The sequence below is a fragment of the Triplophysa dalaica genome, chromosome 5 (assembly GCF_015846415.1).
Source record: "Triplophysa dalaica isolate WHDGS20190420 chromosome 5, ASM1584641v1, whole genome shotgun sequence".
Taxonomy (NCBI): domain Eukaryota; kingdom Metazoa; phylum Chordata; class Actinopteri; order Cypriniformes; family Nemacheilidae; genus Triplophysa; species Triplophysa dalaica.
The window spans coordinates 16,145,119-16,286,449 of NC_079546.1; the positions used below are offsets into that span (position 1 = coordinate 16,145,119).

A 141,331-nucleotide genomic window follows, 5' to 3' on the forward strand; every position below is an offset into this window, starting at 1 on the left:
AGTAAGCCGGGGCAGATCCAGGGATAGTCCTTTAGGCAAGCATTAGTGACTTAAATCTGATTCGGGCTGCAAACGGTAGCCAGTGAAGATAGAAAAAAAGGGGAGTCACGTGAGCCCTTTTGGGCTGTTGGAAGACGAGGCGTGCTGCTGCGTTCTGAACCAGCTGAAGTGGTTTGACAGGCTTTGCAGGAAGACCAGAAAGGAGAGCATTGCAGTAATCCAACCTTGAGATCACCAGGGCCTGGACAAGGAGTTGTGCCGCATGCTCAGTGAGATAGGGTCTAACCTTTCTAATGTTGAATAAGGCATATCGGCATGACTGTGTTGTCTTTGCAATGTGATCATTGAAGGACAGCTGTTCATCAAATATGACTCAGAGGTTTCTGGATGTTTTGGAATGGGTGATTGTGGTATTGCCAAGATGGATGTTGAGATCGCGTTGGACCGTGGGTGTGCCGGAAACACGAGTAGTTCTGTCTTGGCAGGGTTCAGCTGGAGGTGATGCCCTTTCATCCAAGCTGAGATGTCCTCGAGGCAGGCTGTAATGCGAGCTGCTACAGTGGTATCGTCTGGGTGAAACGAGATGTAGATAAAGCAGCGGTCCAAGCACCGACCCCTGAGGGACCCCAGTGATCATGTGGTGAGCATTGGACAGCGAGCCCCTCCATGACACCCTAAAGGATCTGTCAGAGAGGTAGGATTTGAACCAGCGGAGGGTAGAGCCTGAGATTCCTAGCGATGACAGGGTTGCTAGCAGTATCTGGTGATTGACAGTGTCAAACGCTTCAGATAGGTCTAGCAGAATCAGGACAGAGAATTTAGATTCCGTCTTGGCTAGCCGCAGTGCTTCTGTGACCGATAGCAGTGCCGTCTCAGTGGAGTGGTTTGTTTTGAAGCCAGACTGCTTGTCAAGCACTGCAGCAGTGGGAAATACAGATAAAGGCCCCTGCTGGGGTGTCACTGCTGCGGTGGTGGGAAATGCAGGTAAGGGCTTGAAGGCTTCTAAAAACCACCTTTCGAGTGTTTGGATTTGGTGCTGGGAGATCCTTCTCGAGCCGCTGTTGTGGCTGCTCCGATTCTAAAGGAGTGGCTGTAAAAGTTATCCGCTGGGATACCTGACAGGATCAAGACTAATTTGAGGTGTTTCTGGAACCAGAAACGAGTGGTGGGGTGGTTGGAGTCGTCTGCGAAAAGAGGGTTCGGAGGGGATTAAGGTTTTTGTGATTCTGATCTGGAGGTATGCTTGGAAGGTTTGTTATGGTTGGAGAGCTGATGATAGATTAAAAATGTAGATTAGATGCCCTTTCTTTGTTTGGTTTGTCTTACTCTGTTTAATGAAGTAAGATATTGTGTCGAGGTCCATTATGGAGAGATCTGAGATGGTGGGGTGAATATCTGGATTGAATTTGGATGTGATGGTGAGTTCTGAACATCTGAGGGACCGAAGAAAGCTAATGTTAACATAGCGTCTAGTGTGCGGGCAGTGTGGGTGGAGTGGTAGCCTTGGCGGAGAGTGTTGATGCACTTAGCTAGTATTTCGAGTGTTATGGGTGTTCTGGGGTCTGGGCGAGAGGGGTAGGCTCTTTGGATGCCTTTGATTAGCATGGAGGTCTGTGATCTGGGGGGAAAGTGATCCGAATAGGAGTTTGTGGAAAAAATGTAATCCGCTTAAGTATCCTTTAATGGAACTGTCTTGGAGGTTTTTCGAAGTGTTTACATTTACATTTAGACATTTGGCAGATGCTTTTATCCGACTTACATTGCTATTTACCCCGTTACTTTGTTTAAACTGTTGAAATGGACTGTTGCCTGTTGTTAGTTAAGATTATTGGAGCTCGTTTATTTAATGATTCGTTGACTGATTGCTAAGTTGTTAGCGCTTTTTGTTGTGTTTGTACTGAATTTAATTTGCCGTTAGTCGCTCGTTACGGCTTGACATTACAAGTTTGCACTTAAAAGCACCGAGCTAGTTGATCGCTGTTTGATCCGCGGCCCATTCAAGTCGTACAGACTTTGTTTTGCTAATCGAGAAGGCGTGTTCCAGCTGTATTCTGTTCGCGCTAATCTCAACACTTACTTAAGCAGTGCCTCTGCGGTGTCGCGGCAAGCGTCAGCGGTAGCGTCATTCCTCGTGTTCAGCCTCATCGTGTGAAGACCGACGAGTGTAAAGACCTGCGACTCTACCTGCGCGACTCCACCGAGCAAGGACACCGCAAGGCACATCAGTATATCTAACATACCTTTGCTTTCATTTAATTGTCTACTAACATGTGTTTCGAGTTTATTCCTGTATTCTACCGTAGACCGCGTTCTCACCCAAGACGCAAGGCACGCCGCACACACTCACAAGCGCGTCCCATTCACATCTCCCCTTTTACACCTCTGTCTCTATCTATGGGTCTCTGGAACTGCCAGTCAGCTGTGAACAAGACTGACTTCATCCATGCGTTTGCCAGCCAGTCTGAGATTCACATTCTTGGTCTTACTGAGACTTGGATTCGTCCTGAACACTCAGCCACACCCGCTGCTCTCTCCACAAACTACTCCTTCTCCCACACTCCCCGCCAAATTGGAAGAGGAGGAGGCACAGGTTTGCTTATCACCAATGATTGGAAATATTCCACACTATCTTCCCTATGCAACAACTATTCATTTGAATACCATGCTGTTAATATCACTTTTCCCACTCAGCTCAGCGTTGTTGTAGTATACCGTCCCCCAGGTCCTCTTCACGACTTCATTGAAGAGTTAGATGTGCTGCTCTCATCATTTCCGGAGGATAGCGGCCCTCTTGTAGTCCTTGGGGACTTCAACATCCACCTTGAGAAACCCTATGCTGCTGACTTCCACACCCTCACCGCCTCGTTCGACCTCACGCGCCTCGTCACAGCCAGTACTCATAGATCTGGTAACCAGCTGGATCTCATCTACATCCGTAACTGCACCACAGATAACATTCAAGTCACACCTCTTCACATCTCGGACCACTTCTTCATCACTTTCAACATGCTCCTTCCTACATGCACTACACCAACACCACCACCCGTTCACTTTAGACGGAACCTTCGCTCACTCTCCCCTAGCACACTCTCTGCCAGAGTGACATCCTCTCTTCCCTCCAACTTTGCTTCTCTAGATGCTGACACTGCCACAGACACCTTATGCTCAACACTTACATCCTGTCTAGATAACCTTTGTCCCCTGTCCTCCAGACCGGCTCGTGCCACTCCCCGCTGCCCCTGGCTGTCTGACATCATCCGTGAAATACGTGGTACACTCAGGGCTGCTGAAAGGAAATGGCGCAAGACCAAGAACCCGGCTGACCTAGGGGACTACCAGTCACTACTCTCCTCTTTCTCTGCTAGTGTTACCACAGCAAAAATGTCTTTCTATACCACCAAGGTAAACAATGCATCTAACACTCGACAGCTTTTCAAGACATTTAACTCTCTTCTTTGCCCCAATCCTCCCCGTCCTATACATTTTACATAGGTATTTGCAATCCCTGGGATCGAACCCACATCCTTGCATTGTTAACGCAATGCTCTTACCATTGAGCTACAGGCAAGCTTAGGTAGGAAAGTTTAGGTGGGAGATGAACGAGGTGATGGCTAGCATTGAGAAATCTGGGAATGTTAGTATGTATCTTGCGTAGACGTCGTGGAGGGGCTTCAGCGGGTGGTTTAGGGGAATATTAGTTCCAAATTGGGAGGTACTGTGGTGGGGCGTTGGTCCGCTTCTGGTGCCAGCTGCCTGAACTTCTGCTAGGATCTGGTCCCTGATGTTGCTGGCTATGGGAGGAGGTTCCAAGGTGGGAGCGTTCGGTGAGATGGCCAATGTGTCGCGGAGTGAAGGGTGAAGGCGGCGCGAGAGCTGGATAGGGTGTTTGGGGGAAAAGGGGCGGCTGCTGGAGTCGCGTACGGAGGCAGCCTCACGCTTTGGGCGGCTCCAGTGCCTGTAGCAATAGGAAAGGAGAGTAAGCAAGAGTCTAGGCCTCACGCATTTAGCAGTGGGGCTGCAGGCCAGTGACCAGAGGGGAAATTTGAGAGTTGATAGCCGGAAGGTTGGGTAGGAAATGTTACCGCTTGCAGGCGCGTGCTCGCGCTGCCATGTCGGTTGTGGACCGACGTAGAGCCGGCAGAGGTGTTGGATTCTGATGATCCTGGAGAAGGTTGGTTGCAGACGTCGGCGTGTTCCGGGGCCGTCCTCTTTGGCTTCGGGAACTGCGCCTCTTCCTCGCAGTGGTGGGGATGGTCGTTTCCTCGGGCTGTGGAGGTATGGTGTTGTGGGTCTTGTCGGCAGCTTTTGGCTTTGTAATAGGAGCGGTTTGGGGTACTCTGAGCTGGCTGGAAGTATAGAGGTTGAATAATTTCTGAGGGACCCTGGGTGGCTGAGGAGTCGTCGTTGTCGTTGTCATAGATCTCGTTCTCAGACATGTTTGCTGGATGCTGCTAAAATGTTTAGTGGAGGAGGTACGGCAATTTCACTATTTATAGAGCTCCGTCTGGTTTGGTCGGAGAGCTGGCGTGATTGCTAATGCCGGGCAGCTGCATGATTGCTAATGCCGGGCAGCTGCGTAATTATTTGCACATGCTCCTCCCGAACTTTTTCAATAAAACATCATTTCATAGTCTGCAATTTTACCACACAGAGAAATAACCTTTGGACTGACCGCCTTTTGGTTTCTTGATGTTCTCTCTTCAATTTTGGATCCCTTCTCTGGGTCTGTCATGACAGACTACGAGAGACCCAAGTGCGGGATAAGGACGCTTTATTTGAAGAGTACAGTCAATAATACAGATAGTGTCCAACTGGTGAATGCCACCCTTCCACGGCGGCGGAAATACTGAACCCCAGATGCCAGCAGGTCCGGCACGGAAGACGCCTTTAACTCGGAGAGGCTGGGGGTTGAAAACGGAGAGGTAGTCCTTTGGGGCACCAACGGGAGCTGGAGAACAATACCAGGAGAGATGAGACAAAGCAAGAGATGCCACCAGGCAGCCGTCTTCGATGAGCGAGATGCTGTAGGGTGGTGAGTTTCTAGGAAACTGTGACAGGTTATAGGGGCTAGACAGACAGGACAGGTCTAGCAGCAAGACTTCTTTAGATGAGCCGCAGCAACATCTAAGGCAGTCTGAACTGGCAGAAAGTCATTGTCACCGTCATTGAGTTTAATATGCTGATTCTTGATTTTCCCAACACGCTCTTAAGAGTTAAAGAAATTCTTCCTTAAATCTCATCTGCCCAACACTTATCAGCCTCAAGCTTTAAAATATGTAAAAAGGCTTCTGCTTCCGGTAGAATGGCGTTAGCAAAGTTAAAAAAAAAAATTCAGACCAGCTAATTTTAAACTAACTAAGCCACAACAGTGATATCATAATGTCTCAAAGGAAGGACAATTCATGCAGACAACTCTGGGGGATGAATCTCACGCCACCTCCGCAGAGAAAAGTGATGGTGCTAAAGCTAGCGGAGCCGTGGGGTTAACAGAAGAAGGCCCAATCTCACTAGGCAGTTTGCATGCTGAGCTGAGATCGGAATTTAGCTTGTACGGAGACACCATGCGATCTTTTCTTAAAACAGAAATAGAGAGCCTGGGCAAAAAAAATACATGGCGAGATCTCATCCTTGGGGGAGACAACCAAAGTGGACATGAAAACTATTTGTGACGAGCTAACAGAAAAAGTTGAAAGACTGTTTTCAATGCAAGCAGAAACAGCTTTTGGGTTCTGAAATCGGAGATAAAAGAGTTTTGTGAGATAAAAGGCAAAACCATCCCAGAGCTGTCTGATAAGGACTGAATGGCATATTTAACATTTGCTGTTGATGTGACTGCAATGATGAATGAACTGAACACACAACTGCAGGGCAAGGGCCTTTTTGCTCATGAAATGCATAGCCATGTGAAAGCCTTCATGACAAAGTTGCAATTAATTTCAAGGCAACTAGGCAGCAACAATCTCGAACACATGTACCCTGAAAGAAGTCAAACCATCAGCTGATCACCGGCACAGGTACTCATCCATGTTAGAAGCACTGCATGATGAATTTTCAAGGTGTTTTCAAGATTTCAAAAAGGTTGAGGATAAAATGCAGCTGGTTTCCTCTCCCTTTACCTGCAGTCTTGATAATGCCCCCACTGATGTTCAGCTTGAACTCATTGACCTGCAGTCTGATTCACTGCTGAAATTCACTATTTTTGCATACAAATGATGATCCAGAGATCACAAGATCCACCTTGTGGGAAACATTTAAAGCATACATGAGGGGCCAGATTATTTGCTTGAGTAGCTTGAAAAATAAGCAGCGAAGTGAAAAGGAGTTAAAAATGACCCAAGAATTTACGGAAATTGACAGAGTTTATGCTAATTCCCCAACACCAGACCTTTATAAAAGAAAGCAGTCATTGCAGACTGAACTCAATTTACTATACACAGCAGAAACGACTAAATTCTTGACACAATTAAGACACAAACTATGAATATGGGGAAAAAACAGGTAAATTATTAGCCCGGCAAATTAAAGAAGAAGCAGCATCAAGGTTAATTACAGAGATACGAACAGATTCTGGTCAAACAAACGATCCCAAAATAATAAATGACACATTCAAGAATTTCTATTCTAAATTGTACTCTTCAGAATCCAAAAAAGAATCCAAACTTAATAGAACAATTTTTTGATAACCTTCAGATATCCACTATAAATCTAGAAATCAAAAAAATATTAGAACAACCTATTTCAAACATAGAAATAAAACAAGCTATACAGTGTATGCAAAACTATAAGTACCCTGGCCCTGATGGTTACAGTGAAGAATTTTACAAGGCCTTTATAGATCAAATCTCAACACTTCTTTTAAGTGTTTGTAATGAAGCATTGACTACAGGTTCTTTACCTCAAACGTTATACGATGCATGCATCCCTTTAATCTATAAATCTGGCAAGGACCCTCTAGAACCAGGTTCATACAGACCCATAAGCCTTTTGAATGTAGATAACAAAATTCTGGCAAAGATCTTAGTCATGCGTTTGGAAAAGGTCCTTCCAACTTTTGTGTCACCAGACTAAACTGGATTTGTCAAGGACAGACATTTGTTTTTAAACATCAGGCGACAGTTCAACATTATCTACACTCAAAATCCAAATAAAGAAGTATCTAAAATATTGGTCGCACTAGATGCCGAGAAGGCCTTCGACAGGGTCGAATGGGATTTTCTCTTCTCGGCCCTGTCGAGGTTGGGATTTGGCCCCTACTACATTTCTTTAATTCAGTTGCTTTATGCTCTACCTAAAGCATGTGTTCACACAAATAATATGAACTCTTCACCATTCAACATGACAAGGCTGCCCTTTATCTCCATTGTTGTTTGCACAGGTCATATAGCCTCTTGCCATCCTGCTACACTCTACAGAGGATTATAAGGGGTTTGTAAGAGGAGATAAGGAGCATAAAGTGTCCTTATAAGCGGATTTGCTTCTATATATTACAGATCCATCTCTTTCTCTGTCAAAAATATGACTATGCTATTGGACTTCGGTAAAGTATCAGGATATAATATTAATCTATCAAAAAGCATATTGTTTCCGATCAGCTCTAGGGCAAAAGATCAAGTACATACACTCACTCCTTTTCCCTTCGCTGTTTCAGACTGTTTTAGATATCTCGGAATAAATATCACGCAGGAAATGTCTGGCCTTTTAAGCAAAAATTTAGTGAACCTATATAAACAAACGGAGCAACAGATCGAGAGGTGGTCTAATCTCCCGATCTCTCTCGCAGACCGAATTAATATTATCAGAATGAATGTTTTACCGAAATATTTATTTTATTTCAGTGTGTTCCAATTCTGATTAATACGATTTTTTTTACCAAAATAGATTCTTTAGTTGCGTCCTTTATATGGAATAAAAAGACACCAAGAATTAAAAAAAAAAATTTTTACAAAGACCCAAACCCATGGGAGGAATGGGATTGCCCAGCTTCCGGCTCTATTATTGGGCCTGTTATATTCGATGTATTTCATTCTGGAACGGATCTCTCGAACCTGATTGGAAACAGATGGAAAAACAGGCTTTTCTCCTAATACACCAAGATCATCGATCATTACTCCTCTGATTTTTCAAAATTTAAGGCTCAGAATCCTGTGGTCTCTCACTCACCAAAAATTTGGTCTCAGATCAGAAGACATTTTCAGTGGAATCAATGTTCAGTCCTTACACCAATAACTGGTAATCAAGCACATAAGCTGTTTTCAGGTCAAACATTTCAACAATGGGACCTTAAAGGAGTGCATACTATTATAGACCTCTTCATTGACAAAATATTTCCAACATTTGAACAGTTAAAACATAAATTTAATATTGATAACAAAGACTTTTTCAAATAATTGCAAATACGCAACTTTACTAAAGCGACATTTCCCTCTTTTCCCAATCAGCCTGAAAAATGTCCTTTGAACAAGGTATTATTGAACAACCCACTCAAAAAAGGAATCTATTTCTAGAATGTATAATTACCTTTCGCAGATAGACTGTACAACTACACTTGACCATATAAAGGATGCTTGGAGTAAAGATTTAGGAGTAAACATCACAGACGACCAATAGATCGAAGCTCAAGAAGGGGTCCACTCATTGTGAGATTTGGATTTCGTCTGTGTCCTCGACAATATTTCAACTGTGTGTAATACAATAAAGTTGTATCATGTCTTATGCTGTGTTATGCTGATATGAGTATCCGTTGGTCTCTATCTCAATGTTCCTAATGATGTCAATTGTTCAATTGTTTTGATACTGTAATCTTGAATGTATAAAGACACATATCGAATACACACTTTGTGATATCATATCTGATTGTTCTCAGGAGGAGTAAGAATAAACAGAAGGTCTGGTGATTTTCCATTCTGGTGATGTTCCATGACCAATGTTACCTCCTGTTTCAAGCATATAAGTATTAGTCCTTAATACAATAAACTGGGGACTCTGATTGAACTACACTCCTGTGTCTGTGTTTCATTCTTGGTCTCCCGGATCGATCCTGAAACTCTGTGTGTTCCGTCGACTAGACTCTGCAACCTTAGAATAATACTTAGACAAGGGGACATAGGAATTTTACATTCTAACACTCATCTTCTGTTTGTATCAGACACGGTCTGATGCAATTTAAAATCCTGCACCGATTGCACCTTTCCAAACAAAGACTGTCCAAGATGTTTCCGGGAGTGGACACCTCTGGTGATCGTTGTGGATATGCCCCTGCTTCATTGTCACATACATTTTGGAACTGTCCCCACATCACTCACTATTGGTCAAAAATAATTGAGACTTTGTAAGCAATTTTTTATGTTAGACTCCCAGCAGATCCAGTAATGTCATTATTTGGTGTTGTACCTGCTGATATACAATTGACCAGCTCACAAATTAATGTATTGTGTTTTGTGATGTTGCTAGCCAGACGTCTCATTTTACTAAACTGGAAAAATAAAATTCCTCCTACTCATCAAAACCTTCTTAGAGACGTAATGAAATATTTACAATTGGAAAAAATTAAATACTCTTTAAGGAAAAAAGAACAAACATTTTACTCAATTTGGCAACCTTTTATTAATCATTATAGTAAGTAAACTTGGTCGGTCCTCTTAATGCCTGATTTGATATATTTGTACTTAATACTTCAAGCATGAGCAGGTTTTTTATTTATTTATTTTGTTGACGTTTTTTTTTTTTTGACATGAATACATAAACAAGTTGAGTATACATATAACTGATTTGTATAAAACTGTTGGAAATGGTAATTAAAAAACTGGGAAAAAAATAAGTAAAAATTATCACCATACTAAAAATTCTACATGAGATCAGTGGATCATTTTCAATAGCGAGCAGTATTCTCAGAGTGTCAGTGGCAATGTCAGTTTATTTATAAACATAAAAGCAAATGTGGCAAGAAGGGGGGGATCTGGATTTGAATTGCCCGAGGAAGAACTCAATCCTACTGGACTAAAGAAAATAGCGACTATGCCACCCAGGTTAACTACCTGGGAAAGGATCAATACAAGCACACAGGTTAAAGTTTCCCTTTTAGACAGAGACTATGAGACGCGGATATTGATAATTGACACCTTTATTTGGTACAAGTTAAATTTTAATATATGACCATACATAATTAAAAAACTGGTCACTGCAATATTGGTTTTCAGGAGTTCCATCACATGAAGCAGACAATTGTAACTAAACAAAGTAGTACACAAACTTTGGGAACTGGGATCACCAGTAGTTGAACAGGCTAGATCCTAGGCCTCCAAAGGACCCGCAAGGGTCAACCCGTGCACCAAACAGACAACCACGAAACACACACGTGGAATACATGTCAAAAGGGAATCAAAAGAAAACTACACTTGGTAGGAAAACTCTGGCACCAGGGATGACTAGCCTGCCCACTCTGGACTCCTCCCAGCTCCTAGAAATAAAGAAAAATAGAAATGGATATAACTATAATAAAGACAAGAAACAAAAAAACATGAAACTAAAAAAATAAGTACAAAAAAGAAAGAATCAATAAAACAATCTTCTAAATGTACAGCAGAAACCGAAACACCGGCAACCACTAGGCCACCGCACACACCCCTGAGCCGGCTAGCGAGCAAGGAATGGCAAGCGAGCAAGCAACAACCCGGAAGTAATGCGAAGCAAAAGCAAAGCAAAAGTAAAGCAAAATAAAGCAAAACAGCAGTATTGAGACATCAAGTCTTGCGGCGACAGAGCATAAAAGGATGCACTGGTTTGTATCTAAAATATAAATACACAATTTAAAACAATGATTTCACATACCTTTCAACGCGATTGTAAAACAAGAGTAGGTTTTACATACCCACATGCGGGAAAACCAGTCACCTATCCGGCAGAGCACCTTAAGTAACTACACGAAAAATAAAGAAAATAATTACGAAAAATTAGATCTCTGACATGCATATTGCGTGAAAGTAAAACGATATCTACCGACAGGAAGACAGCGGTCACAAACACGCATCTGTTTAGCAGTTTGAACAACGATGCTGCAAATGATTACCCCAAAAAGGCAAACAGACACTCTTCACCACGAGGGGATATTGAACAGACGCCAGCCTTGCAGAAAACGGCATAATTTTCTGCACCAGGCAGCGAAACACAGCGAATACCGGAACCGGCTGAAACGGTGACGCAACATTACATGTTCCCACCCACCACAATATATATACCCGCCACCCAATGACACTCATTACTATGGGCAAAAACCCATAAAACATTTGGGAGGGAAACAAGAGTCCAAGGGGAGGCAACACAAGAGTCCGGGAAATACAAGAGTCCAAGGGAGTGGCTGTCTGCACCGGACTGGAGTGGCTGGCTGCACCGGACTGGATGGCCAGCACCCCTGACTGGGCAGTACTGGATGTCGACGGGAAACAGGAAGTCGGTGGCTGGGTAGCCTATCCCGACAGCTGGGAAGCGCACTCTGGCAGCTGGGCAGCAAACAAGACAGGGAGTCGACACACAGGTCTGGGTACCAGCTGGGATGCCGGCAGGGATCTGTAGCAGGAACAGGACAACGGAGGCCTCGACCCTGGAGGGGAACCCGGCGGCCATGAAACTGAGACACATTCCAAACTGTTTTATGTATCGTTGAAGGACTAGTACATAATGTACATATTTGCATTGCAGTTGATCTGTTTATCTGAATTAGTTCGGTGATTGTAACCATTGTTGCAGTTCCTATGATGAGTGTTGATGTCTCAGTGTGTCAGTGAGGTTTTCTGTTTACTTTGTCGCAGTGCTTTTATGAACCTCACAATTTTCACCAGTCGCTAAAAGCTTAACCTCCACTTTATTAGAATCAGATTGTTTATTTGATCACACCCAATATAATAGAAGCAAACAGCCACAAATTTATATGGGTCAAAAAGATCTGTTGTTATACTTCATCAATGCGTAAGTGTTTACATCAAACTCCATTGCACTGAATTTTTTTTACTTAGTCAAGAGCTCAACTAAGGCAACACTGACCTCAGTAATTGTGGTTTAAAGTGATCAATATTTCAGCAAATCAACATTGGGGGATGAGGTGAGGGCTCAACTTGTCGTGTTTGGAGGAGAAAGAATGCTGAGTTGCATCCAAATAACACCATATCACTGTGAAGCATGGGGGTGGAAACATCATGCTTTGGGGCTGTTTTTCTGCAGAAGGACCAAGACGACTGATCTGTGTAACGGAAAGAATTAATAGGGCCATTTATTGTGAGATTTTGAGTGAAAACCTCCTTCCATCAGCAAAGGCATTGAAGATGAAACGTAGCTGGGTCTTTCAGCATGACAATGATCCCAAACATACCGCCACATAGCCTGATGTTTTAGAGGCGGCTGGCCTTCACCCACACCATTGCTTCACTCGCCAGGCTTCCTGTTTACGAGTGATGACACGCAACAACATCGGTCGCCGTGGAGAAAGGGGTAACCAGTACTGAATTTTTCCATCACTGACCTGGACTTTATCATACCTAGGCCTGTTTTTTGGATGCCCAGGTCCTACGTAATATTCTGTCTTTCCACGTTTGGGTGGTGCGGTGGGCATGTAGAGTAAGAAGTGGTTCCTCCTTGCCTCGCTCTGTTTTATTTTTTCTTTATCCTCATTTATCTCTGGGAGCACCTACTATAGTGCTCCCAATACCGTCATATAAATAGAAGAATAGAATCATATAAACGGACGTGCGCATTTGGCTGTTCACTTAATATCGCATCATTCCCTCTGCCCCTACTTTTCACCTCTGACACTGTTGATTTGGTCTGTCTGTGTAGTATCATAACGATATATGACAACTTTACCACTATCTCTTGTGTGCTCCTAGACTCCAGTTTTGATCGGAGAAGAAATGAATCATACAAGGGGCTCAGCCTACAGATACGGATGTAGTCGTCTTGTCTGAAACCTGGTTGAGTAAATCGGTTTCAGATAAAGAAATCAAAATAAGTGGTTATATTTTTTTGGTGGGGATGAGGAAATCAACATCAAAAACCAGTATCAAGTTATTGTACTGCTATCAATATCGTTAGTGAAACAGTTAGAATTTTTGCCCTTAGAGCTCAAAGTCGCTAAATCACTTTGTATAACAGTCGTTATACAGAGCCTACTGCCCAGCCACCAGAGCCCGCTGCCCAGCAAGTCCGATCCGACCTCCCCATGAGCACCTGGACTCAGCCCAAATATTCTTTGGGGGTCGCCATATGGGAGGGATAGCACGATCGACTAGACTGGTCATCGGGCTCTCAGGCCTCCCGAGCAACCGGCGCCCTCAGGACCCCCGAGCTGGGCGTGTCGTCCTGGGGGCCTCCCGTCCCGCCATGTCCCGTGTTTCCTGCACCAGCCTCAGGGCTGCACCACCCCTCCTTCCCCACTTGGTACTGTTTAGGCACGAGGATGCGCCTTTCGGAGGGGGGGTAATGTCACAGTTGTTTTATGTTTTGGTTGTTTTTTTCTTTATTTTGATTTATCCTTTGGAGCACGCTCTCTTCTGCCAGCACGCACGTGACACCCCTATAATCAAAGATCAAATTAAAATGACAAATGTCTATACAACCCAAAACATACTGACTCAAGTGGTAATAAAGAAAATATAAAGTCACCAGTAGCCTTATAAAGCATCCATCCTCCACTCCATTTTCGGGAATGCTTCATACAACGTGCTGGAAAATGATTGTAATATGCAGAGAAACTCACACGTTTAAAATATAATAAAGGTTTCTATTACCTATACTTATGATTGCAGTATACATTTATTTCTTCCAGTTGTACAAAAAGACAAATACACTACTATGCCTCTGAATGTGTCATGTCCATTGCAATTGAGATAGTCTTTTTGCCAAGCCCTGCTTGAACAAGCTTGAGTTTGTGTGCAGGTGAAGGGGTAGTCTCAGAATTTGTATCTAAAAGATATACATTTAAATCATAAGGTTTAAAGGCTTTTGCAGTCTTGGTATGTGTTCTGGATGCCCAATTTATTCTTTTTTTTCTCCCTTATTGCATGTCTTCAGAACATACTAGGAAAGGCCCTACAATGAAAAGAAAACAAATGTGTATTTGTTTCCAACATAAAATTAATGTTTGTAGGAATATGGTAATAAAAATGTGTTTGTTTAACTAAGTTTGTTTAATATAAAATGTCAACTTTAATGGTGTAGGGGTTTGACTATGTAAATGACAGAGTGCCTGCAAATTAAAACTTTGAACCTGGGCCAGAATTAAAATGAACGGTTGTTTATATTTGGGTTTTCATAAGACCCAGTAGCACCGACGTACCAGGTCAACCGGGTACTGATGCTCTGTCTGACTGTCAGGTTGTCAGTCAGAAACTTTTTATAAATGCAATAAAACATGATCAGTGGATAAGCGCGGCTTCGATCCACAAGAGATATAACAAAGAAAACTAACAGAGTTTTGTGGTGAAAGAAGGAAACGTCCAGATTTATTTGAATAAGTTTAAGTGGTGAGTTTAAATTTCTGTTAGCGTTTGCAATATGAATGTTGTATCATGTGTTAAACGGGTGATTTGCCGGAAATACATTTTGTCTTCGTCTTTGCTGTGTTTTAAGTTGCCCATGAATGTATTAGACATGTAAAATTGGTGGAGCGGTCTTGTGAATTTCTGTGAATTGTGAATTGTTCTGTCGCGGCGCAGCCTGATGTTCCGAATATGGTAAGAGACGTTACATTTCAGTGCAGTATTCAACCAATCACTAGTGAACTGGCCAATCATACCACACCTCGCTTTTCAGAGCGATGAGCTATGTAAAATGTCAGTGCGTTTCAGAGAGGCGGAGCAAAGAGGAAATACAAACATGCACGGTATGTGGAAAATACAGCATTTTTTACCCCTTTAAGTTAAAGGTTATATTAAAATAAACGTCCCTGTTTGAGTGATACCCAGTCAACACAATGATGTCACAGTGATGTCACAGGGATGTCATCATGAGCTTTCACAATACTCACGATGAGGTCAAAATGCAACCTCTCAGCAAACTCACTGTGTGCTCAAACTGTGATCTTAGAGGTTAAGATGTGACTGGTTTGTCATTTGAAGTCACCATTATGTTGAGTGTTTGCTTTAGTTGAGCTCTTGACTCTAAAGTGTTTGACTTCTCTTCCTCTGGCTACTGTAACTGTATGTTTGCTGTATAGTGCACATTTGTTATTTTGATTAATGATAAAAGTCTTTGTTGATAGTATAATCATGGGTAAAAGTTGATGAGAAAACTTTCTGTTTTTGTGATAATATAGAGTGAAATGCTGCTGTTTTCAGATAATCAGATATTTCACAGGTATTTTGCAACAAATGATTTACACACAAATACATCAAGAATCAGCATATTAAACTCAAAAATGGTGACAATCAGCAGAATGAAAACTTCACGCTGCAATGCATGCTGGGTACCACCAGAGTTCAAAACTCATTCATGACTCCCAGCATGCATTGCATCATGAGGCGTCTCAGTTTATTTTTACCATTGTTGAGGTTCATACACTGAGTCTTGATGTATTTGTGTCTTAATTATAAACTTTTGCAATGTAATATATGTTTGTCTCAAAACAGCTGAATCTCAGTCTCTATTATCACACATTTGCCAGCAAAACACTGTTCTCATCAACATTTACCAATGATTATCCTATCGATAAAGACTCATTTAAACTTTTAAATCCAGATTAAAAACACACTTGTTTAGCTGTGCATTCACAACCTGAGCCCTGTGCTGGTTTAGATCAACTACACTTCTATTTCTAATTTATTTTATTTTTGCACTTATTCTTTTTTTATACACTCACATTTTTAATCAATTTTATTGCTGTTTTATTGTTTCTTAAAATCTAAAGTATTTGTGATCTTAAATCATTTGCATTTTAAAGATACGTTTTATTTCTTTCTGTCAATCATTTTATGTAAAGCACTTTGAATTGCCCTTGTGTATGAAATGTGCTATATAAATAAACTTGCCTTGCCTCATTTAGCATTACTCAATATAAAAAATGTGCACTCTACAGCAAACAAATTCACATCTCGACCTCTAAGATCACAGTACAAGCTGTGAAGTTACATTTTGACCTCATCGTGAGCTTTCTGTAAACTCATGGTGACATCCCTGTAAGATTGAGATGTAATCGTGTTGACTAGGAGAGAAGCACGATATATCAGATATGCAAAAGGATACAAATACACAGATTTATTGATGTATTGCAAATGCAAAGTATTTTATTGAGGTTTTATAAAGAAGTACACCTCTTGCTTAATCCACTCACAAGTCATTTTAACTCAACTCAACTTAACTCAACTTTATTTATATAGCGCTTTTTAAAATTTTCATTGTTACAAAGCAGCTGTACATGAGACACATTTAATACAAGTATGAATTCTAAAGCAGCCCCCCAGGACAGGCAGATAGTGCAAAACAATATGCAAACGGTGGTGAGGAACCCAAAACTCCCATCGAGAAAAAAAACCTCAGGGGAACCCAGGCCCAACCAGGGGATTCCAGTTCCCCTCTGGCAAAAGCTGCTGCCTCTGCACAAGCTCATCAGTGCTTGCACAACAAGGCTTAATAAAAATATAAAAATTAAAGATTATCATTAACAATCTAATAGCATTTGAAATGTTGTAGGAAAAACAAAGTTGTCGCGTCCTTTATCCAGCTCTATCCTCTTAGCACTTGTCAGGTCACCGCTTCCCATTCTCAGCTCTGCCATCAGGTCTGGGCATGAACTGCATCCTGCGGTAACCTTGGAACAAAGAGACAAGACTGGCTGAGAGTAGAGTACTGTTCTGCACTCTTTGATGCAACAAGTACATCATTTGTTGTTTGATGTGTTCCTGGTTCCGGTTGATCTAAATAATGCAGCCTAAATCCTCTGAGGATTAATATTATGGAGGTGTAGTGTATGCAAGATTAAAAACATGAGTCTTTAGTCTAGATTTAAACTGACAGAGTGTGTCTGCCTCCCGGACCGTGCAGGGAAGAATATTCCAAAGTTTAGGCGCTAGATAAGAAAAGGATCTACCACCTGCACTTGATTTTGAAAACTTAGTAAACTTAAATTAAAAGTTTGACTACGTTCATAAAAATTGAATAAATATTGAGCTAAACATTATTGGAAAAACTTTCGAAAGTTCAATTAAATCAAAATGTTGCCTATAAATAAAGTGAAATATATCAAGCACTGAAATTTTAAGAATAGACTAGCTATTCTATAATAAACTACTAAATGATGTTAATGGATGACTATAGATTAACAAAGTTCGGGAGAAGCCAGAGCATAAAATTAAGACCGGCTGGTTCGCAATCAGCAATCATAGACTCTACCCCATCAGCTCAAGCGAACCAGCACATAGGTAGAGAAAGATTCTTACCCGAAGCCATCTCTCAAGGATTACACATGATCTCCGGAAGGATTATCTTTGCCATCCTTAAAAAATGTCAGACACCGAATCTTCAGATTCCAGGGCGAGTGCCATCGAACAGGATGAGCCAGCGATTTCAAGCGCCGTCGGGCTTCCCGAAGCTGAAACTACTTCGCGAGGCAACAAAGCATTTCAAAACGCCCCCGCTCTTCTTCACAGCAGTCTATCAGACACCCTTCGCCTGCATCTTCCTACTCCTCGACGCGTCCACTCATTCCAGCCATCGGGAAGTGGAACATCTCAGGACTCCGCACGGCGCTGTCCGAAAGGGACATCTATTTCAGCAAGCGGATGACCAAAGCCGAGCTATACAGTCTTTCTTCCTCTCTCCCGCCTGCAATCTCCAAGCAGGAGCCACCAGTGCTGATGGATCCGCACCGGGCGCAAAGCCTACACCGAGACCATCCTGAACCAAACACCTCAGCGGCCGGCGACGCCTTACCACCCTCAGGCCACCGTAACAGGCGATCGGCTAGGCTAGGCATCGCTCCAGGTGAGCCATCATCGATGCCAGCAATTCTCCAGTCGGGGGGCAGATGGGACATTTCCTGCTCCCTCGCACGGCAACCACAAGCACAGCTCGAGCCGGCCTACAGCACTGTCCGGTCACATGTACCCACTAAGCACCACGTCTCCACCTAACCTAGCACCCGCCTCATGGCCAGCGGATCCGCTACTAGCAGCCATCGCTGGCCAGGATGACGTCACCGGCATGAGAAAGCACCAATTGGCCACTCCAGCGGAAGCCACGACAACACTCTTCTCTACGACTCAGGCAACACCTCAGCATTCTTTGACGACTGCTGTCCCCATGCCGATGCCTCCAAACACTCCGGTCCTGGAACTTCCTCCGGTCTCCAGTAACATCAGGGCCCAGATTTTAGCAGGTGCGGATATTGACTTCTTTCAACTGTTATCACCACTCCCACCCCATGTAGCCGGGCGACAAATTTCCTTTGGCGATCTCTCCTTCACCGTTAAAAACACGTCCCACAGTCAACCCCGCATTTTGTCATTTCCGGAATTTACTGTAGCTTTCTCACGCTACACGGAGGTTATCTGCACGCTTTTGCCTCAGAGGAGACGTGAGCTCGGCGACTATCTAGCCATAGTCGCGGAGCTCGCGCTCTCTTATGGAGGAACGTATTTCTACACCTACCACAGGTTATTCTCAGCGAAATGCGACATCAGAGTAGCTCAGTGGAATCAGTGCCCGTATTGGGGAGCACTGGACACTGAGCTTCACAACAGTTTTCTTGGGCTGCCAATATTTTTCTTGCGCTGTGTGTCACTCGGTGGCGCATAGCACAACAGCCTGTCCCCTCATCACACCCACTCCATCCCCACGCCAGACTTCGCCTCCTCTAGCTTCCACCGCTCACGTTCCGCACCTGCTAAATCAGCAATCTCGCCCCGGCACGTCAGGAAGAAACAACGCTCGAGCGCAGGACGTCTGCAGGAGCTTTAACACGGACCACTGTTCAAGACAGCGATACCGTTACTTCCACGTAGGCAACCATTGCGGCGGCGCCCATTCCCGCTTGGTCTGCCCAGTGCACAAAAAAGCAAATAAAAATTCCCTCAACTACTTATCGGCTCCTGTCAATGTGTTGAATTTATCCCATGAACTAAGACCATGCCTTAACAGATTACCTCTTGTCTGGTCTAAAAACTGGTTTCAATCCCGGCATCGCCTGTGGCCTCACTAGCAGCCTCGTATGCCCAAATCTCTGTTCCGCGCTCGCCGTACCCAACACTGTCGATTGCCTTATTAAACGAGAAATCGACGACCAGTTCTTGATCGGTCCCTTCGCCGCCCCGCCATTTCCAGTTTTCCACATCAGCCCCATCGGCGTGGCCACGCGAAAATTTTCTGGAAAGACGCGCCTAATTTTCGATCTGTCCTCCCCACACAGTTCTCATTTCCCGAGCATCAACAGTCTAATTCCGCTCGACGAATTCTCGTTGCATTATCAGGACATAGAGCAAGCTATCACGCTAATCAAAAAGGCCAGACGAGGCGCCTAGCTAAAATAGACATCACATCCGCGTTCAAAATCATGCCGATTCACCCCGTTTTTTGGCACTTATTCTGCATTTGCTGGAAAAATCTGTTCTACTTTTCTGTCCACCTCACTTTCGGGTGCAGAAGCAGCCCAAAAATTTTCGGCATGTTATCAGAGGCAATCTGTTGGACCCTCTCTAACAACCACGGCATTCCTTATCTCATCCACCTTCTGGATGACTTTCTGATAATCTCGCCGCCCGACTCTATCCCCGCCGCTCATCTTTCCACAGTCCAGGAAGTTTTTTCGGGGCTCGGAGTGCCTCTCGCACACGAAAAAACTTTGGGACCCAGCACATCCGTCGAGTTTCTAGGCATCAAACTTGACACGCTCAAATTCCACGCGTCCTTGCCCCAGGAAAAAATCGATAGAATAATCCTGATCACCACCTCTCTCCTAGACTCCCCGCACTGCTCCAAACGCGACGTTTTATCCATCCTGGGCCATTTGAACTTCGCGATGCGAATCATACCCCAAGGTTGCCATTCGTTTCGCACCTCCTTTCCCTTGCTTCCTCGGCTCACGCTTTGGAGGACTTAATCCACCTGGACAGCTCTTGCCGCGACGAGCTTTGTCTATGGATCAAATTCCTGAGACAATGGAACGGTATCTCCTTCTTCTACAACGAATGGATATCTCTCCCCGTCGACATTCGCCAGTATACGGACGCAGCTCCCTCAATAGGTTTTGGGGGTTACTACCAGGGTCGTTGGTTCGCGTCAACGTGGCACCCCCCAGCTCACGAGCCTACCGCAGTCCCTTGGATCGTCAGCTCTTTTCGAGCTGTACCCTTTAGTGGCGGCGGCCAATTTATGGGGAAAGGAATGGTCCGCCTCCAGGATCGTGGTCCATTGCGACAATGAAGTTACGGTACACTGCATCAATGAGGGCCGCTCCCACTCGCTCGGCCTAATGCCTTTTCTGAGACGCCTAATTTGGATCTCAGCGTGCGACCAATTCGTCCTGTCCGCTAGACACGTTCCTGGAGTTAAAAACCAGATAGCTGACGCCCTTTCTCGCTTTTCATTTCAGAAATCCAGGCTGCTTGCTCCAGAGGCAGACCAATCACCAACGCCGGTTTCTCCCTATTCAGCCTTAATATTCAACTAAATCACCCTCTAAACACCTTGCTCACCGCTTCTAGAAATTCAATCATCTATGCCGTCTCTCACAGGACCCAACAGTCATACCTCACGGCTTGGAAGAACTTCAAAACGTTCCACCTCTCATATAACATCCCCTTCCGGATTTTTCCCTCCTCTCCATCACGTCATTCATCTCCTTCCTCAATAACACGAAACATCTCAAAGCCAGCTTAATCAAAGGTTACTTGAGCGGGATCCAATTTTTTCACAAATTGATCTACAATTCACCTTCCCCAGCCATAGAAAGTCCTCAGACATCCCTGCTCCTAAAGGGCATCCAAAGAACCCAACCTCCTCCTCGAGATGCCAGGCAACCCATAACCTTAGAGATCCTAACAAAATGCATCTCTACTCTTTGCAGAGGCTACCACACGAAGCGCACCGCACGCACCCTCGATGCTATGTTCATTCTGCCGTTCTTCGGCTTTCTCAGAGGTTCAGAATTTACCACTACATCTCACTTCGATCCTTCAGCTCACCCTTCCAATGCTGATTTGTCCACACTCGATCAGGAAACCATATCATATTTCATTAAGCAGAGCAAGACAGACCAGGCCAGACATGGTCATTTAATTTACATCTTCAAACTCCCTTCACCGATCCAGCCGTTCCAAACATTAGCAGCATACCTCCACTCCAGGACATCACAGGCCTCATATCCATCTGCCCCTCTCTTTGTGGACAATTCAAATCACCCTGCATCACGTTTTTGGTTCAAAAAACACCTTCAATTGGTCTTACTACAATCGGGGATTCCGGCGGATCTATTTTCCACCCATTCTTTCCGCATCGGCGCTGCAACTACGGCCGCCCAAAAAGGCCTCACAAAATTTCAGATCCAAACACTCGGTCGTTGGTCGTCCGATGCTTTCAACCCCTTCCCCCATCCCATTCCCCAGAAGCAGACCGCTTCATCCCTCACTCTGCCGCAGCAGAATGTCTTTCCACCCCCTAGCTGAATCCCTGTTTGTCACCCTTACCTCTTCCCGGAAGTATTGTGCTTCCTCCCTCACTCTGCCGCAGCAGAATGTCTTCCCTTCCCCTAAATTCCCTCGCATGCTTCCCTTACCCCTTCCTCTTCCCCAGAAGCCAGCATCGTACCACGCGACAGCCCCCCGCAGGGGCCCGTGCTTCATCCCTCACTCTGCCGCTGCAGAACGTCTTTCCTACCCCCAGCTGACCCCTACCTGCATGTTTCCTTCCCCTTGTCCCCTTCCCCCGAAGCCAGTATCGTATTGTGCGACCGCCCCCGCAGGGGCCCGTGCTTCATCCCTCTCTCTGCCGCCGCAGAATGTCTTTCTTCTGATAGAATCCCTCGCATGTTTCCCTTACCCCTTCCCCCGAAGTATTGTGCTTCTCCCCTCCCCTACTATGCCCGAAGTAAGTATCGCCGCAGCGACCGCCCCACCAGGGGCCCGAGCTTCACACTTCTCTCTGTCGCAGCAGAACGTGCTCCCCACCCCCCCAACCCCCCCAATACAAGAAGGGGACCATGCCTTCAAAACTTCTCTCTGCCGCAGCAGAACGTGTTCCACACCCAAGCTACAAGCCAGTGTCAACACAGTGATCACTCTCGGGTGTCCAACAATGGTTCTACAGCAGTTAACGTCAAGCAGCACGCAGACAGCATCGCGTCAGCGAACACCCCCACATGGGCACATTGATGTATACTTCTCTCTGCCGCAGCAGAACCTGTTCCAAACCCCCACCCATGCTAGAAGCCTGAGTCACCGCAGTGACCACCCCAGGGCTCCCAATCTTTACTCTGCCGCAGCAGATGTCACGCATCTTGAAGCTAACATTGCAACAGCAATGCCCCGCAGGGGACCACTGCTTCCTACCCACGCTCTGCCTCAGCAAAACGCCTTTCATCCTCAAAGCCAGTGTCGCCACAGCGACCTCCCAGCAGAAGCCCGTTCTTCAACTAATGCTCTGCCACAGCAGACGGGCAAAATCACCCTGCCTAAGCTAGCCAACCTTCCAGCTCTGCTGCTCCCCAGGAACATGATCATAATTCACGATCACAGAAGAACTCAAAAATCTACATCCAGAGGCCATGACAACATCTACTACATCAGGACCTGCAAGGGCCCCCAGCCCATGGCGACCGCAAGCCACCATCCAGGAAGCCTTCCTCTCAGCAGTTGTTTTGGGGAGTATGCGCTACCTGGCTGCTGTCCAACTCATATCCTTGCACTTTTGGGGGGTGAGTTCTGGGTTCGGCCGTTTCCGAGCTACTGGAGGGTGGGAGCGTTCCGGGATCGGATGGAATCGGCGAGCTCGGAACCTGCTCCCCGGACAGCACGCCAAACACGCATACTTTTACTACCCCTGCTATCTTCATTATCTGCTCAGGTGAACTCGTGAACTATAACTAAAATGAAACTTCAATAAAAATGTATTATTAGACAACATTAAAATAAAAAAATAAGTCATTGTAAGAATGTAAACTGTCCCCCTGTCTAAACAACATTCTACGGTTGAAGAGTCTAGTCGACTGAACACACAGAGTTTCAGGCCTGGAGACAAAGTTTGATACAGACTCAAGTGCTTGTTCAATCAGAGTCCAAAGTTTATTGTATTAAGGACTAATATTTATATGCTTGAAACAGGAGGTGTCATTTAAAACCACCAGAGTGGAAAATCACCAGACTTTCTATTTAGTCTTATTCCTCCTGAACAATCAGATATGATCACGTATTTAATATTACAATATCAAAACAATGGTCACTAGACATTATTAGGAACCTTGAGATGGAGAACAACAGATACTTATATCAACATAAGACAGCATAAGATACGATACAACTTTCAACGAGGTTAAACAACAAGAAAGTAAGGCAGATCTTATATCAATAAAAACTAATATTAATAGGAATGAATACGACTGAATACATATGATATATGAACTTTGTATTAAACACAGATGCAATATTTATAGAGGACAGGACGAAATCCAGATTCTCACAGTCATGTAATGAAAAAAAACACATACTAAAATCTTAAAACTTCTACTAAAATTAACACAAAAATAAAAGTAAAAGCATAAAAGCTAATTTTAAATATTAATACAACTAAAATCACTAAATGCCACTAAATTACTGTGCTACAATAAAAATCAAAGAGAATAATTTAACATTGCTTTAAATGTTTCATAGCTACATAAACCCATTTATAAATATGAATTCAAAGATAAGACATTTTTTGATTAATTAAATATGTTACATTGAAACCCACACCAGCAAAGGCTAACTACTTTTGAATGCATTAAAGAAGAAAATATTTAAACTATTAAACATGGTTGTTGAAAAATCTATGTTAAATATATTTTAATCATTTTGTTGTGCATTAAATCAATATCACTTTTGCACCTTCAATTAATGTTGAAAAATCTTTCAACGAACCACTATTATTGTTATCAGGGTTTGCTTTACTTGGGCTCATGATTCTTTTATTTTAACTTTAGATCTTTCGTTACCAATTTCATGTTACGTTTCCTTTTAGTGAAATCACTTAACCGATGTACTAATGACTGTTACATGTCAAAAGGAAAGACTGAACAGCTTCTCTGTTTGAGATTTATATCTTCAGGTTTTGGTGTGAAAACATTTCCATCGGGCTGTTGTCTCCATGTCAATCATGTGTAATCTATGCCACAATCCTCCAGTTTCTGCTTTACCTGAAGAACAGAGTCAATTCTTCATTACTTCTGGTACACACTTACACTCTGCATGGATTAACAACACAACCGCCGCTTTTTCATCGGTTTTAGAACACAGTTTAATGCTCGACCACCGTAAGATGGTCACCATCACTGCGTAGTCATTTACATTTAGACCAGATTTCTCCTCCAATCTGACAATCTGTTGCGTTGATTCTTTGAGAACATTACTTGAATCTGCAACAACATAAATCACATTGGCATTAATACTTGGCTGTTGGAAGAAAAAACAAGATTTATTAGGTTTGAGTGGCTAAGAATCACTTGAAACCTACTGTGCATGCAGATGAAGGGAAGGACATCTGAGCAGAGCCCATCATCTATCAGACCATCAGGACCTGCTGCGCCACAAGGTCAATTCATCCCTGTCATGTCAGGTTGATAAGTATTCCAGTTAATTGGTTAAGCGGTGACGTTTGTTCCATCAGACCACTTCCAAGAGTCTCTGAAAAGACCATTCCATACATAATCATTAGATGAAACAGGTACGATCAACACATCGTTGTCAGCTAGAGTCTGAATGATGGCCAGGTCGGTGTAGTGTTGTCTTCAGTAGAACTGTTGTTAGTGTATACTAATGGTTTTCAACACTGTTAAATTTTGACATTTACCAGTACTCATTTGGACATCTCCCAATTCAAACACAACTGATACAATATATTAGCTACAGGAACTGAAGCAAGTGTGTCAGCCAGAGAAAGCATAATGTAAGTTTGTTGAAATGTTTAAAACTAGTAGGTCAAACAAAAGGTGCAAAAATCTGAATGAATTAAATTAAAGATTGTTGAAATAATTATATTGGGAAATTAAAAACAGAAATAAATTAACCAGCGATAGAAGATGCAAGAGACAACTAGTCACTGTGAAAATTCCATTCCATTCCATTCCATTTTCTACCGCTTATCCGAACTACCTCGGGTCACGGGGAGCCTGTGAAAATTCATTCTGGTAAATATTCAGCATAGATAAAACCAACCAAACAAAGACATGTCCAACAGACGTCTTTTCTACATCATTAACAAAATCTAATACTACAGGATGTGGATAAAGTAGTGAAATGACTGTCAAATCTTTTTAGAAATTATACAATAGTTAATTTAATTAAGGATACAAAGACGTCTTGAATTAGTGTATGAAACTCAACAATGATGACGATCAACAGAAGAAAAATTTATGCTGCAATGCATGCTGGATAACAACATCCAAACTCATTTATGATTCCCAGTATGCATTTCAGTTGATATGTCAATTTGAAGTATTTTGTTAATTCATATTCATGTAATTGAATATGCCACTGTCTTTTTAAAATTGCTAATGTCTAATCTGAAAGAGTTTTCATGTAATGAGATTCAAGTACCAAGACCCCAACTGAACAAACACTAATCATGATAATTCAATTCAAGTTTATTTATATAGCGCTTTTCACAATGTGTATTGTTTCAAAGCAGCTTTACAGGGGCAAACAGGAAAAACAGAAAAGTTAAAACACAGCACAGTGCATGGTATTTATACAACGAGTAAGATCATTCTAATAAATAATATCTAATTTCTAATTAAATAAATAAATGAATGAATGCAGTCTCCCGGTGAGCAGGCCAACACTGCCCTGCTGTGGCGAGGAACCCAAACTCCAATGATTGATTAATGGAGAAAAAAACCTCGGGAGAAACCAGGCTCAACCGGGAGGGCCAGATCCCCTCTGACGTGTCATAGCTGCACTCAAACTGGTGACATGTGATTTTAGTTTAGCATTTAATACCAAATATTGTAACTTCAGCATTAATAAGACAAATAGTCCATCTTTGCTCTTGGTTGGGGATGTAGTGGTCTGAGCTGGGATGGTCCGATGGTTATATTTCTCTTGGCTGGTGGTGGAATTGCCTTAGATGGAGCTGGGATGGTCAGTCAGTCTGCAGCTGTAGCTGGCATAATCTCAAATTGGGGATGGGCATCTGTCGGTCGTCTGGACATGGTGGAACTTCTTCCTACCTCGGGAGGCGGAAAGAGAATAAAGAGAATAATTAGCGTAGCTGCTGTTCATTAACTATGCATTAAGTGAAAGCTTGGCTGAAAAAATGTGTCTTTAATCTAGATTTAAATTGGGAGAGTGTGTCTGACCCTCGAACAGTATCAGGAAGGCTATTCCAGAGTTTAGGTGCTACGTATGAGAAAGCTCGTCCCCCTTTGGTGGATTTTGTTATTCTAGGTGTTATCACAAATCCTAAGTTTTGAGATCTTAGAGAGCGTGATGGGTTGTAATGTGATAAAAGCTTGGTTAATGTAAGTAGGTGCTAAACCGTTCAGGGCTTTGTAAGTAATTAAAAGAATTTTAAAATCAATACGATACTTAATGGGTAGCCAGTGAAGCGATGATAAAACTGGGGTTATGTGATCGTATTTTCTTGACCTAGTAAGAACTCTGGCAGCTGCATTCTGAACTAACTGTAGTTTGTTTATCGATGATACAGGACAACCACTAAGTAGAGCATTACAATAGTCAAGCCGTGAGGTCACAAATGCATGAATAAGCTTTTCTGCGTCTGCAACACACAAATTATTTCGTAATTTGGCAACATTTCTAAGGTGGAAGAAGGCTGTTTTTGTGATATTTGAGATGTGATTTTTAAATGACAGGTTGCCGTCTAATATAACGCCTAGGTCTTTAACTGTATTTGTTGGAGTAACAGTGCAGCTTTCAATTTGCAGGCTGTAATCGGAGATATTCTGTTTACTTGATTTTGGTGCTATAAGTAATATTTCTGTTTTGCTAGAGTTTAAAAGGAGGAAATTACTAGTCATCCAATGTTTTATGTCCTCGATGCACTCTGCCAGTTTGGATAGCTTAAAGGAATCATCTGGTCTTGATGAGATATATAGCTGAGTATCATCTGCATAACAGTGGAAGCTAATTCCATGTTTTCGAATAATGTTGCCGAGGGGCAGCATGTATATGGAGAAAAGCAAGGGTTCTAAAACCGATCCCTGATGTAATCCATAATTTACTTGCGTAAGATTTGACGATTTCCCATTTAAATGGACGTATTGATATCTGTCTGTTAAGTAAGATCTGAACCATTGCATTTTCTGTCCCTGAATACAGATATAATTGTGTAAACGATCTAGTAGTATTTTATGGTCTACAGTATCGAAAGCAGCACTAAGGTCAAGCAGGACTAATAGTGAGACGTTACCTTTATCTGAAGCAATAAGAAGGTCATTTGTAATTCTAACGAGCGCAGTTTCAGTGCTGTGATGCGGTCTAAAGCCAGACTGAAACTTTTCGTGCATGTCATTATTTTGTAGGAAGGTACACAGTTGAGTTGACACTACTTTTTCTAGTATTTTAGACAAGTAAGGGAGATTTGAAATCGGCCTATAGCTTCCAAGTTCATTGGGGTCTAAGTTTGGTTTTTTGATAAGAGGCTTAATTACAGCCAGCTTAAAGGGTCTTGGGACATGTCCTAGATTAATTGACGAGTTGATTATGTTACAAATGGGCTCAATTACAGCAGGTAGTAACTCTTTTAATAAAGTAGTCGGAATGGGGTCTAATAAGCATGTCGTCGGTTTTACGACGACATGATTATTAAAAATAATTTTAATTAAATCTTCTTGATTTATAGGAGAAAAACACTCTAGCTTTTCTTTTTGGGTGATGGTTAAAACTAATTCTTCCGACACACTTGGAGGTTTGGTTTTAGCTATGTTGTCTCGTATTATTTCGATTTTCTCAGTAAAAAACTTGATGAATTCGTTGCTACCAAGGTGCGGCGAAATACCCAGGTCAGGTGGAGTCTGTTTGTTTGTTAGTTTAGAAGTTTTAAAGACCTCTAATTGGGTTTGTTTCCATTTTCGCTCCAGTTTACGCGTTTCTCTTTTTAGGGCGCAAGTGGTGTTATTATACCATGGTGCTATGAACTTTTTATTAATCTTTTTTGACTTCATAGGTGCGACCGCTTCTAATGTATTAGAGAAAATGGTGCCCTTTTGGGCTGTTGGAAGACGAGGCGTGCTGCTGCGTTCTGAACCAGCTGAAGTGGTTTGATAGCCTTTGCAGGAAGACCAGCAAGGAGAGCATTGCAGCAGTCCAACCTTGAGATTACCAGGGCCTGGACAAGGAGTTGTGCCGCATGCTCCGTGAGATATCGTCTGATCTTTCTAATGTTGAATAAGGCATATCGGCACGATCGTGTTGTCTTTGCAATGTGATCATTGAAGGACAGCTGTTCATCAAATATGACGCCGAGGTTCCTGGCTGTTTTGGAATGGATGATTGTGGTATTGCCAAGATGGATGTTGAAATCGTGTTGGACCGTAGGGTGTGGCGGAAACACGAGTAGTTCGGTCTTGGCAGGGTTCAGCTGGAGGTGATGGTCTTTCATCCAAGCTGAGATGTCCTCGAGGCAGGCTGTAATGCGAGCTGCTACAGTGGTATCGTCTGGGTGAAACGAGATGTAGATCTGGGTGTCGTCGGCATAACAGTGATATGAGAAGCCATGTGCCTGTATGATGGGTCACAGTGATGTCGTGTAGATGGAAAAAAGCAGCGGTCCAAGCACCGACGCCTGAGGGACCCCAGTGATCATGTGGTGAGCCGTGGACAGCGAGCCCCTCCATGACACCCTGAAGGATCTGTCGGAGAGGTAGGATTTGAACCAGCAGAGGGTAGAGCCTGTGATTCCTAGTGATGACAGGGTTGCTAGCAGTATCTGGTGATTGACAGTGTCAAACGCTGCAGATAGGTCTTTACGAAACTATCTTTAGTAGTTGAGGTGATTGTTCTACCCTGTCGATAACGAGATATACAACTGATTTCTGCAGTGCGCAGTGTACATGTTATAAGATGGTGATCGGAAACATCGTCGCTTTGAGGTATAACATTGATATTGGTTAGATCGGCTCCGTGAGATATAATCAAGTCTAGGGTATGATTAAGGCGATGAGTAGGTCTATTGATGTATTGTGTTACACCACAAGAGTCTAGCAGTTCTTTAAACGCCACAGCTAATAGATCGTTAGCAATATCTACGTGGATATAAATATCTCCAACAATCAGTACTTTATCGACGTTAACCAATAGATCCGATAAGAAGTCTGCGAACTCTATCAGAAAATTAGTGTAAGGCCCAGGGGGTCTATACACAGTAACCAATGTAAGAGAGGCCAATGGTTTTTTACTTTTATTTGGAACAGTTATGTTCAACGCAAGCACTTCAAATGATTTAAATGTATGCATTGTTCTCTGAGTAACGGTAAGAAAGTCTCTAAAGATTGTTGCGACACCACCACCTCGACCAACCGGACGTGGCTCATGAATATAACCGTAGCTTTGTGGAGTAGACTCATTTAGACCGAAGTAATCATTTGGCTTAAGCCAGGTTTCAGTAAGGCAAAGTATATCAAAACTGTTGTCTGTGATCATTTCATTTACAATAACTGCCTTTGGATTTAGTGATCTAATATTAAGTAGCCCAAACTTCAGGCGTTGGTTTTGCTCATTAAATATATTGTCTTTTGGTTTAATCATGATAAGATTTTTTCTCTGACTTTTAAATAAATTATTATTTGGTTGTATAATTCGGGGGACAGACACAGTCTCTATGCATTTGGAAGCAGTAACATTCTTAACAGGTGGGTGAGAGCAACACAGACTATGGTTAAAATTTGTACTTACTAGTCAAATGGTGCGTATCGTCTTTGAGATGTTGTCAGACAGAATTTCCGCTCCAATGCTGCTGGGGTGCAGCCCGTCGGGGCGGAAGAGCCTTGGTCGCTCCCAGAACAGATCAAAATTATTTACAAAGAGCAGCTTCTGTTCAATACACCATGACATTAACCAATTATTAAGCGTAAATAGTCTACTGAACTTTTCATTCCCTCGTCGGTAAGAAGAAGCGGCCCTGATACGATGATCCTCGCCGTGGGCGATGTGTTGCGAACAGTATCGACCAGACTCCTGAAGTCCCTCTTCAGGATCTCCGACTGCCGCATTCTCACATCATGACCCCCGCGTGCAGAACTACGGCTCCCACACTTGCATCCTCCTTCAGAATCGCAGTTACCTGCGCAGAGACATCGAGAACACGGGCGCCAGGAAAACAGTGAGTACGCACCTTACCTTCATTGAAGGAGGCGCGTACGTTCCGGACGATTGAGTCTCAGATGACCACAGCGTTGGATTTCGTCTCGCAGAGGGCGGCATAGCGATTTCTCGTAGAAATCTCGAAGACCGGTGGCGGCGGTGGGGGAGAGTTCATCGCTCCGGTCCTGGATTTCGCATCTCGCCGTGCAGGTGCAGGAGTGAAATTCATTTCGGCTCGTTGTGATCTTGAAGCCTGGGCTCTGTGCATAGAAACACACGGAGTAGAAGTGATAGGAGTATTACAATCACGTCGAACACTTACCGCAGCTTTGCGAGCGTCAGCCCGGGATGTTTCCAGCGCCATTTTTTGTTCTCGCAGACATGTTTGCCTCTCGAGTAGATCATGGATCTGCTTCTCCAATGCTTCCAGTTCTGACTGAAAGAAAGATTCATCATCTGCACTCAAAGGTAACGTTAAACACATATCTGAATCATTAGCCATTAGTGGTGTCATTATGAGAACAGTGGCAATATAGAGGCAATATTCAGAAAAATAAAGGCTGGGAATGCTAACAGCCTGAGTGCTAATAGCGAATGGTCGTACAAAACAAATGTATCTGTGCGTTATATGACGATATTTGGTATGGGATACACTTAAGGATAGGTTTAACCCTCTGTGAGTTATCAATTTAGAACATAAATATTAAGAAATAACAGGAATAAACGATATATTTAGAAAAGTTTGACGGAGCTCGGTCTCAAACCACGCTCTCTCAGCAAACAGGAAGTGATGAGGTTCAGGTGTGTGAACCTCCTCAACCCTCCTCACTTGACAGTTAAACAAACCAATAAAACTAAGGATTACATCAAGTATAACCCAATCAAGAGTATGAAAGGAAGCATTTTCATAAAATGCGTGTGGGATGATTTTCATGAGACGCTGCTTTAAAAAAAAAAACATTACCGGACAAAACCCGTATTGATTCAAAATGGACCCGCAATTTCATTCTCAAATACGGGACGATTCCATATTTGAAGGGATGGGTTGCAACCCTAGATGCAGAACCCATGAATTGATCCTTGAGGGACACCATACAATAATAGTATCAGACATATAATCACATAAATTAGGTAGACAGACACACCAAATTAAAAGTGTCAGAGGTGAAAAATAGGGGCAAAGGGAATGATGTGATATTAAGTGAACAGCCAAATGAGCACGTCCCTTTATATGATTCACACGTTATTGTGAGCACTGTAGTAGGTGCCCCCAGAGATAAATAGGGACAAAGAAAAAATTTAACAGAAAGAGGCAAGGAGCAACCACTTCTTTCTCTCCATGCCCATCGCACCACCCAAACGTGGAAAGACAGAATATTAAGTAGGACCCGGGTATCCAAAAAACAGGCCTAGGTATGATAAAGTACAGGTCAGTGACAGAAAAATTCAGTACTGGTTACCCGTTTCTCCACGGCGACCGATGTAGTTGCGTGTCGTCACTCGTAAACTGGAATCCCGGCGAGTGAAGCAATGGTGTGGGTAAAGGCCAGCCGCCTCTAAAACATCAGGCTACGTCTTAAAAACCAGCAGTAAGAATGAGGAAAAAAGCTCTTTCCTCTATCATGCCCATCAAACTCAGCGAACAAACAAACATCAACCACTCAGTCACGCACAGACAGAAAGAGATGAAGTTTTACTATGACTAGTAACACACAAGGTTAAAAGTTCAGAGAACTAAGATTTAAACAGGGATTGTGCTTAGGACTGCCATATATTATAACAACCAAACATTTATTTTCTGACAGTTCTATTGCTAAATGCTTGAAAATTAAAAACTTGTCAAAAACAACCCCTTTACAGGCCAATGACTCCATAGATTTAGCAGCTATTCTGCCATCCTTTTTGCCACAACAAAGTATATTCTGAAGGGCATTCCTCATTTTGGAACACAACCCCATTTTGATCAAGCCATGTTTACATAAAAACAATAAAATTGAATTTTTTTGCAGTTCAAATGTTACGAATAAAAAATGTTCACCAAGAAATCGATCTTACATTAAAAATTGCCCATTTTAAGCCTTCATCATTTTGTAAATAAGTAGGAATACTATTTAACTGAGATTTCACTATCGACACCAAATTTAATTTCTAGTTGTTTGTAGTAGAGACAACAACCTTTATATTTTGAAACTGCTTGCACACCTGTTCAATATTTGGTATCTTCAATGTAACACTTCTTTCAGGGATGCTATATACAGTGGGGCAAAAAAGTATTTATTCACCCACCAATTGTGCAAGTTCTCTCACTTAAAAAGATGAGAGAGGCTTGTAATTTTCAACATTGGTTAACCCCAACTATGAGAGACAAAATAAGAAAATCACATTGTAGGAATTTTAATGAATTTATTTGCAAATTATGGTGGAATATACGTATTTGGTCATTAAAAAAACTTTATATCAATACTTTGTTATATAACCTTTGTTGGCAATCACAGGTCTAACATTTACATTTACATTTAGGCATTGGCAGACACTTTTATGCAAAGCGACTTACATTGCTTTATCCTAAACATAGGTATTTGCAATCCCCTGGGATCGAACCCACAACCTTGCAATGCTCTTAACACTGAGCTACAGGAAAGCTGAATGACCTGTAAATACAGCCGTTCAATGGCACACAGGCCATTTAGAAATAACGTACCGCAAGGAGCGCGATTCCCAGATAGAGGGGACCTTTCCTCCTCACTTTTCGACACTTCACTCTTCGATTTGATGCTTATTCATAAACCATGAGGTCTTGTTTCTATTTTTTGCAAGAATTATATATTTTAAACCAATTGCATTAATGATCAGCCTGTTAAGAGCATTTCCTAATGAACCCTGTTTTAAATGGGAAGATAATTTAGAATCTGTTCTGGTATAAATGGCAGGGAACGGATGCATTTTTAGTAGCTTTGTCAGTAATTTGCTCGCGATGAATCCATTTAAATTGTTACACTTTGTTTGTATGTTCAGTAGATTTTACTTCAAAAAAAGAACATTTACCGCTTTAATTGAACAGCCCTGATTTATGGTAAGGGCTATGTGTATGGCTTCATTATCCCAAGGAGTTTCCGTCCCTTTACCTGTTTCATAAAAAAGTGAACCCTACAGTCATTTGAACTAAGTCCTGCTCCTCATGCGATGCACTAATTGCGCTTTAACATCTCATATGAAATTGATGAATCAGATTTAATGAAAAGTTTTTTGTGTTTTGTGGTTGTTGTTACTTTTATTTTTATAAAACATTGCATACTGAAATGTCAGGCTATTCTGTCACTGAAAACGGTCAGACCAGAGTTGCTCCACTGCGTCCGGCGGACGCTGCAAAAGAATTTAGCGGACAGCGATTTCCTATGTTTTCTCAGATTGCATCACAAGCATGGTCACAAGCAAGAATATCCATTCTTAGAACTCCCCGCAGCCTGTTTATATGTGCAGTTCCCTTCCAAAACAAATGTTTGGCCGAAACCAAATGGACAGCTTCCCTGTTATATCAACAAAAGGCCTAGTCTTTTCACTTTTAACCTTTGCTGTTTACTTAAACATGCCGTGGTACGCCTCGTTGGCGCAGTTTGGCAGCGCGTCAGTCTCATAATCTGAAGGTCGTGACTTCGAGCCTCACACGGGGCAGCGTGGTGGGAAATTCTTTTGAACTGACAGACTGGCTCTATTAAGGCGACACATCTTTCCGGCTCCCACGTAGGAACGTTCACGAGCGGGTGCTCCCTGGTGGTCTAGTGGCTAGGATTCGGCGCTCTCACCGCCGCGGCCCGGGTTCGATTCCCGGTCAGGGAATGCGCTTTTGGACATCCTCTGGCTGTATTCGTGGGACTTTGAAAAAACAATAACCTTTCAAGGTCACCAGGGCTTAAAGAGACGCTTCCTTCGAGCCGGATTCGAACCAGCGACCTAAGGATGACCAGTGAGATGCCTACAGTCCTCCGCTCTACCAACTGAGCTATCGAAGGCCCGGATACCGTCTATCGTCTGAGCTATTTTTGGGCCTTGTCAGCGGAAGCCCTTGTGGCACGAAAAGGAGCTGAGGAGCAATGAGCCAGCCAGGAGTCGAACCAAGAATCTTCTGATCCGTAGTCAGACGCGTAATCCATTGCGCCACTGGCCCTCTTTGAGGGCACACAGGAAGAACGCAGATCGAGAACAGGCAAAGGGGCTGAAAGAACCCACGCTCTCTGGAACAAACCTGTGTCTGGTAATCAAGATTACTTGCAACTTCAAAGCAGATGTGGATTGGAACCCTTACACTGTCTGACTTAAATTAGCGCACGGCCGTTTCCATGTAAATGCCGAGCCTGGAGTCTCCAGTGTGACATGCAAAGCAATGTCAGAAGTGGGATTCGAACCCACGCCTCCAGAGGAGACTGCGACCTGAACGCAGCGCCTTAGACCGCTCGGCCATCCTGACAGTGTGGGCGTTCGGCCTCTCAGGAATCGTGCACCCACCACTTTCGGAATGGACCCTTAAATGCAGCCGTTCAATGGCACACAGGCCATTTAGAAATAACGTATCGCAAGGAGCGCGATTCCCAGATAGAGGGGACCTTTCCTCCTCACTTTTCGACACTTCACTCTTCGATTTGATGCTTATTCATAAACCATGAGGTCTTGTTTCTATTTTTTGCAAGATATATATATTTTAAACCAATTGCATTAATGATCAGCCTGTCAAGAGCATTTCCTAATGAACACTGTTTTAATTGGGAAGATAATTTAGAATCTGTTCTGGTATAAATGGCAGGGAACGGATGCATTTTTAATAGCTTTGTCAGTAATTTGCTCACGATGAATCCATTTAAATTGTTACACTTTGTTTGTATGTTCAGTAGATTTTACTTCAAAAAAAGAACATTGACCGCTTTAATTGAACAGCCCTGATTTATGGTAAGGGCTATGTGTATGGCTTCATTATCCCAAGGAGTTTCCGTCCCTTTACCTGTTTCATAAAAAAGTGAACCCTACAGTCATTTGAACTAAGTCCTGCTCCTCATGCGATGCACTAATTGCGCTTTAACATCTCATATGAAATTGATGAATCAGATTTAATGAAAAGTTTTTTGTGTTTTGTATTTTGTGGTTGTTGTTACTTTTATTTTTATAAAACATTGCATACTGAAATGTCAGGCTATTCTGTCACTGAAAACGGTCAGACCAGAGTTGCTCCACTGCGTCCGGCGGACGCTGCAAAAGAATTTAGCGGACAGCGATTTCCTATGTTTTCTCAGATTGCATCACAAGCATGGTCACAAGCAAGAATATCCATTCTTAGAACTCCCCGCAGCCTGTTTATATGTGCAGTTCCCTTCCAAAACAAATGTTTGGCCGAAACCAAATGGACAGCTTCCCTGTTATATCAACAAAAGGCCTAGTCTTTTCACTTTTAACCTTTGCTGTTTACTTAAACATGCCGTGGTACGCCTCGTTGGCGCAGTTTGGCAGCGCGTCAGTCTCATAATCTGAAGGTCGTGACTTCGAGACTCACACGGGGCAGCGTGGTGGGAAATTCTTTTGAACTGACAGACTGGCTCTATTAAGGCGACACATCTTTCCGGCTCCCACGTAGGAACGTTCACGAGCGGGTGCTCCCTGGTGGTCTAGTGGCTAGGATTCGGCGCTCTCACCGCCGCGGCCCGGGTTCGATTCCCGGTCAGGGAATGCGCTTTTGGACATCCTCTGGCTGTATTCGTGGGACTTTGAAAAAACAATAACCTTTCAAGGTCACCAGGGCTTAAAGAGACGCTTCCTTCGAGCCGGATTCGAACCAGCGACCTAAGGATGACCAGTGAGATGCCTACAGTCCTCCGCTCTACCAACTGAGCTATCGAAGGCCCGGGTACCGTCTATCGTCTGAGCTATTTTTGGGCCTTGTCAGCGGAAGCCCTTGTGGCACGAAAAGGAGCTGAGGAGCAATGAGCCAGCCAGGAGTCGAACCAAGAATCTTCTGATCCGTAGTCAGACGCGTAATCCATTGCGCCACTGGCCCTCTTTGAGGGCACACAGGAAGAACGCAGATCGAGAACAGGCAAAGGGGCTGAAAGAACCCACGCTCTCTGGAACAAACCTGTGTCTGGTAATCAAGATTACTTGCAACTTCAAAGCAGATGTGGATTGGAACCCTTACACTGTCTGACTTAAATTAGCGCACGGCCGTTTTCATGTAAATGCCGAGCCTGGAGTCTCCAGTGTGACATGCAAAGCAATGTCAGAAGTGGGATTCGAACCCACGCCTCCAGAGGAGACTGCGACCTGAACGCAGCGCCTTAGACCGCTCGGCCATCCTGACAGTGTGGGCGTTCAGCCTCTCAGGAATCGTGCACCCACCACTTTCGGAATGGACCCTTAAATGCAGCCGTTCAATGGCACACAGGCCATTTAGAAATAACGTATCGCAAGGAGCGCGATTCCCAGATAGAGGGGACCTTTCCTCCTCACTTTTCGACACTTCACTCTTCGATTTGATGCTTATTCATAAACCATGAGGTCTTGTTTCTATTTTTTGCAAGATATATATATTTTAAACCAATTGCATTAATGATCAGCCTGTCAAGAGCATTTCCTAATGAACACTGTTCTAATTGGGAAGATAATTTAGAATCTGTTCTGGTATAAATGGCAGGGAACGGATGCATTTTTAATAGCTTTGTCAGTAATTTGCTCACGATGAATCCATTTAAATTGTTACACTTTGTTTGTATGTTCAGTAGATTTTACTTCAAAAAAAGAACATTGACCGCTTTAATTGAACAGCCCTGATTTATGGTAAGGGCTATGTGTATGGCTTCATTATCCCAAGGAGTTTCCGTCCCTTTACCTGTTTCATAAAAAAGTGAACCCTACAGTCATTTGAACTAAGTCCTGCTCCTCATGCGATGCACTAATTGCGCTTTAACATCTCATATGAAATTGATGAATCAGATTTAATGAAAAGTTTTGTGTTTTGTATTTTGTGGTTGTTGTTACTTTTATTTTTATAAAACATTGCATACTGAAATGTCAGGCTATTCTGTCACTGAAAACGGTCAGACCAGAGTTGCTCCACTGTGTCCGGCGGACGCTGCAAAAGAATTTAGCGGACAGCGATATTCCTATGTTTTCTCAGATTGCATCACAAGCATGGTCACAAGCAAGAATATCCATTCTTAGAACTCCCCGCAGCCTGTTTATATGTGCAGTTCCCTTCCAAAACAAATGTTTGGCCGAAACCAAATGGACAGCTTCCCTGTTATATCAACAAAAGGCCTAGTCTTTTCACTTTTAACCTTTGCTGTTTACTTAAACATGCCGTGGTACGCCTCGTTGGCGCAGTTTGGCAGCGCGTCAGTCTCATAATCTGAAGGTCGTGACTTCGAGCCTCACACGGGGCAGCGTGGTGGGAAATTCTTTTGAACTGACAGACTGGCTCTATTAAGGCGACACATCTTTCCGGCTCCCACGTAGGAACGTTCACGAGCTGGTGCTCCCTGGTGGTCTAGTGGCTAAGATTCGGCGCTCTCACCGCCGCGGCCCGGGTTCGATTCCCGGTCAGGGAATGCGCTTTTGGACATCCTCTGGCTGTATTCGTGGGACTTTGAAAAAACAATAACCTTTCAAGGTCTCCAAGAGACGCTTCCTTCGAACCGGATTCGAACCAGCGACCTAAGGATGACCAGTGAGATGCCTACAGTCCTCCGCTCTACCAACTGAGCTATCGAAGGCCCGGATACCGTCTATCGTCTGAGCTATTTTTGGGCCTTGTCAGCGGAAGCCCTTGTGGCACGAAAAGGAGCTGAGGAGCAATGAGCCAGCCAGGAGTCGAACCAAGAATCTTCTGATCCGTAGTCAGACGCGTAATCCATTGCGCCACTGGCCCTCTTTGAGGGCACACAGGAAGAACGCAGATCGAGAACAGGCAAAGGGGCTGAAAGAACCCACGCTCTCTGGAACAAACCTGTGTCTGGTAATCAAGATTATTTGCAACTTCAAAGCAGATGTGGATTGGAACCCTTACACTGTCTGACTTAAATTAGCGCACGGCCGTTTCCATGTAAATGCCGAGCCTGGAGTCTCCAGTGTGACATGCAAAGCAATGTCAGAAGTGGGATTCGAACCCACGCCTCCAGAGGAGACTGCGACCTGAACGCAGCGCCTTAGACCGCTCGGCCATCCTGACAGTGTGGGCGTTCGGCCTCTCAGGAATCGTGCACCCACCACTTTCGGAATGGACCCTTAAATGCAGCCGTTCAATGGCACACAGGCCATTTAGAAATAACGTATCGCAAGGAGCGCGATTCCCAGATAGAGGGGACCTTTCCTCCTCACTTTTCGACACTTCACTCTTCGATTTGATGCTTATTCATAAACCATGAGGTCTTGTTTCTATTTTTTGCAAGATATATATATTTTAAACCAATTGCATTAATGATCAGCCTGTCAAGAGCATTTCCTAATGAACACTGTTTTAATTGGGAAGATAATTTAGAATCTGTTCTGGTATAAATGGCAGGGAACGGATGCATTTTTAATAGCTTTGTCAGTAATTTGCTCACGATGAATCCATTTAAATTGTTACACTTTGTTTGTATGTTCAGTAGATTTTACTTCAAAAAAAGAACATTGACCGCTTTAATTGAACAGCCCTGATTTATGGTAAGGGCTATGTGTATGGCTTCATTATCCCAAGGAGTTTCCGTCCCTTTACCTGTTTCATAAAAAAGTGAACCCTACAGTCATTTGAACTAAGTCCTGCTCCTCATGCGATGCACTAATTGCGCTTTAACATCTCATATGAAATTGATGAATCAGATTTAATGAAAAGTTTTGTGTTTTGTATTTTGTGGTTGTTGTTACTTTTATTTTTATAAAACATTGCATACTGAAATGTCAGGCTATTCTGTCACTGAAAACGGTCAGACCAGAGTTGCTCCACTGCGTCCGGCGGACGCTGCAAAAGAATTTAGCGGACAGCGATTTCCTATGTTTTCTCAGATTGCATCACAAGCATGGTCACAAGCAAGAATATCCATTCTTAGAACTCTCCGCAGCCTGTTTATATGTGCAGTTCCCTTCCAAAACAAATGTTTGGCCGAAACCAAATGGACAGCTTCCCTGTTATATCAACAAAAGGCCTAGTCTTTTCACTTTTAACCTTTGCTGTTTACTTAAACATGCCGTGGTACGCCTCGTTGGCGCAGTTTGGCAGCGCGTCAGTCTCATAATCTGAAGGTCGTGACTTCGAGCCTCACACGGGGCAGCGTGGTGGGAAATTCTTTTGAACTGACAGACTGGCTCTATTAAGGCGACACATCTTTCCGGCTCCCACGTAGGAACGTTCACGAGCGGGTGCTCCCTGGTGGTCTAGTGGCTAGGATTCGGCGCTCTCACCGCCGCTGCCCGGGTTCGATTCCCGGTCAGGGAATGCGCTTTTGGACATCCTCTGGCTGTATTCGTGGGACTTTGAAAAAACAATAACCTTTCAAGGTCTCCAAGGCTTAAAGAGACGCTTCCTTCGAGCCGGATTCGAACCAGCGACCTAAGGATGACCAGTGAGATGCCTACAGTCCTCCGCTCTACCAACTGAGCTATCGAAGGCCCGGATACCGTCTATCGTCTGAGCTATTTTTGGGCCTTGTCAGCGGAAGCCCTCGTGGCACGAAAAGGAGCAACGAGCCAGCCAGGAGTCGAACCTATAATCTTCTGATCCGTATTCAGACGCGTTATCCATTGCGCCACTGGCCCTCTTTGAGGGCACACAGGAAGAACGCAGATCGAGAACAGGCAAAGGGGCTGAAAGAGCCCACGCTCTCTGGAACAAACCTTTGGCTGGTAATCAAGATTACTTTCAACTTCAAAGCAGATGTGGATTGGAACCCTTACACTGTCTGACGTAAATTAGCGCACGGCCGTTTCCATGTAAAGCCGAGCCTGGAGTCTCCAGTGTGACATGCAAAGCAATGTCAGAAGTGGGATTCGAACCCACGCCTCCAGAGGAGACTGCGACCTGAACGCAGCGCCTTAGACCGCTCGGCCATCCTGACAGTGTGGTCATTCGGCCTCTCAGCAATCGTGCACCCACCACTTTCGGAATGGACCCTTAAATGCAGCCGTTCAATGGCACACAGGCCATTTAGAAATAACGTACCGCAAGGAGCGCGATTCCCAGATAGAGGGGACCTTTCCTTCTCACTTTTCGACACTTCACTCTTCGATTTGATGCTTATTCATAAACCGTGAGGTCTTGTTTCTATTTTTTGCAAGAATTATATATTTTAAACCAATTGCATTAATGATCAGCCTGTTAAGAGCATTTCCTAATGAACACTGTTTTAATTGGGAAGATAATTTAGAATCTGTTCTGGTATAAATGGCAGGGAACGGATGCATTTTTAGTAGCTTTGTCAGTAATTTGCTCGCGATGAATCCATTTAAATTGTTACACTTTGTTTGTATGTTCAGTAGATTTTACTTCAAAAAAAGAACATTGACCGCTTTAATTGAACAGCCCTGATTTATGGTAAGGGCTATGTGTATGGCTTCATTATCCCAAGGAGTTTCCGTCCCTTTACCTGTTTCATAAAAAAGTGAACCCTACAGTCATTTGAACTAAGTCCTGCTCCTCATGCGATGCACTAATTGCGCTTTAACATCTCATATGAAATTGATGAATCAGATTTAATGAAAAGTTTTGTGTTTTGTATTTTGTGGTTGTTGTTACTTTTATTTTTATAAAACATTGCATACTGAAATGTCAGGCTATTCTGTCACTGAAAACGGTCAGACCAGAGTTGCTCCACTGCGTCCGGCGGACGCTGCAAAAGAATTTAGCGGACAGCGATTTCCTATGTTTTCTCAGATTGCATCACAAGCATGGTCACAAGCAAGAATATCCATTCTTAGAACTCTCCGCAGCCTGTTTATATGTGCAGTTCCCTTCCAAAACAAATGTTTGGCCGAAACCAAATGGACAGCTTCCCTGTTATATCAACAAAAGGCCTAGTCTTTTCACTTTTAACCTTTGCTGTTTACTTAAACATGCCGTGGTACGCCTCGTTGGCGCAGTTTGGCAGCGCGTCAGTCTCATAATCTGAAGGTCGTGACTTCGAGCCTCACACGGGGCAGCGTGGTGGGAAATTCTTTTGAACTGACAGACTGGCTCTATTAAGGCGACACATCTTTCCGGCTCCCACGTAGGAACGTTCACGAGCGGGTGCTCCCTGGTGGTCTAGTGGCTAGGATTCGGCGCTCTCACCGCCGCTGCCCGGGTTCGATTCCCGGTCAGGGAATGCGCTTTTGGACATCCTCTGGCTGTATTCGTGGGACTTTGAAAAAACAATAACCTTTCAAGGTCTCCAAGGCTTAAAGAGACGCTTCCTTCGAGCCGGATTCGAACCAGCGACCTAAGGATGACCAGTGAGATGCCTACAGTCCTCCGCTCTACCAACTGAGCTATCGAAGGCCCGGATACCGTCTATCGTCTGAGCTATTTTTGGGCCTTGTCAGCGGAAGCCCTCGTGGCACGAAAAGGAGCAACGAGCCAGCCAGGAGTCGAACCTATAATCTTCTGATCCGTAGTCAGACGCGTTATCCATTGCGCCACTGGCCCTCTTTGAGGGCACACAGGAAGAACGCAGATCGAGAACAGGCAAAGGGGCTGAAAGAGCCCACGCTCTCTGGAACAAACCTTTGGCTGGTAATCAAGATTACTTTCAACTTCAAAGCAGATGTGGATTGGAACCCTTACACTGTCTGACGTAAATTAGCGCACGGCCGTTTCCATGTAAAGCCGAGCCTGGAGTCTCCAGTGTGACATGCAAAGCAATGTCAGAAGTGGGATTCGAACCCACGCCTCCAGAGGAGACTGCGACCTGAACGCAGCGCCTTAGACCGCTCGGCCATCCTGACAGTGTGGTCATTCGGCCTCTCAGCAATCGTGCACCCACCACTTTCGGAATGGACCCTTAAATGCAGCCGTTCAATGGCACACAGGCCATTTAGAAATAACGTACCGCAAGGAGCGCGATTCCCAGATAGAGGGGACCTTTCCTTCTCACTTTTCGACACTTCACTCTTCGATTTGATGCTTATTCATAAACCGTGAGGTCTTGTTTCTATTTTTTGCAAGAATTATATATTTTAAACCAATTGCATTAATGATCAGCCTGTTAAGAGCATTTCCTAATGAACACTGTTTTAATTGGGAAGATAATTTAGAATCTGTTCTGGTATAAATGGCAGGGAACGGATGCATTTTTAGTAGCTTTGTCAGTAATTTGCTCGCGATGAATCCATTTAAATTGTTACACTTTGTTTGTATGTTCAGTAGATTTTACTTCAAAAAAAGAACATTGACCGCTTTAATTGAACAGTCCTGATTTATGGTAAGGGCGATGTGTATGGCTTCATTATCCCAAGGAGTTTCCGTCCCTTTACCTGTTTCATAAAAAAGTGAACCCTACAGTCATTTAAACTAAGTCCTGCTCCTCATGCGATGCACTAATTGCGCTTTAACAACTCATATGAAATTGATGAATCAGATTTAATGAAAAGTTTTGTGTTTTGTATTTTGTGGTTGTTGTTACTTTTATTTTTATAAAACATTGCATACTGAAATGTCAGGCTATTCTGTCACTGAAAACGGTCAGACCAGAGTTGCTCCACTGCGTCCGGCGGACGCTGCAAAAGAATTTAGCGGACAGCGATTTCCTATGTTTTCTCAGATTGCATCACAAGCATGGTCACAAGCAAGAATATCCATTCTTAGAACTCCCCGCAGCCTGTTTATATGTGCAGTTCCCTTCCAAAACAAACGTTTGGCCGAAACCAAATGGACAGCTTCCCTGTTATATCAACAAAAGGCCTAGTCTTTTCACTTTTAACCTTTGCTCTTTACTTAAACATGCCGTGATACGCCTTGTTGGCGCAGTTTGGCAGCGCGTCAGTCTCATAACCTGAAGGTCGTGAGTTCGAGCCTCACACGGGGTAGTGTGGTGGGAAATTCTTTTGAACTGACAGACTGGCTCTATTAAGGCGACACATCTTTCCGGCTCCCGCGTAGGAACGTTCACGAGCGGGTGCTCCCTGGTGGTCTAGTGGCTAGGATTCGGCGCTCTCACCGCCGCGGCCCGGGTTCGATTCCCGGTCAGGGAATGCGCTTTGAAGGGAATAACCTTTGAAGGTCTCCAAGGCTTAAAGAGACGCTTCCTTCGAGCCGGATTCGAACCAGCGACCTAAGGATGACCAGTGAGATGCCTACAGTCCTCCGCTCTACCAACTGAGCTATCGAAGGCCCGGATACCGTCTATCGTCTGAGCTATTTTTGGGCCTTGTCAGCGGAAGCCCTCGTGGCACGAAAAGGAGCTGAGGAGCAACGAGCCAGCCAGGAGTTGAACCTAAAATCTTCTGATCCGTAGTCAGACGCGTTATCCATAGCCCCACTGGCCCTCTTTGAGGGCACACAGGAAGAACGCAGATCGAGAACAGGCAAAGGGGCTGACAGAACCCACGCTCTCTGGAACAAACCTGTGCCTGGCAATCAAGATTACTTGCAACTTCAAAGCAGATGTGGATTGGAACCCTTACACTGTCTGACTTAAATTAGCACACGGCCGTTTCCATGTAAAGCCGAGCCTGGAGTCTCCAGTGTGACATGCAAAGCAATGTCAGAAGTGGGATTCCAGAGGAGACTGCGACCTGAACGCAGAGCCTTAGACCGCTCGGCCATCCTGACAGTGTGGGCGTTCGGCCTCTCAGCAATCGTGCACTTATTACTTATAATCGTGTAATTATTAAATTAAATATTAATCCATCAATAAATACTATAAGGGACTTTTAAAAATCAACATAAAACACGAAATAAAAACACCATTTTAAAGCGCATTAATGAATTCCTTTATAAATAGTGGAATTTCGAAATCTATTTAAAATGCGATTTAATAAGAGGAATAAATAATTGGATTTACCAATTAAACTAGAAATAAAAGTTTTAATCCGTCATTTAAAAGACTTTTTCTTTTAGCATTTGCATTTCCATTTCCCCTCTGCATTTCCTTATCCGATTTGCTATTCGATTTGCCAAATCATTTAGCTTTTCCATTTAGCCTCTCTATTTACCATTTGCGTGACACTCTGGGGCCTTGCATGTTCAAACGAGGTAAAACAATGCAAATTAGACGCGGTGAGACAGATGTAACAAGCTCTCTGATTGGCTAGTTCATTTTACGTCATGTTCAGAGGTGTGTCAGATGAGCAATGGAGAAGAGAGGATAGTCTGTTGTTCACTACACGTGTAACCAGTGCGTTATCACCGCCTGCTTATTCTCTTACACAAATCATAGAAAATGAAACTTATTGTTAGAACAGGTTAGAACATTCATACTGCACGTGGAAGCAGCAGTGCTGCTCTCATTTTGGCGCCGAGTCTATTTATGATGCGATGCTTACATGGAGTTAACGTGACATAAGTTACGGTGCTTATGGCCCAAATGCTTATAGATTCACGCGAAATGTAACAGTTTTACCATTAAAGCATGTAACTGATGTCAGCTGTGTTTTAATCCCCCAATATCTACTCTTTATGAAACCGCAAACACACACCATATGCATATAGTAGATGCAAGGCCGTAACTAGGGTTTGAAAATTAGTGAGGTCCAAAGTAAGGTGTTAAGAATTGTGCTATAATAACACCCACAAATGCACTCCTAAATTTCAAAATAGACAGACATGTTGATGATTGCGAAAGTTTTTTTATTCAAAATAATGTTTTACATTTCACAGACGTGTGTGTGTGTGTGTGTGTGTGTGTGTGTGTGTGTGTGTGTGTGCGCGTGTACTACTCTTCATTCCTTGGCTCACTGAAATGACAAAATAAAAAAAGACAGATTCAGACTTCAGACAGAGAGTTTATAATCAATGCAAATGCAAATGACTGTTGGATGACTATACTCTTTACAACATGCATTACCTTTCCATTGAAAGCTAGCTGTATCCTCCTGTGGCCAGAGGCATCCCACCGTCTAAGGACTCTCTCCTTGTCCAGCTTAACTTTTTGATGAACATGCATCAACGGCAGTCCTGTGAGCCTTTCACTAGACATAGAAGATCTGAGCCATGTTTTGAGCCTTCGCATTGCAGAGAATGACCGTTCACATTCACATGTTGTCACTGGAAGTGTAAGAAAAAATACAACCGCTTTCACGCACGTCTGTCAAAATAAAAGTCTAGCGTCAGAAAAAAACAGAATTACGTTTGTTGTTTCTTTGAATGCACACTCCGCAACCCACTCAAAACGTTTTTGCGACCCACCAGTTGAAAACATTGCTTTAATTTATGTTTTTTGATGACTTAAGGTTAACTAAAGAGCATGAGACGTCATCCTGCTGGTCAGTAACGTTATTTGGCAATGGCATAGCCTATTTCATTCTGTAACAAACATATTTGTATTATGCTATTGTTTTTGTTGGTGTTAATCATTTCTTTCAGATATTAACGATGATCACTGCGTTTGTCTTACCAATGGTGGTATCTTCCTGTCAGCAATTAAGTTACAGTTTGTCTGTAAGCTTTTTTTTATTAATGTACAATGTTGCCAGATATTGCTATGAAAAACAAGCAATTTCAAAAAGAAAGAAAAAGATATCCGAAATAAGTTCAAAGCTTGTGTTTTGTGAATAAGATTAATATATCACTAACACTAACGTTCAACTTTACACTTTATAAACGTCCCAAGACTCCCAAAGTGTCACAATAAATTGGAAAAACGAGTAAAAAAACACGTATAATAGGTGCATCTGGCAACAAATGGAGGCATACCCGCGCTCCCACTCAATGCGCTCTCAAGCCCCGTTCACTGCGCTAGCTTCTCGCAGCAACATGATGAATTGCAAACACTCATATGATATGGGGTGGTTTAAATGGCAAAATAATCATTCAGAGAGCTTGACATTTTATTTTTGAATATAAAAAAATGACCGAGGTCCGGACCTCGGTGACCTCATAGCTGGCTACGGCCGTGAGTAGATGCAGTGCCGGTGTTACAAATTTTCTGTTACCCGTGATATTTTGTGACCGCAGTAGGCGCTGTTGTCACTGTCGACAATTCTCTACGCAAAGAGCGTAAATTCGGGCGAGGATGCCCTTTTGCTCGTGCGCAGCTTTTTAATCTTGGGCAATAACGCGCTTTGTTCTCGAGCACGTTACTGTGAGCGGGCTTTTCGGAAGGTCTCTTAAGAGCGCTGACGTGACGTGAGTGGCTTTAGACGCAGATTGAACTGTACAAAGCAGCATCATTTAATTCCTCTACTGATTGCGTTTGGCATTATTGTGATTGCCATGGTAGTTGTTTTATAGCCAACATGTAGGTGTGTGTATGTATATATATATATATATATATATATATATATATATATATATATATATATATATATATATATACATATATAAAAAGTGAATACACACACACATATATATATATATATATATATATGTGTGTGTGTGAGTGCGTATTACCCTTTACCCAAATAATAGAACAGCAATCACGACAATCTAAACGTTGTCCATTTAAGAAACATGGACATAAATGAGCTTTGTGTTATATATAAATACATAAATACATGCATTATAGGCTATAAAATGTACATAAGAACATAACATTATAAAATGATATGTTTATAATGTACAGAGTAACCTTGTAGTACAGCAGCTCACCATATTTCACTATGCACGGTAACAGGCTAAAAAAATCTTTTACCTTCCCCTGTTTTACACAGAATAGCCTTATTGTTCTCCATATTCACTCTTTTGACATGTAATGCCTTCTGTGTCTTATCCTGAAGAGCATTTAGCTGTGATGAGAACAGTGACTGTGGTACAGCAGGTCACCATATCTCACGATGCACAGTAAAGGCTTAAAAAAATCTGTTACCTTCCCCTGTTTTACACAGAATAACCTCATTGTTCTCCATGTTCACTCTTTTTACATCTAATGCCTTCTATGTCTTATCCTGAAGAGAATTTAGCTGTGATGATAACAGTGACTGTGGTACAGCAGGTACCATATCTCACGATGCACAGTAAAGGCCTAAAAAAATCTGTTACCTTCCCCTGTTTTATAATATACGGGTTAACTTTCTGAAATGAGTGACAAAAAATATTGACCTTTTTCATTATATTCTATTTTTTAGCTTTACCTGTATCCAATTTCTGTATGGAACGTTTTTTGAACTATTATAGGTGTGAAACTTAGGGTGCCTTTAGGCAGACATATGCAGAGATCTGGTGATCTTAATAGTGACAAGGATGTTGTGATGTATGCACCGTATCAATCGGACATAAATGGAGGCTTCTACACTCTCTATTTTTACACAGACATTATCGATTACCAATCAGTTGGTGATTCCTTCGTACCACTCTTAGGTACTGCACATATAGCCGCGAAAACAAGCATATAGTAAGTTTAAGATACGATAAAGTGCACTACGTGTCTATTGATAAATCTACCATCACAGACATAGGTATTGAGGTGAAAGGCGATCAAAACACAGACGTAAAGTTTTCTTACGGCAAAGTGTGCGTTAAACTACACTTTAGACCTGTGAAACAAATTGTATAAAGATGGCCATGTACAAAAGCTATGATCATGATCCTGAACGCTATGTGTCTTACTACAAGAATCAGGCAAGGGGCGGTCTCCCCGGGTACACTGGGGGTGCGGTCATGTACGGAGGAGGTGTGGGGGGCCTCTTTAGAGGTCTCTTTAGAATGGCCATACCTCTACTAAAACGGGGTTTCGTCATAGCGAAACCGCATCTTAAATCAGCTGCAAAAAATATACTGAGTGATGTTGTCAGTAACACAATGTCGACTGCTTTTAACATCAACAACAACCGACATCCACAGGACGGATCGGGCCTGAAAGTTATGACAAGTAAACACCTATTATGGCCACCAGGTGTCAAGAGGAGGGTCCCAAGCTTAACAAAGCAATGCGTAAATCTAGGAATTGTTCAGTTGTAAAAAATAAGCTTAGAGTTTGGGAATGGAGAGGATTACATAGATCTAAATAATATGATGTTGTTTTTGCGACTCAAAATCACAAATCCTGACGGCACAGATATTGCAGATGGGGCTCCTGTGGGGTTAATTAATTATGCTGGTGCCACCATATTTTCACAGGTTGACGTATCGATTGGGGATAGTTTAATATCACAGAGCTCCAGTACCTACCCTTACCGATGTATTATAGAATGTCTTTGTAACAAGATTCAAGATATGGAAGGAAGGAGGCAGGAACCGACAGACATTTAATTAAAGATTTAATTTAAGTGACAACCGGCGGTGGCTCCTCCTTTATCTGGGAGTCGGGGCGGGTTCCCCGTCCCCTTCTCCTCCCCCTTGGGCGGGCGGACGCAGGCTCTGGCGTCTGGTTGGCGGTGGCCGCACTCAGCACTCCCACCCCCTGCTCCTCCCCCTCGGGGACGGACGCAGGCTTCGGCCTCTGGCGGGCGACGGCAACTCCCCCGCTCCCGCTTGAACGAAACCGTACCCACCTCGACCCAGGGGCGTCACCAAAGGTCGCCGTTCCACCGAAGCTTCGGGCAGCCACTGCCACCGCGAGGCCACTCTGCGGCGAGGACTCTCCGACAGCATGTCTCTTCTTCCTACACCACCAATGTAACAAGATTCAAGATATGGAAGGAAGGAGGCGGGATACCGGCAGACATTTAAAATAAATATTTAATATAAATAATTTGACCAGCTAAGCCACGGCGCCAACACTCGGACCGATCAAAGCACGTGTAACTGATAAAACAAAAGGGGCCAAAACATGATGACAAAGTATCAAGTTGATGCAGAAGGCAGTCGACAGGTTGAAGCCCTATCTCTAGCAACATAAAGGTGTGCAGTATTGTCTTCAACGTTTAGAGAATATCTTTTACCCCTGCACGCAACACATTATTCCTACGTCACGTTGCACACGCATCAACTTTTGCGTGGATTAATGCCCATCCATCATCTCTTAAATATTTCCAAACTTTTCAGTTTAAACGGGTTAATGAGTAAAACTACGTGTCGAGAGGCATTGGCTAGGTTTCCCTAGTCTAAAGATCACAAAGGAATCACACAAAGTTCCCAGGCACCGCTGGGATTTGAACCCACAATCTCCTATTTTCAAGACAGGCGCTTTGACCAGCTTAGCCACGGCACCTACACCAAAAAGCGGTTTTGGGATGATTGTGACTGACAAGTAACAAAGGGGAAAACAAACAATTAAGAAGAGATGGGAATCATGGAAGAGGTCACCTTTGACAGGGGTATGGGAACCGAGTGCCACACTGGGGCAGAGTAAGTCATGAATTGATCAGTTTATTTCAAATCCGTCACGTTCTTCATTTTTAATACAACAATAACAGTTTGTGAACTTGACAAAATGTTTTTCAACTGAAACTTGCCACACAAGTCAGTTTTTTGTGAGGACTGCTTGACATCCATCATCACTTCAGTGTTGCAATACTGTGCAGTCAAGCAGGATGCGATGAGCAAGTTCACTTCTTCTGTGTTTCTGGAACATGTAAAAGAACAAAACCCTTCTTTTAAGTACGAAAAAAAAAGGTCAATGCCATTCTCATCAATCAGCAATTTAAGTATATGAATAGATGACTGAGTGAGTGAGTGAGTGAGTGAGTGAGTGTGTGTGACTAAGGGAGGCAGGGATGAAGGGAGGTAGTGAGTGAATGAATGCCTAAAGAAGAGAAGGATCAAATGTATAAAATAAATACATTGAATGAATTTCAATTTTTAAATTCAGACATTTGTTAAAGGATGCTAAAATATGTACAGCATAACATTAAAATAAAACACACACTTTACTAAATGGTGTCTTACAAATTTAAACTATTAAGTTAGATTTTTTTAATTATTCAATTGGGGTAGCAATTTGTGCCACATATTATCCGTGACATATTTTGCCAAAAAAAAATCACTTATAAAACGTATTGCATATTAGTTTTTCTATATATAAAAAACACAAACGCAAACACTTGAGGAACACAGAATCAGGTGCAGGACTAATTAGCAATGACGAGGGACAGGTGAAAACAGTTGATTTAGTTATCTATTATCTACTATCATCTTCGAATATTTCTTCGTCAGAATCGGACTCAACCTGGTAAATTAAATCCCCCCCATCTCTATCTATATGTGACCGGTGTAGTCTGCGTTGTGTTTTCTTTCGTATGAGGTAGAAACCGCTCGGACATCAGATATCGTTTTGACTCTTCATTTAATAATAAACAGTCTTACAGTGTGTCTTGCCCTTTTGTCCCTCTCTCCCATCCACATCCAGTCAGAAAAGGGAAACGAGGTGAACAGACAAAATGGCAGAAAACAAATATGACGAGTGACATTTGTAACATACCTGATGGAAAAGAATAAACAGTCTTACAGTGTGTCTTGCCATTTTGTCCCTCTGTTAACAGAAAAGATGTGTAACATTTAACCCACGTGTTCCACGTACATTGGTTCATCAAACAATAGATACAACTAAATGAAAGTATACAAAACCATGATAAAATAAACACGTAAGACAATTTCACTAGTCTCACTACAACAGAATGAACAAAATAATTACTTTTAACCAAATATTACACAAATTGTTCTGAGATCAACAGAAACCTACCTCTCCCATGCACATCCAGTGCGTAAAGGGAAGAGGAGGTGAACAGACCAGAAGTTCCGTTAAACACCGTTCATAGAATATTTAAAGGGGAAGGCACACACATAGACAGAATATCAGGTAAACACAATAATTACACTTTTTGTGTAATTCTAATATAAGAAATTAACTAGTTACATTCTGTACCTGTTACATATACACTGTATATAATATATAACCTGTAAACCGTAATCCAGCAATGATGGTAGGCGTTCCATTTGCAACACACGATGAACGGTGTTACAAGTTCAAAGAATGGGAAGAAGGAGGGAACTGGCGAACATTCAACAACTTTTAATAAAAATAAACAATCCACAAAACGAAAGTAAAATGCCGTCAGCTCCAGCACGGTCGACTGCCGGCCACACAAATATAAAACATAACATAAAATCCAGGTCTGGTCCTCTCTCCGGTCGCTCCTCCTTTTATGCTTCGGATCTCCTCCAAAGAGATGCAATACCCGTGCAACGTGCACCTGACACTCAATATCATCACTCGCTCTCGTTCCGCCTTGCTCGTTTGAAAGCGTTTGACCAACCACAGCAAACTACACCACCTGACCAATCACATGACACTAGGCTAGCGGATAGGAGGGGATTAGAGGGATGAATCGCCGAACGAATAATATGAGAGTCAGTCAAGAAGTAAGGTAAGAATAATTACCTATACAACCTAATAGTGTTTTTATACCTTCTATGTACATAAACTTGTTGTTGTACACTCCATTAACCAAAGTAGGACCTTAAATATCATATGCTACTCTTTAAATCCAGATTAAAAACACACTTGTTTAGCTGTGCATTCACAACCTGAGCACTGTGCTGGTTTACATCAACTGCACTTCTTTTTCTAATTTCTTTTCATTTTTTTTGCTCTTATTCTTTTTATATATACAATTATAAATTTTAATCAATTTGATTGCCGTTTTATTTTGTTTCTAAAAATCTAAAGTAATTGTGATCTTAAATCATTTGCATTTTAATGATACATCTTATTTCTCTCTGTTAACCTAATTTCGCGCATCGGCCCGTTGGCGGGCCGTCATGGGGTTTGTGGGCGTGTCTACGTTTTTTTATTACCTTTGTTTTACATTAATTTTCGATAAACTGTCATAAACTATGCATCATTTTAAAGCTAAAACACTCAAGATTCGTGTTCTGAACTTGTTTTTGTAATCAAAACACCAGAGAGGAAAGGATTAAATAAAACGCGGAAAGACCGGCCTTTGAAGTATTCTAATATCTTCTACAGAGAACAGCATCGCTTCGCTGTACGAAGCACATTTTAGTGAACGGATTTCTCCAAAGTCTACACCTGAACCTCTCAACAATGGATCGTCGACCACAGACAATGTATTTTGATGTTGAAAGTGCTTTGGAGAAGATAATGAGGAGCAGCGATGAAGACCAGCAGAAGGAAGCAGAGACATGGGTCTCCGACAGAGATAGTTCGGGGTCGAGCGTCGATTCCCTGGAAGACGACATGTTTGTTGATGGACTTGATCCCGTGTTAGATCGGTAAGTTACAACATATTTTCTCGATTGCTTATACATTTTTATGATGGATTAGCAGTGTATGTGTCATCATGTCATAACGTTAGCTGTTTCGATAATGAAAATGTACATGATAAACAAGCCACGTAGCGACGAGATTAGTAAGCGTTTATTTCTTCTAGACAGTTTATGTATAATACATAAAGTTATTATATTATTCATAAATGGGTAAGATGCAAAGAGTTTATTGTATCTGTGACATGTACATTATCTTGTATCAAGTGTTATTATCTTGTATCTGTATTATGTGAAGATATGTAGGAAAAGTATTGGTTTTACAAAACATTTATAATGCTGAGCATTATAAGTGTAAAGTATTTGACAAACAGTAATATTGAAGCTATTTATGTTGCTAATATTGTTTTTTATATTGACTGAATGCTGCTAATAGTTTTTTAGTTGTTGTTACTGTGCTGTCAAATAAGCCTTCAAATGACACAGATGAGGACTGGTGTCCAGAGCGGCAGCCATCGTCATCATCTGCATCTCCATCTGCTGCAGCTGGAAATGGTACAGGTAAAAGGAGGGGCGGGCGAGAGGGGGGAGGGCGAGAGGGGGGAGAGGGACATGGAGCCAGTCAGTGCATGCTGTGTCCCCCAGCACCTCACAGGAGAAATGGCACAACGTGGATGAGGATGATATTGAGCCTCCCCAACCTGTGTTTAGGCCTGCTCGTACTCCTGGGCCACAGCTGCTGTTAACCGCATCATACACAGCACTGCAGTTGTTTCAGCTGTTCTTTTCAACATCTGTGCTGCAGACCCTCATTCAAAACACGAATGCCTTTGGGGCTAAACTGAATCAGGGAAGAGACAAGCCATGGCATAACATCTCGGGGGAAGATTTTAAGCCTTACATGGTGCTTGTTGTATACCTGGGTCTTGTTAAGGTCTTTAATGACTGATTATTGGAGGAGGTCAACGACATACAGTCTTCCCTTTCCTGCTCAGATCATGTCCTGCAGGAAGTTTCTGACCATCACATCTGCTCTTCATCTTAGCGATCCTCAGGATGATGAAGAAAATGAAGAGAGGAAGGGTACATCAGCCTACGACGACTTGGGGAAGATCAAGCCTCTCTATAACAACATTAGGGATGCCTGCAAGACTTTCTTTCATGCACATCAAAACATCTCCATAGATGAGAGGATGGTGGCATCCAAGGCAAGGTCTGTACTCAAGCAGTACATGAAGAACAAACCCACCAAATGGGGTTACAAGCTTTTTGTTTTGGCAGACTCCCTGTGTGGCTATACTTGTGAGTTCTTCGTGTATGAGGGCAAGACAATTCAGTCTCGGAATGGGCTGAGCTATGAGTCTGTTATGGCACTTGTGAATGAAAAAAGGTTGCGGTCTGGTTACACATTGTATGTTGACAACTTTTATATCAGCCCCATGCTTTTCAGAGACATCCTCTCTAAGAAGATTTGGGCATGTGGCACCATACGTCTGAACAGGATCGGTTTCCCAAAGACCATCATAAACCGACTGCCACGGAATACTCCACTAGGGTCCATTAGATGTCTTAGAGAAGATGAGCTGCTGTTTGTGGAATGGAAAGACACCCCGGGAAGTGCTGATGTGCTCTACATTCCACAAAGCATATGAAGGTGACAGAGTGAAAAGGAGGGTGAAGGCTAACGATGGGCAGTGGTCTCAAGTGCACGTGCCTATTCCCGGTGCAGTGCTGGATTACAACAGGTTCATTGGGGGAGTGGACCAGTCTGATGCCCTCATTGGATACTACAAAGTGCTCCACAAGACACGGAAGTGGTACCGTACATTCTTCTATCACTTTGTCGATATTGCTGTTTTCAACGCTTTCATTTTGCATCAGCATCTGGCCAGAGCAAGGAACGAAAACCCTTGACACAGAAAGCATTTAGGTAAAACGCTTGTTCTGGAACTTGCAGGCTTGAAATCACGCACTGCTGCCCCTGAGACTTCTGATGTTGGTCGCCACAACCCAAAACACATCATGGACAACACCACTTCTGGACGACGAAAGTGCAAACTTTGCCATCAGAAGCCGCCAGTGATGCGTGCAACATGTGAGGTGCCACTGTGTTTTTTGCTAAACGGGACGGTTAAAATATAAACCATCATTGTTTGAATGATTCTTTTATTTTTACAGTGTTCAGTTTATTCAAAACTAATACTTATTCCAAAAATGTTTTCAGAGACTTGCAAAAACGTCCAGTTCCAGGGAGGAAAATAAAGAGAGAGAAGCAATTGCTTCTTGAGACGGTAATGGTCGAGTATTTGAGTAAACAATAGTTTACTATTGTCGAGTACAACAAACAATAGAGTACAACAAACAATAGTCGAGTACTTGAGTAAAAAATTGTAACAATAGTTTTTTTATTTGAGTAAAAAACAATTGTTACAATTACAAATGTTCTGAAATATTTGTTATAATTATATATATATATATATATATATATATATATATAATTGTTCAAAATAAAGAGTTTTGTTAAAATGTACAAATGTTGTTCTGAAATAGTTTTTTCTTGTCTGTCTTGGTGGGCCAAGTAGTGGTGAATTGATATACAAAATGTAGTATGAAGTGTGGACTCCTGATGTCATTTGGTTACTTAGTGTCACTTTGGTGTCTCCAAGTGGCCTTTTTGAAAGGACGCCCAAGGATTTCTTTAAAAAAAGGTTACAGAAGCTACATTTTTGGGATTATCATCCTCAAATTTGAATCAAACAATGATCAGACATTCAATTTTATATTTACTGTGTTTCGAACTCTTACCATCAAGTTTTCATCCATTTTCCTCTAAGTAAACTTTATTCAAAGTAAACGGAATCCACTTTCCATGTATGTTTTACCATGTTTTACCTTGTTTCTTTGAGACTTTAAGATATTATGACTCTTGTGCAACAAAATTATGAAAAAGTATGTAGTTAAAAATATACCAGAATTATGAATATAGACCATATGGTTTAAGAGCGGCAGGTGTTTAAATTTGGGTATGTTGTTTTATCAGAAAATAAAAAAAAAATAGGGGCGCAAGAGAACTTTGTTTGAGTGACATTCCTGTTTTAATGTGAAAGCGAATGTAGGTGCTAATTATACCATACTGATCATTTTTGCGGCGCAATTAAATGTGTATTAAATGTGTGTACATTTTTATATTTAAAGAAATAGTTTAGGTGAAGAGAAAAGTGTCTGTGGAGGGGGAGATGCATGTGTCATGATTCTTGGTCTAGGGGTGGAGTCACGGCATAGCCTATGGTTGTGTGTGGAGGGAAAGCTAGAGATCCTATCGGCCTGCTATAAAAAATAGGCAATTCTGGGTATTTGGAATCCATACTGCAGGTATTTTAGGAACGGTTATATGATCTAAATTGGCATCCACATACAAAACATATTTTTGCCACACTTACCAGAAGTTTCAGCTTCAATTATCTCTGCATTCTGGAGGATCAATAAAGATGCAGAAAATGAAAGTTAGACACTCTGTCAGAAAAACATGAAAAAAGTAAAAAAATCCTATATTGATTACTAAGAAGCACAACGCTGAGGACAGTGGATGCACTGTGACCTTAAAAGTTAACTATGAATGTTATTTTCTATTATAATTAGCATGTAAATCAGTTTTATTATTTATTATTTTATAATTCCCATTTACTGCTTCACATCTCTACCAAGACATTTGGTCCATTAGGATCACATTAGCTGTATGACATCCTCATTCAGATTCCATGTTATCACAACTGCCTTGTCTTCATCTGTTTGTCCAAGTTCATCCCCTTCATTCCACTCAATTGTGTCTTCCTTATCGTCATATTCAAGGGTTTGAACTAAGTCGCGTGGTGGAGGAATCTGATTGGTCAAGTCAATCAATTCATAGCCTCTTGGTATATCACAGAGCTCATTTGAAGGCTGTGGACTTTTTGGTTGCTGAGTACTTTGATTCCACGATTCAATAGTCTCATCGTCACTTGAGCTGCTTGTAAGTCTTTGGACGGTGTGTGTTCTTTGGGTTTCTTGTGAAGAGACTTTTGTGGAGGTTAAATCAGTCTGTGCAACATCTTCTATTCCCCTTGTTATCTCTGCTCTTGTTCTTAATTTTTTCTGAAAATCATCCAATATAACATTTAATGATTGACTCCAGAGCCATTCTAAATTAAATTATTAAATGTGTTGGCCTCAACCTTAACTGAACACAAAATCTGTTTTAACACTGTTTTTTAAAGTGTAAATGTCAAAGTCTTTCTGATTTTACTTACCTTACTCTTGTTGCCTCTGTCAGAGGATAGTCTGTCATCCAAAAATTGTGTTCTTGAATCGTCAGAATCACTGTCACGTCCATGCAATGACAGTTTTGCAGCAGCAACCTCAGTTTCACTCTCTAATCTGTCCATTAGTAATGAGTGTTCATTGCTTTCCTCTTCATCAGATAAAGATTCTACATCTGTGAGACACACCTCTTGTTTAGTGCAAATGTAAAATCTCAACAACTTCAGTTTGGTTTCTTCATACAGATTTCCAACAGTGGTATCCAATGGAATTTTTTTTCTTTTGAAATCACAAACTTGAAAAGTGAAATCTGCTTCTGAACCTTTTGGTGACTCCCCATTTGGGAAAAAAGGTTCTTTACCATTTCCATGATTTGTGAAACAGTTGTCTTTTTTTGGTCCGTCATGTGTCTAGTGCCACCACCATTATTGGTCCTCACTTGTTGGTATCCATTACATCCGAAGTGAAGCCATCCAATTTCAATTTTTCTTGTGTTATTTTCTGCAGAAATATTTTGTTGTCGTGCCATTAAATTCTGCACATCAGGGAAGACACATGTTTTACCATGCAAAGTTTTAGCTGACTATGATCCCAGTTTCCTTGCTTCAATTTTTTCTCTCAGTTTCTGTAGCAACGATTCTTTATCAGAAGAGGCCGCTGTCTGTTGACAGAAGGAGTAGACAGCCAGTCGATCCCCATATGAATTAATATACGTTGTCATTTGCTCATCAGTCATGACAGAGAGCACAGACTTGCCAATCTGAAAATTACGAGAAGATCTATCTCATAATATGTCAATAAACACAGTTTAAATTTATTCACTGTGTATGTTAACAGTAAAAGTTGCACCTCTTTATCATGCCATGTTTGTTCTATAATGGGGTTCAGTATTAACATACAGGTTAGGCCTATAGTTAATCTAACCAGCTAATATGGTAAATACTAGAGTTGAGCCGGATACTCGGCTGAAACGAGTATCCGGTACGGATAAAGCACTTTTGCCGAGTGACGAGTATCATACGAGTAATACAAGTCAATATCTGCGCTCGGATTGAATAAAAATCAGGACAGTCATAAACGCGAGACGACCGCGAGCAGCCTAACACGTCCGTCTAAATGGCCGGTGTCCTGAAAATTCATTCTACCCGTCAGATCATCTTTCCAGGCATGCGCACATCAATGTTACGTATGTTTATGCTCTAGAAAATCATCCTACTTTTTTATTTTATACTGTTACGTGAATCTGATTGTTTATTTTCATTGTTATATGATTCTACATATTTATTTAGTACTGGTAGTACAACTTGATAGGGTATTGCACTGTAAATTAATCCTACATGTTTATTTTATGCTGGTAGGATAATCTGACAAGCTATTTACGATGCATATTTATTTATGTGTTCATTTTAAACTGGTAGAACTGTCTGACAGTGTATTTTGCATTGTAAAATCATCCTAGATGTTTATTTTGTCGATGTGGTTTAGATAGGCTAAATTTGCCCTGCGGTAGGAAAATCTGACAGGGTAGGACAATTCGACAGACCACCTGGCCTGTGTTGTGCTGAATTTGGACCTTGCCAGATAACGACACCCCTCATTGATTGATATTGTTGTGTGATTCTAATATTATCCCTGATTTACACCGATCACTGCAGCGCATATATTAAACGCTCTGTACAGTAACGTTAATGAAAACACGTCACATCATAACAGAATGGCACTCGCACAAATGCTCCCAAATATATTTGAGGTTAAATGGGTTACAGGTTTTGGGAGCATAAGGAAGTACAATGGTCGCAATTTCGAATACTGTGCATGATACTAATGTTAGTAAATTCTGTAGTAATATCTGATTCAACAACGATGATGGTCGGTGGCTTGTAATTATAACATAGCTTATGTGGACATATTATCATAGGCCTATTAAATGTTTACACCCCTACAGACATACATGTCAACAGTTTTAATGAAACATTATGCCTACCTTGTCCCTATTCATGCGGATGATGATATCTTCTGGAACATGCCGTGACCTTAAAAACAACTGAAGATCGTCCTCCATCAGTGAGCTACACCAAGTAATTGATGCAGTTTTGTATTTGTACTCACGTGGAGGTTTGTATGTTTTGTGCGAGAGAACGCGAACCTTTTGTGAGAGTACGCAAACCTTTTGCGAGATAAAGCAAACCTTTTGTGAGGAGTGGGCACGACGAACCATCCAGTACCTCTCTGACTCAGAACCTCTCTGAAACATAAAGAAGGAGTCAGAAAAAATTAATACGTTTTTAACAAAATTGAATTTATTAAAATGTATGAAGCAAAAAGGAAATACATTTTAACTCAGCAAGAGGAAACAAAAGAAACAGACTTTCTCATATAATATAAAACAAACTCGACATGTTGAAGATTACAAAACACATAACTGTCATGGTTTCACCTCTCCTTGTCAGGTATTTCTTGGTTTAGAGGTGGAATCATACAAGCCCGTTCCAGCAGCCGGCGTCAAGCCCTGTCAAGCCCCCAGGGGCTCCGCGTTCCGGCACGTTCCCCAGGGCTAGGACTTCCCCTCCCAGCCCTGCCCCATCTGGACTTCCCCCTGTTCTAGCTTGTTTGCCCCCACCCCCCCTCCCTTGTTTGTTATTTTTATTGTCCCACCCTAATCCACTCATTGTTCTTGCCTGTCTGCCCCTAGTCTTGTTTTCCATGTTTTGTTTGATCTTGTTTTTGTCTCAGTCTGCCTTGTCTTGTTCGTGCCTTTGAGGAGCATCAGGTTGCTGTTCCTTAAGGCGGGGGTTCTGTCAGGGTTTCACCTCTCCTTGTCAGGTAATTCTTGGTTTAGAGGTGGAATCATACAGAATCCTCTGTTTCATGTGGGAGAGTGTAGTGGTGTGGCCAAGAACAGGCCGTTCAATCCATGGACCAAAGGAATCTAGGACTCAGGTAGAGTTAAACAGCAAAGAAGAATATTAGTGTGCACCCTTCTATATCTTCAAAAATTTAATAAACTGTTAACCTGTCAACTTGTCCTGTGTTTATTATATTGAGAGGATTTAAATAAAGTAAACCATATTGAATTAAACTTCAAAATAACTAATTCAAACTATGGTAGTTAACCATGTGAGGTGAGCTACGCACCCGTCACAGAGAGAGACGATTTCATCTCTCTCTTGTCTTGTCATTGTTCCTACCCTCCTGTTTCCTAGTTTGTGTTAATTAGCTTTCCTTGAGTGTAATCCCTTGCACCTGTTCCCTCTTGTCTTCTCTCCTATAAAACATCCTCATGTTTGATTGTCCTGTGCGCGTTCATTGTAAGTGTTACCTTGCTTGTGCTTGTACCTGTATGCTGTTTGCTGTCTAAGATATTCCTGTTCGTGTAGCTGTATCCTGTTCCCTTGTCAACCAAGTCCTGTTCCCTCCGTGTAGTAAGTCTAGTTTAGTTTATGTTAGTGTTGTTCAAGTTTTAGTTTTCTTAGTTTTAGTTAGTCAGTGTCCTTCTTAAAATTATTGTTTATCCTGTCTTGTTTTCCCCCTTGTGGGTTTTATTTTGCCTGTTTGTGTAGTCTTGTGTTTAATAAATATTGTTAAACCCTTCACCATCATCTCGTTCTGTGTCTGCCATCTCCTGCCTGCAATTGGGTTCGACCATTGAGTTCTCATAACACATAACATTAAAGAAAAGAAAAATATCTGAGAGGGCAGATAAAAACGTTCTCTCATAAAGAGAGCTACTCCACACTCTTTATTATGACAAAAGGTATTCCCACATCCAAAACTCAGGTGCAACTAATTGTTCAATCAAGTCACTTAATTCCAATCCTGCCCGTGCACTGGCGAGAAAAGAAAAACCTAAGGTAGGCAGGGGGTGGTCGTAACACTGGCAAAGCACTGTAGGAGACGGACGTGCAAAGCTGAGGAGGTCCGGACCATAATTTCAGGGCTTCTGGAGTCAGTGTGGGAGCTAACTTACACTACAGGGCTTCGCCTGATTAACTCTGACAGCATGCACCACGTCTGGAAGATGCAACAAAAACACCTTGAGTGCATCCAGGACCCTCAACATGTAGAGATGTACACAAAGATGGGGACACTCCAGAAAGGTGGCAAAGTCCGATACGTGCTTAGGTGTGGCAGGGAGTCATCCTCGCTGGAGTGTTTTCACCGCCACCAGTGTGCATTCATTCCTGGTAAATTCTAAATTTTAAATTGCAGTGTGTTTTATAGATATAGATAGATAGATTTTTAGATAGATTTTGTTCAAAAGATTGCTATTGTTGTCAGCATTATAGAAGTTGAAACTTGGGTACTAACTGGATTTGGCTTGTTTTCCTGAAATTTACTTTTACTGTTCTATAACAGTCATTAAATTTGTATGTCCACAGTTTAAAATAATTGCTGACTGAATCTGTGAATTTTTATTCTTAGGATGGAGATGCAATGCCATACACACACAAATTTACATGTTAGAGGGGGCCTCAAGGTGGAACATGTCATGGGCAAAAGAAAATGTATCTGTGGTGGGGGCCTCAACACTCAGGACATTCGATGTCATCAGGCCAGGTAGTGTTGCTATCCTGTTCTATCTTTTACTTAAAAAAAATGTATCTGGTGCAGTGCAAAACACCTATTTTCAACTGTTTGTAAATTAAAATAGATGAATGTTCAATGCAAAATAATTACTACAACACTGTTTATATTTATTGGATTGTGGTTGAATTTTTTCTCAATTTTCAGAGTAAACAGCGTGATTCCAGAGGTGTCATTGGATGGGAGGCAGTTGATGTCCTGCCAGCCTACCTGGTTGGCCTAAACAAAATGATCACTGCCATATCATCACAGGAGGAGGCCAACATAGTCCAGCTGAACATAGCTCTGGATGCCATGGACAAGATTCCATCAAAATATTGCCAGAGAGTTAAGAAGAAATCTTTGCCAGGACCTTGGAGAGCGTTCAGGAAGCGGAGTTGCTCTGCTCCAGGACAGCGTGCCTCAGAGAGGTAATTTGACTATTTGGATATTAACTAGTTTATAACCCAGTATACAGTCCAGATTATATCATCCCTCCTTTCCATAGACTGTTCATGACTCATGGTCAGGCAGCTCAGAGCTCTGAAGTGCACAGGGTATGTGAATGTGCTTGCCTACGGCTTTTAAAAGTGTGTCAGCAAGCACGGAAAAGGCCTAGGGACACACAGGGTAAGACTCTGCCAATACCACAATCTATGGTGGCAGTGTACAGCCACTTAAAACAGCTTCTGGAGGACAGCAGAGCGGTTCTAGGACAGACTAACCTGGTTCTGGTCCCAATAAACACAACTACTGTCTCCTCGTGGTGAGTTTTCTTTTATGCAGTACTTTATACAATCACAGTTAGGGGTGTTAAGGTACATGAATTCGTACCGAACCGTCACAGGCAACATTCCAAATATAGTCATCGTTCTTATGCCCCACTACCTTCAAAGGGCAAAGCCATGGAATTTTGACTTTGGAGTGAACAGGGTATTCCCCACCGTTTCCCAGCTACCTACCCTTTCCCATCTACCCACCCTTTCCCAGCTACCCACCAGATCTGCCAGTGTCTCAATCTAACCATTTTATGCCCAATCCCCAATTCCAGACCCCTCCCCAATTCCAGACTCCTTCCCAGTTCCGGTCACCTCCTCAGTTCCAGGTGCCTGATAATCTGCCACCACAAACTTGTCCCTCTATTCAACCCAGGCAGCGCATAATGAGAAGGCAGAAAGCTGCCCAAGAGGATGAGTAGCGAGTGGCTAGAGTTGAACCACCACGGAAACAGCTTACAAAGGATATTTATCACTATATCTGCAAGCAGTGTGGGCTGGCACAAAGTAAGAGAACTGGCCACACTCAGTTGAAGGGCCGGTGGTATTGTCCAGCCTCAGGCCTCTCGATTGCACAGTGGAGGGATGATGTACAAGGTCTTTGATTTTTTTATTTCTTTTATATATTGCAGTTATGAATATTGTGCTACGTGTATTGTGAACATTTTGTATTTACTTGCTGTGTTATTTTGCAGTGTTTGTAGAAAAAAAGACACAACTCTTGTGGTGTAATAGAAACACATCCATCCATTGGGTGGAAGATTCCAAGTGCAAGTCTTGAATAGAGTGTGTGGTGTGTTTGTTAGATCAGTATGTTAAGTTTTTATTATAAATTGTAATTTGCAGTGTTTGTAGAAGAAAAGACACCACATCCTTATGGGTGGAAGATTCCAGGTGCAAGTCTTGAATAGAGTCTGTGGTGTGTTTATCAGATAAGTATTTTAAGTTTTTATTATAAATTGTATAGTCAAAAATCAAACAAACCCGTTACTTAAATCCTTGGTGAGTGTTCAAAGAATTATAATATAGTGATTTTGTTTCTTTCTTTCTGCTCCCCCTTTCCCTCTCTCTTTTCCCCTTGTAGCAGTCCATTTTGCCCTGGCCGAGTGGTTAAGGCGATGGACTAAAAATCCATTGGGGTCTCTCCGCGCAGGTTCGAATCCTGCCGACTATGTTTGCGGTGCATTTAGCTCTGGTGCTGATTAGTATCTCTAGAGACGAAAGAGCAAACTTAATCTCGGGTCGAGCCCTGTACAGCCGTCTGTTGGGCTCGCCTTTATCGTGTGGTTGGTTAATACTCTGAGTTGTGGCCTCAGTGAATCCGGGTCGAGGCAACTTTTGGGGGGGGGGGCTTGAAGGAACTGCTTCTCGCTCACTTTGAAACTGTGTTGATGGCGAACGCCTTCTATCGGGCGAACACTGCAATTTGTTCAAAAAGAGCCGCGCCAAGCACTTCTTCAGCTGTTCTTTAGAATGTTTAAACCCAGCTCATCCAAGCTATTGGACAGTGGCAAAGAAAAGGCTTAACTCCCCGTCGGGGAATCATTTTGGAGGAGGCTTGGAAGAAGAACTTGGCACGCACCGACACAAACCAGGACAGCTCAGCTCGGTCTGGGAGGAGCCTCCTCATCATTTCTGACATGCGGAGATACTGTCCAACCTACTAGCGAGGATTATACTTCTCAAATCGTAGCTCTTCTTTCTGTTGTTCACTGCTCGTAGACGTGCAGAGAAATGGAAAGTCTTTCCGACTTGCATTGGAAATGTGGGATCGCTACTCCGATTCTTAATCTCTTGGAAACAGTTGCAGTCCGTATTGCGCTTGCTGAGGTGTCAGGCATGGTCCAGCAGTCAGGACTCCTGGTTTCACCCAAGCTGCCCGGGTTTAACTCTCGGCGTGAGAAGCCAAAGGCTTCTTTTCCTTCAGTGTGTTTGCAAAGCCGTATTGTTTTAGAGTAAGACTCTGTTGAGTAAGCTCCACTGGCGGGCCTCAGCACTTTGGGGTCAGAAAACTGCTGCTGGGTGGGCTTGAACCACCATAGGTTTGGTTAACAGCCGAACACGCTAACCGATTGCGCCACAGAGACGGTTGTTGAGGATTATGCTTGGACACGTCGCTATTTTTGACTCAAAATTAAAGTGCAAAAGCGTGGCAAAACTAAATGAGCGTCATACTAATTTTCAAAGCTTTGCTCTAGTCATAGTGAAGCTCTTCCATTCACAAGACCGTGCGCTCTTTTCCTCGGTATACGGCATGTCGAAAACACCTTTACGTTGGGTTTCATGGTGTAATGGTTAGCATTCTGGACTCTGAATCCAGCGATCCGAGTTCAAATCTCGGTGAGACCTAAGATTGGAAGTCTACACTTTTTCTAGGGGAGCATGCCAGGGATTGTTATCGCAGGTAAGGTTAGACATAATTCAAGAACAATATTCATTGAAATACATTTCTCACGTTATGATTTGTGAACAATAATCTTTGCAATACATTTCACATAATGTGTGTGGGACACAGGCAAAACCCAAATTCTCACACATATCCACACTGGTTTATTGAAAATGCAAGTAACACAGCAAAAAGAACTTGTGGAATCTTAAGTGACAACTTGATTGTCTCTGATCGTGAAATGTCCTGCATCACGTTGCTCTGGATAAAAGCAATGCGCACCTTATGGGAGATTCTTGTCATTTGTGTCCAAGTGCCATAGCGAGGAGAGACAAGGGGCACTGAAGGCTTTTTGTGACTGAATATATGAACAGGAATCAACACGAAGACCTTTTCCTGCAGCGGTGAGCCTCGACAGGTAGCACAGGGAGGGCTAAGTCGCAAGAAGGAAGCTCCAAAAGCCTCTAATATGGAGAATAAGGGCGTCATTCCCTCTACCTCTCGAATGCCAAGCGAGCGCTCTACCATTTGAGCGCTCTACCATTTTACCATTAATATGGGTTCAAATCGCGGACGAGCCCTGCTTTAACCGTTCCTCGTATTGTGAGGACACTCAAGGTGGCACTATGGCGATCCAGATCATGAAAGCAGGATACCCATGGCCGGTTAGCTCAGTTGGCTAGAGCGTGGTGCTAATAACGGCAAGGTCGCGGGTTCAATCCCCGTACGGGCCAAAGGCTCTTCTCTAGCATGCCTTAGGCCATCAGATGTATTGGGTAACTTAAATGACGCCAAATGGACGCTGCGCGCCAGCGCCCCCAGATTTTTCCCAGGTCGCGCGGCGGTCCCGAAACGAAGGGGAAGTTGCCCGAACGCGATCTGCAGTGTCTCGGCGCGCCCACGCCGCCCGGGGACCACGTGAAAAATGCCCGAAAAGCGCCCCACAGAAACAAGGTTAGGGGCAATACGAGGCGAAGCAACCAGAGGGCGACTGCACGTACGCCTGTAACCTATTTCGCGCGCGTCGATTAGGTGGCGAGTGGGCAGTCAGAATGAAGCCTAAACGTCCCCTTGACGCCTAGGGCCCGGCTCCGCACCCGGCGTACACGAATCACCTACCCATCCCCCTTGCCACCTATTTTGGGCGGGGCATCCCAATGGACACGCCTATGCATCCCCCTTGCAGCCTAAACGCATCGGAGGACCCATCCGACGCCCCGGACGCCCCCCGAAGCCCCAAAGAACCCGAGACGTGGCGTTCTCGTTGCCGGCCGCCGACTCCCGCTCCGTATCGGTGCCGACTGGCCATATTCGAGCCGATAGGCCCCGAGCGGCGGTGCAACGCACGCCCAAACACCCAAGAGCCCTTCGCTTTGAATTTCGAGTCATAAAAGGGAAATGTGTATCCAAATCTAGTTTTCTCACACCTGCGATTTATTCGAAAGCGGCCCCGACTGGTGCACAGGGCGAGAACCCAGTCCAGTGGTCTTGTCTACTTCGGCAATGAGCTACACAGCCTAAACCAGCTGCAGAGTGCCATAGAGACATGGTCCTTCGTAATGATGTACTTTAAAGCTCATCTTTGTGCTCCAGAAGCATAAAAACGTTGTGTCCATTATTTACCTATGGAGACCCTGTCAAATAAGTTATGTGTGGCATGTACATTCCTAACTTATTTATTGGGGACCTCGTAGGTAAATAATGGACAATGCCTATACGTATTATTATTCAATGAGTTATTCAGCTCAAAACAACTGTAAAGCTCACAGGAGACACTGGGCTTCGTGGTGATGTGCTTTACAGCTCACAGTTGTGCCCCATAAGCCTATACAAGGTGTGTACATTTAAAACCTACGGGTAATGTGTCAAAAGTGTTATGAGTGGGATGCATTTGTCTTATTTGGCCATTACCTGTTAATTAAAGCATTGTAGAACCTTTATTAAGCTTAATATCGGTTTGTCCATTATTTACCTATGGAGACCCTGTCAAATAAGTTATCTGTGGCATGTACATTTGTAACTTATTTAATGGGGACCTCGTAGGTAAACCATGGACAATGCCTATATCTGTTTTACCTGTTAATTACAGTGTTATAAGACGTTTATTAAGCTTAATATCGGTTTGTCCATTATTTACATATGGAGACCCTGTCAAATAAGTTATTTGTGTCATGTACATTACTAACTTATTTAATGGGGACCACGTAGGTAAACCATGGACAATGCCTATGTGTTTTTACCTGTTAATTACAGCGTTATAACAACTTTATTAAGCTTAATATCGGTTTGTCCATTATTTACCTATGGAGACCCTGTCAAATAAGTTGTCTGTGGCATGTACATTTGTAACTTATTTAATGGGGACCTCGTAGGTAAATAATGGACAATGCCTAGTTGTGTTAATATTCAATGACTTATTAAACTCAAACCAACTGTAAAGCACAAAAGAGACACTGGGCTTCGTGGTGATGTGTTTTACAGCTCACAGTTGTGCCCCATAAGCCTAAACAAGGTGTGTACATTTCAAACTTACGGGTAATGTGTCAAAAGTGTTATGAGTGGGATGCATTTGACTTATTTGGCCACACCTGTTAATTACAGCGTTATAACACCTTTATTAAGCTTAATATCGGTTTGTCCATTATTTACCTATGGAGACCCTGTCAAATAAGTTATCTGTGGCATGTACATTTGTAACTTATTTAATGGGGACCTCGTAGGTAAACCATGGACAATGCCTATACCTGTTTTACCTGTTAATTACAGTGTTATAAGATGTTTATTAAGCTTAATATCGGTTTGTCCATTATTTACCTATGGAGACCGAGTCAAAAAAGTTATCTGTGGCATGTACATTTGTAACTTATTTAATGGGGACCTCGTAGGTACACCATGGACAATGCCAATATCTGTTTTACCTGTTAATTACAGTGTTATAAGACGTTTATGAAGCTTAATATCGGTTTGTCCATTATTTACCTATGGAGACCCTGTCAAATAAGTTGTCTGTGGCATGTACATTTGTAACTTATTTAATGGGGACCTCGTAGGTAAATAATGGACAATGCCTAGTTGTGTTAATATTCAATGACTTATTAAACTCAAACCAACTGTAAAGCACAAAAGATACACTGGGCTTCGTGGTGATGTGTTTTACAGCTCACAGTTGTGCCCCATAAGCCTAAACAAGGTGTGTACATTTCAAACTTACGGGTAATGTGTCAAAAGTGTTATGGGTGGGATGCATTTGACTTATTTGGCCACACCTGTTAATTACAGCGTTATAACACCTTTATTAAGCTTAATATCGGTTTGTCCATTATTTACCCATGGAGACCCTGTCAAATAAGTTATCTGTGGCATGTACATTTGTAACTTATTTAATGGGGACCTCGTAGGTAAACCATGGACAATGCCTATATCTGTTTTACCTGTTAATTACAGTTTTATAAGACGTTTATTAAGCTTAATATCGGTTTGTCCATTATTTACCTATGGAGACCCTGTCAAATAAGTTGTCTGTGGCATGTACATTTGTAACTTATTTAATGGGGACCTCGTAGGTAAATAATGGACAATGCCTAGTTGTGTTAATATTCAATGACTTATTAAACTCAAACCAACTGTAAAGCACACAGGAGACACTGGGCTTCGTGTTGATGTGCTTTACAGCTCACAGTTGTGCCCCATAAGCCTAAACAAGGTGTGTACATTTGAAACCTACGGGTAATGTGTCAAAAGTGTTATGAGAGGGATGCATTTGTCTTATTTGGCCATTACCTGTTAATTACAGCATTGTAGAACCTTTATTAAGCTTAATATCGGTTTGTCCATTATTTACCTATGGAGACCCTGTCAAATAAGTTATCTGTGGCATGTACATTACTAACTTATTAAATGGGGACCACGTAGGTAAACCATGGACAATGCCTATGTGTTTTTACCTGTTAATTACAGCGTTATAACAACTTTATTAAGCTTAATATCGGTTTGTCCATTATTTACCTATGGAGACCCTGTCAAATAAGTTATCTGTGGCATGTACATTTGTAACTTATTTAATGGGGACCTCGTAGGTAAACCATGGACAATGCCTATACCTGTTTTACCTGTTAATTACAGTGTTATAAGATGTTTATTAAGCTTAATATCGGTTTGTCCATTATTTACCTATGGAGACCGAGTCAAATAAGTTATCTGTGGCATGTACATTTGTAACTTATTTAATGGGGACCTCGTAGGTACACCATGGACAATGCCTATATCTGTTTTACCTGTTAATTACAGTGTTAAAAGACGTTTATGAATCTTAATATCGGTTTGTCCATTATTTACCTATGGAGACCCTGTCAAATAAGTTGTCTGTGGCATGTACATTTTTAACTTATTTAATGGGGACCTCGTAGGGAAATAATGGACAATACCTAGTTGTGTTCATATTCAATGACTTATTAAACTCAAACCAACTGTAAAGCACAAAAGAGACACTGGGCTTCGTGGTGATGTGTTTTACAGCTCACAGTTGTGCCCCATAAGCCTAAACAAGGTGTGTACATTTCAAACTTACGGGGTAATGTGTCAAAAGTGTTATGAGTGGGATGCATTTGACTTATTTGGCCACACCTGTTAATTACAGCGTCATAACACCTTTATTAAGCTTAATATCGGTTTGTCCATTATTTACCTATGGAGACCCTGTCAAATAAGTTATCTGTGGCATGTACATTTGTAACTTATTTAATGGGGACCTCGTAGGTAAATAATGGACAATGCCTAGTTGTGTTAATATTCAATGACTTATTAAACTCAAACCAACTGTAAAGCACAAAAGAGACACTGGGCTTCGTGGTGATGTGTTTTACAGCTCACAGTTGTGCCCCATAAGCCTAAACAAGGTGTGTACATTTCAAACTTACGGGTAATGTGTCAAAAGTGTTATGGGTGGGATGCATTTGACTTATTTGGCCACACCTGTTAATTACAGCGTTATAACACCTTTATTAAGCTTAATATCGGTTTGTCCATTATTTACCTATGGAGACCCTGTCAAATAAGTTATCTGCGGCATGTACATTTGTAACTTATTTAATGGGGACCTCGTAGGTAAACCATGGACAATGCCTAGTTGTGTTAATATTCAATGACTTATTAAACTCAAACCAACTGTAAAGCACAAAAGAGACACTGGGCTTCGTGGTGATGTGTTTTACAGCTCACAGTTGTGCCCCATAAGCCTAAACAAGGTGTGTACATTTCAAACTTACGGGTAATGTGTCAAAAGTGTTATAAGTGGGGTGCATTTGACTTATTTGGCCACACCTGTTAATTACAGCGTTATAACACCTTTATTAAGCTTAATATCGGTTTGTCTATTATTTACCTATGGAGACCCTGTCAAATAAGTTATCTGTGGCATGTACATTTGTAACTTATTTAATGGGGACCTCGTAGGTAAACCATGGACAATGCCTATACCTGTTTTACCTGTTAATTACAGTGTTATAAGATGTTTATTAAGCTTAATATCGGTTTGTCCATTATTTACCTATGGAGACCGAGTCAAATAAGTTATCTGTGGCATGTACATTTGTAACTTATTTAATGGGGACCTCGTAGGTAAACAATGGACAATGCCTATACCTGTTTTACCTGTTAATTACAGTGTTAAAAGACGTTTATGAATCTTAATATCGGTTTGTCCATTATTTACCTATGGAGACCCTGTCAAATAAGTTGTCTGTGGCATGTACATTTGTAACTTATTTAATGGGGACCTCGTAGGTAAATAATGGACAATGCCTAGTTGTGTTAATATTCAATGACTTATTAAACTCAAACCAACTGTAAAGCACAAAAGAGACACTGGGCTTCGTGGTGATGTGTTTTACAGCTCACAGTTGTGCCCCATAAGCCTAAACAAGGTGTGTACATTTCAAACTTACGGGTAATGTGTCAAAAGTGTTATGAGTGGGATGCATTTGACTTATTTGGCCACACCTGTTAATTACAGCGTTATAACACCTTTATTAAGCTTAATATCGGTTTGTCCATTATTTACCCATGGAGACCCTGTCAAATAAGTTATCTGTGGCATGTACATTTGTAACTTATTTAATGGGGACCTCGTAGGTAAACCATGGACAATGCCTATATCTGTTTTACCTGTTAATTACAGTTTTATAAGACGTTTATTAAGCTTAATATCGGTTTGTCCATTATTTACCTATGGAGACCCTGTCAAATAAGTTGTCTGTGGCATGTACATTTGTAACTTATTTAATGGGGACCTCGTAGGTAAATAATGGACAATGCCTAGTTGTGTTAATATTCAATGACTTATTAAACTCAAACCAACTGTAAAGCACACAGGAGACACTGGGCTTCGTGTTGATGTGCTTTACAGCTCACAGTTGTGCCCCATAAGCCTAAACAAGGTGTGTACATTTCAAACTTACGGGGTAATGTGTCAAAAGTGTTATGAGTGGGATGCATTTGACTTATTTGGCCACACCTGTTAATTACAGCGTCATAACACCTTTATTAAGCTTAATATCGGTTTGTCCATTATTTACCTATGGAGACCCTGTCAAATAAGTTATCTGTGGCATGTACATTTGTAACTTATTTAATGGGGACCTCGTAGGTAAATAATGGACAATGCCTAGTTGTGTTAATATTCAATGACTTATTAAACTCAAACCAACTGTAAAGCACAAAAGAGACACTGGGCTTCGTGGTGATGTGTTTTACAGCTCACAGTTGTGCCCCATAAGCCTAAACAAGGTGTGTACATTTCAAACTTACGGGTAATGTGTCAAAAGTGTTATAAGTGGGATGCATTTGACTTATTTGGCCACACCTGTTAATTACAGCGTTATAACACCTTTATTAAGCTTAATATCGGTTTGTCTATTATTTACCTATGGAGACCCTGTCAAATAAGTTATCTGTGGCATGTACATTTGTAACTTATTTAATGGGGATCTCGTAGGTAAACCATGGACAATGCCTATACCTGTTTTACCTGTTAATTACAGTGTTATAAGATGTTTATTAAGCTTAATATCGGTTTGTCCATTATTTACCTATGGAGACCGAGTCAAATAAGTTATCTGTGGCATGTACATTTGTAACTTATTTAATGGGGACCTCGTAGGTAAACCATGGACAATGCCTATACCTGTTTTACCTGTTAATTACAGTGTTAAAAGACGTTTATGAATCTTAATATCGGTTTGTCCATTATTTACCTATGGAGACCCTGTCAAATAAGTTGTCTGTGGCATGTACATTTGTAACTTATTTAATGGGGACCTCGTAGGTAAATAATGGACAATGCCTAGTTGTGTTAATATTCAATGACTTATTAAACTCAAACCAACTGTAAAGCACAAAAGATACACTGGGCTTCGTGGTGATGTGTTTTACAGCTCACAGTTGTGCCCCATAAGCCTAAACAAGGTGTGTACATTTCAAACTTACGGGTAATGTATCAAAAGTGTTATGGGTGGGATGCATTTGACTTATTTGGCCACACCTGTTAATTGCAGCGTTATAACACCTTTATTAAGCTTAATATCGGTTTGTCCATTATTTACCTTTCGAGACCCTGTCAAATAAGTTATCTGTGGCATGTACATTTGTAACTTATTTTATGGGGACCTCGTAGGTAAACCATGGTCAATGCCTATATCTGTTTTACCTGTTAATTACAGTGTTATAAGACGTTTATTAAGCTTAATATTGGTTTGTCCATTATTTACCTATGGAGACCCTGTCAAATAAGTTGTCTGTGGCATGTACATTTGTAACTTATTTAATGGGGACCTCGTAGGTAAATAATGGACAATACCTAGTTGTGTTCATATTCAATGACTTATTAAACTCAAACCAACTGTAAAGCACAAAAGAGACACTGGGCTTCGTGGTGATGTGTTTTACAGCTCACAGTTGTGCCCCATAAGCCTAAACAAGGTGTGTACATTTCAAACTTACGGGTAATGTGTCAAAAGTGTTATGGGTGGGATGCATTTGACTTATTTGGCCACACCTGTTAATTACAGCGTTATAACACCTTTATTAAGCTTAATATCGGTTTGTCCATTATTTACCTATGGAGACCCTGTCAAATAAGTTATCTGTGGCATGTACATTTGTAACTTATTTAATGGGGACCTCTTAGGTAAACCATGGACAATGCCTAGTTGTGTTAATATTCAATGACTTATTAAACTCAAACCAACTGTAAAGCACAAAAGAGACACTGGGCTTCGTGGTGATGTGTTTTACAGCTCACAGTTGTGCCCCATGAGCCTAAACAAGGTGTGTACATTTCAAACTTACGGGTAATGTGTCAAAAGTGTTATGAGTGGGATGCTTTTGACTTATTTGGCCACACCTGTTAATTACAGCGTTATAACACATTTATTAAGCTTAATATCGGTTTGTCCATTATTTACCTATGGAGACCCTGTCAAATAAGTTATCTGTGGCATGTACATTTGTAACTTATTTAATGGGGACCTCGTAGGTAAACCATGGACAATGCCTATACCTGTTTTACCTGTTAATTACAGTGTTTTAAGATGTTTATTAAGCTTAATATCGGTTTGTCCATTATTTACCTATGGAGACCGAGTCAAATAAGTTATCTGTGGCATGTGCATTTGTAACTTATTTAATGGGGACCTCGTAGGTACACCATGGACAATGCCTATATCTGTTTTACCTGTTAATTACAGTGTTATAAGACGTTTATGAATCTTAATATCGGTTTGTCCATTATTTACCTATGGAGACCCTGTCAAATAAGTTGTCTGTGGCATGTACATTTGTAACTTATTTAATGGGGACCTCGTAGGTAAATAATGGACAATGCCTAGTTGTGTTAATATTCAATGACTTTTTAAAAAAAAGAAAAAAACTTATAGCAAAAAAAAACTTGTGGAATCTTAAGTGACAACTTGATTGTCTCTGATCGTGAAATGTCCTCCATCACGTTGCTCTGGGTAAAAGCAATGCGCACCTTATGGGAGATTCTTGTCATGTGTGTCCAAGTGCCATAGCGAGGAGAGACAAGGGGCACTGAAGGCTTTTTGTGACTGAATATATGAACAGGAATCAACACGAAGACCTTTTTCTGCAGCGGTGAGCCTCAACAGGTAGCACAGGGTGGGCTAAGTCGCAAGAAGGAATTTCCAATAGCCTCTAATATGGAGAATAAGGGCGTCATTCCCTCTACCTCTCGAATGCCAAGCGAGCGCTCTACCATTTGAGCGCTCTACCATTTTACCATTAATATGGGTTCAAATCGCGGACGAGCCCTGCTTTAAGCGTTCCTCGTATTGTGAGGACACTCAAGGTGGCACTATGGCGATCCAGATCATGAAAGCAGAATACCCATGGCCGGTTAGCTCAGTTGGCTAGAGCGTGGTGCTAATAACGCCAAGGTCACGGGTTCGATCCCCGTACGGGCCAAAGTCTTTTCTCTAGCATTCTTTACATAATTCAAGGCTTCAGCGCCAGGGTTCGTCCGCGCACTACACAGCGCAAGTCAAGAAATCTGCAATCGTGGCTGAAATAGCTCAGTTGGGAGAGCGTTAGACTGAAGATCTAAAGGTCCCTGGTTCGATCCCGGGTTTCGAAAGTGTGCCTTTGTTCAATGAACAGGAATCAACACGAAGACCTTTTTCTGCAGCGGTGAGCCTCGACAGGTAGCACAGGGAGGGCTAAGTCGCAAGAAGGAAGCTCCAAAAGCATCTAATATGGAGAATAAGGGCTTCATTCCCTCTACCTCTCGAATGCCAAGTGAGCGCTCTACCATTTGAGCAAATTCCCGCGCATTACCTGAAAAAGACGCGCATTGCTTTGGCTCAATGAAACGGGGCACATGGGAAAAAAAATGCTTTTTGCAAATAGCCTTGAAATTACAATCGCAGCGCACCTCTCGGCTCGTTGGTCTACGGGCATGATTCTCGCTTTGGGTGCGAGAGGTCCCGGCTTCAAATCGCGGACGAGCCCTGCTTTAAGCGTTCCTCGTATTGTGAGGACACTCAAGGTGGCACTATGGCGATCCAGATCATGAAAGCAGGATAGCCATGGCCGGTTAGCTCTGTTGGCTAGAGCGTGGTGCTAATAATGCCAAGGTCACGGGTTCGATCCCCGTACGGGCCAAAGGCTTTTCTCTAGCATTCTTTACATAATTCAAGGCTTCAGCGCCAGGGTTCGTCCGCGCACTACCCAGCGCAAGTCAAGAAATCTGCAATCGTGGCCGAAATAGCTCAGTTGGGAGAGCGTTAGACTGAAGATCTAAAGGTCCCTGGTTCGATCCCGGGTTTTGGCAAGCGTGCCTTTGTCCAATGCTTTGCTCTATTCATAGTGGAGCTCTTGCATTCACAAGACCGTAAGCTCTCTTCTTCAGGATCTGGCATGTCGAAAACAGCTTCACATTGGGTTTCATGGTGTAATGGTTAGCACTCTGGACTCTGAATCCAGCGATCCGAGTTCAAATCTCGGTGAGACCTCTGTTTGGAAGTCCACACTTTTTCGAGGGGAGCATGCCAGGGATTGTTATCGCCGGTAAGGTTAGACATAATTCAAGAACAATATTCATTGAAATACATTTCTCACGATATGATTTGTGAACAATAATCTTTGCAATACATTTCACATAATGTGTGTGGGACACAGGCAAAAACCAAATTCTCACAAATATCCACACTGGTTTATTGAAAATGCAAGTAACACAGCAAAAAAAAACTTGTGGAATCTTAAGTGACAACTTGATTGTCTCTGATCGTGAAATGTCCTGCATCACGTTGCTCTGGGTAAAAGCAATACGCACCTTATGGGAGATTCTTGTCATGTGTGTCCAAGTGCCATAGCGAGGAGAGACAAGGGGCACTGAAGGCTTTTTGTGACTGAATATATGAACAGGAAACAACACGAAGACCTTTTTCTGCAGCGGTGAGCCTCAACAGGTAGCACAGGGTGGGCTAAGTCGCAAGAAGGAATTTCCAATAGCCTCTAATATGGAGAATAAGGGCGTCATTACCTCTACCTCTCGAATGCCAAGCGAGCGCTCTACCATTTTAGCAAATTCCCGCGCATTATCTGAAAAAGACGCGCATTGCTTTGGCTCAATGAAACGGGGCACATGGGGAAAATGCTTTTTGCAAATAGCCTTGAAATTACAATCGCAGCGCACCTCTCGGCTCGTTGGTCTACGGGCATGATTCTCGCTTTGGGTGCGAGAGGTCCCGGGTTCAAATCGCGGACGAGCCCTGCTTTAAGCGTTCCTCGTATTGTGAGGACACTCAAGGTGGCACTATGGCGATCCAGATCATGAAAGCAGGATACCCATGGCCGGTTAGCTCAGTTGGCTAGAGCGTGGTGCTAATAACGCCAAGGTCGCGGGTTCGATCCCCGTACAGGCCAAAGTCTTTTCTCTAGCATTCTTTACATAATTCAAGGCTTCAGCGCAAGTCAAGCGCAAGTCAAGAAATCTGCAATCGTGGCCGAAATAGCTAAGTTGGGAGAGCGTTAGACTGAAGATCTAAAGGTCCCTGGTTCGATCCCGAGTTTCGGCAAGCGTGCCTTTGTCCAATGCTTTGCTCTAGTCATAGTGAAGCTCTTCCATTCACAAGACCGTGCGCTCTTTTCCTCGGGATACGGCATGTCGAAAACAGCTTTACATTGGGTTTCGTGGTGTAAAGGTTAGCACTCTGGACTCTGAATCCAGCGATCCGAGTTCAAATCTCGGTGAGACCTCTGATTGGAAGCCTACACTTTTTCTAGGGGAGCATGCCAGGGATTGTTATCGCAGGTAAGGTTAGACATAATTCAAGAACAATATTCATTGAAATACATTTCTCACGTTATGATTTGTGAACAATAATCTTTGCAATACATTTCACATAATGTGTGTGGGACACAGGCAAAAACCAAATTCTCACAAATATCCACACTGGTTTATTGAAAATGCAAGTAACACAGCAAAAAGAACTTGTGGAATCTTAAGTGACAACTTGATTGTCTCTGATCGTGAAATGTCCTGCATCACGTTGCTCTGGGTAAAAGCAATGCGCACCTTATGGGAGATTCTTGTCATGTGTGTCCAAGTGCCATAGCGAGGAGAGACAAGGGGCACTGAAGGCTTTTTGTGACTAAATATATGAACAGGAATCAACACGAAGACCTTTTTCTGCAGCGGTGAACCTCGACAGGTAGCACAGGGAGGGCTAAGTCGCAAGAAGGAAGCTCCAAAAGCCTCTAATATGGAGAATAAGGGCGTCATTCCCTCTACCTCTCGAATGCCAAGCGAGCGCTCTACTATTTGAGCAAATTCCCGCGCATTACCTGAAAAAGACGCGCATTGCTTTGGCTCAATGAAACGGGGCACATGGGGAAAATGCTTTTTGCAAATAGCCTTGAAATTACAATCGCAGCGCACCTCTCGGCTCGTTGGTCTACGGGCATGATTCTCGCTTTGGGTGCGAGAGGGCCCGGGTTCAAATCGCGGACGAGCCCTGCTTTAAGCGTTCCTCGTATTGTGAGGACACTCAAGGTGGCACTATGGCGATCCAGATCATGAAAGCAGGATACCCATGGCCGGTTAGCTCAGTTGGCTAGAGCGTGGTGCTTATAACGCAAAGGTCGCGGGTTCGAACCCCCGACGGGCCAAAGGCTTTTCTCTAGCATTCTTTACATAATTCAAGGCTTCAGCGCCAGGGTTCGTCCGCGCACTACCCAGCGCAAGTCAAGAAATCTGCAATCGTGGCCGAAATAGCTCAGTTGGGAGAGCGTTAGACTGAAGATCTAAAGGTCCCTGGTTCGATCCCGGGTTTCGGCAAGCGTGCCTTTGTCCAATGCTTTGCTCTAGTCATAGTGAAGCTCTTCCATTCACAAGACCGTGCGCTCTTTTCCTCGGGATCCGGCATGTCGAAAACAGCTTTACGTTGGGTTTCATGGTGTAATGGTTAGCACTCTGCACTCTGAATCCAGCGATCCGAGTTCAAATCTCGTTGAGAGCTCTGATTGTAAGTCTACACTTTTTCTAGGTGAGCATGCCAGGGATTGTTATCGCAGGTAAGGTTAGACATAATTCAAGAACAATATTCATTGAAATACATTTCTCACGTTATGATTTGTGAACAATAATCTTTGCAATACATTTCACATAATGTGTGTGGGACACAGGCAAAACCCAAATTCTCACACATATCCACACTGGTTTATTGAAAATGCAAGTAACACAGCAAAAAAAACTTGTGGAATCTTAAGTGACAACTTGATTGTCTCTGATCGTGAAATGTCCTGCATCACGTTGCTCTGGGTAAAAGCAATGCGCACCTTATGTGAGATTCTTGTCATGTGTGTCCAAGTGCCATAGCGAGGAGAGACAAGGGGCACTGAAGGCTTTTTGTGACTGAATATATGAACAGGAATCAACACGAAGACCTTTTTCTGCAGCGGTGAGCCTCGACAGGTAGAACAGGGAGGGCTAAGTCGCAAGAAGGAAGCTCCAAAAGCCTCTAATATGGAGAATAAGGGTGTCATTCCCTCTACCTCTGGAATGCCAAGCCAGCGCTCTACCATTTGAGCAAATTCCCGCGCAATATCTGAAAAAGACGCGCATTGCTTTGGCTCAATGAAACGGGGCATATGGTGAAAATGCTTTTTGCAAATAGCCTTGAAATTACAATCGCAGCGCACCTCTCGGCTCGTTGGTCTACGGGCATGATTCTCGCTTTGGGTGCGAGAGGTCCCCCGTTCAAATCGCGGACGAGCCCTGCTTTAAGCGTTCCTCGTATTGTGAGGACACTCAAGGTGGCACTATGGCGATCCAGATCATGAAAGAAGGATACCCATGGCTGGTTAGCTCAGTTGGCTAGAGCGTGGTGCTAATAACGCCAAGGTCGCGGGTTCGATCCCCTTACAGGCCAAAGGCTTTTCTATAGCATTCTTTCCATAATTCAAGGCTTCAGCGCCAGGGTTCGTCCGTGCACTACCCACCGCAAGTCAAGAAATCTGCAATTGTGGCCGAAATAGCTCAGTTGGGAGAGCGTTAGACTGAAGATCTAAAGGTCCCTGTTTCGATCCCGGGTTTCGGCAAGCGTGCCTTTGTCCAATGCTTTGCTCTAGTCATAGTGAAGCTCTTCCATTCACAAGACCGTGCGCTCTTTTCCTCGGGATCCGGCATGTCGAAAACAGCTTTACGTTGGGTTTCATGGTGTAATGGTTAGCACTCTGCACTCTGAATCCAGCGATCCGAGTTCAAATCTCGTTGAGAGCTCTGATTGTAAGTCTACACTTTTTCTAGGGGAGCATGCCAGGGATTGTTATCGCAGGTAAGGTTAGACATAATTCAAGAACAATATTCATTGAAATACATTTCTCACGTTATGATTTGTGAACAATAATCTTTGCAATACATTTCACATAATGTGTGTGGGACACAGGCAAAACCCAAATTCTCACACATATCCACACTGGTTTATTGATAATGCAAGTAACACAGCAAAAAAAACTTGTGGAATCTTAAGTGACAACTTGATTGTCTCTGATCGTGAAATGTCCTGCATCACGTTGCTCTGGGTAAAAGCAATGCGCACCTTATGGTAGATTCTTGTCATGTGTGTCCAAGTGCCAAAGCGAGGAGAGAGAAGGGGCACTGAAGGCTTTTTGTGACTGAATATATGAACAGGAATCAACACGAAGACCTTTTTCTGCAGCGGTGAGCCTCGACAGGTAGCACAGGGAGGGCTAAGTCGCAAGAAGGAAGCTCCAAAAGCCTCTAATATTGAGAATAAGGGCGTCATTACCTCTACCTCTCGAATGCCAAGCGAGCGCTCTACCATTTGAGCAAATTCCCGCGCATTATCTGAAAAAGACGCGCATTGCTTTGGCTCAATGAAACGGGGCACATGGGGAAAATGCTTTTTGCAAATAGCCTTGAAATTACAATCGCAGCGCACCTCTCGGCTCGTTGGTCTACGGGCATGATTCTCGCTTTGGGTGCGAGAGGTCCCGGGTTCAAATCGCGGACGAGCCCTGCTTTAAGCGTTCCTCATATTTTGAGGACACTTAAGGTGGCACTATGCCGATCCAGATCATGAAAGCAGGATACCCATGGCCGGTTAGCACAGTTGGATAGAGCGTGGTGCTAATGACGCCAAGGTCGCGGGTTCGATCCCCGTACGGGCCAAAGGCTTTTCTCTAGCATTCTTTCCATAATTCAAGGCTTCAGCGCCAGGGTTCGTCCGTGCACTACCCAGGGCAAGTCAAGAATTCTCCAATTGTGGCCGAAATAGCTCAGTTGGGAGAGCGTTAGACAGAAGATCTATCGGTCCCTGGTTCGATCCCGGGTTTCGGCAAGCGCCTTTGTCCAATGCTTTGCTCTAGTCATAGTGAAGCTCTTCCATTCATAAGACCGTGCGCTCTTTTCGTCGGGATCCGGCATGTCGAAAACAGCTTTACGTTGGGTTTCATGGTGTAATTGTTAGCACTCTGGACTCTGAATCCAGCGATCTGAGTTCAAATCTCGGTGAGACCTCTGATTGGAAGTCTACACTTTTTCTACGAGAGCATGCCAGGGATTGTTATCGCAGGTAAGGTTAGACATAATTCAAGAACAATATTCATTGAAATACATTTCTCACGTTATGATTTGTGAACAATAATCTTTGCAATACATTTCACATAATGTGTGTGGGACACAGGCAAAACCCAAATTCTCACACATATCCACACTGGTTTATTGAAAATGCAAGTAACACAGCAAAAAAAACTTGTGGAATCTTAAGTGACAACTTGATTGTCTCTGATCGTGAAATGTCCTGCATCACGTTGCTCTGGGTAAAAGCAATGCGCACCTTATGTGAGATTCTTGTCATGTGTGTCCAAGTGCCATAGCGAGGAGAGACAAGGGGCACTGAAGGCTTTTTGTGACTGAATATATGAACAGGAATCAACACGAAGACCTTTTTCTGCAGCGGTGAGCTTTGACAGGTAGCACAGGAAGGGCTAAGTCGCAAGAAGGAAGCTCCAAAAGCCTATATTATGGAGAATAAGGGCGTCATTCCCTCTACCTCTCGAATGCCAAGCGAGCGCTCTACCATTTGAGCAAATTCCCGCGCATTATCTGAAAAAGACGCCCATTGCTTTGGCTCAATGAAACGGGGCATATGGTGAAAATGCTTTTTGCAAATAGCCTTGAAATTACAATCGCAGCGCACCTCTCGGCTCGTTGGTCTACGGGCATGATTCTCGCTTTGGATGCGAGAGGTCCCCCGTTCAAATCGCGGACGAGCCCTGCTTTAAGCGTTCCTCGTATTGTGAGGAGACTCAAGGTGGCAGTATGCCGATCCAGATCATGAAAGCAGGATACCAATGGCCGGTTAGCTCAGTTGGCTAGAGCATGGTGCTAATAACGCAAAGCTCGCGGGTTCGATCCCAATACGGGCCAAAGGCCTTTCTCTAGCATTCTTTCCATAATTCAAGGCTTCAGCGCCAGGGTTCGTCCGCGCACTACCCAGCGCAAGTCAAGAAATCTGCGATTGTGGCCGAAATAGCACAATTGGGAGAGCGTTAGACTGAAGATCTAAATGTCCCTTGTTCGATCCTGGGTTCTTCGCGATCTGGCATATCGAAAACAGCTTTAAATTGGGTTTCGTGGTGTAAAGGTTAGCACTCTGGACTCTGAATCCAGCGATCCGAGTTCAAATCTCGGTGAGACCTCTGATTGGAAGTCTCCTCTGGTGCAGGAGTGCAGGAGTGCTTGATCGGTCGTCGATGCGACTAGGTATATAACAATGTAGTAAGCACTTAATGTAAAACAATGTGTTTTAAAAACCTTATAGCCTTTCATGTGATTTTACAAATGTTTAAGAGCGACTCTTCAACAGAAGATACGTGTCCTTGATATAACACAAATTGACCGGTACAGGAGTGCTCGATGGGTTGTCGATTCAACTAGGTATGCACTGAAAGGTCCACTGAACCCTAAGCCGACAGAACCCTGTAAGCTCTTGACTGTCTGCTAAATGTTGTAGCGGGCCCACAATGGAGCAGCGGCACAACGTGGCTTTTTGAGGTAGCGTGGCCGAGCGGTTTAAGGCGCTGGATTTAAGCTCCAGTCTCTTCGGAGGCGTGAGTTCAAATCCCACCGCTGCCAGTGGGTCTTTGCTCCGCTTGGAGCGTTAGGAGGCTAGTTTTCCTCTTACCTCCAGAGCCACATTAGCTTGTTAGGGTGTTTTTGATGAGGGATGAACCTGCACTCACCTGGTGTACTCAACACCCCCCCACCCGAGAGCCTACACTTAGAACATGTCGCTGTAACACAAGAGCCCGGATAGCTCAGTTGGTAGAGCATCAGACTTTTAATCTGAGGGTCCAGGGTTCAAGTCCCTGTTTGGGCAACGAGTTTCCTCTTTGTTAGTCACCTTTACCTTGTGAGCTCTTCTCGTCACTCCCTCTGTTGATAAAAATTAAATGAACAGTTTTCTCGTGCGTTGGAGTCTTTGGCTCATTGGCTTTGAGCAGGGATTTCATCGAGCACATGCGTCAGGAATTCCATGAGACCTCAGCAAAAGCTGCCTATCTTCTCCCTGCAGATCTAGTGACTCAGTCATGGGAGCTTAACTTTGCCGGCGGCATGTTGGCTAGCCGTGATCGTATAATAATTAGTACTCTGTGTTGTGGTCGCAGCATCCCCGATTCGAATCCGGGTCACGGCAGGGGACCACGTCTTATTGAAGTCCTGCCTTTCCCTTTTTGACATCGTCCTCTTTGCAGCACGACCGAAACCCAGAGGGCCTGGAACCTGTTGTAGTCGTGGCAGAGTGGTTAAGGCGATGGACTAGAAATTCATTGGGGTTTCCCTGCGCAGGTTCGAATCCTTCCGACTTCGTTTCCGGTGCATTTAGCTCAGCTGCTGATTTGTATCTCTAAATGCGAAAGAGCAAAATTCATCTCGGCCGAGCCCTGTGCAGCCGTCTGTTAGCTCGTGTGGTTGGTTAGTACTCTGTGTTGTGGCCTCAGCAAATCCGGATCGAGGCAACATTTTGTGGCAACACCTTGAACAAACTGCTTCCCGCTCGCTGTGGAACTGTGTTGGTTTCGAACAAAAAGAGCCACACCAAGCACTTGTTCAGCTGTTCTTTAGAACGTTTAAAGCCAGCTTATCCAAGCTATTGGACAGCGGCAAAGAAAAGGCTTAACTCCCCGTCGGGGAATCATTTTGGAGGAGGCTTGGCAAAAGAACTTGGCACGCAACGACACAAGCCCGGACAGCTCAGCTCGGTCTGGGAGGAGCCTCCCCATCAGTTCAGTCTAACCGCGTGACATGCGGAGATACTGTCCAACCTACTAACGAGGATTATACTTCTCAAATCATAGTTCTTCTTTCTGTTGTTCACTGCTACTACACGTGCAGAGACATAGAAAGTCTTTCCGACATGCATTTAAAATGTGGGGTCGCTACTCCGATTCTTAAGCTCTTGGAAGCAGGTGCATTCCGTATTGCGCTTGATGAGGTGTCAGGCATGGTCCAGCAGTCAGGACTCCTGGTTTCGCCCAAGCACCCCGGGTTTAACTCCGAGCGTGAGAAGCCAAAGGCTTCTTTTCCTTCAGTGTGTTGGCAAAGCCGTATTGTTTTAGAGTAAGACTCTGTTGAGTAAGCTCCACTGGTGGGCCTCAGCATTTTGAGGTCAGAAAAATTGCAGCTGCTCACCACAAAGCTTTCGTCCCTGGGTGGGCTTGAACCACCATCATTTCGGTTAACAGCAGAACGCGCTAACCAATTGCGCCACAGAGACGGTGGGATTTTGCTTTGACACGTCGCTACATTTGACAAATGGAAGGCAGGGAACTCCTGTCCAACACTATATAGATATTATGCTGGCAGCCAAAACCAAAAATCCACAATATCCGGGAAAGGTAAACGGGAACCAAAAGACAACCGAATGGGGAAAATAAATATAAACCGGCTCACAGGTTGCCACGTTCCTACGGATAAAACGAAGAGGTAAAGTACAAAGCACAGCAAGAGCAAAACAACGTCACAAATAATTTTACATCGCCACAATGAGAGCAGGCACAGCCAAGCTCAAATAGAACAAAAAGGCGATTAGAAACAGGTGAGGGTAATGAACAAGGGAAACAACCAACGAGGGATAAATACAAACAGGAGGTGAGCAGCAGGCGACAGAGATACAACATTAGTGGAAGACTAATGGAGAACAAGGGGGCGGAGCTACACGGAAGACAGGTGAACACGCGGCGAACAAACAAAACATACCGCCACGTGTCTCCATATAAAACAAAACATACACACTAGACATGGTTCTGTCCTGACCTTGTCCAGAGAGTTAGAGAATTGCAAAACCGGGAAGGACAAGGTCCTGACAACCAGCACTTTCACTCCCCTTTAACCTGATTGCATCGCTGCCGGCGGCTAGTTTGTATCCTCTGACACTTGCTTCACCTCACATTTGTTCCTGGTCTTAATATTAGTGTATTTTTACTATAGTTACCTATTATTGTCGTTGCCGACTTATTTATAACTTTATTTTCTAAATCTATATTAATTGAAGCGTAACGCCGCTAGCATATTAGCGTGTTAGCTTGCCTTCTGTTTACACTATGGAATATCATCTCCCCCTATTTGTCTTGTGTGCTAACTGTTTCTCTTTTTAAGCGTATATACTAAGAGCCATCAAGCAACCTTGGTAAGTTAGGATTGCACTTCATACCCGGTGAGTTATGGCTTCTATTCCTATTGTTGTTACTTGCACCTCATGTCATATGTTTAGTTTAGCCCTCTCTGTCAGCGGCGAGGGTTTTACATGTGATAAATGCAGGGAAGTAGTTAGGCTGACGGAGAAGATCTTAGAATTAGAGTCTTGCATCCAATCTTTATTTGAGGATAGTAAGAGTGTTAGGACTGTAGAAAACACTTTGGATGCGAGCAATGTTAGCGCACACAGCTCGGTTCCGGTTGAAAATCCCCTGCAGCTGGGAAACTTTGTGACGGTGAGACGGCATAGTCGCAGGACAAAACATCACTCAACCGTTCCGATTAAAGTCTCGAACAGGTTTGCCCCGCTCAGTGACCCACCGACTGAGAAACCTGCTGAAAGTGCCCTAGTGATCGGTGATTCTATTGTCTGGAACGTTAACAGAGAGACACCAGCCACCATAGTCAAATGTTTACCGGGAGCCATAGCGCCTGACATCAAGTCAAATTTAAATGTGCTGGCTAAGGCTAATCGTAAATACAGTAAGATTGTTATTCATGTCGGCACAAATGATGTTAGACTCCGTCAATCGGAGTTGACTAAAGATAATATTAAAGAGGTGTGTGAGCTCGCAAAAACAATGTCAGACACTGTAATATTCTCTGGCCCCCTTACTGCTTACCGTGGTGATGAGATTTATAGCAGATTATCATCACTAAATGGCTGGTTGTCTGAGTGGTGCCTGCAGAATAATATAGATTTTATAAATAACTGGAAGAGTTTTGAGGGCAGACCTGACCTGTTGAAACGAGATGGTCTCCATCCCTCCTGGGATGGGGTTTCCCTCCTCTCTAGAAATTTGGCACACAGTCTTAAAAATACTAAAGTCTGACTACCTAGGGCCAAGGTCAGGAAGGAGACAGAATGGCTTAACGAACTGTCTGCCTGCCGTCTCGCGTCACCGAATACACAAAATATACAACATGTAATACTCCCTTCTTACAAACAACATAAAATAGAGACTGTGTCTGTCCCCCGAATTAGCAAACATAAGATATTGCGTAAACCTCTTGGAAGTAATTTAATAAACATTAAACAAATCAAACATGAACAAAATACAGATAATCAACTGTTACGACTCGGATTGCTTAATATTAGATCGCTCTCAAATAAAGCACTTTTTGTAAACGATTTGAGAACCGATCATAAAATAGACATGCTTTGTTTGACAGAAACATGGCTAAAGCCAGATGATTATATTACTCTAAATGAATCCGTTCCCCAAGATTATTACTATAAACACGAGCCTCGTCTAAAAGGTAGAGGGGGAGGTGTCGCTGCACTTTACAATAATTCTCTTATCACCTCTCAGAAGTCTAATTTTAAATACAATTCTTTTGAAGTCATGGTGCTTCACGTATCGACACCTAATACTAAGGACAAAACATTTTTAAAATTTATTCTAGCTATTGTATATAGGCCCCCAGGGCACCACACAGATTTTATTAAAGATTTTGGTGGGTTCTTATCAGAACTAGTACTGGACGCAGATAGAGTCCTTGTCGTCGGTGACTTTAATATCCATGTAGACAATGATACAGATGCCTTGGGACTGGCTTTCAAAGACACTCTTAACTCCATGGGCGTTAGTCAACATGTGTCAGGACCCACTCACCTTCGTAATCATACTTTAGGTTTAATACTTTCTTATGGTATAAATGTGGACGATGTTAAAATCGTTCAGCAGAGTGAAGATATTTCGGATCATTATCTGATATTATGTTTGCTTCAATGGCCTACGGCTGCAAATCAAACTCCTTGTTACAAATATGGTAGAACGATTACTTCAACTACCAAAGATGCGTTTCTCGATAATCTGCCTGAATTGTCTAAAATATATAGCATGAGTAAAAACGTTGACGATTTTGACCCTACTATTGAAAATTTTAACTCTACTTTCTCGGAAATATTAGACACAGTTGCTCCTCTGCGTTTAAAGAAAATAAAAAATAGCAGCCCAACACCGTGGTATAATAAAAAAAGCGTCCCGGAAAATGGAGATCAACATTAAGAAAACTAATTTAGAGGTATTTCGTATAGCATGGAAGGATAGTACTCGAAATTACAGGAATGCCATGAAAACGTCTAGATCCGCCTACTCTTCAACACTAATAGAGGAAAACCATCACAACCCTTTTGTATTTTTATTTATTTAACACCGTTTTTATTTTTATTTAACACCGTGGCTAAATTAACAAAAAATAAGTCGTCATCGACTTCAGATTCTGATTATCAGCATAACAGTGATGAATTTATGAATTACTTCACGAGTAAAATCCAAGATATAAGAGAAAAAATTATAACAATGCAACCTGTAGTGAAATCCGCTGAACAAACTAACTACAGCACCCCTAAGGAGAAATTGCAATTATTTAATACAGTAGATCACGATGAAAAGTCTAAAATCATTAGATCATCCAAATCAACAACATGCATGCTAGACCCTATACCTACAAAACTACTGAAAGAAATGCTCCCAGAAATTATAGATCCTCTTCTCAGTATTATTAACTCATCTCTGACATTAGGACATGTGCCTAAAGCATTTAAGGTGGCTGTTATAAGGCCTCTTTTAAAAAAAAAAAAACTCGACCCTAAAGAACTATGGAATTACAGGCCTATATCGAATTTACCTTTTATATCTAAAGTTCTGGAAAAAGTAGTTTCAGATCAATTATGCTCCTTCCTCCAAAGGAATGACATTAATGATGAATTCCAGTCTGGATTTCGAGCATGTCACAGTACAGAGACTGCTTTGATAAGAGTTACAAATGATCTGCTTTTAGCGTCTGACCATGGCTGTATTTCGTTATTGGTGCTGCTAGACCTCAGTGCTGCATTTGACACCATTGACCACAGCATACTTCTACATAGACTCGAAAATTACGTCGGCATTAACGGAATAGCATTGAAATGGTTTAAGTCTTATTTACCCGACCGTTTTCAATTTGTAGCAATAAACAATGAGGCGTCCCGCAAATCACAAGTCCAGTACGGTGTACCACAGGGCTCAGTCTTGGGGCCTCTGCTCTTCGCATTATACATGCTACCTCTAGGAGATATAATAAAGCGACACGGAATTAGCTTTCACTGTTATCCTGATGATACTCAACTTTATATTTCCTCGATGCCTCATGAAACCCAGCAGTTTCATCGAATAAAGGATTGCATAGTTGACTTAAAAATGTGGATAAGTAAAAAAAAATTACTTCTAAACTCGGACAAAACAGAAGTGTTACTTACTGGACCGAAAACTGCTATGCGTAACAACCAAGAATACTGCTTAACGATTGACGGATGCTCCATAAAATCCTCGTCATCAGCTAAGAATCTTGGCGTTGTATTCGACAGTACTCTGTAATTTGAAAGCCATGTCGCCAACACCTGTAAAATTGCATTTTTCCATTTTAAGAATATATCTAAATTACGTCATATGCTGTCACTGTCAGATGCAGAGAAATTAATTCATGCATTCGTGACATCAAGACTAGATTACTGTAATGCACTTCTAGGTGGTTGCCCTGCGGGCCTATTACAAATACTGCAACTGGTTCAAAACGCGACAGCTTGAGTTCTTACACGTACAAAAAAGTATGAGCATATAACCCTGGTTCTGTCAACCTTGCACTGCTTACCTATAAAGCATCGCATTAACTTTAAGATCTTGCTTATTACCTATAAAGCCCTAGATGGTCTAGCGCCGCAGTATTTGAATGAACTTCTATTGTATTACAGACCTCCACGTACATTACGCTCTAAGGGGTCCTGTCAGTTGGTAATACCTAGAATTTCAAAATCAAGTGCAGGTGGTAGATCCTTTTCTTATCTAGCGCCTAAACTTTGGAATATTCTTCCCTGCACGGTCCGGGAGGCAGACACACTCTGTCAGTTTAAATCTAGACTAAAGACTCATCTTTTTAATCTTGCATACACTACACCTCCATAATATTAATCCTCAGAGGATTTAGGCTGCATTATTTAGATCAACCGGAACCAGGAACACATCCAACAACAAATGATGTACTTGTTGCATCAAAGAGTGCAGAACAGTACTCTACTCTCAGCCAGTCTTGTCTCTTTGTTCCAAGGTTACCGCAGGATGCAGTTCATGCCCAGACCTGATGGCAGAGCTGAGAATGGGAAGCGGTGACCTGACAAGTGCTAAGAGGATAGAGCTGGATAAAGGACGCGACAACTTTGTTTTTTCTACAACATTTCAAATGCTATTAGATTGTTAATGATAATCTTTAATTTTTATATTTTTATTAAGCCTTGTTGTGCAAGCACTGATGAGCTTGTGCAGAGGCAGCAGCTTTTGCCAGAGGGGAACTGGAATCCCCTGGTTGGGCCTGGGTTCCCCTGAGGTTTTTTTTCTCGATGGGAGTTTTGGGTTCCTCACCACCGTTTGCATATTGTTTTGCACTATCTGCCTGGCCGGGGGGGCTGCTTTAGAATTCATACTTGTATTAAATGTGTCTCATGTACAGCTGCTTTGTAACAATGAAAATTGTAAAAAGCGCTATATAAATAAAGTTGAGTTGAGTTGAGTTGAGTTGTTCAGTCCCTCACAAAGATTTTCCTCTTGTTGTTCTTGTTTGGTTTGACAAATTATTTTGTGATTCTAATGGTGTTTGAAATCTGTAAATAGTTCTATTCAGTTCAAGCATTATTGTCATTCCGCTACATGTGGGGACATACAGTGGAACGAAATATCGTGCCTCACAGGACCATGATGCTACATATATACAGGCATACAGTTGTGTTCAAAATTATTCAACCCCCACTGAAATTGATTGTTTTGGTCGGTTTGACATTGATTATGATCATTCAGTCATCCTGCTTACAATTAAATCAAAGAGGCACGTGTAGGTCAGACAAATATAACATAACATTTATAATGAAATAACCACAAATGTCTTTTCTGAGCTCACATCATTATCAGTTTTATTCAACCCCCAAGTGACATTCAATCTTAGTACTTAGTACAACATCCTTTTACAGTTATAACAGCTTTTAAACGTGAAGTATAGCTTGACACAAGTGGCTTGCAGCGATCTACGGGTATCTTGGCCCATTCATCATGGGCAAAAGCCTCCAGCTCAGTCACATTCTTAGGCTTGCACTGCAACTGCTTTCTTTAAGTCCCACAAGAGGTTCTCAATCGGATTTAAGTCTGGTGACTGCGATGGCCACTTCAAAATGTTCCAGCCTTTAATCTGCAACCATGCTCTAGTGGACTTGGAGGTATGCTTGGGATCATTGTCCGGTTGAAAGGTCCAACGTCTTCCAAGCCTCAGGTTTGTGACGGACTGCATCACATTGTCAACCAATATCTCCTGGTACTGAAGAGAATTCATGGTACCTTGCACACGCTGAAGCTTCCCAGTACCTGCAGAAGCAAAACAGCCCCAAAGCATGATTTCCCCCCCGCCATGCTTCACAGTAGGCAAGGTGTTCTTTTCTTCATAGGCCTAGTTCTTCCACCTCCAAACATAGCGTTGATCCATGGGCCCAAACAGTTCTAATTTTGTTTCATCAGTCCACAGAACACTATCCCAAAACTTCTGTGGTTTGTCCACATGACTTTGGTATACTGCAGTCGACTCTTCTTATTCTTTGGGGACAGCAAGGGGGTGCGCCTGGGAGATCTGGCATGGAGGCCTTCATTACGCAGGGTGCGCCGTATTGTCTGAGCAGAAACTTCAGTACCCACATCTGACAAATCTTTTCTCAGTTCCTCAGCGGTCACACGGGGACTTTTCTCCACTCTACGCTTCAGGTAGCGCACAGCAGTCGAAGTCAGCATCTTCTTTCTGCCACATCCAGGTAGCGTTTCAACAGTGCCCTTTGCCTTGAATTTGCGAATGATGCTTCCTATGGTGTCTCTTGGTATGTTTAACATCTTTGCAATCTTCTTATAGCCATTGCCCTTCCTGTGAAGAGTAATCACCTGTTCTCTTGTCTTCCTGGACCATTCTCTTGACCTAGGCATGTTTGTAACCACACCAGTAAATGTCTAGAAGGAGCTGAGTATCACAGTCATTTTAAAGCTGCCTAATTGGTGCTTACTAGGCTTTATTGCTGCTCCCTGATATCCACAGGTGTTTTCAATACCTGATTGAAAACACTTCATTGAACCTCTGTTCTTCAGAGTGGTAGTCTTTAAGGGGTTGAATAATTATGTCAATGAAGAATTCAAAAAAGAAACATTTACTACTGTATTACAAAACTAATTGATTTCATTTTAGTTGCATATGGTTCTTTAAGAAGTCCTTGTAGGATTTCATTCTGAATACAATTACAAATGTACACTAAATTCCCTAAAACCATTTACAGCATTGGGGGTTGAATAATTTTAAACACAACTGTACATAACTATCCTACTGATAGTTTGACAGTAAATATACTATTTGTAAAAAAGTGTATACCTATAAATAAACAAAAAATACAAACTATGCTATATAAAAATGCTTTTCCTATACATAATTTAAAAAAATTATAATACAGACTACACAAACGATTTAGAATTATACTGTACATGTGCAAGCATTGTGGGTCAAGCAGCTTGGCTGGGGAATAGTGCAGGAGGATTTGTAATGCATTTTATAGTTGATTATGTTGTATTGATGTTCATTTATGATTTTGAGTTCAACTAACCTAAATGTCAACTAACCTCTGAATCCGTTTATTCTCCTATGCTCCTACACTGAAAAAAATGATTCTTGAGGGTTAGTACATATAACCCAGGGAAATATAACCCATGCAACCCACCTTACACGCACCTTTACCTACATATACTACATTGTAAAATGTAATTGTTGTCCTTACTTACAAACAATGTGTTAACTTTACTCAGTTGTCAAAATGTATAAATTTTACTAGTTTTTATTAAGTTACGATTACTTGCAGGGGAAATAAAACAATTAAATTTTCGCCTTAAGTATATTTTACTTAAATCAAGCAAGTAGCGGCAAGCAAAGCAATTACTTTACTACACCAGTGAGAGGCAGTGCAGAGCAGATCCTGCAAGTTCGCAGAAAAGATTCCCAGCATGCTTTGCGCAAGACTGCATTCGGAGAGCACATTTTTAAAAATATGATTATTTTATATGTTTTTAGTAAAGTCAAAGACTTGTTAGTGTTTAACATTCACTTTTCTTAGATATTTAGAAGAGTTTGACTTTTTTTTCAAATTTGTGGTTACCACTGTTTAGAAGATAGGCGCATGTGATTAGGTTCTGCAAAGCGCATGTGTTTTTACCAATGAGCATTGTCTGTGTGAACAGTTCTGAGATCAGTCTCCTCTTGATCATTTTGAGTTGCACAAGTCAAGGTGTTTGATTTATGCATTTTTAGAATAATATTTATGTGACAAAGAATTTAATTTAATGAACTTAAAACTCCAATGATGGATAAATTAAATTTTTAAATTGTAGAAATTTTTATTTCAGCTACAAAGTAATCAAAATGTATTATTGCAAACTTGTCCGGGTTTACAGAGCAATAAATCAATAATAGTTTGTAATAATCGTTAATTCTGAGCACTCCGCACTAAGTCAAGAGTACATCTGAACTATTTTTTTTAGTTACTTGCACTCAACAAAACCATTTGACTTTACTTAGTTTTTTTTTAGTAAGATCAACTAATTAGATTTTACAGTGTAGGTAGCAAATTAAACTATATGTAAACTTCCTGAATCTACTCAATACAATTGAGGCAAAGATTTCCACTTTGAGTTTGATCGAGTAGATTTTATTCTATGTTTTTAAGTAAAGAGTACCTAAATGTATTAGCTATGAATCATGACACACTAAAATAAATTAGATAAAGTCTACCTATTATTTCCCAATATTAATTAATTATAAAAATTGAGTAATATTAGTTTATATAACTGACAACAGTTCATCTGACATCATGAATGAAAAGTATTGAATAATTAATAAATATGACTTATTCAGAGAAGCTTGAATTAACCTTCAAATAATCAGAAACAAGAGATCACGTCAATTGCTTTTAATGACCAAATAACAAACATCTACAAAAGCCCTTTTTGACAATGAACACAAGATTAATTTGATGTCAGCCTTATTATGATCAGTGATCGCTTTAGTTGAGGTCTAGACTCTTGCAGGTAGCTAACTTGATAACTTAATCTTAAATCAATCACAGCTGTGTTTCACGTGCCACACTTCTGTGTTACAAATAAAATAGTTTGTTGCAATAGTATAATATAATACATAATATAAATTAATTCATCTTTTATATTTAAGTGATATTTAAAAAGTTTGAGAAAGATTCTACAATGAAATGACAAAAAGAAAAGTTACCTTGATATGACCCATGTAGAAATTTGTTCAGATTACACTTAGACATCAACATTAATCATACACACCTCAACAATTGTGACAATCGTCAAACTATTTCAGGTAAACTGCAATGCGTGCTGGGAGTCATGAATGAGTTTAGTACTATGATGTAACCCAGCATGCATTGCCCTATGAATCTTTATTTTGTTGATGTCACCATTGTTAAGTTTCATACACTGATTCTTCATGTGTCTGTGCATCTGTATGATTCAGCAGCTTTAAACTTCTCAAAGTCATTTATAACCTACGTGGCAGGACTAAGGCTATAAATCAAATATAAAATCGGCTCCACTCAAAGTCACAATTCAACAGCTAGTCTATTAACAATTTCCTTTGCTACGGCAAATATGGTCATATCTAAATAATATCTAAACAGGCAGAGAATATCAAGTTTCGTTAAAGTGTGAGCTTTCAATGTATGATTTTCTGTGGCTCAGTGGTAAGAGTATGGGATCCGTAACACCAAGGTCATGGGTTCAATCCTAAGGGATTGCAACATACTCAAATACAATGCATAACATAATGCAATGTAAGGCGTCTGCCAAATGCATAAATGTAGAAGTCAAGAGCTGAACTAAAGATAACACTGATCACAATAATGGTGAAATCAAATTAATCTTGTGTTCACTGTCACAAAGAGGATTTGTAGACGTTTGCTATTTGGTCAATGAAATTTGGTCCTGTTTCTGATCATTTTTAGGTCAATTTAAGCTTCTCTGAATAAGTCATATTTATTGTTTTATCATTCAATCTTTATCATTCATAATAAGTAGATGAACTGTTGTTGGTTATATAAACTAATATTACTCCATTTTTAGTACTTAATATTGAGAAATATTAGGTAGACTTTATCAAATTTCTTTTAGTGTGTCATGACTCATATCTGATAAATTTAGGTACTGTTTACTTAAAAACATAGAATAAAATCTACTCAATCTAAAAGTTAAATTTAACTGATTTGCATGGGTAATATTTACTAACCCTCAAGAATCATTTTTTTATTATAGCTAAAGTTGCCTACTTTACTGGGTAGACCTTTCACTGTAGGTTACTTTAAGTTTACCTTATGTTGAACCCTATTGCATGTAAAAACTAAAAGGGGAAAAACTTAACCACATAATGCTTACACACAAAACTGGCGGTTGATCCTGAGGTCCTCATCTTCTGCGTGCTCCTAAATCTTCTGGCTTATAGTTGCCGTGGTACACTGGTAAGTGGGCACAATAGTAGTTCCTTGGGCGGGAAGGGGGTTCCGTATGTGGACAGGGAGCACAATATGCAGTTCGGGGGCGAGGCCTAAATATAGCTCAATAGGTAAGTAGGCACAATAGTCAATCCAAGGGCATTGTGTTAGCCATATGCGGTCAGGGTGCAATACAGTACTTTGATGAGACAAGGCGGAAGAGCAACGCTATTTTTAAGATGACAACTGGGCGTGAATAGAGCTTTGTGGGTACCCATAGGACCACCCTGGCGGTGTCCATTTTGTGAGCAAATAGTGAGCAAAAGACCACCTTACCATGTGGTAAGGGGAAAAGTGCCACATCGTCTATAGACTAAAGGGAGATCGGCATACTTTTGGGGGTTACGATCCCTTTCGCACAACTATTGAACCCGTGGCAGTTTATTAGAATTGTAATTTTTTCAAAGAACCACTAAATTCGCCTTTCCTCAAGCGTTTTTTAATGTTACTGTTTTGTTGGAAGTTGTAACTGAGTTTATACAGCACATTTGTATACCCAAACAAAGCCAAACAATAATGTCATCAGAAGATAACTACCAGTCATTAAAATCATCCCAGTGACCTTAATCATCCCCGCCAGACTTTGACTGTAGTCTTTTACATCGTCACGTCAGGCTTTGTGTATTGCGTGTGAGGGGAACTATGATTTAGATTTGCAAATAAGCCCAACCTTTAATGCAATTTAAATTTCCAGACAAATTGAGATTGAAAGTCAGTAATCACAATACACTTTGGAAGTGTGGGAAGGGACAGGACATTTTGTGAAAAGCAAACCTGCAAAAGCCACTAATGCAAACTATTTTATCATGTTTAGGACTTGAATTGTTTAGATTAAATACTGTAGATCAGTATTACTTCTCACTTCCCGCATATGTCCCCTCCCAGAATATTCTAGAATTCTATGTAATAACACATTAATAAGCTGATGACAGTTGTGAATAGCACAACCCCTCTATTAAAATAATAAAAATACACAGTGTTTGTATAATCCACACCAAGAGTGCTTAAAAAGAAGGCCAGCTTAGGCCGGCAACTTTTTTTAAAAGGCTGGCGGGAATGAGTTAAAAGATTCAGGTCACATAAAGCAGGCAGTTGCAACTGAAACTTTTAAAAGAGCTCTCTCAAGTGTTCTTATTAAACAGCAAGCATTTTAAGCACTCCTGTTGGTTTGTAACCTGAATTGTGATTATGCAAAACAGCTGATGACCGTTACAATGGTGCCTTAACCTGTTCTACCGTTAGTAGCCCAACTAAAGCAAACACTGATCAGAAAAATACAGATTGTTGAAATTAACTGCAGTTGTAAAAGTGATATTGATTCAATTCCTTTAACATTGGAAAATCAACAATTTTAAACATTGATTCAATGGTTGCTTGCGGTCAGGGTAAGGACAACTGCCCCTCTGAGACCAAACCTGGGGACCCCTGCTCTAAACTCTTAGACAGAGGGCGTAGTGAACAGATGTAAGTTTGTCACGGTTCTGCCTATCTTGTCTGGCTAATTCTTGGTCTTGAGGCAGAACCAAAACAGAATTCCCTGTTTCATGTGGGGAGAGAGATTTTGGACCTTTTGGGCTTCCATACTCTCCCCGAGTCTCGTCTGTGTTTCCCGCCATTTCGTGTCATTAGCTTCCCCTTAGTGTTTCATCTGTTTCACCTGTCCCCTATTAATTGTCCTGTCATTGTCTCCCTATAAGAGTCCTCTTGTTTCATTGTCTTGTGCGGTTCATTGCGTTTGCCCTGCATTGTATTTGTGCTGTGCGTTTGATACCTGTTCTATTGCCTGTCCATGTTAAGCTGTTGTTCCTGTTTCCTGTTTCCCGTGTGTAGTAAGTCTAGTTTAGGTTTTGAAGTTCTGAGTGTTTGTTTTCTTTTAGTTTAGTTAGTCAGTGTTCTTGTGCTTGTTAAAATATTGTTTATCCTGTTTTCCCCACTGAGGGTTTTTGTTTTGCCTGTTTTTGTCTTGGTAATTATAAATAAATTCGTGTTCAAACCCCTGTACCACCTAGTCTGCCTGCACTTGGGTTCTCCTGCCTTGCCTCCTCGGAGATTCATGACAGAATGAACCGCCACAACAGAACCCAGCAGGCAACCGCGGACGATTCCTTGCGGTCCCACCAGGCCCGACTCCTGTTGGGTTTTAAGCAGGGGGATCGCGGGATCAGGCAGTTCGCTCGGGAGTTCCTGGCTGCAGCTAGGGAGACTGAGTTCGGTGAGGCAGAGCTCAAGGTTATTTTTAACTGCTGCCTCACCGAGCCTCTCCGGCGGTCTGAGATGAGGATGTTGAGCTCCCTGTGGATGGGCGACATGATCAGGTATGTGGTCAACCGGGATGATCCCTGGCCATTAGTGCCAGACTGGGTGTCCGCCCCCGTGGCTACCGTCCCGGAGGACCGCGCCCTGGCCGCCCTTACCCTGGGGAGCTCGGCACCCTCATCCGCAGCACCTCCTGCGGCCACTCTACCGTCGGCCAGTCCCACTGGCCGGCGGAGGAGAAAGAAACTACCCAGTCCGGAGCTACCCAGTCCGGAGCTACCCAGTCCGGAGCTACCCAGTCCGGAGCTACCCAGTCCGGAGCTACCCAGTCCGGAGCTACCCAGTCCGGAGCTACCCAGTCCGGAGCTACCCAGTCCGGAGCTACCCAGTCCGGAGCTACCCAGTCCGGAGCTACCCAGTCCGGAGCTACCCAGTCCGGTGCTACCCAGTCCGGTGCTACCCAGTCCGGTGCTACCCAGTCCGGTGCTACCCAGTCCGGTGCTACCCAGTCCGGTGCTACCCAGTCCGGTGCTACCCAGTCCGGTGCTACCCAGTCCGGTGCTACCCAGTCCGGTGCTACCCAGTCCGGTGCTACCCAGTCCGGTGCTACCCAGTCCGGTGCTACCCAGTCCGGTGCTACCCAGTCCGGAGCTACCCAGTCCGGTGCTATCCAGTCCCAAATATTTTTTGGGGGGGCGCCGTGGGGAGGCGACTGTCCGAGCGGCCGTTCCGGCCGCGGATCCGTTCCAGGAGCCGGAACTAAGCCCGTTCCAGGAGCCGGAACTAAGCCCGTTCCAGGAGCCGGAACTAAGCCCGTTCCAGGAGCCGGAACTAAGCCCGTTCCAGGAGCCGGAACTAAGCCCGTTCCAGGAGCCGGAACTAAGCCCGTTCCAGGAGCCGGAACTAAGCCCGTTCCAGGAGCCGGAACTAAGCCCGTTCCAGGAGCCGGAACTAAGCCCGTTCCAGGAGCCGGAACTAAGCCCGTTCCAGGAGCCGGAACCTAGCCCGTTCCAGGAGCCGGAACCAAGCCCGCCGTCAAGTCCGGCCGCCCAGCCGCCGTCAGAGAGCGCTGCCCAGCCGCCGTCAGAGAGCGCTGCCCAGCCGCCGTCAGAGAGCGCTGCCCAGCCGCCGTCAGAGAGCGCTGCCCAGCCGCCGTCAGAGAGCGCTGCCCAGCCGCCGTCAGAGAGCGCTGCCCAGCCGCCGTCAGAGAGCGCTGCCCAGCCGCCGTCAGAGAGCGCTGCCCAGCCGCCGTCAGAGAGCGCTGCCCAGCCGCCGTCAGAGAGCGCTGCCCAGCCGCCGTCAGAGAGCGCTGCCCAGCCGCCGTCAGAGAGCGCTGCCCAGCCGCCGTCAGAGAGCGCTGCCCAGCCGCCGTCAGAGAGCGCTGCCCAGCCGCCGTCAGAGAGCGCTGCCCAGCCGCCGTCAGAGAGCGCTGCCCAGCCGCCGTCAGAGAGCGCTGCCCAGCCGCCGTCAGAGAGCGCTGCCCAGCCGCCGTCAGAGAGCGCTGCCCAGCCGCCGTCAGAGAGCGCTGCCCAGCCGCCGTCAGAGAGCGCTGCCCAGCCGCCGTCAGAGAGCGCTGCCCAGCCGCCGTCAGAGAGCGCTGCCCAGCCGCCGTCAAGTCCGGCTGCCCAGCCGCCGTCAAGTCCGGCTGCCCAGCCGCCGTCAAGTCCGGCTGCCCAGCCGCCGTCAAGTCCGGCTGCCCAGCCGCCGTCAAGTCCGGCTGCCCAGCCGCCGTCAAGTCCGGCTGCCCAGCCGCCGTCAAGTCCGGCTGCCCAGCCGCCGTCAAGTCCGGCTGCCCAGCCGCCGTCAAGTCCGGCTGCCCAGCCGCCGTCAAGTCCGGCTGCCCAGCCGCCGTCAAGTCCGGCTGCCCAGCCGCCGTCAAGTCCGGCTGCCCAGCCGCCGTCAAGTCCGGCTGCCCAGCCGCCGTCAAGTCCGGCTGCCCAGCCGCCGTCAAGTCCGGCTGCCCAGCCGCCGTCAAGTCCGGCTGCCCAGCCGCCGTCAAGTCCGGCTGCCCAGCCGCCGTCAAGTCCGGCTGCCCAGCCGCCGTCAAGTCCGGCTGCCCAGCCGCCGTCAAGTCCGGCTGCCCAGCCGCCGTCAAGTCCGGCTGCCCAGCCGCCGTCAAGTCCGGCTGCCCAGCCGCCGTCAAGTCCGGCTGCCCAGCCGCCGTCAAGTCCGGCTGCCCAGCCGCCGTCCAACCCTGTCAGGCTGATCTTCAGACCCTGGTCCAGCCCGGCATTCCAGCCGTGGTCCAGCCCTCCAGTCCTGCAGGGGACTAGGACGGTTCCCCCCAGGACTACCCCTGTCAAGCCTCCTGGGGCTCCGCGCCCTGGCGCGTCCCCAAGGGCTGGAACTTTCCCACCCAGCCCTCCCCCTTTTGGACTTCCCATGTCTTGTTTGCCCCCACCCCCCCTCCCTTGTTTGTTATTTTTATTAAGTCACCCTAATCCCCTATTGATTCTTGCCTGTCTGCCACTGATTTTGTTTTCCATGTTTTGTTTAGTCTTGTCTATGTCTCAGTCTGTCTTGTCCTGTGAGTCTCCTTGAGGAGCGTCAGGATGTCGCTCCTTAAGGCGGGGGTTCTGTCACGGTTCTGCCTATCTTGTCTGGCTAATTCTTGGTCTTGAGGCAGAACCAAAACAGAATTCCCTGTTTCATGTGGGGAGAGAGATTTTGGACCTTTTGGGCTTCCATACTCTCCCCGAGTCTCGTCTGTGTTTCCCGCCATTTCGTGTCATTAGCTTCCCCTTAGTGTTTCATCTGTTTCACCTGTCCCCTATTAATTGTCCTGTCATTGTCTCCCTATAAGAGTCCTCTTGTTTCATTGTCTTGTGCGGTTCATTGCGTTTGCCCTGCATTGTATTTGTGCTGTGCGTTTGATACCTGTTCTATTGCCTGTCCATGTTAAGCTGTTGTTCCTGTTTCCTGTTTCCCGTGTGTAGTAAGTCTAGTTTAGGTTTTGAAGTTCTGAGTGTTTGTTTTCTTTTAGTTTAGTTAGTCAGTGTTCTTGTGCTTGTTAAAATATTGTTTATCCTGTTTTCCCCACTGAGGGTTTTTGTTTTGCCTGTTTTTGTCTTGGTAATTATAAATAAATTCGTGTTCAAACCCCTGTACCACCTAGTCTGCCTGCACTTGGGTTCTCCTGCCTTGCCTCCTCGGAGATTCATGACAAGTTTGCAGTCATTTATCAATATCTACCGTCTTAGATGAAGATGCAAATTCTTAGGGTAGGTTACTATGTTGGAAAGAGTTCACTGTTTCACAGGTTATGAAAGACTTTTTTTTTTTTACCTGAATTGTGATTATGCAAAACAGCTGATGATCGTTACAATGGTGCCTTAACCTGTTCTATCGGAAATGTATTTGTCCTTTTTTGGATGCATTTTGCCCTGCTCTTCAATGCTATTTGAATGAAAAGCTTCATATTGTAAGGGAAATCTAAATGGAAATCAGTTTTAGTATACACAAATGGAAACAGCTTTTGCATGAAGGCTACAGCATTAAGATTTCTGTAGAAACTAAAAGCTAAAATTATGAGATACAAAACTAAGGAGCAGTACCATTAATCCTTCAGCAATGGAAAGGCTATTTAATGTGCTGCTGTTCTCAGGTCAGTGCAAATATTTACATTTTCCTTATGTCAATGTGTTTGTTTATTTATCTCAGTAAATATAATTTATATATTTAATTTATACATTTAGATATCTGTAATTTTGTTTATATGCACTAAGTATTTTAGTTGTTTAGTTTAGGCAAAGCTGAATAACAAGATCACCCGATCCAGTGTAAATCTTTAAATGTTACTTCTGCTAGATATGCACACATGAATGCAAGGTCAGGCTTCTTTTCTCCATGCACATAATATCTGTTACCAAATGATAAAAATATAACTCTTATTATAGGGCTGATGGTGACAGTAGATTTTTAATAAATAACACAATGGGACTGTCACTGCTGCACATTTTCTGTAAAATGGTCTGTAGGAATAAGAGAAGGTTATAGTAATCCCATGTATAAAAAAGCAGGTGAATTTGCGATCAGTGTCAAGTTCATTTTATAAGCCTGTGTCTTGATTTAGCGCTGTTGCTCAGGTACTCCAAGTATCTAAAGTTAAACTGATCATGATAGGACACCAAATAAATTAAAGACTATCTCCTTAACTGGTTCACAACAGCTTTTCCACACTGTAAAAAAATACACCGTGATATTACAGGAAATTACTGGCTACTAGTTGCATGACGTTCACAGGGATTCATTAAGAAACTTAAGAGAACATCCTGGAAAGTGACAGTAAAATACTGTGATTTATTTGAATTAAAAACAACTTTGTTTACTTTACTTAATTTTGCCAACTTGTTGCCTTGATTCAATCAAATTGTCTGAAATAAATTGTATTAACATGACTCAAGTTTAAATTTCCAAACTGTATCTTTAATTTCATGTTTACTAAGTGTACTAGAACTAGTACTAGAATTAGCGGAGTTAATGCTCATTGAATGATGAAATACACATAATGGCAGTCATAGCTGATGTACCACTCTTTTGAACAATAGTAACCACAAACTCAAAATAACAACAAACTAAATATTACGAAAAATAAGTAAATAAGTAAAATTACCTTGTTTAGTGAATTTCACTTTTAGATTATACAGTAGGGACAGTACAGCTTTAAGTTTTTGAAAGAATCAAATAACCCACATTAAAAACACAGTGTGACAAGAAATTACAGGCTAATAATTTCAGTGTAAAAGTGTAGTACTGTACTGACTTTCAGGATACTACCAGTTGCATGACTTTCACAGCAAAAATAAAAGCAGTACTGTACTGTGATTTCACACTTAATGACAGAGATAGGTAGAATTAAAATACATGTATTTAAAAATACTATTTTGTATTTTAACCCTTCACATGCACTTGGCATTTGTTTATTCAAAAATGAAAGTAATTCATTTGAATGTCCCCTTCATGGCGATAAGTGTTTTCTTGAGTTGGGCTTTTGAGTCTTTACAATCATATTTGATATTTGTCTGGTCTGCCTGCTGTACCTGTGTGCTTTTAAAGTACATTTGTTATCGTCATGCAAATGTGTATTTAATCCAGTGGTTCTCCAGTCCTCAGGGCCCCCCTGATAGAATACTTTAGATTTCTCCCTATTGAACACATGAACAAGTAAATGAGATAATGAAGTTATGATTGAGTAATTATTGATGAACACGTGATGTTAACAAACACAATCACAAAAGAAAACATCAACAATAAGAATAAAAACCATAATAGTGTTGAGTGTTTCCTTTAGTGTGGCTCTTACCCTTGATTTATTATGTTAAATTTTTTGCTAGCAGAAATAATTCTCAACTCAACTTTATTTATATAGCGCTTTTTACAATTTTCATTGTTACAAAGCAGCTGTACATGAGACACATTGAATACAAGTATGAATTCTAAAGCAGCCCCCCCCGGCCAGGCAGATAGTGCAAAATAATATGCAAATGGTGGTGAGGAACCCAAAACTCCCATCGAGAAAAAAACCCTCAGGGGAACCCAGGCCCAACCAGGGGATTCCAGTTCCCCTCTGGCAAAAGCTGATGCCTCTGCACAAGCTCAACAGTGCTTGCACAACAAGGCTTAGTAAAAATATAAAAATGAAGGATTTAAGATTATCATTAACAATCTAATAGCATTTGAAATGTTGTAGGAAAAACAAAGTTGACGAAATAAAATTGAAATAATGTGTTTCTGAAGCATATTTGTAAGAGCCTGACAAAATTATTTTGTCCTGGTGTTGGTAATAGCTGTACAAATGTTGTTTGATTTTTGGTGAGTCACTACATTTGTCATACTTAAATCCCCCTTATTTGTATCTGTCTTATAACAGTTTAAGAAAGCGGCAGAATTCTAAGAAATTAAAAGGTTTCACTGAATCTTCCAGATATCAGCAATGGTGACAAAAGATATCGTGCAATGCATGCTGGGAGTCCTGTCCTATGCTGTTACCCACAATGCATTGGAGCATGAAGCTTTCACCATTGTAGAGTTTCATTAAATGATTCTTGATGTCTGAATTATTCTGGTAACACTTTTTTTTTGTAATATTAAAAACCTACACTTAGTTAAAAAGTCCCAGACTGCACATACTACTACCAGGAAGAGTTGTTCAGAAACACACTATAACAGCTGATATAAAAAATAAATCAAGTGTAAGAGCCTCACTAAAGGAAACACTATTAAGTTTTTTCTCGGGAACTCCGGACTCGGGAACTCCGGACTCGGGAACTCCGGACTCGGGAACTCCGGACTCGGGAACTTCCCGGAGTTCCTGAGTCCGGAGTTCCCGAGTCCGGAGTTCCCGAGTCGTCAGGTCCGGCTGCCCCCCAGGACTACCCCTGTCAAGCCCCCTGGGTGCCCTGGCGCGTCCCCAAGGGCTGGAACTTCCCCACCCAGCCCTCCCCCTTCTGGACTTCCCATGTTTTCTTGTCTGCCATTAATTGTGCAGTTCTCAGTTATACAATAGATTATATGACTTACTGCTCTAATCGTATTGCCCTCCTCTCAGGGTTCCGCTAGGCTCTTGGTTGCCATCTCTATCTCTCGCATTTGTGAACCATTTACCAAGGGCTGTCTCCACCTCTATCTTGCTTACAGCTTTAAGTAAAGGGTTCTGCTTCAGGCTACCTGTGAAGCCAAATAACAAATTAATATAAAGTATGGCATGCTACTAAATCAAACAGGACATTACTGTTATTTAGTATGTTGAAAGCAATCAAGTTACATGAGCATAATCCCTCAAAAAAAGTCAAGGTTGTAACCACATTCTAAACTACCATTTACCAAAATTTTGTTTAAGGATCTAGGTAAGTGAAGCAGATTTGTATTCATACCATACAAGATATAAAAAAATTGTAGGCTCCGAAATGAGTGTTTGCCATGTCGTCCATTGAGGTTGAAGTGACGGGCAAGGTCATTTGTCATTACAAACGCCATAGTTCTTCGGACAGACTCATCAAGGCTCCTACCTCCAATATACCTAAGGACTGAGACCTAATGTTGAGATGTATATTTATACACAAGAAAACAACATGCATGTAATGTGCATAGGTTAGAGTGTGTGAAGTCATTAAATAATTCTACAACAAATAATTTGCAGCATCCATAAATATTGATAAGTTTTTACTCAAAAACACATGATTTAACTTCAGTATATTTTGTCCTACAAAATATTAGCCCATTGGAATTGTAACGATTAGTTTTATGAAGGGTAAAAGGGTTACTAAAATGGTTACTATCCAACACAAACCAAGCTAGGAAAAACTAGACATTAAAAAAGGGATGGACATGGTCAGAAACAATGGTCAGGTAGGACGTGGCATTTAATCGATGCCCAATTGGCACTAAGGGGCCTAAACTGTGCCAAGAAAACATCCCCCACACCATAACACCACCACCATAATTGCATTAATGAGAAATTGAACAGGTGTTCTTAATAATTCTTTATGTGAGTGTATATGAAAGGTTGTTTTTTGTATCTAACGAGCCAACTCACTTTTACAAAATGTGTCCTACAAAATATTAGCCCATTGGAATTGTAACGATTAGTTTTATGAAGGGTAAAAGGGTTACTAAAATGGTTACTATCCAACACAAACCAAGCTAGGAAAAACTAGACATTAAAACATGTCTTTCAAACTCAAAAATCAAAAGGAGTATTCATAAGACAATAAGCACTTCTAAAAGTACTTTTTTATGGACACTTTGATTATGATAGAATAGCATTATTAGTCTTACTTTCCTTTACGCTTCGCTCCCTCTGGTTCGGGATCCGTCTGTAGATCTGAAGTCTCTTCAGCTTTCCTTAACTTTGTTTTGGCAGTAGAATAATCAGATAAAGAAAAATGATTGGGATAGTACCATACATTCAGAAATACCACATTTACAGATTCCAAGGGGCTATACACATGAAACAAAAATATGGGCTTCAACCATTAAAGATAACTACGATTACACCACGTTATACATTCATATTAATCACTCAGTGTTTATGTTGATGATTTCGTAGTATACGATCAAAAAAGCTTTGTGTCATATCTTTTAGCTGCTTTTTTTAACCCTCCAATGACTTCAGGTTTTGGGTGGGAGGGGGGAGGCATGCTCGTATGACTCGCACGGTTTTTTGAACCAATCAATCAAGTATTTACCTGTGTGTTGCCAGATACTCCGATCACGCCTGGTCCAGATCACTTACGAACTACATGCATACGGTTCCAAGTCCAAATTGATCAACGAGTTCCTTATCGAACAAATAAACTGAAAGCTAATTTGTGAATCAATTCAACCAGTACATTGTAACGACTCTCAAGAACGTGTTTATGCATGGAAAGTCATCACCAATATTTAGCAATAGCTGTAAGTTACCTCACAAAACACGTAAGAGAGAGCTGTATGGATATTTTATAGTTTTGTTTATTGAATACTGTCACTTGATAGAGGCATTACGGCCCCAATTAAATGCTTTTTGCATAAAATCAGACAGTTTTGTTGTATTGATTTTGACAAGTCGACTTAACGACCACAGAAGTAAACGATGACAAAATGACTTAGCAAATCTATGACTAAACTGAATCTTATAAATGTCACCTAATATAAAATCAACAGAAATACATGAATATAACAAGACATTTTGTCTTACCTTGAGATAATTATACCTTGATGCAGAGTTGCTCCTTCCTGTGGTAATAGTGACGGACGTGTGGGGAAAGGCATGAGGCGCATGCTAATCGGATATGGATTGAAGGACTTATATCGCGAGATTTTAGGTTTAAGGGGGAAAGCAGCACTCATAAAGCAAGATTACGCAGCCATTGCTTGTATCCCTTCTATCCAACCATGCTAATCTGTATGGGCTGCTTGTTCAATATTTTTGTGGTACATACACTCACCTAAAGGATTATTAGGAACACCATACTAATACTGTGTTTGACCCCCTTTCGCCTTCAGAACTGCCTTAATTCTACGTGGCATTGATTCAACAAGGTGCTGAAAGCATTCTTTAGAAATGTTGGCCCATATTGATAGGATAGCATCTTTCAGTTGATGGAGATTTGTGGGATGCACAAAGCTCTCGTTCCACCAAATCCCAAAAATGCTCTATTAGGTTGAGATCTGGTGACTGTGGGGGCCATTTTAGTACAGTGAACTCATTGTCATGTTCAAGAAACCAATTTGAAATGATTCGAGCTTTGTGACATGGTGCATTATCCTGCTGGAAGTAGCCATCAGAGGATGGGTAGATGGTGGTCATAAAGGGATGGACATGGTCAGAAACAATGGTCAGGTAGGACGTGGCATTTAATCGATGCCCAATTGGCACTAAGGGGCCTAAACTGTGCCAAGAAAACATCCCCCACACCATAACACCACCACCATAATTGCATTAATGAGAAATTGAACAGGTGTTCTTAATAATTCTTTATGTGAGTGTATATGAAAGGTTGTTTTTTGTATCTAACGAGCCAACTCACTTTTACAAAATGTGTCCTTGTGGTGACCTCAATTTACTATCCTGTCCTATTAAATTGAATAATGGAATATTACTTAAAGAAAGGGCCATCAAATTATTTTGACTTAAAAACAACAAAAATTTAGATGGTTTTATAACCATAAAATTGACACCATCGGTAAAGTATAACAGCAGTGCCCTATCCTGCTCCTGGAGATCTACTGGTCTGGAGATTTCTAGTAATCCTAAAGATCTTGATTAGCTGAAGGTGTGCTTGATTTGTTTTGGAGCTAAGCATGAGAACTGTCACTTGCTTAATAATGTGGAACAACCTCTTAAATTAGGGTTTGGGTTTGCCTAAGACCTGGCAAACTATTGAACAAACCTTTCTAAAATTGTTATCTAAATGAATCAGTGGATTGGTGGTGACATTGATATTGAGCAACCATATATTACTACACTATAGTGTACACTGTAAAACTTTTCATTGTAAATTTGCAGTAATTTACAGGCAGTAGCTTCACCTGCAAGGAACTTTTTTCTCAGTTCTTTACATTATTTAGAATTACAGTGTGATACTGTATTTAAAATGTAACTGTTAAATTACAGTATATTACTGACAGTTGTGATTTCAAGATCATTTCGTTTCTATTCAAATTTACAATTTTAACATTTACAAGCGTCTGCCAAATTAATCAATGTAAATGTGTGTTAGTTTAGTGAGTGTATTTAATTTGATCCCACTAAAAAAGATTCTTTGACAAAAAATGTACCTGCTAAGTCAAATTAAACAACAAACTAAACAATTAAAACACCACTTAAACTGAAGCCTCACAAATAGAACTATTAACTTACAATAACACATACACACGTGTGCCAACATAATTTGCTTAGATTAATATTATATCAACAACTTCACAGTTATTTTTGCCAAAACTATAGATCAACAAACCCTTAAACACTTGCGCTTTAGGAGGTCCTAATTCCGACAGCAATTCATTGTTTTCATTTTCAGAAAGATCTTTCATCCTCAATATATTGCATAAGAACTGTGATTTGCTTAATAATGTCAAACAACCTCTTTAAGTTAGTTTTCCATTTACCTCAGACCTGGCAAACTATTGAACAAATCTGTCTGAGATTGAGAGTAGTTATCTAAAATTATGCGAGAGAAAAAAAAAGTTTTATTGTAAATGAAAATGTTATGAAACAGACATTACTCACAACACAATGAAACAAAAGAGCACAATGGGTCTCAAAGTTAATAAAAATGTATATTATGGGCATAAAAATTATGAATGTTACAGTCTAGAAAATACAGATAATAGCTTGATTTTATTACGTGAAACGTAATGAAAAGGAATGTAATGTAAATGGTAATGTTCAGGGATGCAAAAAACAACGGGGAGAAAAAATGTAGAGAAACAAGCATATACTGACAGAAATTCATTGTTACTAAATTATTAAAATGTCGATGACAAAAATTAGTGTTGTGTACATAATGATATTTTTAATCATTTTGGTTAAGTGTTTGATAAAGTAGGGGCAGCTGTTTGTTATCGCATAAATAAACCCAGACAGTGTAATCAGGACTAAAGGTTGACATGTGAGTGGATTTTCAAACCTCTCCCGTCCCACAAAAAAAATCCTGTCCCATCCCAATCCCACGAAAAACTGGGGGAAAATTCCATCCCAATCCCAAACGCATGATTTCTATCCTATTCCCACACACTCCCATGTTGTTTTTATTTACCTGCATTCTGCCAGTGTTTATGCAATGCAACTTCGGTGGGGAAGGCAGCGCTTGCGTAACATTAAAGAGTTATAATGAAGCGTGTTTGGCACTAAATAAAGATATTAGAGGATAGGGTAGCAAGATCATCATTGTTAATGTTCCTGGATATGAATCATATGAATCACGATACAGTCTTCTAGCGATTTTTCACAAATTTCATAATCGTTTTTTAAATGTTATTAAGTTAAATGTTAGCCAGAAGGATGTGCTGGGTGCAATGCACGAGAGAAAAACAGTAGTGTAGCCAAAATCACTGCTTTTTAACGTATGTGCATGATGATTTAGTCAGAGGATGTGCAAATGCAACTTTGCTCACTTTCTTGAACTACACTTGACATCATCTCTTTCAGCTTTCTGCCTGTGACAGAAATTTTGACTGTAGAGGAATGGTTGTAATTCGTTTGAAATCTGCATTCACCTAAAAGCAGAATGTTAACATATAACAAGTAGTTTAAACCATAAGATATGACTCTATATAAGACATTCACCCAATTTTGGAATTCTATCACAAACCTCAGTCACATCAAAGAGAGCTTGCCATCTCATCATGAAGCCGCTGATCATAGTCTGTCCAAATGTTCTCTACATTTTAGTTTTAATAGTCTCTCTGTTTTTTTTCTTCACATCTGAAAAAAGCTGAACACTTGCAATCTCCAGAATATTGTCGTTCTCTCCAGGGGATTAGGAGGGGCAGTGGTGCACTTTACCTCTATTGGGCTTCATTACATTGTAGGCAGGGTATTGTTTTCCATCTGGTTTATGCTTTAAAGCATAATCATTATGCCAGCTGTAGTAGCATTTAGAGGTGTGAGGGAGTCAGTCACGTTTATTATTTTTCTTGTGGCTTTGTCCTGAATTTCAATCAATGAAGTCAAATTCATAAACTTGTGTCCAGAGTGTTCATGAAGTGCAGTCGAAAGGGGTCTTCTAGTTTACTTTGACTCCGTAGCGCATCCTCTAGTTCAGTCAAGGAATCTGGCAAGCCAGATGGAAAATCACTCTCTGCTACATCCGATGTCATTGTTGTCCAGTGCCTCTGTCTTTATAAGTTGCAGAAAAAAATAGTGAACACACCTGAAAATACCTGTTTGGATACAGCACCTTTTAAAGTGAAATAATTAAAGGTCTAAATTAGAAATATTGAATATACAAATAGAAAAAAAGATGATTGCAGTGATTCCCAATTATAACCTAGACTCTTTAAGGCTACTAGTCTAATCTGTCCATCAGATTCACATTTCAGATTTGTTTCATAACAATTTTTTATATCTTACCTTTGCAGCAGACAAATCTCTTTAACGTTACCATCTGCACACGTTCAACATAGTAGTCAAGGGGTATTCATCAGTTAATTCACTGACTTCTACATGGCTAACTGCTTGTGTGGGGGACTGACTCAGCTAGTAAGCTCTATAGTGATGTCTATACCATCCACAGAGCCGTTTCACAATAAAGAACAACTTATGATGATAAACACAAATTTGCTCGAGTTGTCCAATTTCAGGTAATCCACCTTCAGATCCACGAACTATGATCATTCCTGCCCTGTAGTTGATAGCCTTGCTCCAAACATCTTTAGTTCAATGAATTTCAGAGAGATGAGGATGCCTCACAACTTGAGCTATCTCATCCTTCAAAATATCCACTTGCACTTCCAGCTCTGACTTTTCAAGACTTGGTGATGTTAGCTGGTATCCAATCATTAGCTGATGTTTTGTAGCCAGGTAGAATGGGACATTTTTTAAGCATTTGGTATGTCTAATGGCCTGTTTGAAATAGCTGTGCTTTGCTTTAAACCTTTAAACCTGTCCAATACAAACAACCTAATTATTTGAGGGTAGTGCTCCAAGTAGTGGTGTTTGGGCAGGAATCTTTCTGGAAATAACTCTTGGTATCTTGGTCTGTGCTGTGATATTTTACTTTCTAAGTATGCAATGGTCTCCTCATTGTGAACTGGGGCAACAACAAGCTCTACAAAATCTCTTCAAAGTCTAAGAGAATCGGCCATGCAGGCTCTTGTTCAGGATTCTGAGGACCAATTCAAAATGGAAGCAAGCGTAATAAGCTCCAGTTCTCGTCAACATTGCCTCCTATTGTTTTCCTGCTTGAGAGATGTTGAGGCAAAAAATGAGGCTTATTAGTCTTGTTGCTATATTTGTATGGATAATCCAAAATTGATTTGTTCATTATATCCAAGGTAATTAACGTTTTTTTATTTTCAATGTGAGACACTGTCCAAGCTCAACTGGTACAATACCCTCAAAAATATAATGGGCAATAATGTCTGGAGGGTAGCCAGTGAGGACATGAAAATGAGAAAGAGCTTCAGTCAGAGGGCAAGCTTTTCTCACACCAAAACAGTTAGTATCACTGTTCTTAGCCAATCCTTAAATAAGCACGGTGGGAGTAAATAAGAGCACCTCTTTTGACTGAATGTCTTGTTTGCTTGCAGTACAAAATCGACATCTATAATGTCATGGAAAACCATGAGCTCCTAAATTGTCTTCAGAAAAAGTAAGAACAGTTAACGTGTTCCCTATTAAAAGCTACACTCGATGCTGCGTTTCAAACGCTATGGGAGAACAGTCTTTGTTCGACCGGTTGTGAAGCACGTGTGTCAAACACGCCAAAAATTATTTTGGCTTTAAATAACCTCGGCAGGTGACGTGGCTAATTACACCCGCACCTGCCGGTTATAAATACGCGTGAATGCGGACGCGTCATCAGGTTTTTTTGTCTTCAAGGACCGCTTTGTGTGTGCGTGTGTGTGAGGGAGAAGTCTCCTTCTTTGTTGTTTTCACTTGAAGAAACAAATAGAAAAAGATATTACCTACATTCTTACACTAGTGACCAAGCACTCTCTGAGTTACTTAGCCTAGTTTAAGAATAAGGAAAATTAAAACAAAACCATGACTGACTCTGATCGGAGATGTGTTCCTCCCTGTGAGAGGATGCTCTCCGATTTCGATAAGCATGAGTTTTGCTTTGAATGCTTGGGGGCTGACCATGCCGCCCAGGGACTTGAGGGAGAGTGTGAACTCTGTGATGTATTTGAATTGAGAGTTCTGCGTGCTCGGCTCGCCTTTTTTAAACGAGACCGAGCCACCTCTTCCTCACCCTGTGGTTCGCGGGTTGTTTTTGCTGATGCACGGGAGACGGAACCGCCCGCTTCTCCCGTGCATTCGCTGAACCGCGACATCCTCGCGTCCGCTTTTGAAGCGTGCCCCGGCACTTCTTCTGAGCCGGCGGAGGACGAGGTTTCCCTTGTTTCTGCGGGGTTAGATAGCTCCGCCTCGGGGCGTTCCTCTCGCGATATTAAAGCGGTTGAGGATCTACTCGGGGCGGTAACAAAGGCAGTCGACAGACTCAAACTCGACTGGCCGCAGGAACAAGAGGCTTCCAAGAGTTCAAAGCTAAACGACAGATATCTGTCGGGTGGCTGGAGGGATGAGCCTCAAAATCGGGCTCTCCCTTTCTTTGAGGATCTCCACGGCGAACTATCTCGCTCATGGCAGAAACCTCACTCCTCCCGTGTTTTCGTGCCATCGACGTTGATTTATTCGACCATCGTTGGTGCAAGGACACGGGGATACACGGCGATGCCCAAGGTTGAAGAGACGCTGGCTAGCTATCTCTCCCCTGGGACATCGTCGTCCCTGAAGAAGCCTTCTCTTCCCACCAAGCCTTGCAGAGTTACATCTGGGCTGGTGGGAAAGGCTTTTCAGGCAGCGGGTCAGGCTGGTGCTGCACTGCACACCATGGCGGTATTGCAGGCGTACCAGGCTGACCTACTAGATGATGTCAGCACTGGCGGGGTGATTGACGAAGCAGCGTTTTCGGACCTACGCTGCGCCACAGATTTGTCTCTCCGTGCAACCAAGCAGACGGCCCGTGCCATCGGCCGTTCCATGGCTGCTTTGGTTACTGCGGAGAGGCACCTGTGGTTGAACCTCACGGGCATCAAGGACAGGGACAGAACCTTCCTCCTTGATGCCCCGATCTCGCCTTCCGGACTGTTTGGAGATGCGGTTAATACCGTTGTCACCAGGTTCCGGGAGGCGAGACGACATGAGGAGGCTTTCGTAAAATACCTACCCCGCCGTGCCCAAGCGTCTGGAGTGTCTGCCACCCACTCCGGACCAGTTCCACAGTCCCATCCAGGCACACAGTCTCGGATGGGTCCAGTCTACCTGAGACGTGAGGTCCTCCGGCAGAGTGTGGTGAGTCGCGCCCCCCTCGCAGAGGCAGGGGAGCGGCCCACCGTGCCCCTCAGGCCGCCTCGGGAGGGCCGGACCTGAGGCGCCTTATCTCTTCTAAGAAGAGATCTTAAGATATGTGTGCCCGGGACTGTGGGGATGTGCCCCCACCGAGGAGGGGTTCTTAAAATTCCAAGAGTAATTGGAGGCTCCCCTTCGGCACCGTCAAAAGGTCACTTTGCAATCTCCGCCGCCACTGGGCGTTTCGGGGATTAGCGGGCTCAAAAAGTATGCTAGATGTTCGGTTGACTCCTGCCATATCTCAGGCCGCCATACATCTGGCATCCCCCAATGAGAAGTGCCAAAATTGATACCCCTTTCGGAGAAAAGCTGGCAGCGTGGAAACTACTGCCGGGTATCTCTCCATGGGTTGAAAGAACCGTAGACCAGGACTACAGGATAAAAATTTGCATATCGCCCTCCGCGAACGGCGTGGTCTTCACGTCCATGCAACTGGAGCGAGCAAATCTGTTGGCACAAGAATTACAAGCCCTGCTGGTTAAAGGGGCCACAGAATGTGTTCCCCTACCAGACAGAGAATTAGGCTACTAAAGCCGGTATATTTTAGTTCCCAAAAGGGATGGGGGATTGCGTCCAAAGACGCACATGTTCAAAATGTTGACAATCAAGATGATTATGTCGTACATTCAGTCCCATGACCGGTTCGTGACGAACGATCTGAAAGTGCATACTTTCATAAAGAGATCCTGCCACAACACAGGAAATTCCTGAGGTTCGCTTTCGGGGGCGAAGCTTACCAGTATCGGGTTCTTCCATTCGGCCTTGCCTTGTCACCCCGCACATACACAAAATGCACCCTGCGACTCCAGGGTATCCGCATTTGAACATAGACGACTGGCTGAATTTAAGCTCAGTCTTGCGAGTTAGCGCTTCGACATTGGGATGTCGTCCTATCTCATCTCAAAGCTCTCGGGTTAAGACTCAACGCCACAAAGAGCGTTCTCTCGTAAAATACAAGGTATTTAGGGAAAATATGGGACTCGACCACGATGCAGGCACAAATGTCTCCTGCACTTGTCGAATCCATCCTGAGCACCCTGAGAAGCATCAGGCTAGGCCAGAAAGCAAAAACTTTCAAAGAGCTATAGGTCTCATGGCGGCGGCTTCCACGGTGATACCTCTGGGATGCCCGCACAAGAGACCGTTTCAGTTGTGGCTCAAAGCCGGGGGTTTTATTCAAGGGCCAACCCCCAAAGGCAGACAAGGGTGACGCGCCAGGGGCTTCTCACCCTTACTATGTGGTTCAGACCTCGGTTTCTGACTTTAGGTCCCACTCTCGGTCCGTGTTGTCGTCGCAAGTTGCTAACGACAGACGCATCCCTTATGGGTTGGGGTGCGGTCTTAAATGGCTGTCCAGCCCAAGGGATCTGGAGAGGTCATCTTCTCGAATGGCACATCAATTGCCTCGAAATGATGGTTGTATTTCTGGCCCTGAAATACCTCCTCCGGTAGTTACGAGGCTACCACGTCCTAGTGCGGGGAGACAACACTTCGGTAGTCTCGTACATAAATCACCAGGGTGGACTGCGGTCGCGCCACCTGAAAACATTGGCCCAGCAGATTCTGCCCTGGGTAGAGGGCACATTTCTGTCCCTCAGTGCAATTCACATCCCTGGGCATATGAATGTGGGAGCAGACTTGCTGTCCAGACAAGCTGTGACAAACGGGGAATGGAAACTCCACCCCGAAGTAGTCAAATCTGGGAAAGATTTTACGAAACAGAGGTGGACCTCTTTGCTACGTAGGAGACAGCACAATGTCCCCTCTACTTCTCTCTGACTCGTCCAGCTCCCCTGGGTCTGGACGCGATGGCCCATACGTGGCCCAAACTGCGTCTTTACGCATTTCCTCCAGCAGCTCTGCTCCCGGGAGTCCTGGCGAAGGTCCGTCAACAGGGCTCGCGCCTCTTATTGATGGCTCCCCATTGGCCAACCAGTATCTGGTTCTCGGACCTAGTATCCCTCCTCGACGAATAGCCATGGGCAATCCCAGTCAGGAGAGATCTCTTTTCTCAGGCGCAGGGGACAGAGTTTCATCCCCATCCTGAGCTCTGGAACCTCCATGCCTGGCCCCTGAAGGGCACCAGCTGAGAGATGTCGAGCTTCCGCCTAATGTAGTAGAGACTATTCTAAGTGCTAGGCCTCCCTCCACTAGAAGGAGCTACGCCCTAATATGGAGCGATGTTCACAGATGGTGCATGGTACACCATGCAGACCCAATTACTGCCAGATCGTTTCAGTTTTGGAGTTTCTGCAAGAGAAACTGTCCTCGGTGACAAGCCGCGGTACTCTCAGGGTTTATGTGGCCGCCATTTCGGCTTGCCACGCCCTGATTGATGGGGTTTCTGTGGGAAACACCCTTTACTCGCCCGATTTATTGTGGAGCAAGGCGGCCGATGCCTCCTTCTAGAAGGACAGTCCCTCCATGGGACTATGGGGTCCTGTTTAAATTATGCCCCTGGGATGGTCAAAGCTATTCTGCATCCTCACCCCAGGTGCTTGCCTAAAGTTCCGTTCTCCACTGTGCATACGGTTATTCTTGAGGCCTTTTGCCCTCCGCCGTTCACGACGTCAGAGCAGGAACGATTACATCGACTGTGTCCAGTACGTGCTCTTCAGACTTACGTCCACCGCACTAGCCAGTGGCGTAAATCAGAGCAACTTTTTATATGCTATGGGGGCCGCAATAAAGGGCGGCTGTAACAAAGCAAACAATATCACATTGGGTGAGGATGCTATTGCTCTGGCCTATGAGGCGCGCTGTCAAGCTTCACCTCTAGGAGTCAGAGCTCATTCCACAAGGGGGGTTTCATCTTCTATGGCCTTAACAAGAGTTATCCCCTTGCAGCAAGTGTGTGATGCGGCGGGCTGGTCCTTTCCGCACACATTTGTTAGATTTTGTAGTCTGGATGTCCATGCCACTCCAGGCTCACGTGTCCTGGAGTCCACATCCCAGAGTCGTATCTGAGGCCTCCTCTCGGATTGTGCACACACGTCACACAACCTTGGGGGTTCCAGACACTTCCAGTGCGGCGGCGTTGGTATTCTCGTTCCCATAGCGTTTGAAACGCAGCATCGAGTGTAGCTTTTGATAGGGAACGTCTCGGGTTACTTGGCTGTAACCCTGTTCCCTGAAAAAGCGGGAACGAGATGCTGCGCCTCAATGCCGCACTGTAGGCGTGCCCGGACGTCCTTTCAGACAAAGTTGGAACCTGATGACGCGTCCGCATTCACGCGTATTTATAACCGGCAGGTGCGGGTGTAATTAGCCACGTCACCTGCCGAGGTTATTTAAAGCCAAAATAATTTTTGGCGTGTTTGACACACGTGCTTCACAACCGGTCGAACAAAGACTGTTCTCCCATAGCGTTTGAAACGCAGCATCCCATTACAGCCAAGTAACCCGAGACGTTTCCCCCTAACAGAGGTATGAAAATTCCATGTTCTTCCAAGGATTTGAGGTCTTTTAGGAGTGGTTCAAGCACTCTGTTATAGCCATATGTTTTGTCATCATCAGTTCTGCAGTTCTGTAGGGCAACGACAACGATGAACCCAATAGACTGCGCAAAGCTTGTGCTTTTTGCGGGATGTTCCCAGTGGGTTGCAGAGCTTAAAATCATCAAACATATAAACACACAAACAGTCTAAGCTCCTGAACTGACAAAAAACTGTTTTGTTTGAAATGAAGACCATCTCTAAAATACTGATCTGCACCGTCACCTACAGTTTCTTGTGTTTTCTGATTTTGAGATATCTTGTCAAAAATATATTTCCGATTCAAAAGCACTTGCAGTGAATCAAGAATTGGAATGTACTGAAAAGTCTTTTTCCCTTTAGCATCTAGACCATATTCGACTGGATCAACTACATTAAAGTTAATCTTATAGTACTGCCTACGTCGATAAGCAGAACTAAGAAAGGCACCTTTTTGTATATCTTCGTGTATAGGGTTAACTGCGGACTGTGTAGTTGCTATTTCCTTCAGGACAGATTTGTCAACTTCAAGACTGTGCTTCTGAAAAGCATTTGCTAAAACATCTGTATTAAAAGGAATTCTCAAAGTGCTATTTAAGATTTAAAGCTCTTGTAAAAATGAATCAATGGCTGTACTTTGTACATGAGAAAGATGTTCAAGATTTAACAATGCTGCTGCAAAATTGTGTTTGATTTCATTTTGAAGGTCATTTGAGGAATGGACATCAGATTCAATTTCAATATATGCCTCTACCTCAACATCGTCTGCAAAATCTGACTCATGTGAAGCTACTGTTACAGTTACTATCCCAGGTTTAAAATCCTTTACTGAAAGAGAATGATGTTTTCTGTTCTTATTAGATTTAAACGTACCACAGACATTTGTTTCAAAGTTACAACCTAAAAACATACTTATGTTATCAATTCATTTTTCTTAAAATTTGGATTCATATGAACCCAGTAATCTTTCTCCAAGTTAAATCCTCAACAATTACATATATGGCAACTGAACATGATATTTTGAAACTGTTTCTGCCTAGTTTCAATCACAAGAAAGCGCTTAGAATTCATTTAAAGCAATCTGTTTAAATGAATTCTAAGCGCTTTGCATGTTCTAAATGTGCAGGGGCAGATTGAATATATACATGGAAAACGACTAGTATGTCCGAAATGTCAGTGTTTAAACCTATAATAATGCAGAAGTTTTAACCTACTTTGTACAACAACTGAACAGTCCTTGAACTTCTACATGTACAGCAAATGTCACTGAAAAGATAGTAAAAGCAGATATTAGTCATAATAGACAGTCATTAATTGTTGTTATATATAAGTAACTATTTACTGTACTCTTTAAAAAAAAAGTTAATGTTGGTTCATTTTACTATTGGTTAACATACATTTTGAAAAAATACCTCTTTTTCCCTAAATGTCCATCTTAAAAGAGGTTCATCCTATATTTAGCATTGTCTATTAAAAACACTAGCATACCATAAAATAACCTTTAATGTAACAGTAATTTATATTGTTTATGATTTATGCTATCCAAGTAAAAACCATTTAACTGCCTTGCAAAATTTCCTTTACAGTAACGTTAGATGTGAAATCTTATATAATCTTATAATCTTAAGCCTGGCTGTGAGAGGTAACATTATAGGGCGAGTACTCGTTTAGTTGAACCAAAAATCATACTGTATGTTTAACTTTGTTTAATTGTAGGTAAATCAGTCAACTTCACACTGTTCCTATAAACAGACATTGACGGCACTTTTGCCCATTAACGTTACTGTGATATGACAACGACAACATATTGTGGACGACGGTCCTAAAACACAGCAGCGATCTTAGAAGCTTAGGTTTTCTTTTTTTTTTTATGCATAACGTTAGGTTGTCTAATTTCACCTGCTGTACATTTCCAGGCCCTGATATACACTCACCTAAAGGATTATTAGGAACACCTGTTCAATTTCTCATTAATGCAATTATGGTGGGGGTGTTATGGTGTGGGGGATGTTTCCCTTAGTGCCAATTGGGCATTGTTTAAATGCCACGGCCTACCTGACCATTGTTTCTGACCATGTCCATCCCTTTATGATCACCATGTACCCATGATGGCTACTTCCAGCAGGATAATGCACCATGTCACGAGCTCGAATCATTTCAAATTGGTTTCTTGAACATGACAATGAGTTCACTGCACTAAAATGGCCCCCACAGTCACCAGATCTCAATCCAATAGAGCATCTTTGGGATGTGGTGGGACGGGAGCTTTGTGCATCCCACAAATCTCCATCAACTGCAAGATGCTATCCTATCAATATGGGCCAACATTTCTAAAGAAAGCTTTCAGCACCATGTTGAAACAATGCCACGTAGAATTAAGGCAGTTCTGAAGGCGAAAGGGGGTAAAAAACAGTATTAGTATGGTGTTCCTAATAATCCTTTAGGATAGTGTATGGACGTATAAAATATGCATTCTATTCTATCAAACCTCAGCACAAATCGTTAACGTTAACACTTTAAGTCAAGGTATTGACAGGTAATATTATTTGCCTGACGAATAATTAACATTTGTGACTGATTTAATCCCTTTTTAGACGTTTGAGAACTACAAGAAATATTTACGTTTACTTAGTTAAAAAAAGCGACGACACCCAACGAAAAAGACCGTCGACATGATTTATCTTTAAACACTATTTTTTGCTTTTACTCTGACAATGACTGCATTTTTAGAATATATCATACGACATTTACTGAAATTCTTACCTTTTAACAAGCTTTGGGAACAAATCAGTCAGTCCCCTCAGGTGTTCTTCCCCAGACCAAGGGTCCTGGTTTTCAAAGCACAGGCGCTGATGCTCTCTTGCAGTGTTGCCAACTATTTTAAATGGAAAGTAGCTAAAGCCTGCCCGAAAAGTCACTAACTGTCGCTAGATGACGTCATGTGCTAATTTGCATATCAGCGACGTCATAACATAGTATCTGACAAGCTAAGCGCTTCAGGTCTGCGTCATATCTCTAGTCTCTTTGCTGTCATATAAAGTATTATATTCAAACAATTCCCCCAAATGCAAATTAAATAGGTTCTTAAGTTCGATAATCTGCTGGCAGACAACAAAAACTATGTTATAGTGAGTGAACTCGACCCCTTAAAACTACACACCAGCAGTCATTTTCATTGGACAGCTTAAATCCGTTCATGTTTACACATCCATGGTCATGGCGTTTCGTCACGTTTCGTAATCATAATTGCTCAAACAAGGTCAATAAGTGATTAGTTCTTGGAATCACTGTTTGTTCATGCACCCTGCGAATCTCATTTATGCGTCAGTGCGGTCATCAGCTGCTTCTCTCTGGTGGGCAGAGAGCTGCACGGGTTCGATTTTATAAATCCGCACCCGCCCGTACCCGCAGTGCTTAAAACCGCATACGAACCGTTTTCCGACAGCAGCACTAATTAAAATCCGCACCCGAAATCAAATCAGTTTAGCCAATCACATTATAGACACACTTTTTTCAAATTTTTATTGCCAGGTCATACAGAAGTTATTACTTTGGCCTTAACACAAGGACAACCTCAGCCGAAATTGTCAAAAAGCCGTACATAAAGAACATGGCTAACGTTACCACAAAACTGAGTAACGCAATTTCGTCTAGCCTACATCAGACAATTGGGTTAAAACACGCCCTGCACACCACACATAGGCTACTTAACAGTGTTAAAATAAACAATAACAACAACAGTGTAGGCTATGTGATAGGCTACTTTAAAATGAAAGAAAAGTCCAGTTGTATGCGAATCCTAACAAACGCTACATACACCGGCCTGTGAATTATGCTACTTAACCATTCAGACTAGGTATAGGTTACAATTAGGGCTGAGACGTGAAACTGTCCCGTTTATGAATCCAAGATCTAACGAAGATCTAAAAGGAAGGCAATTTTGTCCTACCTTTTACCATGCATGGGGATTAGATCCTATTTGCGGTTTGGTGTTTTAAATTGCTGTGTAAAAAAAGCACATCGTCCACTGTGGACGGTTTCAGCTGACTCCTCCGCTCTTGGATAACGTATCCAGCACAAGAGAAGTCTCGCTCACTTGCAGCGCTGGATGCAGGGATGGCGAGGATAGACCTCGCAATCTGGGGAATATTAGGAAAAAGGTGAGCATGGTCTTGCCACAATGACAAAATGTCAAAATGGTCATCTTTTGGCGTTTTGTGATCGATGTAAGCAGCCACTTCGTCCTGATACTGCGGAGCCTCATCACTGGAATCTTCTACGTCTGATAAAGTGTCCGTCGACTCTCGAACTCGCTTCTCCGGTGGGGGTGGTGTCACTGCTCCTCAGGACTTCCACGCTTACCCTTAAGGTCTATAATAAATGTAAACAAACATTGTAGTGCAATAATTTTATTGACGTGACATTTGCAGTCAAAACTCGAAATATAAATTCTCAGAAAATGCATTTAATACCAATATATTGAAACGTCTGTTTATATATCCATACACCCCTTAATAAAGAAGCCCAGACATTAGAAAAATATAAGCATCATGCGTTTTATATTTAATATGAGGGAAATATACATGCCTACGTGACACAAAAAATCTGTAACTTTTAGGTGGCAAAACATTTTTCGTTCGCTCAAATCCTGCTCCGACATTATATATTTCTATGTACTGTAGGCTATTAGGCCTCTACGTGTGGTAGCTTGTCAGGACCTTGTCCTTCCTGGTTTTGCAATTCTCTAGTTCTCTGGACAAGGTCAGGACAGAACCATGTCTCGTGTGTATGTTTTGTTTTATGTGGACACACGTGGCGGTATGTTTTGATATTTCGCCGCGTGTCCTCCTGTCTTCCATCTAGCTCCGCCCCCTTGTTTCTCCGTTAGTCTTCCACTGATGTTGTATCTCTGTCACCTGCCGCTCAACTCCCGTTTGTAATTATCCCTCGTTGGTTGTTTCCCTTGTTCATTACCCTCACCTGTTCCTAATCGCCTTTTCTTTCTATTTGAGCTTGGCTGTGCCGGCTCTCATTGTGGCGATGTAAATTGTTTGTTACTTTGTTTGCTCTCGCTGTACTTATTGTTAGCCATTCCCTATTATTCGTAGGAACGTGGCAACCCGTGAGCCTGGTTTGGATTATTTATCTCTCCTTACGGTTCAATTTGGTTCCCGTTTACCTTTCCCGGATTTGTGGATTTTTTGGTTTTCTCAGTCAGCTGTGTTCCTGAGCATTTGGTCAGGAGTACCCTGCCTTTCTTTTGTTGCTCTCAGTGAAGCCTGTCTAATAAACTGTGTTGTACCTTACCTGCATCTGAGTCCCTTTGTCCACCGTGACAGTAGCCTAGTCATTAAAGAAAACGATTTTCACAATTATGTTTAAAAAAAAAATATATATATATATATATAATTTGATCTATGTTGATTATATGAGAAGTGAAAAGAGTAAGATCATAAGTTGCGCTTTATGTTGGGAGACAGAGTGAGCTGACATTATTTTGACCACTTCATTAAGTTTCTTATTGTATAAAGCCTGTCTTTAAAGTGAATTTCGTTTTGTATTAATTGTATCTTAATCAATGTTTTATCAACCAATTGCCTGTGGGCAATTTGCCAAATTTCTCCAACACACTGGACTGGATGAAGTATTGTCGACAACTTTACTATCTCCTCTAGCTATTTTTTTTCAACTCCTCAGGATCCATCTCGACGACTCATGCAGCAGTTCGCGCGGTTGTGATTTTTTAAAAGTGGAATGTGGCCTTGAGACTCCTGGGGGACGCGGGCTCAAATAAACAAAAAAATGTTTTTACCAACTTGAAATACAGGCATAGTTTTGTAGAAGTGTTCCTTAAAATATGCATTTATTTTTACATTTGCATGTGACTGTTTTGAACCCCTGGACGGGTACCCGTGCAGGACTCTGCTTGTGGGCCCTCACACTGTACAGAGTAGACAGAGAGGCGGTGCTGCGCTGGGAAGGCAAAAACTCACTCAGTAGAAGTGTAGCAGAAGTTTTTGCTTCGTTGCCAAGGCTTATGAAGAAAGTATCTAGATTTGTCGCTAGTCACTTTTTTAAAAATATGTTGCAAAAGGGGTCTGAAAAGTCTCTAAATATAGCAACAAAGTCGGCAAATTGGCACTCCCGCGCAAACGATAAGAGAAACTGCCAGTTGGCGCCAGTGAACTTTCGGTATGACAGTGCAGGCAGTCATAATTCCGGTCTAATAATATGTGAAAATGGGTGTTTTTTAATAAAAAGAGTAAAGTGGTATGTCAGCAATGTATCAGAAAATATTTTTACATTGCTGCGTGCGTACCTCATTAAGCCAACACATGACTACTGTCAGGAAAATCATTATGTCTTGAAAAAAGCTAAATTGAGTATGTGGGCAGTTTGATCATGTTCTAAATTTGAACCTTAAAGGTGTATGTTAAGTATTAAATAAAAAACGGAAAAACAAGCAATAATTATTTGTTATTATATGTTATTATATTATTAACAATATGTAATATACTTTATAAATATATTTTTTCATTGCATGCCTGTGATTTCAGTCAATATTCAACAATCAAACAACCGAAACAATTATTTTACATGAACACCATTTGTTGGAAAATCTGTAAACATATCTGCAATATGTCGATATTTTTTTGAATGCGTAACTTGTCTGTGAAGCACGGCTCTGGGATCAGTAGGAAAGCTGCTCGATCTAAAAGCAGTGGGAGTTTGAGTCGCTTATAATGTGCATTTGAAAAAGCAACACCCGTCAAACATGATCATTATAAATATACTTTATAATCATAAAAACACCTGATGAGGCTTGAGTAACAGTGATAAAATGATGTCCATAGGCTTTTCCTAGATTCTAGAACTTGTTATGTTCTTGTTATGGTCTTCTGCAGTGCGTATTTGGATTTTCCGCATGAGAGCGCCCTCTTTCTTTCGGATGTAGCAGCATTTTCCCGTACTTCACTCAAAAGCTGTGCATAAATCACAAGATACTTATTAAACCCAACTCAAATTTATTTATACATTGCTTTTTACAACTATTGTCATTATAACAAAGCAGCTGTACATGAAACATATTTACAAAAAGCAAAGCTTCAATTTAATGAAAGAAAATAAGAACAAAGTGAATACATACACTCCAATTTAACATTCCACATACTTTGTTTAAGGATTAATACATGGCAACACACACATTCAAACATATACGCTCATGCTCACATGACCCACATGAATGAAACACAGGCACCCAACACACTCTCACTGATGAAGGGTTTTATATATTTTATCTGGGTTCTATATGTTTTATCTAAGGGTTTATATCAATTACATTTTCTGAGTGTGTTTTTATATGATTATTACTTATTACTGCTTACCTTATATAACATTGCATTATTTTACTATGTTGAGTAGGGTCTCAAAATATTAGTGCAGATGGAATTTTCGACAGGATATGGGGGTTGGGATTCAGCAGCTTGAGGGTTTGCACGAGAACTCAGCAGTTTGACCTGAGGTCATCCTGCACATGCAACACGCATACCCATAGAGCACGGGTTTTAAGAAACAAGGTTATGTGGAGACCAGGGGGGAGGAAATATGCTGTTTTGCAGATAGTAAAAGAAGAAGAGTGTGGCCGGAATGAGCACGAGGGGGGTCATCACTCCATGGGACACAAAGAAAGCAGCAAATGTGGAGGCGCTCGGGGAGGCACAGCTTGAAGAAAGAAGATACACCCTCTCACATACACACTATAAATATGTTGTACACTGTTTGAGCGAGGCTGATTCTCTCTGTGAAGACTTTTTTGTCTGAGACAAGCCCAGCGCTGAGATTCAACTTAATAAACTTCAACTTTTATTCATCTGAAATCCTTAAAGCCAATTTTTGAACGCGCAGGACAGCAGATGTCCATCACTGAGCACACACACTAACACACAAAACACAGACACATGCAAGCAGGTACATACACATCCATATGCACAAGTGCACAAAACACATGCACACACAGATACTACTTAACCCCCCAATGAAGACATATGACTGAAAGAACACCCTTGGGTACACCCCTTTTTGAAGAGTCTAGAGACAAAAGAAAGATATGACTGCACTACTGGTGCAGCCCCGAGGCAGCAAAGTTCACCTGTGGCCCGATAAACGACTGGGTCCTCGGCCCAGATGTGGTCCACACAACGCTGTTTGATTGTGAGTAGAGAAATTAATGTGGCCGAGATTTGGCTCAGACATTATTAAATGAAGGACTGTAAACTAGATGTGGCTATGATCACGACATGGGGTGTAAAGTGCCGTCACTGGCACAGAATACTTCGTTATATCTCGGTTAGGAAAGTAGTTACATTGTTTCTCTTAATGGCACAAACGGGCACAAATCGGGCACAAACGAATGGCACCAATTTGATAAGAGTTGGACGACATGGGGTGGAAAGTGACTTCACACAGCCAAGAAAAATAATGTTTAATATCTTGAATGTAAAACCAGTACAAACGCTCATTTTTGCGGCACAAATCAGCACAAACATTTAAACATTTATATGGGGTGCCAACTTCACGGAGGTCAGTTTCAGTGCTATGATGCAGTATAAAGCCAGACTGAAACTTTTCATGTTTATAATTATTTTGTAGGAAAGAGCACAACTGAGTGGACACTACTTATTCTAGTATTTTAGACAAGTACGGGAGATATGAAATCAGTCTATAGCTTCCAAGTTCATTGGGGTCTAAGTTTGGTTTTTTGATAAGAGGCTTAATTACAGTCACCTTAAAAGGTCCTGGGAAATGGCCTACATTAATTGACGAGTTGATAATGTTATAAATGGGCTCAATTGCAACAGGTTGTAACTTTTAATAATTTAGTTGGAATTTAGTTAGATAGTTGTCGGTTTGGATGTTGCAATAAGTTTAAATAAATCTTCCTGTTTTATATGTGAAAAACACTAGCTTTTCTGTTTGGGCGATGGTTGATACCAATTCATCAGACACTTGGAGGTTGAGTTTTAACTATGTTGTCTTGTATTTTTTCAATTTTTTCTGTAAGAAATTTCATGAATTCAATGCTACCAAGGTGCGGCGGAATAGCCAGGTGAAGTCTGTTTGTTTGTTAGTTTAGCAATTGTACTAAATAAAAACCTTGGATTGTTTTTGTTTGTTTCTATAAGGTAACAGAGGTGCTCGGCTTTTGCTGATATTAGTGCGTTTTTATAAAAGTTTGAGGTCTCTTTCCATGCTATTTAAAGACCTCTAATTGGGTTTGTTTCCATCTGCGCTCCAGTTTAAGTGTTTCTCTTTTAGGGCGCGAGTGGTGCTATTGTTCCATGGTGCTATGATCTTTTCATTAATCTTGACTTCATTGGTGCGACTGCTTCTAATGTATTAGAGAAAATAATGCCCATGTTGCTGGTCATGTCATCGAGCGATTCTGTATTTGTTGGCAAGGTTATTGAAGAAGTCAGATCTGCAAAGTTCTTTACGAAACTATCATTTATATATTATATAAGAAGTTGAGGTGATTGTTCTACCCTGTCGATAACGAGCTATACAACTGATTTCTGCAGTGCTCATCGTTCATGTTATAAGATGGTGATCGGTGACATCATTGCTTTGAGGTATAATATCGATATTGGTTAGATCAGCTTCGTGAGATATAATCAGGTCTAGTGTATGATTTAGTTGATGAGTAGGTCTATTGATGTTCTGTGATACACCAAAAGAGTGTAGTAGCTCTTTAAAAACCACTGCTAATGTATCATTAGCACTATCTACATGGATATTAAAATCTCAGACAATCAGTAATTTATCAACGTTAACCAATTGGTCCGATAAGGTGTCCGCAAACTCTTTCAGAAAATGAGTGAAGGGCCCGGGGGTATATGCACAGTAGCCAATGTAAGAGAAAGCAATGCCTTTATACTTTTGTTTGGAACAATTATGTTCAACGCAAGCACTTCAAATGATTTAAATGTATGCTCTGTTCTCCTTGTTACGGTAAGAAAGTCTCTTAAGATTGTTGCGACACCATCACCTCGAGCAAACGGACGTGGCTCATGCATAAAACCATATCTTGGTGGAGTAGACTCATTTAGACCGAAATAATCATTTGGCTCAAGCCAGGTTTCAGTAAGGCATAGTAAATCAAAACTGTCTGTGATCATTTCATTTACAATAACTGTCTTTGGATTTAGTGATCTAATATTAAGTAGCCCAAACTTTAGGCGTTGCTCATTAAATATATTGTCTTTAGGTTCAATCACGATAAGGTTTTTTCTCTGACTTTACATAAATTATCATTTAGTTGTATTATTCGGGGGACAGACACAGTCTCTATGCATTTGGAAGCAGTAACATTTTTAAAAGTTGAGTGAGAGGATCACAAACTATGGTTAAAGTTTGTACTTACTAGTCTAATGGTGTGTAGCGTCTTTGAGATGTTGTCAGACAGAAGTTCTGCTCCAATGCTGCTGGGGTCCTGGCCGTAGATGGAAAAGCCTTGGGCGCTTCCAAAAAAGATCAAAATGATTTACAAAGAGCAGCTTCTATTCAATACACCATGACATTAACCATTTATTAAGCGTGAATAGTCTACTGAATTTTTCATTCCCTCGTCAGTAAGTAGGAAGCGGCCCTGATACGATGATCCTTGCAGTGGGCTACGCATTGCGTACAGTATCGACCAGACTCCTGAAGTCCCTATCTTAGGATCTCCGACTGCCGCATCCTCACATCGTTCACCCCGCGTGCAAAACTACGGCTCCCACTCTAGCATCGTCCTTCAGGATCTCAGTTACCTGCACAGAGACATCAAGAACATGGGTGCCATGAAAACAGTGAGTGTGAACCTTACCTTGATTGAAGGAAGCGCGTACAGTCCGGATGATTGAGTCTCCGATGACCACAGCGTTGCATTTTGTCTCATAGAGGGTGGCAAAGCAGTTCCTGGTAGGGATCCCAAAGACTGGTGGCGGCGGGGAGTTCATTGCTCCGGTCCTGAATTGCGCCTTTCGCCGTGTTGGTACCGGTGCAGGAGTGAAAGTAATTTGGGCCCTTCGTGTTCTCAATGTTGACAATTTTGGTATGGGATACAATGAAGGATAAGTTTTACCCTTAGGGATTTATTAATTTAGAAAATAAATCTTAAGATATAACAGGAATAAACGATATATTAAGAAAAAGTTTGACGGAGCTCCGTCTCAAACCTGGCGCTCTGACAGTTAATCAGTAAGCTATAAGGTGTGGTGAAAGAGATTGACCACAAACTCAATATTGGGGAGTTTTGTACCTCTTGATAAGGCCATACATGCAACTCTTATGATGTGTTTACGTCATGCTATGCTGGTATAACAGTCCAGATTTTCTTCGTGGAACTCCTTTAAAATATCCGCTAGTTATCTGCCAAGCTGAAAATATACAAAGTATAAAAAAATTATGGTAAAAGTAATTTACCATTCGGGTGATTCACAACTATATCGACTTGATAATACAATTTTGAGACAAAAAGTGTTGTAGATGGATGGAATACATACATATATTTGGACTATTACTCCTCACTGGAGAAGCCTCACTTTGTCATATATTTCTATAGTTCTCGGGGCAGAACAAGGACATGATCCCTTGTTTCTTGTTGAGAGAGAAGTTTTTGGGCCTTTTTCGTCACCTGCTCTCTCTCTGAGTCTCGTCTGTGTTCCCCGCCCTTTCGTCTCGTTAATGATTGTTTATTAGTTCATACCCTGCACCTGTCCCGGTTGATTTTGACCAGGGGCGTTTCCTCCGAGGGGACAAGGGAGGCAGTGCCTCCCCTCCCCCTCGAAAAAAATCGAATAAGAATATTATTAACAGTTCAGAAATAGAATAGGTCAGCAGATTAAAAATGAATTTAATTAAATGAGATCAATCGGCATGTAAAATAGTGTGAAACAGCGACACCACTCGAAAGAATATCAAATATGGATTTGATTTTTCTTGCCTCCTTTACGCCCATTGATTTTCAATATACCCCCTAAAGCTTGCTGTGAGTTTGAGTGGGGGTAATTGAAAAGAATGGAGAAAAGTCATGTGAGAGGAGGCAATGCCTCCAAGGGGCTATGATTGGATTAACTCTTCAGTGAGATCATATCTCACGTCATACCGCCTTCGTCATACATTTTAAACTGCTGGCGCTAAAATAGATTGAACGTTAATTCAATTGTTATTTTTGTTTTATTAATCGGTGGACCTTAGGACCTGAAGGATTCGTGTCGGAGATGGCGGAGGAAGCACCGTGCAGACAAGCACCGTGTTTTCTGGAACGTCAAATCGTATCCAGAATGATCTAATTCACTGTATCGCTTCTGTCGTTTCCCAAGCTGTCAAAACTCAAATCGATGCAGCTCAATTTTTTGCATGGCAAGTAGACGAAACAACCGATATAAGCAATCAAGATCAACTGTCAATTTCTGTGCGATATGTTGACGGAAATGCAGCAATTCAAGAGAGATTTATTGGATTTTTTTAACGTGTCCGGTAGACGTGATGCACAATCTGTGTATGAAGTTGTTGCCACGGCGATGGCACCATTTAGGTTTGAAGAGAAATTGGTTGCGCAAACATATGATGGGGCAGCCGTGATGGCCTCTGCATTGAATGGTCTAGAAGCTAAAGTGAAAGCGGTGGCTCCCTCTGCCATGTTTGTTCATTGTTATGCACACAGGTTAAATCTCATTCTTAGCCACGGAGCAAAAAGCATACCAAGTGCACAAGTGTTTTTTGCAAATTTAGGAGGATGAGGGACATTCTTTTCTCACTCTTCAAAGAGAACGGCTCTGCTGGAAGAGGTTGGCTGCTCTCGGTTGCCGAAAAGTGCTCCAACTAGATGGAATTTTAATTCACGGGCCGTGTCCACAGTTGCTGAAAATCGCGAGAAGTTGCTAAATGTATTCAGGCGAATTGTTGATGCACCTGCCAGGGATGATGACACTGTGTGAGGAGCTCTGGGCTTCATTGGATATTTGGAAAACTTTGAGTTCATGTTTTTTTATTCAACATTCAAAGCATTTTTTCTCTGACTGATGTGTTTTTCGACATTGTACAAAACAAGGCAATGGATATTGAATTTTGTAGAAAGAGAATCGACAATCTGGTGACTCTGGGTTCTGAAGACCACTTTACACAGGTGTATGACAGTGCTGCTCATCTACCTGATGTTAATGCTCCAAAGAGGTCTCGGGGCATGATGAAAGAGGGAGTGGATGTTAAAGAGCACTATGGACTGCTTTACATGTCAATAATTGACAACCAGACGAAGCAGATCAAACAGAGATTTGCGGATTTGGACAACTTAAAGTTTCTCCAGTTGTTCAACAATGCAATGTTTGAGCAGATGCGCAATTTATTTCCAGTTGAGACATTACACTCGCTAATCACCTCCTATGGTCAACATTTTGATACAGACAGGCTCAAATCAGAGTTACAAGTTTTTTATTCTGACAGAGACCTGAATGGAGAAAATGGCAAGTAATGTGACCTCCTCAGGGCATTTAAGTCTAATGATTTGGACAAGGCTATGCCAGAACTTTATAAACTAATGTTTCTTGGTGTTACAATTGGAGCGACATCTGCAGGAGTGGAAAAAAAAAATTCATGCCTGAAACGGACCAAGAACTACATGCGCAGTGCAACAGGTCAGGAACTTCTATCTGAACTGGTACTGTTGTCTATCGAAAAATCCCTTGTGAAAGCATTGGGAGGAAGAGGCTCATGGTGGTATGAGCAGGTGACAGAGAAATTCAATTCCATGAAGGAAAGAAGAGTGGACTTCACTTTTAAGGTTAGAAGTCTGAAATACTATAAATGTCTTTCACAAATATCACAATGTGTTTTTTAGTTAAATTAAGTTTCATATTTCAGTTGCACAAACTACAATTTTTGTGACTCACAGGTTACATAAGAAATTGCAGAATAGAAAATGGATTAGATTATGACTGCATTCACTTCCACTAAAATATTATTAGCATTTGTTTATCGTAGCATTAATTGTAAATAATTTTTGTCATTTGTAATATATTAATAAATATGACAATTTAAGATTTTTAGGTGAACTGTTCAATGATTGATCTGTTCCCTTTCACAGTGAAGAAGGCTAAAAGCTGGCAGAAAAGGCAGTGAAGTGAGTTTAGGATTAGGAAATGTTCTTGTACAGGCATTAATAGAAATTGTAAAATAATTGGTAAGTGAATTTGAAAAGGTCAATCATTTTACATTTAAAGACTGCAGACAGCATTGCTTTTTCCCCACTCTTAAAGTTCTGTATGTTTTGTCTTGTCCTCCAGCCTGCATCTTTGTTCAGATTTGTTCAAAAACTTTTGCTTGTGATCAGGCTTGCTCTGGATAACAGCAGGGCTAAAGTAAGTAAGTCACTAAAGTAAGTCACTATTTGATTTGATCTCTTAAATGCTTTGAGTATTTCTGGGACTGCTAATAATTAAATTGACGGTATTGGTAATGATGTAATTCTTATATTGGAAATCCCAATAGTTCCTGAGAATGATGAAGGTGGTGTTGATCTACCTTTTGCCATAGCAGGGAAAATAAAAAACTGCAAAAATCAGAAGTACATACTGTAATGCAGTGTTGGGCAGTAGTTAACTACAAGTAGCGACGCTACTAACTTAACTACATTTTTCAGTAGCTTGGCAGTAGCTCAGTTGCTTTTTAAACAGTGTAGCTTTTCCAGTAGCTAACTACTTTTTGCAGCAAGTAGCGGTGTAGCGCGAGCAAGAGCTACATTGCGTTTTGTCGATCCTGCGCGAATCAGCGCGATGCAAGGATATTATTCTTGTTAGATTACAAACTCATTTTTTGCCATTACCGCCACCTGTTGTTTAATCACGCATCTTTCGGCTAACGGTTCGCTGACGTACAGAAGTGGGTTGACACACCCATATTATCCATGATGGAGCAAGACGTGGCGGCAGATTTGGAGGATGAAGAAACTACTTACGTTGATTACCCATGGCCTTATTTGTCCAAGTTCATGTCTCTCAAAGAAACGACAAGTAAAGGTTACACTTTTGTATGCAATCTTTGCAAACCAAAGTTTAAAACGCTATCTACGTCGAAGACCTCAAGCACAATTTTAAGGACGCACATACAGGTGAGTAATGGCCATTTTAAATGTATTAAATATCCTGCTTTATTGCTCTCTATGTTACATCAAATTTCTATTTCTGATTTAATTACAATGAACCGCCATGATCTGTCCGCCAATTTGGTAATGAACATAAAAGACCACTAACGTTTGCGCCATCGTGTTTGTCAGTTGAACAAAAAATGTAATCTTAGTTTGTTTATTGCACGACAAAGGCTTTGATCTAATTAAATTGTTGTATAGATTTGTTGTGACTGGTTTCAGAGCGAATCAAACTGTGCTCACAAGCAGCTTGTGATTCACGTTCTTCTTTCACAGTAAATTCTGCGAGCTCCATCACTGCATGTGAGCGAGTTTAACATGCATTTTTCAAATACCAGTTATGCTGTTTAACGTTCACATAACTTCCAACATTTGTGTGGGCAGCCAGATAATTACAGCATTTCACTCGATTTGTCATATAAAAGCGTTTTTAATGTTATAGAAACGTAAAGGTCTCATCACAGTTTTCCGCCAAAATAAAAGCTCAAGTGTTTAATCCTTTCAAGTGGAGAAATTAAGACAAGTGTTATCATTTTGCTACCTTAGTGTAAAATGAAAATTAATATAGAAAGGAAACATTCCTTTATGTTGTTGCTCAGTTGTATTATTAGCAGGCTAATATATTTCTGTCTTGCATAATAATAATTTAAAAGTATGGAATTTATAATATGTTTTTCTTTCTAATTTTTTTTTTTTTTCCTTTTATCCTATGCCTATCAGAGACTGCATCCAACTAAACTGAATGAGTTACTGAGAATGCAGCAACAATTCAGTAAAAAGATAACGACACCCTCCATTCAAGAACAAAGTTCCTCAAGCTCATCAAGACCAATTCAGTATTTCATGAGGGAGGTGGCACCAGTTTCCCAGGAAAAATTCAACAAGCTGGTTCTGAATTTTGTTATTCAGGGGCGTCATCCCCTCAGTATTGTTGAAAGGGCAGAATTTAAAGAATTATTCAAGCAGGTACTGCCTTCAAGGCATGTGATGTCTAGAAAGACATTAGTCAGAATGCTAGAGGATCAATACATTTCCATGAAGACAGATATGTGTTAAGTTTTGTCTGAGCAGGAATTTGTAGCAACAACCACAGATGCATGGTCTACAAATCACAAGAGCTATCTGGGAGTCACTGTCCATTGGATAGATTCAGACACACTTACCATCTCTTCCGGGGCTTTAGCTTGCCGAAGGATCAAGGGAAGGTACACTTATGACACTCTGGAAGAGATGCTTGAAAGTGTCCACATGGAATTCAGCATTCAAAACAAAGTTGTGTTAACCACTACAGACAACGGTTCAAATTTTGTGAGAGCATTTAGTGTGTTCGCAGCTGAAAAAAAAGTGACTGAAGATGATGAAGAAAATGATGAAGAGGCAGATGTTAAGTTCAGTGATGTTGCAGCATTTCTACAAGAGACCAAAAAGGATGACTACCACTTGCCAGCCCATCAACGCTGTGCCTGCCATTCTCTCCACTTGGTTGCAACCAAAGATGCTGAGGCAGCTGTGGAAGATTCTTCATTTAAAAAGATTTCAAGGGCAGCTTTCGCCAAATGTCTAAGCCTTTGGAATAAGCAGAGTAGAAGCACCCAAGCTTCTGACAAACATTAAAGACAGACTTGGATGCACGCTGGTTGTGCCTAATGTAACACGTTGGAACTCTACATATAATGCAATGGATCGTTTGAAAACTTGCATTGAAGAGAAACCTCAGGAGCTCCATGATATTTGTGAGAAAATGGACATTCCACGACTGAAGCCATCAGAGATTACATTCATCAAAGAATATGTCATTGTGAGTAGTAAATATGATACACCGTGTGTCAAAAATTGTGATTTATTACCCAAATTTATGGCCCCCTGCTGTGTTTTTATGATTATGACCTCGTTTGACCCCCTAATTTATGGCCCCCTGCTGTGTTTTATGATTATGACCCCCTTTGATCGTGCAACGTGTGTACATTTATGACCTTTGTTGATGATCATAAAAGATGTTTGTAATGTCCAGACCTCGCTGTCACACACCCCCCCTTCACAGCGGAAGAGATAAGGAATTGGTTTGGTCAATGAGCTCCTGTGAATGAGAGCAGTTAAAAGTTAAAGAATACAAGAAGCACTGATGTTTAATAAAATAGATATATAGTGACCAAATAAATAAGACAAAATAGTCAGGTTGAGATTTTTAAGCTTAAAAATAACTTTTTTAAAACATTATGAACTTTTTTTCAGAATGAATGGTCTTTGACCATAATCTCTATGGATGAAATGACACAAAATGAGTTAAAGAATTAAGAAGAACTGATGATAGATAAATAGCGTTTAACTGAAATAAGATTAAATATTTTGAAAATCAGGTTTTAAGTTTAAAAATAACTTGATTGTGTTAAAGTGTGATGCATGCAGTCAGTTGATAAAATTGAAGTTCCAGCTATGCTCGAGGATTCTCTGCCCCCCTTCCTACCCACACACACACACACACACACACACACACACACACACACACACAGACCTCCCACCCCCAGAACAAGACAATGCTTTCAGACATGTCTCCCAACACCTGTGTGAAGTCTATCTGATGTGGGTGATTAGTATATGAGAGGAGAGATAAATGAAATGTTAATGCGTGTGATGTTTCTTCTAAGATCAAGTAAAAAAGTTTATAAAAGTCTTGCTCTGGTTCCTGGGTCTGGCACCCCACACCACCTGGCAAAATGTTGGTCCCATCCTCCAGGACTTACAGCGGGTGTCTGTCTCGTAACCCCAACATGACACTAGGGGTCTGTCTTTCTTATCAAGATGTCCCAAACAAAGTTCATATAGGTTCATTTTTATGACTTGGTAAAGAAAGGTTTAGTTGAGTATGAGAAATAACTTGCCTGTGTTGAAAGCTGTTGCACGCAGTCAGGTGCATCCATCTTGCATTTATGACACCCTTTTTGTTGTTCAGGATTTTTGTGTGTGTAATTTCCAGACCTTGTTGTTTCCCACCCCCCTTCTTTGTAGAAGAGATGAGTATGTGGTTTCAGAATGCTTGGTCTTTGGCCGTAATGTCTGTGAATGAAGCATTACAAGATGAGTTAAAGAAACAAGAAGCACTGATGTAAAATAAAATTGATATAAAATGAAATACGATAAAATAATATTTTAAAGTCGGGTTTTCAGTTTAAAAGAACTTGCCTGTGTTGAAGTGTGATGCATACAGTTAAATGGTCAAATGAAATGAAGTTCTATCTATATTGGAGAATCCTCTCCCCCCCTCCTTCGTCCCCCCACAAACCCCTCCACCCCAAACCAAGAGCTAGCTGTGACCCTGGTGGTCTTTTTACCTGGTAACATGATGTGCTGTGGGTGATTTGTAAATTCGAAAGAGATAAATTTAATGTGAAAGTGGGTGACGTTTTTTCTAAGAGCGAGTTGGTTTTGACTTTTATGTGACAAATGATGAAAAGTGTTTGAGGTTTTGTCATCTTATCAACGGGTTCCAAACAAAGGTAATGTTTGTGTGTTTTAACAACCTGGTAATTAATGTTTTGGTTTGTGTTTTTTTATGACCTGTTGTTGTGTCCCCACTGTCGCTGCTAAGTTTCTACCCCCATTCCAGTTGGTAAAAGGTGGTTCCAGCCTGTCAGCCGGGATGTCTGTCTCCAAAGACAGAGTGAAACCTGTCTGTTGGGGTTGTGTTTATAATATAGGGAGATAGATGAAATGTTTATGTTTGTGACGTTTTCATTTAAGAATCTGTTGGTTCCATGTTTAAGTCTTTTACCTGCCAAATGATGAAAGTGTTTGAGACTTTGGAGGTCTGCCTTCTTATCAATGTGCCATGAACGATCTTTTAATTAAAGGAAATGACCCGACATGTTCTTCCTGGTCATAGAGTGGGGGTCCGAATGTGAGTTTTTGTTAGACTAAACAAGGTGCTCTGACAAAGGTTTAGTGTGCAAGGGTTACGTCAAAGATTCAATTAGAAAAATATGTGTTTTTCATCATGCCTGATTTTCTTCTGTCTGTGGAAGATGTCGGAGGGTGTCTGCTAGGCATGTAGAGCAAGTATATTACTGGTATGCATTCTTAACAACGCTCGTCAATTAGCTTTTGATTAATGCACGTGCCCGACATGTTCTCTCTGCCTGTGCAAAGAAGGCAATCCACATGCCTTAACACCTCTAAACTTTCAGTTAAACACAACTATAGACTTTAGGAGTTAAGTCAAGGACTTAACAATGTTGTGAGGTTCTGTCCTGGCTGACTTTCTTCTGCCTGAAGAGGCCACGGGCCTACCAACCACGGGGGTGGATGAAATTCCGGCAACTTAGGCAGATAAAGGATCTCTTTTGAACCTCACATTAAAAACCAAACATGTCAAAATCTGGTTTAGGGTTAAACTTTTAAACCTGAACTTATAGGAAAAACATATATCTACATCTCCATTTTGTTTAGTTCTACATTGTTTTATTTAATGAATGTTCAGTTTAAGATGATATTAAAAGATCTAAAATAAGGATAGTCCCCTAGTTTAGTTCTAACCATAGGTTAAAATATAAATGTTTAGCATTCTTTTCAAAATTCAAGAATGATATCTATTTTTATTTTTTAAAGAATAAGGTTTAGTCTAATAATTTATTTGTATCCTGTTGAGTACAGACAGTGTCACAATGTTTTCTTTATGTTTATAGCCTCTGTTAAATAAGTTGAAGCTAAGGATTCAAAACTCTTTGTAAGTCGCTTTGGATAAAGCGGCTGCAAAATGTCTAAATGTAAGGATGTGTTTATGTTAATAGGTAAAGAGTTTTTATTTTGAGGGGTAACCCTGCAACCCCTCAACACTCCCACATCCACTTTTTCACAGCTTAACTGACAACTTATTGTCACGATAGACTGCTGTGAGACTAGAGTTTCTTTTTAGTTCCAAACCTCTACATTGACAAATTGTGTGTTGTATATCCGATCTAGCAAGGAAATCAAAGCAGTCCACACAGTAAGTGTTTCTGTTTTACATTATTTTAAGGGCATTAAAATGTAAGGGTTTAACAAATGGTTAAATGTTTTTCATGGTTTGCTACAGATCTAAAACTTCTGAACCGGGGCAGGTTTTATTTAATTGTCAGCATTTTCTTAAATCGCATGCTTCTCACTCAAAAAACATGTCTTGAATGTATATAACTTACTAAATAAACACATGCCGACTGGGCATATCAAAATAGCAAGAGAAATACATTACGCAATACATATTAAGTTTTTAAGGACCCCTATATTTTCTCTATGTGTAAAGTGCTTTTTATGTTTTTTCCAGACAGATCTGACAGATTGTGTTCTGGATTGGGAATTACACGTAAATGGTAAAACTGGTTTACATTTAAAATAATTTTTTACATGTAAAATCTAGACTTAAAATTTAAATAAATGTACAAATAATCAAAAAATGGCTTTAACATGCAGGGAATTGTGCAACTTCTGCAGACAATGTGTCTTGTGAAACGATGTTATTGGTGTTTTAAATGTTTCAAAAACACAAAGAGCCTCCACGATAGATGTGCTCTAGTTTCGGCTCTTGGAAAGTTCTTCATTTAAAAGATTGCACGTTACCTCTAGTTTCAGCCTTTGGTCTTCTCATCTGTTTTTCTTGATTGCTCTATAAGTACTGGCAAACATGCATATCAGTAGAATTTAAATTGACCTATGACTTATGTCTCTCAGCGGTGTAGACCTGCTCCAACAAATGGTACATTCATGTGCATTACACAATCCAAAACTTGCCTGTTACTTTAGGTATGGACTAATGTCATATATACACTACAATGCATGTACTCTATAAAGATGTGATTTTGTTAATGCATCTGTTGAAAAAAAAAAAAAGAGAGAAATTCTTGAACGATGAATACGTGTCTTGTGTTACCATGTTGTCTCAATAAATAGAAATGATTTAAAAGAAGAGCAAATTATTTAATCCTACTAGGCCTATAACCTAAAATACACAACATGAAAGCAAAATGGATCTCTCACTAACAACAGTTTTTGACACACAAACAGGTTTGTTTACTACAGGAGTTAGTAGCATCCCCATGTGAGTGTCAAAAACATTTTCCCTTATCCTAAATCATGCTCCTGGTAAACATGAGTATAGTTTTAACACCTGCGTTTAGTCAGTACAACGTTTTACACTTGCATTACATAGAAGTAGTTTTGTTTTGGTTCTCACTGTTTTGTAAATATTAAAAGAGGCCATGTGATTTGTGTTTAGAGTAACTTAATGTGATGTGCCAGTGATCTTTTGTTAGTTTCATAGTTTTGCTAAACCTAAAGAATTAAACAATGAGCCTCGTTTCAACTGCTTTGCCAGTAAATGTAGGACAGCTTTTTCATTTTCTGAAATAATCTACAGAGAGCTATAACACAAACATGATTTCTATTTATTTATTTTAGTTTTTGAAAAGATGCTAATTTGAACTTATTCATGAGTTCTGCCATCTATATTTCCTTACTTTACCGATTTATAATTAGCTGGACGTTTTTTTTCTTTGACGTTTTTAGTTATAACTGTGCAGGTTTTAAATAGTTCTTTTTTCAAAAATCTAATTCTTAAGTTTGAACCAGTTCACTGTTTTTGGGTCTCATGATCCTCACTGATTTATCCAAAATGTCTCAGAATCAGTTGTTCAGATGTTTCTCACTGTTCGAGCCATTTGATGTACCGTATGATTGCCTTCATTTAATAAAAAAAAAAAAAAAAAAAAAAAAAAAACCTATTTACATCCAAAACCTTCTTCATCTTAATGTCTCTATTCATTTTATGACTCTTCTAGTAATTTGCTATTGTGTATGTAATGTTTATTCTTATACATTACCACCAATATTTGGCCCTAAATATGCATGCAGTCCCTAGGGGCTGAAAAAAGAGGGTGCTATCCTGTAGCTCAGTTGTATTTTACTAAACAAAGCATCTAAAAACAGATCGATTTAGGTTAGTTTTTCCTTGAAAGTAGGAAGGAAAGTTGTTTATAGTGTCTGCCCTGCAAAAAAATAACCTGTTAAGGTTCTAAAATTTACATTGAATCATAAAAATGTTTTTACATTTAAAAGTCTTACCCAGAAGTGTTGGTTTGAAAAGTGCTTGGAACGTACCCACGTACAAACAACTAAATGTAATCTGGTTACAAGAGCACAATCTGTTGTCCTTTGTGTCAACACAAAGCTTGTGTTGTTTCACATTTTCAATGAAATTCTGAATATTTATTGTTCTATGTAAGTAGTCTGTTTAAGCTGTTTTTAAAATGGCAATTATAACAGCAAGTAAAATGAAATATATTTATTTTATCCTGATGTCAGAAACTGTTCTAAGTAACTTTTACAATAATGTACTATGCATTTTTCATGCCTCTGTTCAGATTTAAATATGGTAAACTGTGCAGGAATTTCTGGAACAGACCTAGACCTAGGTAATTATACTATAATATTGTAGTTTATTCAACCAAACAAAAACAAAGGCTGATATTTGCAGACTTCATTGATCCAAAATCATATAAATCAAGTACAATCACATCCAAATAAAAAACAAATATGCAAAAAAGGGAAAATTGATACACTAAACTAATAATGCTTAACTAGCATGATCTAGACATCATTTAAAATAATTTCAATAAACTTTTAATTCAAATATTCCCCAATAAATTGTTTGAAATTGTTAAAGCTATTATCAATTTATTGGGGAATATTTGAATTAAAAGTTTATTGAAATTATTTTAAACATTTACAGTATTTCAAATTGATATAGTTTAACACAAATGTATGACAACAGACAATAAATTAATGTATTAATGTGTTCTATAATTAATATAGTTGGTTTCTTGACATTTTTATATCATTATACCATTAAGGTGATGTGATATGGCATTATGACAGAGAACCATTGTTAATATCATCACATTACATTGACCTCTAGTTAAGCAACAACTAAGGCTTAGCCTGACAGATAGCCTGGCCCGGACCAGACGAATTTCCCCTATTTTAAATTGGCTTTATGAAACCGATTCGACTGATTTAACAAATTAAGCCTGGCTTATTTCATAATCTTGTTATATGGAACAGCCCTCTGATCATAGAAACACACAAACATATAGCGGTACTATCTTGTATCTCACCAGTGCTTGTCTGAAACTTATTAACCCGTAACAAAGTCACTGTTCACTTTTGTTAAGAGATACACACACACACACACACACACACACACAAACAATATTATTAGACATTGACATATTGATGTTGATTACTATAAAGCGGCATGTTATTATTTGATGTAAAAAAAGTGACAACTCATGCAAACAGAGACATGGTGCTAACGGGGGAACTTCATGATTTGAGTTTATATTTGTTTTGATTGTGTTGAAGAAATGATGTCTAGATCATGCTAGTTAAGCATTATTAGTTTAGTGTATCAATTTTCCCTTTTTTGCATATTTGTTTTTTATTTGGATGTGATTGTACTTGATTTATATGATTTTGGATCAATGAAGTCTGCAAATATCAGCCTTTGTTTTTGTTTGGTTGAATAAACTACAATATTATAGTATAATTACCTAGGTCTAGGTCTGTTCCAGAAATTCCTGCACAGTTTACCATATTTAAATCTGAACAGAGGCATGAAAAATGCATAGTACATTATTGTAAAAGTTACTTAGAACAGTTTCTGACATCAGGATAAAATAAATATATTTCATTTTACTTGCTGTTATAATTGCCATTTTAAAAACAGCTTAAACAGACTACTTACATAGAACAATAAATATTCAGAATTTCATTGAAAATGTGAAACAACACAAGCTTTGTGTTGACACAAAGGACAACAGATTGTGCTCTTGTAACCAGATTACATTTAGTTGTTTGTACGTGGGTACGTTCCAAGCACTTTTCAAACCAACACTTCTGGGTAAGACTTTTAAATGTAAAAACATTTTTATGATTCAATGTAAATTTTAGAACCTTAACAGGTTATTTTTTTGCAGGGCAGACACTATAAACAACTTTCCTTCCTACTTTCAAGGAAAAACTAACCTAAATCGATCTGTTTTTAGATGCTTTGTTTAGTAAAATACAACTGAGCTACAGGATAGCACCCTCTTTTTTCAGCCCCTAGGGACTGCATGCATATTTAGGGCCAAATATTGGTGGTAATGTATAAGAATAAACATTACATACACAATAGCAAATTACTAGAAGAGTCATAAAATGAATAGAGACATTAAGATGAAGAAGGTTTTGGATGTAAATAGGTTTTTTTTTTTTTTTTTTTTTTTTTTTTTATTAAATGAAGGCAATCATACGGTACATCAAATGGCTCGAACAGTGAGAAACATCTGAACAACTGATTCTGAGACATTTTGGATAAATCAGTGAGGATCATGAGACCCAAAAACAGTGAACTGGTTCAAACTTAAGAATTAGATTTTTGAAAAAAGAACTATTTAAAACCTGCACAGTTATAACTAAAAACGTCAAAGAAAAAAAACGTCCAGCTAATTATAAATCGGTAAAGTAAGGAAATATAGATGGCAGAACTCATGAATAAGTTCAAATTAGCATCTTTTCAAAAACTAAAATAAATAAATAGAAATCATGTTTGTGTTATAGCTCTCTGTAGATTATTTCAGAAAATGAAAAAGCTGTCCTACATTTACTGGCAAAGCAGTTGAAACGAGGCTCATTGTTTAATTCTTTAGGTTTAGCAAAACTATGAAACTAACAAAAGATCACTGGCACATCACATTAAGTTACTCTAAACACAAATCACATGGCCTCTTTTAATATTTACAAAACAGTGAGAACCAAAACAAAACTACTTCTATGTAATGCAAGTGTAAAACGTTGTACTGACTAAACGCAGGTGTTAAAACTATACTCATGTTTACCAGGAGCATGATTTAGGATAAGGGAAAATGTTTTTGACACTCACATGGGGATGCTACTAACTCCTGTAGTAAACAAACCTGTTTGTGTGTCAAAAACTGTTGTTAGTGAGAGATCCATTTTGCTTTCATGTTGTGTATTTTAGGTTATAGGCCTAGTAGGATTAAATAATTTGCTCTTCTTTTAAATCATTTCTATTTATTGAGACAACATGGTAACACAAGACACGTATTCATCGTTCAAGAATTTCTCTCTTTTTTTTTTTTTCAACAGATGCATTAACAAAATCACATCTTTATAGAGTACATGCATTGTAGTGTATATATGACATTAGTCCATACCTAAAGTAACAGGCAAGTTTTGGATTGTGTAATGCACATGAATGTACCATTTGTTGGAGCAGGTCTACACCGCTGAGAGACATAAGTCATAGGTCAATTTAAATTCTACTGATATGCATGTTTGCCAGTACTTATAGAGCAATCAAGAAAAACAGATGAGAAGACCAAAGGCTGAAACTAGAGGTAACGTGCAATCTTTTAAATGAAGAACTTTCCAAGAGCCGAAACTAGAGCACATCTATCGTGGAGGCTCTTTGTGTTTTTGAAACATTTAAAACACCAATAACATCGTTTCACAAGACACATTGTCTGCAGAAGTTGCACAATTCCCTGCATGTTAAAGCCATTTTTTGATTATTTGTACATTTATTTAAATTTTAAGTCTAGATTTTACATGTAAAAAATTATTTTAAATGTAAACCAGTTTTACCATTTACGTGTAATTCCCAATCCAG

At 41.7% G+C, this 141,331-nt stretch overlaps 51 non-coding genes and 1 pseudogene across 51 annotated transcripts; 34 read left to right on the top strand and 18 right to left on the bottom strand.

The window, feature by feature from the left end:
- Window positions 1-26,640: 26,640 nt before the first annotated feature.
- Window positions 26,641-29,142, bottom strand: LOC130421206 (uncharacterized; annotated as a pseudogene).
- Window positions 29,143-34,083: 4,941 nt separating this feature from the next.
- trnam-cau (transfer RNA methionine (anticodon CAU)) lies at window positions 34,084-34,157 on the top strand. Its single transcript has one exon. It is a non-coding gene; the product is annotated as a tRNA-Met (tRNA).
- Window positions 34,158-34,250: 93 nt separating this feature from the next.
- trnae-cuc (transfer RNA glutamic acid (anticodon CUC)) lies at window positions 34,251-34,322 on the top strand. Its single transcript has one exon. It is a non-coding gene; the product is annotated as a tRNA-Glu (tRNA).
- An 86-nt stretch (window positions 34,323-34,408) lies between these two features.
- Window positions 34,409-34,495, bottom strand: trnay-gua (transfer RNA tyrosine (anticodon GUA)). The gene is given in 2 exon segments: window positions 34,409-34,444; window positions 34,459-34,495. It is a non-coding gene; the product is annotated as a tRNA-Tyr (tRNA).
- An 82-nt stretch (window positions 34,496-34,577) lies between these two features.
- On the bottom strand, window positions 34,578-34,650 carry trnar-acg (transfer RNA arginine (anticodon ACG)). The gene has a single exon. It is a non-coding gene; the product is annotated as a tRNA-Arg (tRNA).
- Window positions 34,651-34,867: 217 nt separating this feature from the next.
- On the bottom strand, window positions 34,868-34,950 carry trnal-cag (transfer RNA leucine (anticodon CAG)). The gene has a single exon. It is a non-coding gene; the product is annotated as a tRNA-Leu (tRNA).
- A 1,008-nt stretch (window positions 34,951-35,958) lies between these two features.
- On the top strand, window positions 35,959-36,032 carry trnam-cau (transfer RNA methionine (anticodon CAU)). The gene has a single exon. It is a non-coding gene; the product is annotated as a tRNA-Met (tRNA).
- A 93-nt stretch (window positions 36,033-36,125) lies between these two features.
- Window positions 36,126-36,197, top strand: trnae-cuc (transfer RNA glutamic acid (anticodon CUC)). Its single transcript has one exon. It is a non-coding gene; the product is annotated as a tRNA-Glu (tRNA).
- Window positions 36,198-36,283: 86 nt separating this feature from the next.
- trnay-gua (transfer RNA tyrosine (anticodon GUA)) lies at window positions 36,284-36,370 on the bottom strand. The gene is given in 2 exon segments: window positions 36,284-36,319; window positions 36,334-36,370. It is a non-coding gene; the product is annotated as a tRNA-Tyr (tRNA).
- Window positions 36,371-36,452: 82 nt separating this feature from the next.
- trnar-acg (transfer RNA arginine (anticodon ACG)) lies at window positions 36,453-36,525 on the bottom strand. The gene has a single exon. It is a non-coding gene; the product is annotated as a tRNA-Arg (tRNA).
- Window positions 36,526-36,742: 217 nt separating this feature from the next.
- trnal-cag (transfer RNA leucine (anticodon CAG)) lies at window positions 36,743-36,825 on the bottom strand. The gene has a single exon. It is a non-coding gene; the product is annotated as a tRNA-Leu (tRNA).
- A 1,007-nt stretch (window positions 36,826-37,832) lies between these two features.
- On the top strand, window positions 37,833-37,906 carry trnam-cau (transfer RNA methionine (anticodon CAU)). Its single transcript has one exon. It is a non-coding gene; the product is annotated as a tRNA-Met (tRNA).
- Window positions 37,907-37,999: 93 nt separating this feature from the next.
- Window positions 38,000-38,071, top strand: trnae-cuc (transfer RNA glutamic acid (anticodon CUC)). The gene has a single exon. It is a non-coding gene; the product is annotated as a tRNA-Glu (tRNA).
- A 78-nt stretch (window positions 38,072-38,149) lies between these two features.
- On the bottom strand, window positions 38,150-38,236 carry trnay-gua (transfer RNA tyrosine (anticodon GUA)). The gene is given in 2 exon segments: window positions 38,150-38,185; window positions 38,200-38,236. It is a non-coding gene; the product is annotated as a tRNA-Tyr (tRNA).
- An 82-nt stretch (window positions 38,237-38,318) lies between these two features.
- Window positions 38,319-38,391, bottom strand: trnar-acg (transfer RNA arginine (anticodon ACG)). Its single transcript has one exon. It is a non-coding gene; the product is annotated as a tRNA-Arg (tRNA).
- A 217-nt stretch (window positions 38,392-38,608) lies between these two features.
- trnal-cag (transfer RNA leucine (anticodon CAG)) lies at window positions 38,609-38,691 on the bottom strand. The gene has a single exon. It is a non-coding gene; the product is annotated as a tRNA-Leu (tRNA).
- Window positions 38,692-39,697: 1,006 nt separating this feature from the next.
- Window positions 39,698-39,771, top strand: trnam-cau (transfer RNA methionine (anticodon CAU)). The gene has a single exon. It is a non-coding gene; the product is annotated as a tRNA-Met (tRNA).
- Window positions 39,772-39,864: 93 nt separating this feature from the next.
- trnae-cuc (transfer RNA glutamic acid (anticodon CUC)) lies at window positions 39,865-39,936 on the top strand. Its single transcript has one exon. It is a non-coding gene; the product is annotated as a tRNA-Glu (tRNA).
- Window positions 39,937-40,022: 86 nt separating this feature from the next.
- On the bottom strand, window positions 40,023-40,109 carry trnay-gua (transfer RNA tyrosine (anticodon GUA)). The gene is given in 2 exon segments: window positions 40,023-40,058; window positions 40,073-40,109. It is a non-coding gene; the product is annotated as a tRNA-Tyr (tRNA).
- A 363-nt stretch (window positions 40,110-40,472) lies between these two features.
- Window positions 40,473-40,555, bottom strand: trnal-cag (transfer RNA leucine (anticodon CAG)). The gene has a single exon. It is a non-coding gene; the product is annotated as a tRNA-Leu (tRNA).
- Window positions 40,556-41,561: 1,006 nt separating this feature from the next.
- On the top strand, window positions 41,562-41,635 carry trnam-cau (transfer RNA methionine (anticodon CAU)). The gene has a single exon. It is a non-coding gene; the product is annotated as a tRNA-Met (tRNA).
- Window positions 41,636-41,728: 93 nt separating this feature from the next.
- trnae-cuc (transfer RNA glutamic acid (anticodon CUC)) lies at window positions 41,729-41,800 on the top strand. The gene has a single exon. It is a non-coding gene; the product is annotated as a tRNA-Glu (tRNA).
- Window positions 41,801-41,886: 86 nt separating this feature from the next.
- trnay-gua (transfer RNA tyrosine (anticodon GUA)) lies at window positions 41,887-41,973 on the bottom strand. The gene is given in 2 exon segments: window positions 41,887-41,922; window positions 41,937-41,973. It is a non-coding gene; the product is annotated as a tRNA-Tyr (tRNA).
- Window positions 41,974-42,047: 74 nt separating this feature from the next.
- Window positions 42,048-42,120, bottom strand: trnar-acg (transfer RNA arginine (anticodon ACG)). Its single transcript has one exon. It is a non-coding gene; the product is annotated as a tRNA-Arg (tRNA).
- A 216-nt stretch (window positions 42,121-42,336) lies between these two features.
- On the bottom strand, window positions 42,337-42,419 carry trnal-cag (transfer RNA leucine (anticodon CAG)). The gene has a single exon. It is a non-coding gene; the product is annotated as a tRNA-Leu (tRNA).
- Window positions 42,420-43,425: 1,006 nt separating this feature from the next.
- On the top strand, window positions 43,426-43,499 carry trnam-cau (transfer RNA methionine (anticodon CAU)). Its single transcript has one exon. It is a non-coding gene; the product is annotated as a tRNA-Met (tRNA).
- A 93-nt stretch (window positions 43,500-43,592) lies between these two features.
- Window positions 43,593-43,664, top strand: trnae-cuc (transfer RNA glutamic acid (anticodon CUC)). The gene has a single exon. It is a non-coding gene; the product is annotated as a tRNA-Glu (tRNA).
- A 52-nt stretch (window positions 43,665-43,716) lies between these two features.
- trnay-gua (transfer RNA tyrosine (anticodon GUA)) lies at window positions 43,717-43,803 on the bottom strand. The gene is given in 2 exon segments: window positions 43,717-43,752; window positions 43,767-43,803. It is a non-coding gene; the product is annotated as a tRNA-Tyr (tRNA).
- A 5,843-nt stretch (window positions 43,804-49,646) lies between these two features.
- trnas-uga (transfer RNA serine (anticodon UGA)) lies at window positions 49,647-49,720 on the bottom strand. Its single transcript has one exon. It is a non-coding gene; the product is annotated as a tRNA-Ser (tRNA).
- Window positions 49,721-63,464: 13,744 nt separating this feature from the next.
- On the top strand, window positions 63,465-63,543 carry trnaf-aaa (transfer RNA phenylalanine (anticodon AAA)). The gene has a single exon. It is a non-coding gene; the product is annotated as a tRNA-Phe (tRNA).
- Window positions 63,544-64,646: 1,103 nt separating this feature from the next.
- On the top strand, window positions 64,647-64,718 carry trnaq-cug (transfer RNA glutamine (anticodon CUG)). The gene has a single exon. It is a non-coding gene; the product is annotated as a tRNA-Gln (tRNA).
- A 697-nt stretch (window positions 64,719-65,415) lies between these two features.
- Window positions 65,416-65,489, top strand: trnai-aau (transfer RNA isoleucine (anticodon AAU)). Its single transcript has one exon. It is a non-coding gene; the product is annotated as a tRNA-Ile (tRNA).
- An 8,669-nt stretch (window positions 65,490-74,158) lies between these two features.
- Window positions 74,159-74,232, top strand: trnai-aau (transfer RNA isoleucine (anticodon AAU)). Its single transcript has one exon. It is a non-coding gene; the product is annotated as a tRNA-Ile (tRNA).
- Window positions 74,233-74,328: 96 nt separating this feature from the next.
- trnaf-gaa (transfer RNA phenylalanine (anticodon GAA)) lies at window positions 74,329-74,401 on the top strand. Its single transcript has one exon. It is a non-coding gene; the product is annotated as a tRNA-Phe (tRNA).
- A 453-nt stretch (window positions 74,402-74,854) lies between these two features.
- Window positions 74,855-74,928, top strand: trnai-aau (transfer RNA isoleucine (anticodon AAU)). The gene has a single exon. It is a non-coding gene; the product is annotated as a tRNA-Ile (tRNA).
- A 96-nt stretch (window positions 74,929-75,024) lies between these two features.
- Window positions 75,025-75,097, top strand: trnaf-gaa (transfer RNA phenylalanine (anticodon GAA)). Its single transcript has one exon. It is a non-coding gene; the product is annotated as a tRNA-Phe (tRNA).
- Window positions 75,098-75,206: 109 nt separating this feature from the next.
- Window positions 75,207-75,278, top strand: trnaq-cug (transfer RNA glutamine (anticodon CUG)). Its single transcript has one exon. It is a non-coding gene; the product is annotated as a tRNA-Gln (tRNA).
- An 839-nt stretch (window positions 75,279-76,117) lies between these two features.
- trnai-aau (transfer RNA isoleucine (anticodon AAU)) lies at window positions 76,118-76,191 on the top strand. The gene has a single exon. It is a non-coding gene; the product is annotated as a tRNA-Ile (tRNA).
- A 79-nt stretch (window positions 76,192-76,270) lies between these two features.
- trnaf-gaa (transfer RNA phenylalanine (anticodon GAA)) lies at window positions 76,271-76,343 on the top strand. The gene has a single exon. It is a non-coding gene; the product is annotated as a tRNA-Phe (tRNA).
- Window positions 76,344-76,452: 109 nt separating this feature from the next.
- trnaq-cug (transfer RNA glutamine (anticodon CUG)) lies at window positions 76,453-76,524 on the top strand. The gene has a single exon. It is a non-coding gene; the product is annotated as a tRNA-Gln (tRNA).
- An 838-nt stretch (window positions 76,525-77,362) lies between these two features.
- On the top strand, window positions 77,363-77,436 carry trnai-uau (transfer RNA isoleucine (anticodon UAU)). Its single transcript has one exon. It is a non-coding gene; the product is annotated as a tRNA-Ile (tRNA).
- A 96-nt stretch (window positions 77,437-77,532) lies between these two features.
- Window positions 77,533-77,605, top strand: trnaf-gaa (transfer RNA phenylalanine (anticodon GAA)). The gene has a single exon. It is a non-coding gene; the product is annotated as a tRNA-Phe (tRNA).
- A 1,019-nt stretch (window positions 77,606-78,624) lies between these two features.
- trnai-aau (transfer RNA isoleucine (anticodon AAU)) lies at window positions 78,625-78,698 on the top strand. Its single transcript has one exon. It is a non-coding gene; the product is annotated as a tRNA-Ile (tRNA).
- Window positions 78,699-78,794: 96 nt separating this feature from the next.
- On the top strand, window positions 78,795-78,867 carry trnaf-gaa (transfer RNA phenylalanine (anticodon GAA)). The gene has a single exon. It is a non-coding gene; the product is annotated as a tRNA-Phe (tRNA).
- A 1,019-nt stretch (window positions 78,868-79,886) lies between these two features.
- Window positions 79,887-79,960, top strand: trnai-aau (transfer RNA isoleucine (anticodon AAU)). Its single transcript has one exon. It is a non-coding gene; the product is annotated as a tRNA-Ile (tRNA).
- A 96-nt stretch (window positions 79,961-80,056) lies between these two features.
- Window positions 80,057-80,129, top strand: trnaf-gaa (transfer RNA phenylalanine (anticodon GAA)). The gene has a single exon. It is a non-coding gene; the product is annotated as a tRNA-Phe (tRNA).
- Window positions 80,130-80,236: 107 nt separating this feature from the next.
- Window positions 80,237-80,308, top strand: trnaq-cug (transfer RNA glutamine (anticodon CUG)). Its single transcript has one exon. It is a non-coding gene; the product is annotated as a tRNA-Gln (tRNA).
- A 1,112-nt stretch (window positions 80,309-81,420) lies between these two features.
- On the top strand, window positions 81,421-81,492 carry trnaq-cug (transfer RNA glutamine (anticodon CUG)). Its single transcript has one exon. It is a non-coding gene; the product is annotated as a tRNA-Gln (tRNA).
- A 354-nt stretch (window positions 81,493-81,846) lies between these two features.
- On the top strand, window positions 81,847-81,928 carry trnal-uaa (transfer RNA leucine (anticodon UAA)). Its single transcript has one exon. It is a non-coding gene; the product is annotated as a tRNA-Leu (tRNA).
- Window positions 81,929-82,099: 171 nt separating this feature from the next.
- trnak-uuu (transfer RNA lysine (anticodon UUU)) lies at window positions 82,100-82,172 on the top strand. The gene has a single exon. It is a non-coding gene; the product is annotated as a tRNA-Lys (tRNA).
- Window positions 82,173-82,581: 409 nt separating this feature from the next.
- On the top strand, window positions 82,582-82,663 carry trnas-aga (transfer RNA serine (anticodon AGA)). The gene has a single exon. It is a non-coding gene; the product is annotated as a tRNA-Ser (tRNA).
- An 833-nt stretch (window positions 82,664-83,496) lies between these two features.
- trnan-guu (transfer RNA asparagine (anticodon GUU)) lies at window positions 83,497-83,570 on the bottom strand. The gene has a single exon. It is a non-coding gene; the product is annotated as a tRNA-Asn (tRNA).
- Between the last annotated feature and the right edge of the window lie 57,761 nt (window positions 83,571-141,331).